The sequence below is a fragment of the Typha angustifolia genome, chromosome 5, assembly GCF_048772165.1.
Source record: "Typha angustifolia cultivar Huaian chromosome 5, ASM4877216v1, whole genome shotgun sequence".
Taxonomy (NCBI): Eukaryota; Viridiplantae; Streptophyta; class Magnoliopsida; order Poales; family Typhaceae; genus Typha; species Typha angustifolia.
The window spans coordinates 1,018,607-1,162,785 of record NC_133243.1 but is presented as its reverse complement, the minus strand read 5'-3'; the positions used below and the strand labels follow the sequence as shown (position 1 = coordinate 1,162,785).

Genomic DNA, 144,179 nt, shown 5'->3' with positions numbered 1-144,179 from the left:
ATGATGCAACTCATACATAACAGGTAGAAATATTTGACCAAAACATCTATGCATTTCTCCTCACATCAGTCTCCCTCTCATTCCTAATAGAGGATCAAGCAGATTAAAGTACATGCATTATATTTCAATACTTCAAAGCTTAAATATGCTACTAATAAACAAGAAAATTTACTGAAAGTAAGGAACTACAAGTGGAAACGAATATTCCACAAAATTGAGAATGAGAAATCCAAGATAAAGAAAAAGTAATTTCCGCTTGACTTTGAGGAAAGTAAGTATCACAGAGCTACATATGCCACTGGAAAGTTATCTTTAAATTCTGATACCAAATGATGCAAAACATTCTCTATTTATTGCACACAGACAGGAAAAAAAAACACTAAAACCATTTGAAAAATATTTCATTGCTGTGTTCCATCATTCATTTTGACAGCTAAGCAACTTGTAAGCAAGCAAATCACAAAGAAAGAGCATGATAAGTTTGATTTAGGTACCGAGGGATTTCACCAACGTTGACGACCACCCCAACCACCAGACTGATTGCCACGGCTCCCGCCGCCGCCGCCACCACCACCACCACCACCTCCTCCTCGTCTTTGTTGCTCTTGCATCTCGACAGCTTTTTCTTCTTTCATCTTTTCCACAATCTCAAGTACTTTGGGATTAAAGAAACGATCTCTAACATACTTCTTCTCCTCCGCTTGTATTTCTTTAATGGCGCTTGGGTATGGGTTTGGAGGTGGCTTCTTCCCTTGAAGGCGTGCAATTTGTTTCAACTCTGTGTACGCCTTCCTCTTTTTCTTCTTCTCAGCTTGATACTCCATCTAAAATGGAAAATGTTAAATGTATAAAGGAGTAGATCTTCTGCAAATGTTCAAATTTAAATGATAAAAGCATAATCCAAGTAGGAGATTCATGCATTAATAAGAAATAGAGAAAAAGCACAGAATATCTATCATCCATTCTTATAATGATTTATTTTTTGTTGAAAACTTCTAATGGCAAGTATTTACATCAGCTACAGCCAGAGCTTCATCTTCCCTGACTCCCTGCCCTTTTAGCTCCAATACACGCCATGCAAAAACTCGTGAAGGAGGTGGATCAAATCCACTTATCCTGTTGAAGATGGAGACAAAACTTAGAATGTTCACTCAGAGAAGAAATATGTTGTTGCAACGATTATAAGAAGATCAAAAGAATAATAATACATGAAAAAAAAGTGAAAGGAGAAAGGTTAGCATCAGCAAAGTTGCATTTCTAGAAAAAAATTTGAACCAACCATCAAAACAATGAATTTTTTAATTAGTTAATCGGCTTAAGTAACTCCTTTCTCTGGTGCATAAGCTACAAAAATGAATGAAGTAAAAAAATGCCTCTACATTAGAAAGGCTAATGAGGCACTGAAGGTCGACTACACGACTACAACTTATAATACGAGTCATGAGATGCATTTAGAACTCAAGTGATTGGACTGAGTTCAGAGCGGAAAAATAGTGAATGATTGGTCCACACACACAAAGCTTAATGATCCAGAAAGAACTAAAACATATAGCTTTTACAACCAGAAAACAGTGCATTCTCCATTGAAAATGCTCCACATTTCATCGCAATTATCAAACAAAAGTTCTACTCACCAATCGAGCTGCCCAATCAAAATGTCAAGATGATCAACTACAAAAATAATTTGAATTACCAAAACAAGGGTGGGGAACACAACATGGAATAGGATTTACTTGACCGCATCGTGGTAGAGAGAATCCGGATGCTTCTTGTAGAATCTCTTGACATAGACATCCTCTGGCATTTCAATCTTCTTCATCTTCCCATCCGTGAGAGGAAACGTCACAGGGGGCGCCCTGGTTTATGATTCAAACTAAGAACAACTAAATAAAGGAAGCACCTTTCGCTCCACAATCTACTTACAACTTACAACGGAGGGATAAATCAACTTAATCTAGAATCATTCTCGAGGGGAGGGCGTAACTAACCAAGACTCCATTTTGATTGAGACCAATTAAAGGAAATCGATTGTGATGCTTAGGAAACGAGAAGGAGAGAAGGATTACTCTTCCATGGCTTTGAGCCAAACTGGGGTTGGTTTCGCGAGGCCTTTCACCAGCTTCCTCGTCTTCGTCAGCAGATCTCCTCGCATGTACGACATCTCTCTCTCTCTATAGTAGGAAGAGGCGAGCGAACGAGGAGGAAATGGAGCGGCCGCAGCTCGCAGGAAGAGAGGGGGGCTTGCGGTGCGGGTCTGGTTTAGAAATCCATTATCCAATCCGAAAGGAATAGAATAAAGGAAAAGTTGCAAAAAAGAAAACCTCTTCCTTGCGGGGTAATTTGCAGTAAAAACCATTTAGCGAAATAGGCCTCCCCATTTATCAAATAGCAAACTTAGGGTTTTTTTTTTTTTTTACTGATATAGACTAATTTATCCTTTTAATCTCAATGCGCAAATTGTTAATATTAGAGCGCACTTTTTATATAAACGATGCGTATAAATCACATAGGTGATTGTAGTATTTTTTTTTTTTGAAATCTCGATGCGCACATCGTCGAAAATTGTAGCATATATTTTGCATATGTGATGCGTATATATTACATAAGTGATGCGTGACGTTTTTAAAAAAAATTAGAGCGTACCTTTTGTATAGGCGATGCGTATAAATTACATTGGTGATGCGTGCCATTTTTTTTTTATTTCGATATGTATTTTTAAAAAAGAGTATACATTTTGTATAGTTGATGCGTATGAATTACATAGGTGATACGTGACACTTTTAGGACACGGTAGTCTTTATGGAATTTTTTTGGGCTGAATTAGTTAAAAAGGCCCAAAATTGTAATTTGATAAATTGGGGCCTATTTCTGCCAATTAGAAAACTGAATGACTTTTTATTGCAAATTGCCCCTCCCTTGCGGTAGGGTTTTAGTTTCTCGATATTTACAAAAAAAAATATTTATTTAAAATTTTGGGTTGATTTAGCTCATGTCATCTTAACATATAAGAATTTAGAAAGGAATATTTAATTTTTAAATTTCTATTGCTCTTGGAATGCCAACTTTTATTTGAGTTGTACGAGTTAGATTCAGATGTATGGTCTGATCACATAGTTTATGAAATATCAGATTGTGCGAATAAATCAAGTCAAAAAAAGAAGATTAAAGCTTTAGTTTTTAGGATCTCAGTCGGATGGGGTTAGGGTAGTATTCAGATTTTCATCTCTTACTTGATTTCGATTTTTAGAGTTTGATTCTTGTTTGATTTTTTTAAACCTAATAGGATCGGTTTAGGTTTTTATATTTCTCCTGAAACCTCAATTGGTATTAAAATATGTTATTCTTAATTTAGACAAATACTAGAGATATAGATTTACCTTAAGAAGACTTTTTTACTATTAGGCTTCTCATTGTTATTGAAAAGATAAGATGAGAGCTTTTCTTAAACCTATTGATGAATGAGTTTGACTTTCATTTGTTTATGACTATTCTCCTTGAGAAATTTAGAGAAACCGTTGTTGTGACAAATTAAATTATATTTCTATTAGATAACATAGATCTCTTCTTTATCTACATTTACTAAGAATTCAATCACTAGTGGATCGGAAGATTATCTTTGAATGAACAATTCAATTTTTATAAAAATTAAGTTCTTCCTTCAAATTTAGAAAATATGGAGTAAGAATTTTAAATAATTAGATGTATCCTTTTTAAGAAAAATAACTAATATCTAAATTCTAAACAATAAATTTAATGTAAAAGAAAGAAGAACTTATTTAACATTAAGAACATATAAGAGATTTAGGATAAAAGAAATATGTTTTCAACAAGCTGTAATTTATTTAGCATCTTAGAAAACGTCACGCATCACCTATGCAAAATATAAGCTCTAAAATTTAACAATATGCATATTGAGATTTAAAAAAAAGAACTCACACATCACTTATATAATTTATAGGCTCACCTATACAAAATGTATGCTCTAATTTAAAAAAAAAAAAAAACGTAACACATCACTTATGTAATATATACGCACCACCTATATAAAATATAAGCTGCAATTTCTAATGATGTGCGCATCAAAATTAAAAAAAGAAGACCACGCATTATATATATATATATATATATATATATATATATAATTTATACATACTATTTGTACAAAAGGTATGCTTTAATTTTTAACAATGTACGCATTAAGATTAAACGATTGAATTATATAAAAGATAATTAAGTCTAAGTTAGTAAAAATATCTGAACTTACAATTCGATAATAGAAAAGCCTATTTCAGTCGATTTAAAAATTGAAACTTTTTTCACTGTAAATCGCCCCTTGCTGGTCATGCCCATATCCTATTGAGATGGGAGTTGAAATTGCCATTATATTTTCTCAACTAAACTATGCATCAATATCTCTTTTTAGTTATAGAAAATATCAAACGGTTGAATTTAGTTATAGAAAATATAATTAAGTCTAAGTAAAAAATATCTGAATTTACAATTCGGTAATAAAAAAACTTATTTCTGCCTATTAAAAAACTGAATATTTTTTTTCACTGTAAATTGCCCCCTTGATGGTCATGGCAATTTCCTGTTGTCATTACATTTTCTTTTCATGCCAATTTAACAATATGCATCAACATCTATTTTTATTTCATAAAGACAGAAAGAGATGGAAACTTTTAACGTATACAAAAGTAGGATGTTCCTTGTAAACTTAAAATAAGTTGAATTTTTACAACTTAACTCACAAAAGAGTGGATTTGCATTCAGAGAGGTAAAAATTACTTGAAAATAAGTTGAATTTTTACAACTTCACTCACAACAGAGTGGATTTGCATTCACAGAGGTAAAGACACTGTGCAAAAATTCCAACAAAAAGATATCAGGGTAAGCAACTTCACTACTAGATATGGTGATGGTGAACAATACCAGAAGTAATAATCATATTCATTTCCTTGGGCTTTTATCTCTATAAATCTATCTACAGTTTGGACTGTATACAACCACCAACTTTCTGAAAGCATTAAAATGTTGTGAGAATAAATGAAACTTTCCTGGGGACATGGAACCCTGAACCTATTGGAAAGAACTTCTATGAATTGATGATTTCTTTTCTTTTTCTTAAAATAATCTTCAGCCTCCTTGCTTTGCTTGTGTTTGTACAGAATAACTACATGAACAGCATCCTCAAATAACAAACTGGATAGCAGGTCACATATGACTCATCGGTGGATGAAGCACCGCATAGTTGCCATATATTTTGCGTGGATTGATGACACTGAGAGACTTTCTCTTTCTCTGTCATTAATCATCACCTGTTGAAATTGTTGTCAATGAGAGTACACATTCAAGAAAAAAAGAACACCTGAATCACTTTTGCTGACGAAAATTATAATATGGAATGATAACAATCAAACTGAATTGATCTAAAAAATAAGGCCATTTTGGTAGCTTACAAAATTGTTCTCATATATATAGACATAAAATATATTGTTCCACTTACTAGCTGCAGGATCGACATGAACGAAGAAACTGACAGCAACTATAAGGTAGGATAGAATAAGCATTAGTCCCTTCAAATAATTTGCAGTGCCATCTTGGAAGAATAGTAAAACACAAAGGCAAACTCAGAAATATTCAACTTTTCTTTCAAGAGACAACTCGTAGTCTGCTTATAATAACTTCAAATATTAAGCTTGATCCAGAAATTACATATATAAAGCAAGGTCCTCAAGGCAAAGTTATTCTAGTGGGGCCTGACATCAAGATTAAACTGCTGCTAATCTTATTCCACTTAAATCGACTGAAATAGGCTTTTCTATTATCGAATTTTAAATTCAAATATTTTTACTAACTTAGACTTAATTATATTTTATATAATTTAATCGTTTAATCTTAATGTGTACATTGTTAAAAATTAAACCGTACCTTTTGTATAAATAGTATGTATAAATTACATATATAATGCGTGGTCTTCTTTTTTTAATTTTGATGCGCACATCGTTGGAAATTGCAGCTTATATTTTGTATAGGTAGTGCGTATATATTACATAAATGATGTGTTGCGTTTTTTTTTTTTTTAAATTAGAGCATACATTTTGCATAGGCGAGCCTATAAATTATATAAGTGATGTGTGATTTTTTTTTTAAATCTCAATATACATAATGTTAAATTTTAGAGCTTATATTTTGCATAGGTGATGTATATAAATTACATAGGTGATACGTGACGTTGTCTAAGATGCTAAATAAATTACAGCTTGTTGAAAACATATTTCTTTTATTCTAAATCTCTTATATGTTCTTAATGCTAAATAAGTTCTTCTTTCTTTTACATTAAATTTATTGTTAAGAATTTAGATATTAGTTATTTTTCTTAAAAAGGATACATCTAATTATTTAAAATTCTTACTCCATATTTTCTAAAAATGAAAGAAGAACTTAATTTTTATGAAAATTGAATTGTTCATTCAAAGATAATCTTCCGATCCACTAGTGATTGAATTCTTAGTAAATGTAGATAAAGAAGAGATTTATGTTATCTAATAGAAATATAATTTAATTTGTCACAACAGTTTCTCTAAATTTCTCAAGGAGAATAGTCATAAACAATTGAAAGTCAAACTCATTCATCAATAGGTTTAAGAAAAGCTCTCATCTTTATCTTTTCAATAACAATGAGAAGCCTAATAGTAAATAAGTCTTCTTAAGGTAAATCTATATCTCTAGTATTTATCTAAATTAAGAATAACATATTTTAATACCAATTGAGGTTTCGGGAGAGATATAAAAACCTAAACCGACTAAGAGAAAGAGATATAAAAAGTCAAACTAGAAAAGTTAAAAAAATTATACTAAATCTAAATTAGTTTAGAAAATTGAATCATATTAGGTTTTAAAAAAATCAAACAAGAACCAAACTCTAAAAATTGAAATCAAGTAAGAGATGAAAATCTGAATACTACCCTAACCCCATCCAGCTGAGGTCCTAAAAACTAAAGCTTTAATCTTCTTGCTTTGACTTGATTTATTCATACAATCTGATATTTCATAAACTATGTGATCAGACCATATATCCGAATCTAACTCGTACAGCTCAAATAAAAGTTGGCATTCCAAGAGCAACAGAAATTTAAAAATTAAATATTCTTTTCTAAATTCTTGTATGTTAAGATGACATGAGCTAAATCAACCCAAAATTTTAAATAAATATTTTTTTTTTGTAAATGTCGAGAAACTAAAACCCTACGGCAAGGGAGGGGCAATTTGCAATAAAAAGTCATTCGGATTTCTAATTGGCAGAAATAGGCCCCAATTTATCAAATTACAATTTTGGGCCTTTTTAACTAATTCAGCCCAAAAAAATTCCTAAAAGACTACGGTGTCCTAAAAATGTCACGCATCACCTATGTAATTCATATGCATCAACTATACAAAATATACACTCTTTTTTTTAAAAATACATATCGAAATTAAAAAAAATATCACGCATCACCTATGTAATTTATACGCATCGCCTATACAAAAGGTACGCTCTAATTTTAAGAAAAAACATCACGCATCACCTATGTAATATATACTCATCGTCTATGCAAAATATATGCTATAATTTTCAACGATGTGCACATCGAGATTTCAAAAAAAAAATACTACAATCACCTATGTAATTTATACGCATCGTTTATATAAAAAGTACGCTCTAACATTAACAATGTGCGCATTGAGATTAAAAGGGTAAAGTAGTCTAAATCAGTAAAAAAAAAACCTAAGTTTGCTATTTGATAAATGGGGAGGCCTATTTCGCTAAAAGGTTTTTACTGCAAATTACCCCGCAAGGAAGAGATTTTCTTCTTTTTTTTTTTCCTTTTTTGCAACTTTTCCTTTATTCTATTCCTTTCGGATTGGATAACGGATTTCTAAACCAGACCCGCGCCGCAAGCCCCCCCTCTCTTCCTGCGAGCTGCAGCCGCTCCATCTCCTCCTCGTTCGCTCGCCTCTTCCTACTAGAGAGAGAGAGAGAGAGAGAGAGAGAGAGAGAGAGAGAGAGAGAGAGATGTCGTACATGCGAGGATATCTGCTGACGAAGACGAGGAAGCTGGTGAAAGGCCTCGCAAAACCAACCCCAGTTTGGCTCAAAGCCATGGAAGAGTAATCCTTCTCTCCTTCTCGTTTCCTAAGCATCACAATCGATTTCCTTTAATTGGTCTCAATCAAAATGGAGTCTTGGTTAGTTACGCCCTCCCCTCGAGAATGATTCTAGATTAAGTTGATTTATCCCTCGGTTGTAAGTTGTAAGTAGATTGTGGAGCGAAAGGTGCTTCCTTTATTTAGTTGTTCTTAGTTTGAATCATAAACCAGGGCGCCCCCTGTGACGTTTCCTCTCACGGATGGGAAGATCAAGAAGATTGAAATGCCAGAGGATGTCTATGTCAAGAGATTCTACAAGAAGCATCCGGATTCTCTCTACCACGATGCGGTCAAGTAAATCCTATTCCATGTTGTGTTCCCCACCCTTGTTTTGGTAATTCAAATTATTTTTGTAGTTGATCATCTTGAAATTTTGACTGGGCAGCTCGATTGGTGAGTAGAACTTTTGTTTGATAATTGCGATGAAATGTGGAGCATTTTCAATGGAGAATGCATTGTTTTCTGGTTGTAAAAGCTATATGTTTTAGTTCTTTCTGGATCATTAAGCTTTGTGTGTGTGGACCAATCATTCACTTTTTTTCCGCTCTGAACTCAGTCCAATCACTTGAGTTCTAAATGCATCTCATGACTCGTATTATAAGTTGTAGTCGTGTAGTCGACCTTCAGTGCCTCATTAGCCTTTCTAATGTAGAGGCATTTTTTTACTTCATTCATTTTTGTAGCTTATGCACCAGAGAAAGGAGTTACTTAAGCCGATTAACTAATTAAAAAATTCATTGTTTTGATGGTTGGTTCAAATTTTTTTCTAGAAATGCAACTTTGCTGATGCTAACCTTTCTCCTTTCACTTGTTTTTCATGTATTATTATTCTTTTGATCTTCTCATAATCATTGCAACAACTTTTTTCACCGTAAATCGCCCCTTGCTGGTCATGCCCATATCCTATTGAGATGGGAGTTGAAATTGTCATTATATTTTCTCAACTAAACTACGCATCAATATCTCTTTTTACTTCATAAATATGGATTGTGCAAATAAATCAAGTCAGAAAAGAAGAAAATAAGACTAAAGGTTAAGGTTTTAGGACCTCGGCTGGACGGGGTTAGAGTAGTATTCAAATTTTCATCTCCTTTTAATTTTAATTTTTAGAGTTCGATTCTTATTCGGTTTTTCTAAACCTAATAGGATTCGGTTTTCTAAACCAATTTAGATTTGGTACTAAATTGTTTCACCTTTTCTAGTTTAGCTTGATTTTGACTTTTATATCTCTTTCTCTTAGCTTAGCTGGGTTTCTATATCTCTCCCGAAACCTCAAATTATAGAGATATAAATTTACCTAAAGAAGACTTATTTATTATTACGCTTCTTATTTTTATTGTTAAGCTAAGATGAAAGCTTTTCAATATTTCAACAAAAATAACATCTAAGGAATGTTTGTTTTGCAAGTATTTTAGGAAATAACATATATGGACTTGATTTTAGAAAATAATATTTCACAATCATTGTTTCATATACTTCAGATTGTCCCGCATATAATTTTATTGTTCATAAAATTAGCTTTCATTACAATTAGGGGTGAAAACGGGTCGGATTAACTCCGACCTGACCCGCTATCTGATCCAACTCGGATCGGATTCGGATAAAAAATTTCTATCCGATTCGGATTCGGATTCAGATTCGGATACGGATAGAATTTTTGAAAAAAAATCGGATACGGATTCGGATACGGGTCGGATATATTTTTCGGATTCGGATACGGATACGGATATCGAATATCCGTTTACCCGTATTTTTTTAAAATGATTTACAGTTTTTAGTTTGCTTATTTAAATAGTAAATATTAATATTATTACTAATAATATGTTATATATTATTTATAGAGATTAATTTCTCTAATTTTATATATTTGACATACAAAAAAATTATTTGTCGTAAAACTCTTAATAATTTGGTATTAATTATATTTAAATAAAATATTATAATTATTTTAAATTCAATCAATATTCGTTTAAGATCCGATCCTTTATCCGAAAATTATCCTTATCCGTTTAGTTAGGATATGGTTTTAAATTTTGCTATCCGTCTAATATCCGTATCCGAACTAAAAATACGGATCCGGATATGGGTCGAGTATTATCCGATCCATATCCGATCCGTTTTCACCCCTAATTACAATATATCAGTATGCGCGCTTAATTACTATAGTATTCTTCATTAGCTGTCTCACCATGATAATTATATTTGAGGTTGTTGTAGCTTCACTTGGATTATCTTCTTTTCTTGATCACTTACAATCCTTCTTTTTCTTTCAACTGTAATGTCTTGATTTTTGCACTTAGTTCATATAATCTATAAAGAAAATAACCGAATATACTCTATTAGATAAAGATCTCATCAATAGCAGGCAATATTGATAAGTAAACTAATTATTCTATTAGTTTATCTTTGACATCAAAGTTTTATTTGATAAGATAGGAGTAAAACTGTAACACAAATGTTATATAGATATAGTATTCAGGTAATATTAATTAATTGATAGAATTATTAAATTTAACCAAAGAAAGAAATAAAAGAATAAATTTAGAACGATTTGCAAAACTAAAACAGATAGCTTAATTTCTGCTCATTTGATCATTTTCATAAAAGTGCATACAAATTTCATCTATGATTGCCTTTTTTAATTGTAAACCGTATACATGTATGTATGATTTATCCCAAACTTTAAGTTAGATGAGGATATGATCATAAAATCAAACTTGATAATGTCAAACTTAGTATGTAGCAGATTGTATTATGAAAAATTGAATAGATAGAACAATTTAGAACTAATTTTGTTATCGACGATGAAGGAGAAGAGAGGAGGCTGACGATGAAGGAAATCGATCATTGTGAGGTCCTAGTAGGACATACTTGATCTTCTCATCACCCGAGAGAATGAGATTGTAACATGGAGAAGAAATTATGGCTTTTGAGAATGAGCTTCTTGTTAATGCCGAATAAAGAGAACTAGAAATATAATTATACTTTGTAAAGATTATAAAATTTAATTGTATTTAATGTAAGAAGATATTATCAAATTTAGTGCATAGATAATTTTGATATTTTTAGAAAAGATTGCGTAAAGCTGTGAATGAAAACTACAATAAGCAGTGGTACAAAAATTTAAAAATATTTTAATTTTCTAATTAGCAGAAATAGGCCTGTATTTTCAAATTGCAATTTCGGATCCTTTTTACTAATTTAACACTAACAAACTTTAAAAAAATTGTTGTCTCCTAAACAAAACGTCATATATTTCCTATGTAATTTATATATATCGCTTATGTAAAATATAAGCTCTAATTTTAACAATATGTATATCGAGACTATAAAAAAGGTCACACATTACTTATATAGTTTATAAGCCCGTCTATGTAAAACGTACGGCTAAATAAAATATAAACTGCAATTTTCAACAATGTACGCATCAATTTTTTTTTTAAAAAAGAAGGCGACGTATTATATATATAATTTTAGGGGTGGCAAAACTTGACTCGACCCGATAACCTGACACAATAACTCGACTGTTAATCGGGTTTGGGTTTAAATTAATCGGATTCGGATCATAAACGGGTCAACCCGTCTAACCCAATTATTAATCGGATCGTGTTCGGGTTTATTTCTTTGACCCGCTTGACTCGTTTAACCCGTTTAAGTAAATGGGTCGACCGGCGAACCCACCACACACATATATTCTAAATTTCTAATTTTACTCGGATACGCAAAGACTGCCAAATTCCCAACTCCCAACTTCATTTCCTCAATCCCCACACCAGCCTGCCGTCGCCCCCTTCCCATCTACACCCGAGCTCCTTGTGTCGCGCCGCCGGACACCCGATCCCGTCGCGCCGCGCCGCCGGACACCCGAGCCCGTCGCGCCGCGTCGCCGGACACCCGAGCCCGTCGCGCCGCGCCGCCGGACACCCGAGTCCCTCGCGCCGCCGAACACCCGAGCTCCTCGTGTCGCGCCGCCGGACACCCGAGCCCCTCGCACCGCCGAACACCCGAGCCCCTCGCACCGCCGAACACCCGAGCCCCTCGCTACCAAAGAAATTTCAGAAGCTACAGTTTTGTAAAGTAAGAAACTTTTTATTACCTTCTCTATTGCTACCAAAGAATGCAGTCAGTACTCATGGAGTCATCGTGGACCATTTCCTATTGATATGTTCATATGAATCTAACCCAGATCTGTCTTTATACATTGAGGACTTGACGTTCTAATACATTTTATTCATGATATTTTTAGATTTTTTTTTAATTTTTAGAAATAATACATGGTCTTGACCAGAAAAATAGCATTAGGATTTAAAATTTTATAAATATCGCTTAAATATTACTTATATTAAAAGTGCGCTTTAATTTTTAACATTATGCACATCGAGATTAAACGGTTGAATTGAGTGAGAGAAAATATAATTGAGTCCTACGTAAAAAATGTCTGGATTTACAATTCAATAATAGAAAAGCCTATTTCTACCTATTAAAAAATTAAAATTCTTTTTACTGTAAATCGCCCTTTGCGGTCATGCCAATTTACTATTGTCATTATATTTTCTTTTCATCTAAACTGCGCATCAATATCTATTTTTATTTCATAAAGATGGAGAAAGAGATGGAAACTTTCAACATATACAAAGTAGGATGTTCCTTGTAAACTTAAAATAAGTTGAATTTTTACAAGACATACTGAATGTCTTTGCATCTCCATTGGTCTTTAAGTCATAATGGCAGCAAGCGGAGCAATGCATACGGAGTTATATCATAACTCTAATAGAAGGGCCAGAAAAAGTTTCTATTTATCTCCCAGGCTCCCCTACAGAAAGAGCGTTCATATCATTTTTTTCACCAACCAGCGCCACCTCTTACGTTGGCAACTTCTAATCTCCCTCTGCCGCTGATCCCCATAGTCTCGTAGGGCAGGCCTATTTCTTCCATTTCGTCTCTTTATCTTAACCATTTCTACTTTCCATACGGTTTTTACCATAGTTGCAGGCCAATCATAGCCTTCAACCATCTATCGCATCCGCATCCGCAAACCACCACCACCATCATCTATTGTCGAGCCACCTCCATCAACTACTCGGCCTCTACTCCATCATCACCTCCATCGTATATCTATGAATCCATACCTCCACTCGCGGATCCCAACTCCCGTACAGAACCGCTACGAATCGGATCAAGCTAGTTCAAAACACATTCTCAAGATATTAAAGTCATTTTGCGTCTATTGTTACTTTACCTTATTTATATGATAACTATCTTTACAAAATTAATGTAATGATATTTTTGAGACATTAAAAGCAGTATATTAGGGTATGTGTGATAATATGAAATTTTTAGCAAAATTTTCAAACTATTTTTATTAGATATACATTGAATATTGAGCGGATCTGTTTTATTTTAGGATCCACGAGAAATTCTAATTTACTTATTGAAATCTAGAGCATAATCATTAACTATAAGAATATAGATTGACTATATAAAAGTATAAACAATTCTTTTATATCACTATTATCTTTATAATATTTTTAAATTATATGATACATATATTATTCTTCAAACTATATTCATGTTCGCATATATTATCCGGATATCAAGATGGGTAAGAAATTCTCGACCCATATCGGACAAAATTTAGTTAGGATCAGGTAATGCCTTCATCCCTAATAGGGCCTAAAGTCGCCTAGTGTGTTGTAGAATAATAAAAAATTAGAATTGAATAAAATGAGGACATATTCTGGAATAAAAAATTATTCCATTTTCAATATGGTGTTTGGTAATGATGCGCTATGGAATAAAAATATGAAGTAAAATAGTATTTGATTGTGATAATTGGAACAAAGGATAATAATGATTAAGTTGATCTTGTTGCCTTTATATTAGTTAAATGTAAATAGACATTTGTCATTTCACTTTTATTTTAAAATATTATATTATCTTCTCATAGTTATCTTTATAATTTTGCCCTAAAATAATTTGACTTAATTGATGATATTTGACACAACATAAATACTACAAATAGCATCACAAATGGAAACCCCATATTAATTTTTTTTCACTATAAACATATTCTAATATATTATTAAATATATTCTAGCCATATTATACCGTGTTTTAATATATTACTAAGAGAGCAAAAGGGTGTTTAGATTTTAGAATAAGTGGTTGAGTTATTCTAAAATTTTAATTCCAACCAAAATAGGGGCAATTTTTAGCAAAAAGCCATTCAGGTTTCTAATCGGCAGAAATAAGCTCCACGTTTATCAAATTACGCTTTTGAGCTTTTTTTTTTACTGATTTAGTCCTGACAAATCTCAAAAAACTATTATGTCCTAAAAATGTCATACATCATCTATGTAATTTATACTCATCGACTATACAAAATGTATGCTTTAATTTTAAAAAAAATGCATATTGAGATTAAAAAAAAGCCATGTATCACTTATGTAACTTATATACATCGTTTTTACAAAAGGTACCCTCTAGTTAAAAAAAAAAGCCACGTATCACCTATGGAATATATACGTATCGCTTATACAAAATGTACGTTGCAATTTTCAACGTCGTGCGCATTAAGATTTCAAAAAAATATCATGCATCATCGATATAATTTATACGCATCGTTTATGCAAAATATACGCTCTAATCTTTAATAATATGCGTATCGAGATTAAAATGATAAATTAGTAAAAAAGGCCTAAATTTGCAATTCAATAAGTTTTCGTTGGGGGGGCTATTTCTTTGGATTAGAAAGCTAATAGTGTTTTGCTGCAAATTCACTCAAAATATGAAATAAAGATATTCAAAGTAAATAATTTATTCTAATCTTTTGTTCCTTTCTAAGGGAAGCGTTAGATTTGGCTCTTTACCGGGTCGGATCGGATCCGAACCTATGGTTAGGTTGGCATTTTCTCTTCCCTTGGGTCCTCTCCCTACGGTCGCTCTCCCGACGCATCTCCTCCCCTGCCTGACGGCGAGTAGTTTTTCGGCAATATCGATCTCCGGCGAGATTAGGTCTCTCTCTCTCTCTCTCTCTCTCTCTCACTTTCTCCTCCTCGCTGCTGCAGCAGCCGAGAGAGGGATGGGAGATTTTTTTTTTTCCTATCATTTTTTTTTTCTGAATTTTTAGAATTTTTCTTGCAATCACTGGAATACTCATTGCTTATTTGTTTCTTTACTTCGGTTTATGGTGATTGAGGAACTATCCTTCCAGTGCAAAGAAGTTCCTTAGGCTTCAAGTATACTGCTATAATTATTAATTTCACGTACATTAATGCTCGTAACTTCAGTTGTTTTCTTTTGCTCTTTTACGTAATAAAAGTGAGTTCACTTTTTCAAACTTAATCGCAGTGAATGTTACGACCCAGTCAGGGTTAACTTTTATGATCGTAGAGTGATAGAGAAACTGAAGCTTGCCCGGAAGGGGTTATTGAATTTGCCAAAATTTTTCAAATTTCTTAAAATTTTTCAAAGTTCACCGTTAGAAGCTATACATGGTGTGGTATACTAAGATAAGGAATTTTGTTTTTGAGCAGAAAAGAAATGGGATCTGAGACCATGCGAATCGCGAATGTTTATCGCCAACTTCTAAAAGCTGTGGATAAACATTTAGGTGGAGATGGAGGCAAAAGGCATTTCCGAGATTATATAGTTGAAGAGTTTCACAAGAATGCTATGCTATCAGATCAAACTGCAGCTCACAACAAATTGAAGCTCGCTCGTGATTACACTTTCCTGCTTAATAGTGTGCATCATCATAAGGTTTTTGTTTTTGGGTTCCTTCAGCTTGGCATAATTTGAGGTGTATATGTTTAACATTTAGCTCATATTATTAATTGGTAAAAAAGTAGATATAAACATCTTATTTATCTTTCCTTGATAGTTTGTTAGGTTACACAATCTCGTGATACAAAGGTCACAATATTTTCTTGTTACTCTGTTTAATTACTTTAGCCTACATTTATCTTAATGATCCACACATGACCAATATTTTTTGCATACTAGTTTGTTTTGGAGCTTGTTACATAGGGAACTTCATTTCTCTCATATTGTCAGCTCCTTGTTGGTTTGCTGTCCACATATGCATTACCTTATCTTGTATTTCTTCTTCTTTGATCGAATTGAAACATGAATCTCACTAGAGTGTCCTTTTAACTGCATCTCATACATTTTCTTTTGATTGGATATACTTGCAATCTGTTCTTAACCGTAGCTATGTTCTCCAATAAGCCACTAGTGGGTGAAACTGTATGTTCTTTCTCATGAATAATAGTTTGGGCTCTTATCTCTTTGAAGATAATAGTCACCATGAGAGCATGAGCAAAGTGGCTGGCAAATAAAATGTTAGGCCAATGTATCCTACATGACGCGGAATTGTTTAATGTTGATTGAGAACTTTTTTTGATTGTTGATTATCTTCTCCAAGCAGGTACAGATCTTATATGTCATTTGGATATCACCATCTATTAGATGGTGCATTCTCAACATTGAAGCAGAGTAATTGAGATCCCCATTCCTTTAGTGTAATTGTGAATATGTAAGGAGCTATCTCCCTTCCTTCACCCCATTGGAATCAAAGTTATCTTAAGGCCAAAGCTAAAGATAGAGTCATTAATTATATAATGGCTCTTATGGGATACTTTCCATTTCTCCTATAATTACCAGACAAATATTAGTACCTTTGAATTTGTACCCTTTCTAGAAGTTTCTAAGAGGACGTGGTATGAATTTAGTTGCACATATATCTTTTACTAAGCTCCATTACCTTCATTCTTATGCATATGGAGCTGCTCATAATGCCGCATGGACCACTTACTGGATCGGTGATGGCATCTACTACAAGCTATATTTGTGATCTTACAATTTTCTGCAGTAAACCATGTTATTCTTTTCTGAACATTCCTTCAAATTGAAGTGTTGTTATATTTGATTTTTTGAATGTTCAGTACCAAATTGTCTGTATACTTGTCTGACACATGTAAATAGAATTAGTATCTGATAGACAGATTTTTCTGCCTGATGTATGGGCTCAATTTGATTCACCACAGTTTAATTTGATACTAGCCTGTTAATTTAGAACAGTACAGATCTTTGCATGGATTTGTACTATCAATTTTACTTTTTTTTTTTTTTTTTCTTTTTAATCTGATCGACAGTCCACATGCATGCGACATACTGAGTTTTGGATGGATCAATTTGCTGCTAATAATATTATGTAGATTTTACTGTACATTACTTTTGCATGTATTCCAAGAAAGCTAACTTTCATGAGCAAATGATTTTGTTCTTCAGGATTTGCTTTTTTCATACAATATAGCGGTGGATAGATCTGAGGAAATGAAGAAGATACTGAACAAATCTGCTGCCAGTGTGGGCCTTAAGCTTCCTGATGTTTACCAACCTTGATAATTGGCTATATCCCTTTACAACCAAGGTAGCGGAAATTTTAACATGTTTTCGCAAGCTCAAGACAGGACTGTACATGTCCTACAATCTTTATCTTAACTAGGAGTGTGCACTGTATTTGGCTTCTTTCTTTCTCTGTCTAATAAACTATTTGCTTACAAATGTCTGTCAAGAAACTCTGCTCAGATGGATCTTATATGTTTGACATCTTACGCGCTTGCTTCTGGTATTCACCACCACCTTCAGTTGCATATGAAAGGATTTATAGATGCCAGACAGGCAGGCAGGCAGGCAGGCAGGATCTTGTAGTTTGATATCGCATAGAGATTTGTAACATTGGAGGATGCTATGATATTTTGACCAATTGGTCGTTATATCCATTATATGGAATATGCTTGATCTGGATGTTTGAGTGACTTTGGGCATTCAACTCAATAATAATGTTTTTTAATTTTTGTTTCATATTTTTGAAGGGGTGATTTGCACAAAAAACACAGTGCATTTTCTTTTGAGTTATGCATGTTTTTCCTGACACTCAAACTTTGTAATAAAACTATGAGATAGAAAATTAAGTGTTTAATAACTGTGTGAATTACGTAATAAAGTTATAAAATTTGTAAAAATACACTTGGTAGATTTTCTAATAAAAATTAAGTGCTCAATAACTGTGAATTTCTTAATAAAACTATCAAGTGTGCAAAAAGAATAATATAAACCTGAAACAGAGTAACTACCCTCAGCATGAGCATGTAGGTGGGATGTCGTCTGTGAGTGGAATGTTGTAAAGCTCTAGCAGGACATCCTTCCATCTAGAAGGGTTCCAAGTTGAGCAATTTCCACCACCACATAACAACAACAAGTGAAAGATTAAACCAGTCATGCACTCCCTAACCACCACCTAAGTTGCTCTTTAACGGGAGGGGAGGCCGAAGTACATAATTTAAAATTGGCCCATCAAAAAGCCAGTGTAGTGTAGGCATAAACAGAGTTACACCTTGACGAGAGCTTTGACTAGCTTTATATGACTATTTTCTTCTTTTTTATCTTTTGCTTTGTTTTGCCTATATAAAAACTTATAATTTTTTTTTATTGATTAATAAGTATTTAAGAGTTTTTACATATTGAGTGTTTGTTGGTAAATTCTGACACCACCGCGGTTAGTAGATTTTATTAGGTTTGGTTAATTTTTTTCTATTTGTTTTTGTCAAATCTATAATCGAGAAGTTGTCCTGCATCATAAGCTAAAAAACATATTGGGCCAAAAAAAGGAGCTACAACATCTGGAGACAAGGCTAACATGCAGGATTTGTCCATACTGTGGCATAACTTGCAGCCATTATTTATAAAAACCACAACAGAAAAATATTCCAAAATCGAAATGTTCATTGAGAAATCAGCAAGGATGTATCACAAGCTTCTAATAGAGATTTGAATTTTAAAAAGAAAGTATGAAATATGATTATAAAATGAACATCGCCATCTAAATACCATCACAGAAATAGGAGCAAAATCTGCAAATGAAAGATCAAATAACGAGTTGCTTCTGCAAACTAGTCTTGAGAGATCCAGCGAGCAATGAGCACCCTGGTTACTAGTCATGTTTATTTATCGGCATTCTTTGAAAGGTCTGCCTGCTGCTAGCCCTATCGGCCAACTGCTGGTGGGTGATGTTCCTGGCTTAGTAGAGCTTCTGAAGACCTGCAATCAGCAGAGATTTATAGGATTAAAGCAAGACGATGGAGGTATCCACTTAAGAAGCGAAATAATATAAGAAAGAAAAAAAAGGACTCAAAATGACACATGCAATATGCGTATTTCATAATCCTAAATCCAACATAAAATATAATGACCGAAGGTTCACTTTCTTTTCTTCTCCATTCTTTTTCCCTTTTCCAAGTTGGTACAAGTTCACCATTTATTTGGACGAGAGGGTCGGATGCTATGGGATTAGTGAAAAATGTCTAAGAGTAAAAACTAAATGGAAAGGTTAGTGGTCAAAAGAAGGCATTTTGAATCATAATAATTGTTAATCATATGTTATATAGAATGTTACATACTTACATCATATGGATTTAGAATAAAGGGTCAATGCACCTAAATTCTTACTATTCCTGTCCATTGCTTGTGCTTCCTATAGGACTTCTGTTAAATGCTTGGACATTGCTGGAGTGAGAACATACCATTAAGCTAAAGTATGATACCAAGTTTGCAGCAGAAAACCTTAAAAAGGTATATTTCTCCAAGAGTCTATTCAAGAACTGTGATCATATCAAATCTTCTGAACAACTACAAGTTTTGGTGAATCACGCTGAAGAAATGTGCACATGTGGAAACAATTTGACCGAATTTTTTTTGGTCCCTCTTTACAACAGATTGCCAATGCAAGAACCTCTATCAGTTTGATGCATGATTCCGGCCTTGCCCAAGATGTTTTAGCAATCATTTGACACAGGCACAAAAACCTTTCTTATTGTCTCAAAATATGTGATTATTTGGATATTCTGATATCTGAATGACATCAAGATTGCCAAAAGGCCATGGTATCATCCATCACGCTCGCCAGGAAATAGAAATAAGTTTCTTGTGCATTGTCATCATAATACATGCAGTATAGTCATGATGCAACTCATACATAACAGGTAGAAATATTTGACCAAAACATCTATGCATTTCTCCTCACATCAGTCTCCCTCTCATTCCTAATAGAGGATCAAGCAGATTAAAGTACATGCATTATATTTCAATACTTCAAAGCTTAAATATGCTACTAATAAACAAGAAAATTTACTGAAAGTAAGGAACTACAAGTGGAAACGAATATTCCACAAAATTGAGAATGAGAAATCCAAGATAAAGAAAAAGTAATTTCCGCTTGACTTTGAGGAAAGTAAGTATCACAGAGCTACATATGCCACTGGAAAGTTATCTTTAAATTCTGATACCAAATGATGCAAAACATTCTCTATTTATTGCACACAGACAGGAAAAAAAAACACTAAAACCATTTGAAAAATATTTCATTGCTGTGTTCCATCATTCATTTTGACAGCTAAGCAACTTGTAAGCAAGCAAATCACAAAGAAAGAGCATGATAAGTTTGATTTAGGTACCGAGGGATTTCACCAACGTTGACGACCACCCCAACCACCAGACTGATTGCCACGGCCGCCGCCGCCGCCGCCACCACCACCACCACCACCTCCTCCTCCTCTTTGTTGCTCTTGCATCTCGACAGCTTTTTCTTCTTTCATCTTTTCCACAATCTCAAGTACTTTGGGATTAAAGAAACGATCTCTAACATACTTCTTCTCCTCCGCTTGTATTTCTTTAATGGCGCTTGGGTATGGGTTTGGAGGTGGCTTCTTCCCTTGAAGGCGTGCAATTTGTTTCAACTCTGTGTACGCCTTCTTCTTTTTCTTCTTCTCAGCTTGATACTCCATCTAAAATGGAAAATGTTAAATGTATAAAGGAGTAGATCTTCTGCAAATGTTCAAATTTAAATGATAAAAGCATAATCCAAGTAGGAGATTCATGCATTAATAAGAAATAGAGAAAAAGCACAGAATATCTATCATCCATTCTTATAATGATTTATTTTTTGTTGAAAACTTCTAATGGCAAGTATTTACATCAGCTACAGCCAGAGCTTCATCTTCCCTGACTCCCTGCCCTTTTAGCTCCAATACACGCCATGCAAAAACTCGTGAAGGAGGTGGATCAAATCCACTTATCCTGTTGAAGATGGAGACAAAACTTAGAATGTTCACTCAGAGAAGAAATATGTTGTTGCAACGATTATAAGAAGATCAAAAGAATAATAATACATGAAAAAAAAGTGAAAGGAGAAAGGTTAGCATCAGCAAAGTTGCATTTCTAGAAAAAAATTTGAACCAACCATCAAAACAATGAATTTTTTAATTAGTTAATCGGCTTAAGTAACTCCTTTCTCTGGTGCATAAGCTACAAAAATGAATGAAGTAAAAAAATGCCTCTACATTAGAAAGGCTAATGAGGCACTGAAGGTCGACTACACGACTACAACTTATAATACGAGTCATGAGATGCATTTAGAACTCAAGTGATTGGACTGAGTTCAGAGCGGAAAAATAGTGAATGATTGGTCCACACACACAAAGCTTAATGATCCAGAAAGAACTAAAACATATAGCTTTTACAACCAGAAAACAGTGCATTCTCCATTGAAAATGCTCCACATTTCATCGCAATTATCAAACAAAAGTTCTACTCACCAATCGAGCTGCCCAATCAAAATGTCAAGATGATCAACTACAAAAATAATTTGAATTACCAAAACAAGGGTGGGGAACACAACATGGAATAGGATTTACTTGACCGCATCGTGGTAGAGAGAATCCGGATGCTTCTTGTAGAATCTCTTGACATAGACATCCTCTGGCATTTCAATCTTCTTGATCTTCCCATCCGTGAGAGGAAACATCACAGGGGGCGCCCTGGTTTATGATTCAAACTAAGAACAACTAAATAAAGGAAGCACCTTTCGCTCCACAATCTACTTACAACTTACAACGGAGGGATAAATCAACTTAATCTAGAATCATTCTCGAGGGGAGGGCGTAACTAACCAAGACTCCATTTTGATTGAGACCAATTAAAGGAAATCGATTGTGATGCTTAGGAAACGAGAAGGAGAGAAGGATTACTCTTCCATGGCTTTGAGCCAAACTGGGGTTGGTTTCGCGAGGCCTTTCACCAGCTTCCTCGTCTTCGTCAGCAGATCTCCTCGCATGTACGACATCTCTCTATAGTAGGAAGAGGCGAGCGAACGAGGAGGAAATGGAGCGGCCGCAGCTCGCAGGAAGAGGGGGGGCTTGCGGTGCGGGTCTGGTTTAGAAATCCATTATCCAATCCGAAAGGAATAGAATAAAGGAAAAGTTGCAAAAAAGAAAACCTCTTCCTTGCGGGGTAATTTGCAGTAAAAACCATTTAGCGAAATAGGCCTCCCCATTTATCAAATAGCAAACTTAGGTTTTTTTTTTTTTTTTTTTACTGATATAGACTAATTTATCCTTTTAATCTCAATGCGCAAATTGTTAATATTAGAGCGCACTTTTTATATAAACGATGCGTATAAATCACATAGGTGATTGTAGTATTTTTTTTTTTTTGAAATCTCGATGCGCATATCGTTGAAAATTGTAGCATATATTTTGCATATGCGATGCGTATATATTACATAAGTGATGCGTGACGTTTTTAAAAAAAATTAGAGCGTACCTTTTGTATAGGCGATGCGTATAAATTACATTGGTGATGCGTGCCATTTTTTTTTATTTCGATATGTATTTTTAAAAAAGAGTATACATTTTGTATAGTTGATGCGTATGAATTACATAGGTGATACGTGACACTTTTAGGACACGGTAGTCTTTATGGAATTTTTTTGGGCTGAATTAGTTAAAAAGGCCCAAAATTGTAATTTGATAAATTGGGGCCTATTTCTGCCAATTAGAAAACTGAATGACTTTTTATTGCAAATTGCCCCTCCCTTGCGGTAGGGTTTTAGTTTCTCGATATTTACAAAAAAAAATATTTAACATTAAGAACATATAAGAGATTTAGGATAAAAGAAATATGTTTTCAACAAGCTGTAATTTATTTAGCATCTTAGAAAACGTCACGCATCACCTATGCAAAATATAAGCTCTAAAATTTAACAATATGCATATTGAGATTTAAAAAAAAGAACTCACACATCACTTATATAATTTATAGGCTCACCTATACAAAATATATGCTCTAATTTAAAAAAAAAAAAAAACGTAACACATCACTTATGTAATATATACGCACCACCTATATAAAATATAAGCTGTAATTTCTAATGATGTGCGCATCAAAATTAAAAAAAGAAGACCACGCATTATATATATATATATATATATAATTTATACATACTATTTGTACAAAAGGTATGCTTTAATTTTTAACAATGTACGCATTAAGATTAAACGATTGAATTATATAAAAGATAATTAAGTCTAAGTTAGTAAAAATATCTGAACTTACAATTCGATAATAGAAAAGCCTATTTCAGTCGATTTAAAAATTGAAACTTTTTTCACTGTAAATCGCCCCTTGCTGGTCATGCCCATATCCTATTGAGATGGGAGTTGAAATTGCCATTATATTTTCTCAACTAAACTATGCATCAATATCTCTTTTTAGTTATAGAAAATATCAAACGGTTGAATTTAGTTATAGAAAATATAATTAAGTCTAAGTAAAAAATATCTGAATTTACAATTCGGTAATAAAAAAACTTATTTCTGCCTATTAAAAAACTGAATATTTTTTTTCACTGTAAATTGCCCCCTTGATGGTCATGGCAATTTCCTGTTGTCATTACATTTTCTTTTCATGCCAATTTAACAATATGCATCAACATCTATTTTTATTTCATAAAGACAGAAAGAGATGGAAACTTTTAACATATACAAAAGTAGGATGTTCCTTGTAAACTTAAAATAAGTTGAATTTTTACAACTTAACTCACAAAAGAGTGGATTTGCATTCAGAGAGGTAAAAATTACTTGAAAATAAGTTGAATTTTTACAACTTCACTCACAACAGAGTGGATTTGCATTCACAGAGGTAAAGACACTGTGCAAAAATTCCAACAAAAAGATATCAGGGTAAGCAACTTCACTACTAGACATGGTGATGGTGAACAATACCAGAAGTAATAATCATATTCATTTCCTTGGGCTTTTATCTCTATAAATCTATCTACAGTTTGGACTGTATACAACCACCAACTTTCTGAAAACATTAAAATGTTGTGAGAATAAATGAAACTTTCCTGGGGACATGGAACCCTGAACCTATTGGAAAGAACTTCTATGAATTGATGATTTCTTTTCTTTTTCTTAAAATAATCTTCAGCCTCCTTGCTTTGCTTGTGTTTGTACAGAATAACTACATGAACAGCATCCTCAAATAACAAACTGGATAGCAGGTCACATATGACTCATCGGTGGATGAAGCACCGCATAGTTGCCATATATTTTGCGTGGATTGATGACACTGAGAGACTTTCTCTTTCTCTGTCATTAATCATCACCTGTTGAAATTGTTGTCAATGAGAGTACACATTCAAGAAAAAAAGAACACCTGAATCACTTTTGCTGACGAAAATTATAATATGGAATGATAACAATCAAACTGAATTGATCTAAAAAATAAGGCCATTTTGGTAGCTTACAAAATTGTTCTCATATATATAGACATAAAATATATTGTTCCACTTACTAGCTGCAGGATCGACATGAACGAAGAAACTGGCAGCAACTATAAGGTAGGATAGAATAAGCATTAGTCCCTTCAAATAATTTGCAGTGCCATCCTGGAAGAATAGTAAAACACAAAGGCAAACTCAGAAATATTCAACTTTTCTTTCAAGAGACAACTCGTAGTCTGCTTATAATAACTTCAAATATTAAGCTTGATCCAGAAATTACATATATAAAGCAAGGTCCTCAAGGCAAAGTTATTCTAGTGGGGCCTGACATCAAGATTAAACTGCTGCTAATCTTATCAAGACTAGGGGTATAAATGGATCAAGCTCGAGCAAGCTGAGTCGGGGTCAGCTCAGCTCGAAACTGTAATCAGCACAAAGCCCAAGCTCGAACCAAGCCGGCCAAGACAGGGTTTGAGCTTGACTCAGTCTAACCAAGCCAGATCGAAATTGGCTCATTGAGCATAGCTTACAACAACAAAAACATTAGATAGTACCTCAGGCTAGGAAAAATGGAAAAATGGACCATGCTAGGATGTAGTGCATAGATAATTTTGATATTTTTAGAAAAAATTGTATAAAGCTGCGAATGAAAACTAAAATAAACAGTGGTACAAAATTAGTACACACTGGTGGGCGATTTACAGCAAAAAAATATTTTAATTTTCTAATTGGCAGAAATAGGCTCGCATTATCAAATTGCAATTTTGGATCTCTTTTACTGATTTAGTCCCAGGTCAAACCCTGTATTTAGGTCATCAAGGACTAAAGCAGCATTGAACCAACTATGCTAGGAAATGGGTGTATTATGTATAACGTATAAATATGCAACATATATGAAACAATTCGAGTCAAGCTCAATCTAGCCAACGTCAGCTCGAGCTTGGCTCAGTAAGACCTTGAGCCTATCTCGAGCCAAGCTCTAAATGAACCCAGATTGAGCAGCTTGCAAACTGATAGGCCTATTTGACACCCCTAGTCAAGATATTGGCTGGGAGAGGTAGTCAAGGATTCTCTGACACTCAGGCGGAGATAATGCAACTGCAGAATTAATATGTAGTTTGATGTTGTAAAATGTACTTAAGCATCATTTTCTATATTGTTTCTATATCATTTATACCAAATACACATACAGAAGTAATAAAAGAACAGTATCCTTAATTCCTCATCATAAGCATCTATATATCCTTTTCTTCTCTTCTCATGCTCTTTACTGCCTTTCTATTCAGTTAAACTTCTAGCACTAAGAATTCAAAAAAATCTATTCCTTTCCTTTTACTTTCAGTCTCTTAAATTCTCTCTTTTGTTTTATTGCTATCCTAAATCTCCAATAATGGCAACACACTCAAGGATACCGAAAGACTAAAAGTTGGCATAACACGTATGGAAGAAAAAGTGTTGCTTAACCTCAAATCAAACCCATCAACAACCATCTTCCAATCCATCATTGCATTACCTCAATCTCACTAGCTGCTATTGATACTGCCATAGCAGTCTCAGTGTCTCAAGAGCTAATGTAACCATAAAGCATACAGTTCATGCAGATGATTCCATTCACCATCCATGGGCATATAACCTGTCTGATGATTTTGTCTACCAAACCCATATATACTGGGTTTGCTTTGTCCATGCTTAAACTGACCCAACTCAACTGGCTGATTGACTCTTAGAAGCTGCAAATTGGATGACACATGTAGGCTAACGCTTTTGATTTGGTCAAATTCGTAAGCCAGAGGTTATACTCATATTGAGTAAGAATTCTACATATTAAACTCATAGTTTGCCTAGTTGTTACTCCATCATGCATGCTTCTTGTCAAATGTGTCAACAGTCAGTTGCAGGTCCAGATAAAAGAGCATGAATTAGGTAGCTCGAGAGCAGAGTAAAATTCTTATCAAGTAAGCTATGATAAGTTAGCAAATTCAGATCATTAACCATGCCAAATATTTCCTGGCAGACAACATGGGTCCTTGAACTATTTGATGAGCATCAAAAGGAAAAACAAAACAAAATAGACTATAAAAGGAACCATGATTTTATCCAAAATTTTGAATCTATCTAGATGTTTCTCCCATCTATTTGGTTCTATATAAGTAAATATTGTTGATTCTCCTCTAGTTATTGTATGCCAATTCTATATGCTTTCCCCAATGTTTTCTTATATTTCAAGTCGATAAGTCTTTAAGGAAGAAAGGATATTATTAGTGCTTAAATACCTAAGCATAATTACTTGGCCACCTCAAATGAAAATTTTGGAAAGACATTAATGAAAATATTCAAAGGACAAACTGACCCTGGATAACAGCTAACTTGATGCAAAAACAAACGTGCAATAATAAGAGTCACCAAAAAGGAGAAGATTAAAGGAGTAATTGTTGTTAGACAACCATAATAATCATTAAGAATATGCTGACTACAGTTATCTCAGTAAATATATCTCTACCAAAACATGCATATACTAATGAAATAATTGTTATCTCCAACTTAAATTGGCAAACAATTCAATTTGCCAAAGCTTTGCATGATGTTACTTATCAATTACTCAAACAATATTTCTGTATACAGCAGCTGTTATTTATAGAGATAATACATCCGGAAGTGAAAAGACAAACAAGAACTCCAACCACTATATATGGGTATCATCTCAACTCAGCACCCAGATCACTTAGTATATTTAAGTGTCAACTATGACCAACAATAATTTCAAAGATAAACACAAAGAGATGACTTCTGTAATAAATTAACTTGACAGCATACCTGTAGCATAAATGCAACAACCAATACTGTTATAAAAAGAGTAGCTGTCTCAAATAATTGAAAATTCAAGTCCATCCCTCTCCCCATTATCCAACCAACTACTACACTGAACGGAATCTGCAAACAAAGACGAACAAATGTCAGTTTCCCTACAAAAAAGAAAATGAAGATCAAAGAAGCAAAAGATCTTCCAACAATAGCTAAACTAATGAAGAATCTATTTCCAATCATGTCGCTGAAGCTTGGTCTTTGTGCCTTATCATCTCTAGGAATCCTTTTTAAGTTAAAATTTTAAGGTTTTTACAGTTGCAGAAAAGTCATTTTCCCTCAAATTAGCTTTTATTCTTTTATGAACAAGTATCATTATAAAATTAATTTTTTAAGTAGAACACAAACTTCTGTTGCAATATTATTGAGCAGATATCTTTGAGGATTATACAGGTCACATTTAGCTTATGCCTGAGGTAATCCAAAATTAAGAATACATTTCAAATAAGATGACAAAAAACTATAAATCTTTCAACTAGCGTTACACTTGTATTGAACCAGGCAGACTTTTCTAGTCCTTTCTCTATTGATTTGTATATATAGATAGTGAAGTTAAACAGTTAATAATATGCATATAACTCAAATGATACTCGTTATGACTCAGTGCATCATGTGTTCATAAAATAGATCTTGAAAGAAATCATGTCAATTGTGAACTCAATCAATCTCTTGTTTTGTAGATCCTCTGAATAGTTTCAACAAGCCTAATGCTCATTCTTTAACACTAATTCTTAAATATCTCTCTAGATATAAATTGAAGTAAACCAAGGAGTGATTTAATTTGGGTTATCGCTCGTTTCTAGTTGGAACTTGCAAGAAAAATTATAGCATAATGATACAAGACTTGTAAAGATTTTATAGTCCACACTCCAATATTTGTTTATTATAATTAAATAATTAGCTTTCAATAAACCTACATTATATGTAGTAAAGCATACATGTCATCTGTTGAAGATTGTCCTTTCAATAGACACCACTCAGTAAGTCTTCTCAATTACCAAATTATCTCTTTTCAAATTAACCAGGAAAATCGTTAAGACAGATGCACTAACATGGCAATATTGTAGTAGTCATTATTTTATGTGGTCTCATACTTCTAGAAAGATCCTGAAGCCTTTATAATAAAAGACAGAACATTTAAGAAAAAGGAATAATTGAAAGGACAAATATCAAAGGTAAGCGATCATTAATTGACATTAGTAATTCCAAGATTGCAAGACATACTGAATGTCTTTGCATCTCCATTGGTCTTTAAGTCATAATGGCAGCAAACGGAGCAATGCATACGGAGTTATATCACAATTCTAACAGAAGGGCCAAATCAAGTTTCTCTTTATCTCCCAGGTTCCCCTACAGAAAGAGGGTTCATATCTTTTTTTTAAAAAAATTTTCTTTTAAAAAAAGTGTAGTTGGCACCCCGCTCTTTAGAATTTCATGAATATGGACATTCTCAGTTCAACCTTAACTTCAACAATTCTCAAACTCTAAACAGTTTCTTCAATTAAAACAAAGAGCTTCTTTTACATGTACTCAAGGTTTAGTCTACTGAAAAATAATCTTTTACTGCGTTCTTCAAGTGGTGTTTTTTTATATCATCACCTTATAGGTGTTTCATTGTCTGTAAAACACCCCTACTCTCATCTCATTTCATTCTGCTTAGCTAAAGAGTTGCATTATAAATTCTTTATGTAAATAAAATTATTCTATATATCATATAGACCAACTTATTTGCATATATGATATAGACTAGCTTCTTATACAAAAGGAGTAGCAGATCCTCTGCAGCTATAGCCAAGAGAGTTTTAACACAACAAGCAACACGATTTGCTGAAGGTTTACCACAAACATTGATATTTGAGTAGATGATCCAATTGCAACTCCCAAAGAGATATCCTGAAATTGAGAGAAAGTCTGGTTAAATGACTGTACAGGCAGAGAGAAAGGAAGACAACTGTACTGCACCATATAGCAGTTACAAACTTACAAGTTTATCTTTAATAGCAAACATTATTGCACTTGCATGTTCTGCTGCATTGCCAACAATAGGAAGCAAAATTACACTGATGAAGGCCACAGGAAGGTTCAACGACTCTGAAGCTCCCTATAAGGGAAACAAAGAACATAGTGAGTAATAAAATGCACCAATTCAAAGCAATTTAATAATTTTTTTAGGAAGGAATAGCAGAATATGTACAGCGTAGGTAAAATTCCTCAATGTTCCTGAAACAGGAACACCAAAGCAGATAGGAGTACATAAAATTATGCTCAGGATCTGGACATTACTTATGAAAACTTCATGAATATTATTAAATAAAATATAGTACGAATGCAATGATTTGGAGAACAAATGACCCAAAACAAGTAACTAAACTAAAATACTAGCAATAACTGGTATGCCAATCAATCAATTAAAGAATGCTATTAGATGGAAGGAGAGAAACCACTCAGATAAAGAACAAGTTCCCTCGACTCTCAAAGTAGATATTTGGACAGAAGGAAAGTCCGAAAATATGTAGAAAGGAAAAGACTTTAGGTTTATTGACAATGAAAAAATAGTGCTTCTGCTTTGAATGCCATGTGACCATCTTCACGTCCAGGCAACCCAAAGATTATCTTTTTGCTGCCGGAATCTTCTAGACAGAAACAGTAAACAAAGAAGAGTAGAGATTTAGAGGGAAAAAAAAGAAGAGAAGAGGTCAGAAATGAGAAGATTGAGATGGGGTGGGGGGAGGGAGAGAAACCTTAGTAGAGAGATAGAGAGAAAACTAAAGGCGAGAGAGAAAAGATTTTGATTCAAACTTTTATCCCACTATACTCCATGTTTCTCGTCTAATTACCCTTAGATAGGTTAATAAATTGATTCTAGATGATTCTAATTGGACCTAATTTCCTAATAGACTCTAATTGACTAAATCTTATCTAAATTGACTAACTCAATTTAGGTAATCAAAACCACAATGGACTCTGATGCGGACATCCCTTGCACTATAGGCTTATCATAACCATCAAGTAACTAACCCAATTGATCAATTAAATTATAATTGACCAGCAAAGTAAAGGTGAAAGTAAATTGAGTCTCATTAAATCAATTAGACCAAGATTGGACCCAATTCGACTCAAACCAAGGTTCCGAAAATCGGTATCGGGATCGGGATTGGTCGTCAGGAAAAACGATACGTATTGGCCGTATCGACCGCCTATCGGATCGAACTATTTTAATTATATAAAATTCTAAATATTATTTAAAAATGTTAACAAATTTCTAAAAATTTAGAAAAAATATAAGAAAATAAAAAATAATAATTACTCACATATAAAGACTAAAAAATAAAAATCTCTCTTACTCCCTCTCTTCTTTCCTATCTCTCTAACTGTTAGTCTGAAGTATCCATGCTCTCCCATATTCTCTTTCTTTTTATCTTTCACTCTCTCTCTCCCTCACCCTCTTTTTTTTTTTTATCTTTCCCTCTCTCTCTCCCCCTCTCTCTCTCTAGCTGGCTGTCAGCAGCAGTTGACAGCTGCAGCTAGCAGCACAGCTGCTGTTGCAGGCCGGACGTCGAAACTGGAAACTATGACTCAAACAACTTCAATTAGGTCAAATTGAAAATGATGCCCACATGACTTCTGGAAATTGAAGCAAAATGGTTTTATCGCCAAACAGTAAAATGATTGAGTCCTATACAGTGTAACACTTTAACTCTGCTTTAAGAAAAAGAAAAAGGAACTCTTCGGAATGGCATAGCCACCATGTTATATGATGATAGTCATGTCAGCATGAAATTTAACAAATCTCTCGAGAGCATTTGTATTCCATAGTTGGCTTCTACTTCTACTTGACTAACTCAACATTAGGCAACCCCATATCCTAAGTTAACCAAGATTACATGTAAATTGACCTAAAATAAAATAATAAGCCTACATGGATAACCATTCTCTAGTGCCAAGAAAAGATAAGTTGCAAAGAAGATGGCAATGAAATGCAACTTTCCCTAGAGATCCCAACATCTGAGCATTGCAAAGCAAATGGCAAGGACATGCAGACATGTGACAATGAAGCCTTTAGTCATTTAAGTGAATCACCTAAGGAGTTCTCCAACAATTATGGCTTGAATGGGATTCTTAAAATTTAAATTTAATAGGAAATAATGAACAAAAAATGGGTGTTACATACCAGATCTGGAATGATCTAGACGTAAGAAAATTATAAAAATTTATATGAAGGTAGCCTCAAAAGTTAAGGTTCTAATAGATCTAGTTTCACGAGAATTCGACGTTGCGGCAGTCATAGGGTGGTGATGGACAACCAAGAGTGGTGGTGGATGGTCGTAAGGTAGGGTGGTTGCTGGTGAGGGAAACAGCTAGAGTTTGAAAGATTGGAATGTTTCTTTGGCTGTAATCTACTCCTAGAAAAATAAATGCGATCTAACGACTACGATAAAAGATAAAAATGAAAACATTAACTTAGTTAAACTTAGATTCATTCAATGATAATTATCAACACATGTCTACTCCTACTTATAGGAGTAAAAATCCCTAGCAGATAGAATTCACATGCGAATTATTTAATTTATTTGAAATTTAAAACAATAAGATAAAGCTAACTAACTAACTTGACTTGACTTAACCCATGTGGTCGAATCGTAATAATTCACCACGCTTCCGACACCTTATCCTCAAGGTAACTAGTCTCTCACATTCTTGTACTCGTACAAATTGTCATGCCAATCAGTGGATTTAGGTTCATCTTCCTCGAGTCTGCCTAGAAACATGTGGGCTAGCGCTTACATTTATGACCAGGAGTAAATCGGTCATCACAGTAAAAACACAAGCCTTTTCTTCAGCGCTCTTCTAAGTCATTGGGTACAAAGCTTCAAATAGCATGCTGTGTCCGTGTCCGACACTCGTCGGACACTCATTGGACACGTGTTGGATACTTCTACGACATATCCCATATTTAAAAAATTATAGAATAAATTCGGACACTTCTTAGACACTTTTAGACACTTTTGAGAAACTTTTTGGACATAAGATTTATCATATAATATAAAAATTGATAACATAAATTATCGATGTTAGGAAATTCCTGCATATGCTATAGAAATATAATGCAACATCACAAGTTAGTACATACAAGAAAATTAATATTAATGCAAATTATTGTAAAATCACAGATTCGCCTATGCCATCCAGTGTAGTTAAGTAATGGTAGTTAGATATTTATTCTTATAATATAGAATTTTATTATCACACATTAGCATTATCATTTTTGGCTTTATAGTATTGTATACATTTTGTTTTTCTCTCATGAATAATTTATGCATGCTTGTGTATTTATACTATAAGTTTAGAAAAATATTTCTTTAAACGTATCGATAATATATATAATGCTTTTATTTATTTATTTTGCCGTATCCTAAACGTATCGTGTCCTGTTTTTTTAAGATTTGTCGTATCCCCGTGTCCGTATCGTGTCGTATTCGTGTCCCGTATCCGTGTCTCTTAGTCTGTTGATTAGGCTGAACCGTCGGCGCAGGTTGAGTTGGGGAAGATGCCATCTCTAGTGGGCCGTGGGCTTAGGCTGTCTTTCTTCTCTCCTCTTTGTGAATCTAGTTCAACTGATCCAACTTGGGACTCCATCAGAACAACCAAGGAGAAGGCCTCGTTAGAAGTAGTGGGCCTCAAAGCTTTAACCTCAGTCTGAATGTCAGACCTGAGCCCACTAATTAAAGTGCTCTTCAGGGCCAAGTTAGACCAGTTAGTGACCCGGTTACAGATCCGCTCGAACTCCTCTTGGTAAGCTTGAATTGTTGTTGATTGAGTCAGCTTAGTCAACATGGTTTGAAAGTCCTTGTACTAGGTCGGACCAAACTGAACACAAATCGCATCTGCAAAGTCCTGCCAAGACTTGAATGGTCGAGTCCACTCAACTTACTGGTACCACCTAATTGCCACGCCCTCTAAGAGGAATAAGGCTAGCTGGACCTTCTAGTGGTCTGGCATGCCATGGTACGTGAAAAACTGCTCCACTAGATAGGCCTAGTCTAGCGGGTTGCCTCTAGAGAATTTTGGAAAATCAAGCTTGACGGTCCGAGCTTGGATCCCAAAACGTAACCTATCATCGCAGGCCAAATGACCTCGCGGTCAAGGCTGGTCACGTGAGACATGGGCTCACAAGTCTGGCTTATGTCGCCTGCGGGTTGCACACGGGTTCTACTTAGTTTGATGGCGCAGGCCCACCAGGTTATTCCACCATTTGTCCTCGAGCTCGTACTTATGCTCGGGGTCATGTTCATGGGTTCCAAATTGGTTCACACGAGGTGGTCGAACCAATTCGTGAATATCTGGCTTGCTTGAAAATTGTGTATTTCATCTTCTTCATAAACTTGTCCTAGCCCTAACCCTAGGGCTGAAATTGAATTTCGGCCTAGGGGCGCCGCCACAAGCCGCTGTAGCCTTGGTGGTGGTTGGGCAGGGTAGATGGCCAGTGGCAGTTGCCATCCAACAGGTCCACGCAGTGGCGGAACGATAGCGAGCTGCGGAAAGGACCCATGGTCCCACTGGTTGGGAGTGGCAGCGGTGGAAAGTTGCGGCGGAGCCACCCCGACGTAAAGGTAGCTTTCCGTTATGGTGGTTGTCAGGTTCGGCCACCCAACGGTTGCTGGCGGCTGCAGTGGCCACCACTAGTTGGCAGTTGGCTTGAGGAAGCCGGTTGTGGCCGTTGGTGGTCGTGGAAGCGTCGGACCTGCAGCCATTAGCTGGAGGTTCGCTGCAGCCTTAACTATTGTCCCTGGTGGTATTTCGGCCAGTGCTAGTGTCCTGTGGAAGGTACCAAATGTGGCGGAGGAGGCCAGGAGCGGCTAGATAGCCGCCGGTGGAAAACTAGGGTTTTCGACCCTAGCTTCCACCGTGGCTGAGGAAGATGGCATCAGGGCCACTGCTAGGAGCTTTTCCAGCGTCGCTGCGGTGGCAGCCTGGGACTATGGTGCTAGAGGAACCTCCATCACAGTTGGAGGTGTCGAGGCTACAGTTTGGGGCTCCCCTCCACCTCTCTCATGGGTGGAGTTTTCTAGCCACGTCTAGCTGGATTCTATTGTGGCTAGCGGCGCTAGCAGCTCAGGTCAGTGGAGGGCGGCCAATAGGGCCTCTGCCAAGGCTTGGATCACATCCTTGAGGGCGGTTTGGATCTCTTTTGACTAGGCTTAAAATTCTTTAAAAAATATTTTTGTGCACACTGACGGCTCATCGTCGATAATTCTAGTGGTGGAAAGGGCACCGGAGAAACTCCCACAGGAACGGAGATAAGTTCTTAGTCCTCTATGGTCGCTCCTTCCTAGTTTGTCTTGGATCACGTGATAACTATTATCCGAGGAACGTTGGGTCTAATACCAATGTTACGTATAAGATCTGAAATGATCTAGACGTAAGAAAATTGTGAAAATTTATATGAAGGTAGCCTCAAAAGTAGGGTTCTAATAGATCTGGTTTCACGAGAATCCGGCATTTGGATGAAAAATCATAAATGATATAGTGAGAGAAGGTCGAAATAGGGCAGAATAGTAAATATCTGATACAAATCTAGTATGAATGCAATGTTTTGGAGAACAATCGACCCAAACAAGTAACTAAAGTAAAATATAGTAAGCAATAACTGATAAGAAGTTAATTGATTAAAAGGATCACTATTAGATGGAAGGAGAGAAAACCACTCAGATAGGCAGTAGCTTCCTCAACTCTCAAATAGGTACGTTGATAGTAGAAAGGCCTAAAATATGGTGTAAGGAAAGACTTTAGAGTTTAGGTTTACCAATAAATGGAATAGTAGTATTTTACTTTGAAAACCAAGTCCTCTTCACGTCCGGGCACCCAAAGATTCTCTTTCACTACTGGAATCTTTTGGACAGCAGCAATAACCAACAAAAAGTAGAGGTTGAAGAAAAAGAGACGTTTAGAGAGGAAGTAGAAGAGATTAGAGAAGGATCTTAAGACATAGTAGGAGAAAGGGAGAAAAAGAAAGAGAGAGAGAGAAGAAGAAGAAGACCACAGGGGAGAAAGTGAGAGATCTCAAATAAATCTTATTCCAACTTGTCTTTATTTCTCATGCAATAACCCTTAAATAGGTTAACAACTTTAATTCTAGCTGATTCTAATAGAAACTTATTTCCTAATATGACTCTAATTAATCATCTTACCTAAATTGATTGATCCAATTTAGGTAATAAATCAACGTGGACATCCCCCACATATAAGCTTATCATAACTATCAATTGAAATTCTAATAGGAATTCATTTCCTAATAGGATCCTAATTGATTAAATCTTACCTAAATTGACTAACCCAATTTAGGTAATAACTCAATACGGACATCCCCCGCATATAGGCTACCATATCTATCAATTGACTAATTCAATTGATTATTTGAATTAAAAATCAACAATTAGACCAAAATTGGACTCGAGTAATTCTATTTTGGTCAAATTGAAGATGATGCCCACATCAATATCTGATATTGCGGCGATCGTCGGACGGTGATGGACGACCAAAGGTGGTGGTGAACAACCGTAAGGTAGGATGGCTGCTGGTAGAAGAAGATGGTTAGGATTTGAAAGATTGGAATGCTTCTATGGCTACGATCTATTCCTAGAAAGATAAATACGATCTAACGGCTACAGTAAAAAATAAGAATGAAAATATTAACTTGACTAACTCAAATTCATTTAATGATAATTATCAGTGCATGCCCGCTCTTTATTTATACGAGTAAAAATTTCTAGCAGATCGGAATCACATACGGATTATCCCATTTATTTAAAATTTAAAATAATAAGATAAGGCTAACTAACTAACTTGACTTGACTCGACCCATGTGGTTGGATCGTAACAATGGAGAAATCCAAAACATGAAGATAAGTTGTAATGACACATTCCTATATTCATATGTAGAAATAAGTTGCCCATAGTTCCACAAAATAGGACCCAACAAAAGAACAGCTCAAATGAGATCGTCTTTTTCACATAACAATTTCCACTCTCACCTATTCTCCTTCAGTTAGGACAGAATCTCAGTTTCTATTGCATGTATGCGATTTATGTGCCAATACATATATGTATAAAGCGACAATAAAGAAGTGAATCTAAAGTTCACCTACCTGAATAGCATCCACAAGGTATTCGGAAAGGACTGAGATCCATATGGTCAAAACAGCAAGCCATGATATTGATTCCCATTGACCTATCTCTGGAGCTTCCTCTTCATCAGAGTTAGCCTCATTATGCCCATCTTCCTATAATATCCATAGCATCAAAATAGACAGCTAAGAATGAAAATAAGAATGAAGGAGCTATATCACAATTCCTCTTCCAAAGAGCTTCAAGAAGAAAATACAATTTCTTGCATGGAAAGAAATGAAAAGCACCCAAGTTTATGGAAGCATTTTTTTACAATGACACCAGTCACCATAGATATACTTGATCATGTCTATAACTACATTGGTATCTTCTGTTTCTTCCAAAACAAGCCACATTATTCTCAAGGAAGAAGGAACGATCATAAGCTTCTTTGAAGTCCATACTCAGGCATATTAGAAAATAAACTGAAACTACCATTTATACTGACAGCCTCCTTTTGACATGTTAAGTCACCGGTTAATATAAAAGCTTAAGCTAATATAGAGTGGCGGTTTCAGTCCTTATATTTTCACACTTTCTCTCACATCCAGGCTTGAGATATTTTGTTAAAGGCATGGTATAAATTGTCGGTCTATTACCTAACAAGCTTAAGTTTTTGGCCAACTAGCTATCTAACACATCTTAATAGACCCATGGTGTATATTTTGAACTAAAAGGTGGAGGTTTTATATTTTACCTAATAAATAGGCCTAAGGGGATTTGAGCTCAGGAATTCCTGTTCATATATCATATTAACTTACCAATTTTTCTAAAAGCTTAAGCTAAGAAAGATTTTAATTCGTGATATCCTTCCATGACAAAACAACAAGGTTCTAATATTGCTATTTAATCTTAAAAAGTACTCAAATGGCACCAAAATCTTGTTGATTAAAAAATATGCACTGTTCTACAAAGTACTAAATAAGAAAGAGATTAGCAAGGAATCAATCTCTGTCCCATTAATATCTGTCCTAAATTGAATATTTAACTCACGAACTTGAGATTATGTCTAATCACTTACATTATCTAGAGGAGTGTAAAGATTGCGATGGCTCTTCAGTTGAAAAACAAGGTAGCTTGCATAAGCCACAAGCATGATACAACTGCTAAATCGTGAGAGAGAAACCTCTGACTTGCCATAGTGCACCTCTGAATGTGTAAAGTGAAGCACAGCTGGAAACATTAGGCCCATAACAGCCATCAGCAATAAGCTTGAGTTTACACCAGCAGCTCCCTGTTATAGATGAATGCTCCATTTGTTTATCCATATATCAACTAGTTTACAAGAAACCAGAGACTACTACAAGTTTCAATCAATTGACGATTTTCAAAATCATTACCTTGTTGAAGACCTGATCTTTCTTGCAGTGCACGATACCACCCGCCAAGAAAGCACATCCAAGAACTAAAAGCATGTTTGACAATATAGAGCCCAATAAAGATTGCTGAACTACACGAATCATTCCATTCTTCAATGCATAAATAGCTATTATCATTTCTGTCGCATTCCCAAATGTAGCATTCAAAAGGCCTCCAACTGTGATTAGAAATATATGACTACTGGTTAAACTTTCTATAGATAAACAGGATGAAAAAGAAAAAGAAAGGGAAGATATACAGCTGCATGCACCATGAGATGTTGATGCATAAAATGGTACTGTTTTAACTTTTACGTTGTTAACTAACCTGTCGGACCAGTGAATGCTGCAAGCTGCCTACATAATAAAAGCGTCAGCAAGTTATTTAGCACATTTCTGGAAAACAGATAGAGGATAAATCAATATCACCCAGACTTACTCAGTTGCATAGCCCAAACGCTCAGCCAAAGGAGTTATGCCTATCAAGCTGAAGAAGAAAACCAAGCCCTGCAATTTTTAGATATAACACATGATAAACTGAGCTTTGGAGACAGTATTCACAAAAAAGATAAAGAATACATGCATATACAAAATAATATTATATTCCTAAGACTAGCTGAACAGACATTCTAGTGAACTGGGACCCACACTACCACATCACTATCATGAAAGGCAGACATCTGCAACGTTGAATATGCAACTGGAGTTCCAAAATAACAAATCCACTGATAAGTAAACATCTCCACGTCTGGATGTGAAATATATTTTCTGGAAAAATCTTAAAAATAACTTCTTCAGAAAACTCAAATGGTCCGAGTAATAGATGAACAAATCATGAAGGAGTTGCTACAGTTGATTGCTTATGAAATAACATTTGCAACAATACAGAAAAGAGAGTTAGAAAGAATTCCAAGGATTTTTCAGATCCCATGACTTTAAAAACTACCACGTAAAAGAAGTTGTCACGATTAAATCATACATGATTCCTGGTAAGATAATGAAGAATGATTGCCGCAGGTCCAAAAGGTAGTAATATGTTAATCTTCGCCGTAAATATAACAATTCTAATACTTCTGCAAAATCTTTCAACTATTATCCAGAAGGTCCAAGATTGAGCAGCACTTGGAAGTGGCCTACAATGAGGTATCTCAGAATTGTGTGCCTTTGTTGACATAGATGGACTAACAAGGGTCTCCATCTCAATTTCAAACTCATCCATTTCATCCCTGGGTCCCATCTGCATATCCAAAAGTGACATCATAAACTCAGTCATAACAAAGCAAACAAATCAAATTTGATATAGTGATACTATCGCTAACTGGAAAATTAAAATGTAACATCAGCATGCATTACAGGAGATAAAATGCAAAGTATTTGTGTTCGTTTATCTGGAAGATATAGGGGGAGATGAAGAAGGGGGACACTCCTTACAAATTGTGTAAATCACAAATACGTACACAGAGATAAAAAAAACAAGAAACTTGAAAATAATACATCTAAAAGATGGATGTCCGTATCAGTTTTTTTTTTATTTTGTATATTACTGTAAATGGATATGAGTTCACTAAGATGTCATTATAGTTATATTAATCTGTTCTCATACAGGGAGACCTTGTGCCTTTCTGGCATTATAAGAAATTGAATATGCATACCATATTGTCGATTGAACTATCTTACCATTTTCCTTTTTGCTCTAAATATTAAAATTATTATGGATGAACACACAAAATCCTTCTTACTTATGTTCTTTGGTGTTTCAATAGTTCTACGTTCGCCAACTTGGCGTCAAAAAAGCAAGTAATTTTCAATAAACCCTATTTCCCCAAAATTTGGAAAATATCTCCCACTAATCACAACATGCAAATTAGCCTCTCTTCACATATCCCTTTTCCTATCCTTCATGTCAAGGATTCCACTTTCAGCTGATCCTGATACCGATCGACCAAAATGATGCCAACTCGAAACTAGTCATCGAACTAGTTTCGGTGTGGTATTTACCGCAGCAGGGTCGGTTGATACTCGGTACATATCAAGTCAATTTCGGTCATTTCAACCAAAACTATCCAATACAAGTATTTTTAAGTTAAATGGGTCGAATATGTGAGGGATCCAACTTGTGTCCGACCTAAGGACATTAATTAGTTGATGTCCTCGAGCCCAGCCATCCCACTTCTCTCTCTCTCTCTCCCCCAAGCAACTTTTTCCTTCTCTGACACAAATCCGACCTCCATTGACATTTGATGAACTCTTTCGATGTAGATCCCACTCCCTCGACCTCTGGCGACCTTGAGTATATAATTTATTTTTGGACAGGGAGGAGGAAATGAGAAGTGGTGGTCGCTTTGATAGATCTAAATCAACTCACATGTAGGGAGAAAGACAATATGGGAACAGTAATTCTAAAATCCTAATGTTCTAGAGGAGTCTAAAAATATTGAACCAATAGATGCATATAAAAAAAAAGGACGTTGGTGCTAATTTCAAAAGTGCAAATTATATTTTTCGATTGATAGATGATGTAGTAGAAAAATTAGATGAAAAAATAGTAATCTAAGTAGTTACTGATATTGGGGTAAATTATAAGACTGTTGGATAATTATTTATGTTGAATAAACAATATTTACATTAGACACCAAGTGTTGTACATTGTCTTGATTTCATGTTGACAGATATTGTCAAAGATCTTGATATAAATATGGTGATACATGGAGGTAAAAATGTAGATAAAAGTTAGAAAAAGTGACGGATGTTGATGAACTCCAGGTGAAACAAATGGCAACATTGAGATATAACGCTACTAGTAGGCATGCTTTTAATTTACTAATTTACCTATCTTTATATGCAATGAAGCATGGACACGACACGATACGGACACGGCAACACGGCAAATTTTGAAAATATAGGACACGGACACGGCATAGGACACGGCGAAATAAATAAATAAATAAATAAATAAAAATAAAATAAAAAATTGATACATCTAAAGTAAAAGTTTGCAATCTAATAGTGTTAAATACATATATCAAGCTATAAGAACTAAGAAGTATCATTCAAGGAACTAAGAAGTACACATCAAGCTGTAAGAACTAATTTAAAAATAATAACAAAATTGAAAGACAATCAAAAGCGTTCAAAATTTTAAAAAGATATTAGATTATTATTACAAGCCCCAAAAGTGTAAAACATGTCCAACTGTTCAAGTAACCGAGTTCCACAGAAGTTTAAAAACTAACAATTATTACAAAATAGCAACATAAAGTAGATCATTCATCTTCAACTGCCTCATTGCCTTCATCAACAAATATTATAGTCTCCAAATCTGGTTCATCAATTGAGAGATCAGCAAACTCCAACATTCCTGCACCATTAAAGGAATCATAAGAATCTCCTCCAATATCCCACATCTTAGTCTCCTCTCTCAAATAATTTGGAGACCTCCTTGATAGAAGGCGAAGATTAGTATGCACATATACTAAATCTTCAACTCTCTGTGGAGTTATCTTGTTCCTTTTCAATGAATGGATGAAAGAATAGGTCCAGTTCCTCTCACAACCTAAAGAAGAGCAAGGTTGCCCAAGTAACCTAAGTGCTAAATTCTGAAGAATAGGAGCATAAGCACCATGAGCAACCCACCACATGTTTGGATCAAACTCATTTTTATCTGCTATTGAATCATACTCAGCAAAACTTTTGGTTGATGTGGAGAAACTAGTATACTCTTGATATGCCATTTTTCATTCTTCTGCATTTGGAAATAACCTTTTTAAGCATTTGTTTCTCATTTTAGAAATTTCCAAATCCTTATGCGGTGGTACACGATTTGGATTCTCTTGAATCCATGATGAGCTATAATACCTATTAACATAATCATATAACTAGTAAACAATAGCAATGAAAGAACAATAAAATTTTTAATAATACGAAAGAGGTATTAAATTAACCTTGGATTCAAAGAATGTGCTAAGCAATGTAATGGTGTATTGCTTTTATCCCATCTATCCACTAGGATCTTGTGCACCACTGAATAAAAAATAGATTCCTCGCCTTCTTTCTTGTTTTCATGCATAAATATGACTGTCTTCACCTTTTTAATTATTGTATCCCACATTTCATATATCAAATGTAAGTATGGTTTATCTGTGTCTGCAACCCGTAGTATACTGTATATAGGCTCTGTGAAGGCAAGTATATATATTCAATTTTATCTCAGTAAATGTCATCAAGGACTTTATCTTTGACAAACTGTGCTTTGCCAATATCATCTTCCCTATAAGAACTCCATTTATCACTGATTACCATTGATTGAAGACCCTTCTTGATCTTTCTAAATCTTTTCAACATTATAATCACCGAAGCAAAGCGAGTCTCCACAATAGCAAGCAATTTTAAGTTGACAAATTCATTAAAAATAGCCAACCTCATTGAATGCTGCATGATGAAATTTTTTATGCACATTACATCCCCTGCAATTACTGAAATCCAGCTACACTCATCAAACACAATCTCATTTGCCTCGGTGTTTTTTGCTATACATATGTTCTTCAAAGCTAGGTTGAGAATGTGAACTACACATGGAGTCCAAAAAATATGAAAAAAACCTTGCTTCAAGAAGCATCCATGCTGCCTTATAAATAGGTGCATTATCTGTAACCAGTTGGACTACATTATGAGGTCCAACCTCTTCAATGATTTTAATGATCAAATTAGAGAGATAAAAAATTTGTCTTTATATTTTCCTTCACAATTCACAGCTCTTAAGAACATAGGCCCACGCTTAGTCACCGCTAAAAAATTTATAAGCGGTCTCTTTTGTGCATTAGTCCAACCATCACATACAATACTCGGCCCTTTCTCTCCCCATGTGCTTCTAATAGGGTTTAGCAACATTTCAATATTTGCTCTCTCTTGTTGAAGTAGTGTAGTTCTAACATATTGTAGCCAGAGAGCATAAATCCAGAAATATTATTATTTGCTGCAAATTGAAAGGCTTTAACATAGTGAGGGTTTCTTGCCAAATGAAAAGGCAACCCAACTGAATAAAATATTCTTGCAATCTCACAATATAATTGATTGCGAGCACCAGAATTAAATGACTTCTCAATAGGTGTCATTCCTGTTGCTCTTTTTTTTCTTAATGTCCCTCCCATGTCAAAACCTACATCTCCAATTGAGCTACTAGAAGATGCCGCTTGTCCAAATTTTGGCAAAGGAATTTGTTTAGGCATCGAATTTTTAATTCTCAACTCGGCCATATCAACAACCCTTTTTATTTCCATAACATGTTCACTACTCACTTTTGGACAACCTCTAATTCCATGCCCACTAATTTTCAGCAAATGAGCCTTTACTCTATAATATGATCCCTTGTAGACTTGTTGACAATAATTGCATCTAAAATTATGATTTCCTCCACCTTCTCCCAATTTCTCCATCTTAGTAACATATCTCCACAAGGGAGTATTATCATCCACAGAAAATATATTTTGACTAGAATCAGAATTATTTTCAGTATTCACTTTTCTTCAACCGCAATAAAACTACATTAGTAAAGGGAAATGTATTAGTAGATTAACAATTTAACAGATAGAGATTAGAGAAGCTTTAATATAATTTAACAATTTAATAACAGAGACAATGAGAGAGAATGAGAGAGAGAGAGAGAGAGAGACAGTGAGACAGAGAGAGAATGAGAGAAAGAAAGGGAGGAAGAGATAGAAACAGAGAGAGATAATGAGAGAGAGGGAGGGAGGAAGAGACACAGAGAGAGAATGAGAGATTGGGAGAGAGGGAGGAAGAGACAGAGAATGAGAGATTGGGAGAGAGGGAGGAAGAGACAGAGAATGAGAGAGGGAGGGAGGGAGGAAGATACAGGGAGAGAGACAGAGACAGGGAGGGCAGGGAGGGAGGGAGAGACAAAGAGAGAGAGAGACAGCGAGAGAGTAAAACACCGAGAGGGAGAGAGAGAATGAGAGAAAAGGAGAGAGGGAGGAAGAGACAGAGAGAGAGCAAGAGAGTGAGACAGCGAGAGAGAGAGAGGGAGGGAGGAAGAGACAGAGAATGTGAGAGAGAGAGAGAGAGAGAAAGAGAGGGAGGAAGATACAGGGAGAGAGACCTAGAGATAAGGAGGGCATGGAGGGAGGAAGAGACGGACGGTGAGAGAGAGACAGAGACAGGGAGAGAGAAGAACCTGCGTCCTCGCCGTGCTCAGCTCGTCGCACTCGCTCCATCGGCCGTCGCATTCGCTCAGTAGCCCGTCGTGCCTCAAATTGTCGCTCGGCAGCTGCTCAAGAGTTTTAGCCTTTTAGGGCTTCGATCGAATCGAACGATTCCGTTGCTCAACAATGAAGGTAAGGTTTTATTATCGGGTTTGGATTCGGGTTAATAACATTTGATGGAACCCGATCCGACCCGTTAAACAATATCTAAAATACCACTCGTGTCCCCGGCCGTGTCCCAATAGTGTCCAATTTTTTTTTTTCGGGAAACTCTGGACACGTGTCCCACGCGTGTCCGTGTCCCACGCGTGTCCGTGTCCGTGCTTCATAGTTTATATGTATTTTGAAGTTTGAATGCTTAAAAATTTCAAAATATAATACCAACAAGGTATTTCCTTAATTCAAGAATTCAATTCTTTGAAAATATTATTAATGATGCTAAAGTTTTAATGAAACTTATCAACAGATTGGAGTTTGGCATTCATAAACAAATAGATTGGGAAGTGAGTTATGAACCTATATATCAATTTTTCAAATGGCCTATCCCTATCCTAATACTCGAAAAGTTGTTTCCTGTAATTATTTTGATAATATTAACTTAGATCTTCTAATAGTCCATTAATCTTTGGAAGAACACCTATTTCTCACCAAATTTATGATCATTTGATCATCAACCATCAGTGTATATCTTTATATTCTCTATGCCATCAATCATCATCCTAGCACAAATTGACTAACAATCAAAAATTAGAACACATGTGATTACCGTGTCTTGGATAATATTATATAGGATTTACTATTATTAAATGTGAGATGAAAGTATTTTCTTCTTTATTACCTGAGGTTGAGGTTGTTCTAAGCCTAACAACTATTTCATAAAAATAAAATAAAGCACTCAAGCAAATGATGAAATTTGTAAATTAGAGTGATCACTTAAGAATGCCAAAAACTTGGATAATGTTATATAGGAACTTTAATTGCTTTTGTAGATCCATTTGATATCTTTTGCTGCACATACTGCATAGGAAATATGAATATTAAGTCTTAGAAAGCGGCCCGCAAATTCTCATCATCAAGGACACAGTATGCTCCTCTCCTCTCTGCTGTTCTAAAAGGAAGCTCAAATATTGAAGCAGTCATAAGACAGACATCATATGCCAAGTACTGAGATGATAAATTTGTACAAAGCATGAAAGAAAATAGAAAGATCACAAAGACAAAAATATTTCTCTTTACAAGGAACTTATTATGAAACTCTGACAAGGAATGTAAATTTGAAAGATTGATACTAATGTGTCAAACTAATAAATTGCCGCATCTATGAGTAGCACATAGACTGCATTTTGAGCAGCGCTCCTCTCATTAGCAAGCAACCAACTTTCCCAAGATGTGTCTTAATAAGTTATCAAGAGATCATTCACATGGTAGACTGATCGAATAATATAAAACAAGCATCTTGATTCCCAATTTGTTTTTCTTAATCCTCCACCTTTTTTAATTACCTATTGAGCTACCTAACCATTAATGAATGCGGATCCAATTCGACTAACATCATAAACAAGTCATAGATCTATCAGCATGTCAAAATTCAGAACAACAGATGGAATCTAATAAACGATAAGAAGAATGACAAAAGCCAACAACGCACCGAGCACGGAGAACAAGATCGATCCTAATCTCTCTCTCTCTCTCTCTCTTCTTTCACCGTTTACAAAGACAACCGATTCGTCGCATCCGATCTTGGAAGCATCATCGCAGAGAATCGACTTCCAATCTCCAAAGATCTCTAAAATGGAAACGGGAGACTCGTCGTTGTTGTTGTCTCCTCAGCTATTTTATCGCCGCTCCGACCTGTCAATTCGCCCGCACAAATCGCCGTCCGCGTCGTCGTCTCTCTCTCTCTCTCTCTCTCTCTCTCTCTCTCTCTCTCTCGGATTAGGAGTTGACGGAGATTAGACGGCGTGCCCACAGACATCGAAAGAAGCTTCCGCGAAGCTGCAGAAGCGAGTCGAGAAATGAGTCGGCCGAGTCGTTCGTTTTGCGGTCACAGTCGGTTTGAATAATATCTTATATTTTATCAGATTTCCATATCTGAGTTTTTATATTAGATTTTGCGGAATAATTTTTTTTTACTTATTCTGGAATATTCCAGCTAAATATCATAATAATTTATTATGAAATACAAATATTATTTATTAAAATTATATTTTATATTATATAGTAACCAAATTACTAATTTACCCTTGATATTTATCCTATTGAATCAAAATATATTTATCTTATCTTTCCATTCACTTTATATCACAATAAAATATTTCTCATGTATTTATTTCAGAATACAAATAAGCATAAGAAGAGTTATTCTAGTATTAATCTCATTTGCAAATGATGTGATCTGGGTCAGATCGGATCATATCATGGGGACACAGAATATTATGCAGATGTTCGAATAATATCAAACAAGTTGGATAAGATCGACAATCTACAACTTTGGTATTTACAGCTTCTCCATATTGGGAATCTATCGCGCTACGAAATGAAAGATTAATTTGAGATAGATAAGGAAGACTGGTTTAATTAAGTTGTTTAGATTTAATCTCTATAAATAAGGCCTTACGGCTTGTATCTTAGGTATGCTATAATGAAAGATTTATTGGCTTTTGCTCTTGCATCTCTCTCAACTAGGCCGTAGGCCTCTACATCTCCCTTCTTCACTAACCAGTGCCATCTCTTCTATTGGCAAGGTCTCATGTAGTTTCTAATCTCCCTCTTCCGTCGATCTTCCTAGTCCCATGGGACAGGCCTACTTCTCCCCCCTTTCGTCTCTCTATCTTAATCGTTTCTACCTACCGTACGGTTTTTATCTTTACCTCCTACCACCACACTTGTAGACCAATCATAGCCTTTAACCATTTATCGCATCCGCAAGCTATCACCACTATCATCCCTATTGATGTCATCACATCACTGTCAACCTACCACCACCATACCTCACTTTGGAGTCCGTGCCTTCACCCACGAATCTCAAATCCTGTGTAGACCTAAATCTCATAGGACTGACCCTCTGACCTTTATCTTCCTTTTTGAAGATACCTTCCGATCTACGTATTCGATGTACATGAAACAAGATTTGTTTGACATTTCTCTTCTAGGGCTATCTAATGTCAAAATTTTACATTGATCTACTACCTAGATCTTCCACAATATCTTTTGAAAATTGCATCCTCAAATCTATCAAAAACCATCAAATTTTTTTTTTTTTGTTATGAACCGACTTGATACGATTCGTAGCTGGACAATTTTTTTAACGAAACTTTTAAAAGATATCTTGGAGGATCTAGCTATTAGATCAATGCCAAATTTTAATACGAGGTAGCCTTGGAAGAGAACTTTCCAAAGAATCTAGTTTCACATAAATCAGATAGGTAGGTTGGAAGATATTTTTAAAAAGGTAGACAAAGGTCAAAGGGTCAGACCTATGAGATTCAGGTTTGCATGGGATTTGGGATCTGTGGGTGGAGGCACAGACTCCATAGTGAGGTATGATAGTGGTAGGCTGGTAGTGATGGGGTGGCACCGGTAGGGATAATGGTGGTGATGGCTTGTAGATGCGGATGCAATAGATGGTTGAAAACTATGATTGGCCCATAACTGTGATAATCGATAAATATAAAAATAGTAGATAAAGATAAAAATAGTACGGAAGGTAGAGACGGTTAAGATAGAGAGACGAAGGGGGAGAAGCAGGTCTGTTCTACGGGATTAGAAAGATTGGCGAAAAAGGGAGATTAGAAGCTAAATGAGACCTTACCAACGCTGATTGGTGAAGATGGAGGAGGGAGATGTAGAGGCCCACGGCCTAGTTGAGAGAGATGCAATTGCAAAAGCCAATAAATTTTTCATTCCAAGCATACCTGAGATACAAGCCATAAGACCTTATGTATAGAGATTAAATCTAAATAGTCCTAAACAACTTAACTAAATCAGTTTCCTTATTGATCTTAAATTAATCCTTCGTTTTCCGATAGATAGATTACGTATGGAGAAATCATGAATACTAAAGTTGTAGATCTGAAGGTTGGCGATCTTATTTGATATTATTCGGAATATTCTCTCAAAACTGCATAGAGCTAGATTTAACTAATTAAATAAAATTCTAACATACTAAGGATCTAACTAAACCAAATAAGCAAATAAGATAATTATACTCAATTCATTGAGCCTAATATCCCCATGATGTGATCCGATTTGACCTAGATTGCATCAGTAAAGTAAACGAGACATAAGATAATTCGTAAATAGTGTTATACTTTTTTTTTTTTATTTATGATTTAGAGGAGAGCTATATTTTTTTTGTGTTTAGTTGCGATTCTAGGATAGAAGGTCCTCTCCCTTATTCCAACTATATATTGGAATATGAAACAAGGACAAGAGGTCTAGTATCTATAGTATAAGTAATATCAAAAGAAGGCTAGTTATAGTATTAGTTATACTAGATTTGATGGTGTTTAGCTACAGATTATGGATTCCTAATATATGATTAAAGGTATCTTGTTCTTTAATCAAACAAGGCCCCTAAGTTACTTTTCATATTGCATATTCTCTCTATTTATATTTTTCATTGCAAAATCATCCAATAGTACCATAAAGAGAGTTGTTTTCCATCTAATGTGGTACAAAATAGGTGATATGTCACACTCATGCATTGAATCTTTGACTCATGTGGTTTATTTTTGTGATAGGATTGCCTTAGCTATTCAATCCATTATTTGAAAACTTAATAATGAAAAACATCTTTATTTTGCATGTGTTATCATTTATCCTATTGTGCGAATAATTATCATTTGACTCTTATGTTTACTTTTAGTATTTTAAAAATCACTATGCCATTAGTTTTCGCAATGAATAATTACTAGACAGACAAGTTAATTTAATATGAATATACAATGCTTTAATACTCTTGAATAAGGTTTTTAACATTGATGTAAAATAAAATGAGAACCAGATCTTAAGATCAAATAAAGAGTATTTTAGATATCTTATTGTTTATTTTTAAAAGTAATAGAATATTTTTTTATCAACTGTTATTTTGATAAAAGTAATGTTAAAATTACTCGTTAGGCATTACTTTGAGAAAAACTGTCTAGGTCAGGTTCAGATTTTAAGCATTTTCCACAAAAAATCCTAGTGGTTTTGCACTTTGCAAAGTTACCCTATCTTTATTCGATTGAAAAATAAACCAATCACACTTTTTTCTGACCAATTTGTGGTTGTTTTAGTTTTAATATTCTCAAAGCATGAGAGGTGGGAGAATGAAATTTTATATAAACTATATATATAATAAAAGAAAAAGTGTATGTGTTAGAATATAATATATGTCTTTTTAGTGCCATTTTCTTAGGCAATTTGTAGCAAAAAGCCCTTCAGTTTTCTATTTGGTAGAAATAGACCCCTAATTTATCAAATTGCAATTTTGGATCTTTTTATTGCTTTAGCCTTGACAAATTTCAAAAGGACTGCCATGTCCTAAAAACGTCACGCATCACTAATGTAATTTATATGCATCGACTATACAAAATATACGCTCTAATTTAAAAAAAAAAGAGTATCGATATTAAAAAAAAAACACGTATCACTTATATACGCATTGTGTATATGAAAGGTACGCTCTAATTTGAAAAAAAAATTCATCTATCACCTATGTAATATATAAATTACCCCATTTTATATGTAAAATTAAATATTTTCTTGAATTAACAGATATATGAAATATGCTACGAGCTGCATGAGATACATGATGGATTAGATATGTTTTCCTATTCGTCCTTAGAATTGCAACCATCATCTACCTTCTTCTCAAATAATCAAACCCAATCACTATTCACATTCTTTCACACTCAATCCAAATGAATCTTTTTTTCACTCGACCACCTAGCTGATCTCCAGCGATGTCCACTATGTCTTTTCCAACTGTGGCGGAGATTTTTGAGAGCAATTTCAGCAAACAAATCTTGATTAAGCTATAGATTTTTTTATAAAAAATCTTTATCAAGCTGTAGAATTTCAACAGCAAATTACCTTTCTTCACATGTAAAATTTCAACAACAAATTATCCATCTTCACATGCAAATTTCCAATAATAAATAAATCTCTTCATCAAGCAATAGATTTTTAGCAACAACTTATCAAACAACAGAAAAATTGCTAACGATCAAAAAATTTCCAATGAAAATTAAGCGAGATCTTCGCTAGCAGCATGGTCTGAGAAATGTATAAATAAATAGATTTGTAAGAGGGTGGGCAATATGTTTCTTAGGGTATATTTTTGTTTATTTTTTGATATTTCTTCTATATTTATGGTGTGATTCTTTAGAATTTTAGACTTCAATTTGTTTTAGCTCAATGCACAACAACTAAGTTTATTCATAGAAATTTTGAGACATTGTAAGTTTAGCATTATTCAGATTCTAATTTCTTATCAATGTTAAGATTGAATGTTCAATAATTGTTCAAATAAATCATTTAGATTCTAATTTTTAGCAATGTTGTTGGCATTCAATCTAAATTTTTAATAATGTTTTGAAACTTCTTTTTTTCCTTTAGCATTCGATTTGATTTTAATTGTCTAGTACCAGCACGATTTTAAATTTCAGCTACTATGATTATCAATTCTAGTAATTAATTTTTAGCATTAGTTCTGACTAAATCATTCCCATTAATCTTGTATTAGATTTTTCTTAATTGGGAATGAAGTTAGTTTCGAGTTCAAATTAATTTTTTCTAATTTTTTTATTTAGACTCTTTATTATTTAAATTCTCATGTTTAATTTTTAGAAAACTTCTCAAAAATGACTCTACATAATAGACTTATTTTGGTTCAAACCCTACCTTATATATTTTTTTTATTAAAAGCCTCATCTTTTAGCAAAACTATTTATTTAACCACTTTTGTTACCATTATACAATCTTACTATTACTATACTTGCACATCTCAACTAGTTAACTAGAGTTTTAGATTTAGATAACCATACTTCAAAAGTTACTAAAAATAAATTTACTGTATAAATCACTCTCAATACCTAAGTAGCCCTAATTCAAGCCCTATAATTCAAATTCTCAATGAAAGCCTTCTATGGATGGTCTTCGTGGTAGAATGTTTTAATATTTTGCATGTAAAAACTCTTATTAAATGTATTTTACTCATATATTTATGTTCAAAATTATTTTACTTCACTGTACTTTAAAAATTATCAAATCAGTCAATGTATTTGAACGTGTCCAGTGAGGAAGCTTGTATTAGGTCTAGTTTTTTTAATTGTTTAGTGGATATGCTAGCCTCTAAATATGTAAAAGGCGCCTCATTAGGGTTTTATCGAATGAATTGAATTCTTCCTTGTTCCCCCTCCTTCAGTAGCAGCCCCACCATTCCGACTATGTCGCTTCTAACCCCCATTGACCGGCCTACCATCCTAAACCCTTAGGGACGACCCACTTATCCCTCTTTTTCTATCCCTACCATCACTAAAGGATTAACAACTGGCCTACTAAGTAAGATTCAATTTCATTAGATCAACTTTGTCTACAACATGATGCATGGATCTACACCAATGATTAGAAGGAAATAACAAAAAGATATGTTGAAAGGGTCGGTAAGGAATTAAATGTAGAGTATTTAAAAAATAGATGGAAAAGCCTTCGTAAAATCATCGAAATTACAAGGCCCTTTTACAGAGAAGTGGATAGGGTTGGGATCACATCAACCATGTCCCTGTTGCATCGTCTAAGGAAGATTGAGATATGATGATAAAGGTATAGAATATACCATATATTTTATCTTATTATTCACTTTATATATGTGTGTGATTACAATATAAGCTTGTATTTGATTACATTTTTTTTTCCAATAATTAGATAAAATCCACCAAATGTTGAGAGAATGGCTTTATACACTTCGAAGAAGTTGATTTCCTTGTGGGTAATGATACCGCCATAGGCCATTATGCTTTTGCATCTAATTAACATATTTGATTGAATGAAAACACCTGGTCTTCGGATACACCTTTGTTGAAAGTTATAAATTTGGAAGATGATGATAGTCTCCATATTTCCTCTAGTATTAAGAGATGAAGCACTGGATCAAGTAAAGGTAGTTAGAGGCTCATCCTCTTCTGTGGGATAGGGCCTTCCAAGTAACTCTAAACCAATACATGAGTTGTTCAAATACAAATTGGAGAAGATCCAGCATGAACGTGAGGTAAATAAAGAAGGGCGAGTAAAAGGATGCTTTCAACTAACTTATGAACTCTCGGACTTAGACGGCGACAAACTCTGCTTTCTTGCCGATGTTTTCAATGATGTAGGTTGTAGGTCAATTTGGAAGGGATTCCATATTGCTCATGTACGCAATAAATGGGTACACATCAAAATGGGACGAGAATAACCAATTAGGCCACAAAAACCTTATAATGTTGAGCCTATAATCGCGAGAAATCTAGACAGAGAGTTTGATAAATACTTTGATTAAGTTCGTACTCATGTCGTAGTTTATGACATGATTGACTAAAAATAATTTTGTTCATAGTTTCTTTCCATAATATGCCAGCTTTAGAAAAAGTTGTACCTCTGCATGCTTGCAATGGCATGCATTGGCACTAGGGGTGAAAACGGGTCAGATTAACTCCGACCTGACCCGCTATCTGACCCGATTTGGATTGGATTCAGATAAAAAATTCATATCAGATTCGAATATTGATTCGGATACGGATATAATTTTTGAAAAAAAACTCGGATACGGATTCGAATACGAGTCGGATATAATTTTCAGATTCTGATACGGATATCGGATATCTGTTTACCCACATATTTTTTTAAATGATTTACAATTTTTAGTTTGGTTATTTAAATAGTGAATATTGATATTGTTACTAATGATGTGTTATATATTATTTGTAGAGATTAATTCTTCTAATTTTATAAGAATTTGACATACAAAAAATTTATTTTTTTAAACTCTTAATTTTTTGTATTAATTATGTCTAAATAAAAGGTTATAATTCGTTTAAGATTCAATCAAGATCCATTTAAGATCCAATCTTCTATCCGAAAATTATTTGTATCTGTTTAGTTAGGATATAGTTTTAAATTTTATTATCCATCTAATATCCGTATCCGGACTAAAAATATGAATCTGGATATAAGTTGAGCACTATCCGTCCGATCCGTTTTCACTCCTAATTGGCACATAGTTGGCACGCACTGGTATGCACTAGTATGCACTTATACGCACTAGTATATATATCTCCATACTGGCACATATAAGCCCGCACTAGCACACATATCCAATATTGAGTATAACTTATTCTTCTTACTTTGGTGAATGATCTATTATGATCTATTATTGACTTCTATTATTGACTTCTTTTAAGTATTTGTTGTTATCGGTATAATGTGAAACTTATGTGGAACTCATTGATGTTAACTATTTCATGTCTTAAACTTCTGCTGTTTGTGGAACTTAGATTAATGTTGACTATTTGTTTGATGTCTATAGTATTTGTATTATGTTGTCTTGCACAATATGTAACATTAATTATGTGGATCGTTCTACATAATTGCTTTCTATAATATGTTAGAGCAGTATACCTTTTTACTTCTATTTGTTATAGTTACACTCTTTTAAATTATATGTTATCATGTCAATCAGTACATTTTTTTAATATATCCACTATAGCGCGGTACAATGCATGGATATTTACCCCCAATGTGCTGTACTACGTGGATATTTACTTGGCACTACATTGTAATGCATGGATATTTACCCTGCAATATGTTGTAATTCATGGATTTTTATCTCGCACTACGTTGTAATGCGTAGATATTTACTCTATGCTATGCTGTAATGCGTAGATATATCCCTATACAAATATCTAGCATACATAAATTAAAAGCAACCCCAAAAAATGTAATTGTAGCTGGAAAGAAATTAATAAAAAAAAGTAAACTTTATTGCACAAATATAAAAATAAATTGTTTCATATCACTTTATAAATAGTTACTAAACAACATTAAAAAAAATATAATTGTCCCTATTCATTAATTAGTTTTTAAGAACCCATCATCCCCAATTTGCATAGCATATTTAATTCGCAACCGCTTCATATCCTTCTATGCAAATCCAGTAATGGGTATGGATCGTTGAATATGATCTACATATTCAAGTAAAAAGATGCTGCAATCAATGAAGTGTTGTCGTGGAATGTGAGAGACAAAAGTTACTTCCCATCCACTTCTATTTACCACCCCATTATCATATATGTATTTCTCCTCATTTTTTAGATAATTTGTAACCCATTTTCTTTGATTTTATGAAACTTAGATTAGTCATAGTTAGTAAAATAATAAAATTGATATATACAATATAGGAATATTAACCCATTTATTATGACTCGCTATAATATCCAACTGTCAAGGTAAAAGTGTAATGATATTGCAAACTCATCATAAGATCAACAATTAAAACTATGTGAAACATTCCATGTACAATGTTCAATGTGTATTAAATAAATTATTGAATGAGCATATATGGTTTCAGTCTCAAGTGTAGCACGTTTCATGAACATATGTTGATGGATATTGGTCACATCATCGATTAGCTTTCCTCCATTTATTAACTCTATTATGTGATCTCTACATGTAAGAAGTGTGTCATCTTTCTAAATAATGAATGAATTATAAAATTCATATTAAAAATGATAATGTTTGATGGAATACATAAATAAAGCAAAATATGTCACAAAAAATATTTGCATAAGTCCACACTACCACACAGTACAACATAATCAAAGGACATAAGTCAACACTGGCACTCAACTTAACATGCACTTCAATTACAAAAGCAATGTAAACATTGAAATTAATATAAATATTAAAATAATAATAAGGTGCAAATGTAAATATGAACAAAAATGACTTACTCATTCTACAAATTTACAGTTTTTGTAATAATGATTCTCTCATGCTAGGTTATTACTTTTTTTGTCGTCGATACAAATATTTGCTTTATTTTAGGCTTTACAGGTGAGATGTCTTGTGAGTTTACAAAAATTACTAGTTGTTCATATACCTTGTCAATAATATGACGAACTGGGCTTATAATAAAAATGAAAAAAAAAATTATAAAATTAATAAACCATCATATTTTTGCTCAAATGGATTTTAGTTAGATAAATGCTAATTTTATAATACCTAAATATTTTCAGATCTCGAACCTCCTTTTTGAGTCCTGTTTAGCAATTAGTTGACACTCGATTGATAGACGTGAGAGATACGTGGTTTGTGCCTTCTGATCAGACTGTGAGTAATCTTACCTCCTAGAGAGCTTCACCATATTATGATATATTATATATTATGTATACGCATTTTGTTTTAACCTCCAGTATGATATGATCCTATACAAAGAGAATTATAGTTGAGCATGTTTTATTATTTAGTTGATTAGACTGGTCTTGGATATGAATATGCTGATAATATATAGATATGACTATAGATGAATAGATTATTTATATTTTATGTCGAATTGATCTTTAGCATGAGTATGCATGTGAGAGATATATAGTTAGAGGCTGCATTGCATCACATTTCTCTTAGATTTTTTATTACCTAAATTTCTAATATACATAACTTATTATATTACTGGATAAAATGCATATGATCAACCATTTGAAAGGAAAGCATAAAATCTAATTGATAGAATAATTGATAAAAAGCGTAAGGATACCCGAGTGGGCGCGAATGTTAGGACACGCTTCATGGATGATTGATCACTTAATATATTTGCAATCTTATGGACTTACATTTGAGGTCATTATGCATAGTAGATATTCGGACATATGTCATTCATTAGGGCATATATGGTAAGTTATCTCCATGTAGTTTCTATTAGCTAGAAAGGTACCTCAGTCTGGATGGATGTTAATACCTTTAGTAGATGGTAGAGTATGATGATGAGATAGGGTTTCGGTTGTGGACCGTGCATGGTGGTCTAGTATAATGATGTTATTCAAAGATAATATTAATGATTGAGATGTATATGATTCTATTATCATTTGATATATATGGTATTCGATTGGTCATTATGTTTCATTGTTGTTGCATTTGATATCATAGCATAGTCATAGTCGGCGTTCATTATATGTATTATATTTGAGAAAGTTATGATGATGGTAGGACTAGAGATTTGTTCATATATTATCAAGAATTATATACTTGATCAGTTTCGACATGATATCTATCATACATCTGTGTAGTATTGATGATATATTTATATACTCATTCATGACATGATGTTTATTTCTAATTCATATTATCTAGTATATACTGTTTAACATCACTAATTCAAACCATTCACTAAACTTTTAGTTTATGAATCTCTTTATTTTCTTTTCTAGCCCATCCCTAGATATGAGGCACCTGATAATAATTTGAGATATCATGAAAATAGGCAATTTAGAGCAAAGATGAAATGTGTTAGACATAAGATATTATAGAAGGTAGCTTATTTAGAAAGTGAGTTGTACCGATGGATAATTTTATATTCCATTATATTAGACCATGTTTTGTAGAATACGAAATGTACATGTTAGACAATATTATATTCATTATATTTATTGTATCTTGATGGTTTGTCATGACATGTATGAGTCTTACCAAATTATGTAGTAGTCTAGGGCGATCTTTATGGATTTGAATATTGATATGTAAACATGTTTATCTTGATGATAACATGATTTATCTTGAGATGGATTATGTAAACATAAGTACATATCTGGTGTGTAATGGGCCCCACCCGTTCTTGTCGCGTGGCGCGCTATGTGGGCGAGCACTTGCCTGTGATTTGAATTTTTTTAGATTTCATATTTATAATAATTGACCGTGGAGAATACTAATGATATGGTGTATTTCTAGAGACATATTAAGCAAAATATAAGAATGAAATAATAACAATTTATACGGTAAAGTGTGAATGATAATAAAGACATTATATTCACACTATATGATTAATGAGTTGATATTGCATGAAACTTATCAAGGTCTTCTTCTACCCCTAAATTAAAATGCGAATATTAAAGCATATCACATATTCCTAACACCCCAGACTATATAACAGAAACTCTGTTCCGCTGTCTCCCACACATCCCACAAGTCAATTATATATACATATATATAGAAATTATTGTAGGAATATTGTTGTCTGAGAATTTAAACTGGCATGAAGATCTTTGCAAGGTACTTCTTTTGACAAAATAAGGACAGTTCTTGCCATGATTTGAATTACAGAGAAGCTTGTTTTATAAAATGTTGTCGTTCTAGTGCTCAGGATCACCAACTTCTGTGCTTCATAAGTTCTTGTTTGTTGAGGTTATTGATGTCTGATCACTAGTTGTGGGGGATTGTAGAGTAGTAGCAGGATTGAATTATCTTTCAAAATGATTTTTGACTTAATATAACTTTCTGGAAGAGATTTATGAAAGCAAGCATGTTGCCCGACCTTAAAAAGAATTCAAATGCATCTATGAATTGATAATTAATTAATATATATTTAACCAATCAAAGAAGAAGTCAACTCCAAAATGAATATTTATGTACAAGGGGACCTTTCAATGTCCTGCCTTAACACAAAAATGCCTCTCTATCTACAAAAAATTTCAGTAAAATTTGATAGAAAACTTCAACTTCGAACTCCAAGAGGAGGACAAAAATTGGCTCGAAATGAACTCTCCGAAACCTACTCCGTCGTTAGAGAGAGTCGTGACTTTAGTAGGGCTTTAAAAATGTCAAACTTCTTTTCTTTATACCTGCAATACCAAAGAAAAAGAAAGGGAAGCACACAAAAACCAACATTTCCAATAAAAGCAAAGAAACCGGTGGTAGGCTCGACTTTTTGAATATTAACATGCTTCAAAGGAGAAACCTGGCATGGTCATCAAACTGAAACAAGTAGAATGATTGCTTCATTGTTACACATCACAAAAGCACTTCTTAGTAAACTCCTTCCAGCTCACTTGTATCATAACATTGCATTTCGCATACTCTAGTCTTCAGTTGGTCAAATGCCTTTTGTATTTTGTATTTTTCTTCAAATGTCAGGTCAGACCTATTAGAGTCCTGCATTAGGTACTCAAAAAAAAAATTTGACTGAATCAGTCTATCTAGGATAAGTTAATTTTGATCAAGAGTAAAAGGAGTTAATTTTAGTTAGATTATGAAACAGTGAGCAAAATTTCTAGTCAACATGAGTATGTAATGATGTGTATGCAAATTCAAAAAATGCAGAACATAATAAAATCGCAATAACCAAGTACTGCAAAATACAATGACCAACTTTATAAAAATAGTCATGATCTTTACAGTTCTAGCTAAATTTAGCATATATTTTCACTAGTTCTTTCATCCCTAAGAGAGCACTATGACATATACTATATAAGAAAATAATATTCAACAAACTCGTAATTCTAATTTTACTTCTTACCAGCAATTGTTGTATGTTGTGCAGGATATTTCTGATATCCAATTTACTCAAACGAAGATTTATGAGGAGTCTCGCATCATTAAGCAGACACATACATATGAATATATAACTGATTGCACGAATGCGAGCTGATGGCTCCAGTGTATATTTACTATCAAACCGAGATGGAAATGAGGAGCTCCATTCCATTATGATTGAATCAAGACACTCAAAGACAAAATGTAAAAGCTTATGATTTTCACGAAGTAGCAGAAAGCATGGCCAAATATCCTTCCCAAGTATTTTGATCTCATCAGATTGAATAGCCATATCAATGTCTTCTGGCATGTACTGCATCAAGGCAACGAAACAAGAGGTTAGAAAATGTCATAGTAAAAAAATGGCACAAAGAAAGCTTCAACTGAGCTAGTAGTTGGACATGCTTAGAAAGTAATAATGAAAGAAAAATATATAAGGAGCTTCTCATTATTTACAAGAAATATTTTGCTAATGAAATAAGCATTGGCAGGATACAATACAACTGCTGTATCAATGTTGATTATTATATTGCTAGTGTAAACTGTAAAGCATGATGTTCATAGCCTCATACAACGATGCCGGTAGAGAAGCTAGTTTAAATAGTCATACCAAAGTCTATGAAGGTGCACCTTAGTATAATTACAAGCATTTCACCATGATAGAACTAATAGAAAAGGTATCAAAAGTAGAGTAATTTGAAAATGCAAATCATATATATATAGGAATAATTACACTTACATCATCTGAACTACTACCATTTTCCACATACCTTCCATGAATTTTTTCTTTTGTGACACATAATCCCTTAAACTATTATAATAATCTTACCCTTACCCACTTCCCCCAACCCCCCGACATTTTGTAAACGGAAAAGCTAAAAAAGACTAAGATACTGCCATAAGAAGGAAAGGGTATTTTAGTAAATTAAAATTTATTTTCTTTCCTCCAGAAATGTAAAGGTAAACATGTTATATGGTTACTCATGTGACTTATATGTGACAACTTATGGACATAAAAAGTAATTGAAACTTAATGGAAAGGGTGTTTGAAATATTTGCAATAGTTTAGAAAGCCTACGTGTCACAAAAAGAGCTCAAAGAAGTATGTAAAAAAATGTGATAGTTTAGGAGGTGTAAGTATAATTAACCCATATATATGTGTGTAGTGTGTGTAGTACATGATTTGTTGCCTTACCACGAGTCCTTACGACATTCAATCAGCATAGCACAGGGCTTTTTGTTGCCTCATCGCTATGTCAACATGTGAGACAAAGTAAATTTGATAGATGGACATTAGATAGGAATAGTGGAATACTAACTAGATTTGAATCAAGCAGGACTCCTAAAATTGACTTCAAATAGCTCATGCTTGATACTTCACCATTGTCTAACTAGATCAAGCAAAGAATTGGGAATCATAGCCTATCTCTCAGCTAATTTTCAACTCCTTTTAACTTTCTTTTAAAAAAAAGAACCTCACCCACACACACAGAGTGCACATATACACAAAAAAATCATAAAAATAGATGGTTTTGCAACTCAACCATGCTTTCCAGGAACACCTCGAACACTAAGCTTGAGCTTGATAAATCAACGTTGCAATCTTAATCTGAACCAAAGAGCATTAAAACAAGACCAATTGAACCATTTTCGGCCAGTCCAATCATCCAGCACTCAAACCCAAAGAACATAATCCTAATAAAGTTTATGAAGATATTCAACCGATCAAATCTTTGCCCACTGACTGGACAAGTCTGGGGTTGTCTTTATCTAAAATTCTAATGATAACCTTAATTTCGATACAAACTCTATGGCCATCCATAAGTTTTACATTAGATCATCATAATCTTGACAAAATAAAAGCACTCAAGAGGTATATCGTGATACTCAAGCCAAGTTATTTGCCTTCACTACAGTTAAGCTGTACTAAATATTCCAGACTGAAGCTCAACCATCATATGAACTTGCAAAAACCACTTCCATTCACTTATCTGTGGAAACACAGCCCAGCCTCCTTAGTTTTACAACTTGGTAGTATGTATCACTCTTATATACTAGAAAAATAAGATGTGTATTATTGAAGTAAAAATATGCTACAAATTACAAACTGCCAAAAATTTTGGTAAACTAAATGATGATAATAGAAGTCGGATCACTATTCTAACAGGTATCATTGTCTGCAAATTTTCAAGAATATTGACAGCATGAGGAGAATTGATACATACAAAAGCAGCATCAACCATGTAGCCAGATATCTGCTTGCTAAGCTCGTGGATATTCTCATCTGAGATTCTTGTAGTATGGCAATCAAGTTTAATAATTGTTGCCAGCAATCCCCATGCGTTCTCTAGAGGTGGCTTTTCTGACTGCAAGAAAAAAAAAAGGAAAATACTATAAAGAAGCATCCCAAATTAGCAGGGCAAACCATCATAGACATTCTTCCTCACAGTTCTTTCTGAGAATCTAAAGACTAAAAAGTAAACTTAATGACCCAACAAAACAAATTTTGATTACATACAAACTCATCAATTATTACATTCCACAGCTCCTGCAGAATCACTGGCCCAATGTGTGGTCCATGACGCATTTGAAACGGGAGAAAATCTAAAATCTTGTGCAATACTTTCTTATAAAGCCAGGAATTTGAGACATTCCGATCTTTCTCCCTGAAAAAAGTATTTTCTGAATGGAAAACAAAATTTAAATTACAGGTGTTCGAATAGAAAGAAACACATTTACTTCTTTTATATCTACATTAGGAAATACTCTAGTATAAGAAATAAATCCAGAAAAGACTGAAGAAATGAAAAGAAATCCAGAAAGCATATGCATTGCGGTATGGAAAATTCTTGACAAGATAAAATAAGAGAAAAGAAAATAATCCACACTTCACAAAGTCACACAGGACTGCTGAATCTTCATCCCAGTAGTGGCACCAGAGTTTTCAAAGGCAACTTTTAGCCATACCCTAACACAATAAATTATCGATCCAGGATGTAGATGAAATACTAATATTAGTACCATCATTACTGCGGAACAATTGGAGGAGCCAATCATTTAAAAGTGCATGAAGAAAGGCTTCTATAACAACAGCTAGTCTTTCAAGAGCAATAAATGATATGTTCTGCATGCAATAACCATGATCAAAAGGTAACCATTAAAACATCTGATAACATCAAAAAGTTGGTAATGGTAGTAGTGCACTGTGACCACTATATAGGCAAGTATCCTCAGAAATTCCATCTTATAAAGATGCAAATTATATTGGTTAATAATTGGTTTATGCTCTCCAAAATATATTATAGATTTTGTCAAAATAAAATCTAAGAAATGACCTTGTGTATCTCACTGTTGAGAAAAACTGAATGGTCTTGTTACTCGTGAATATATCACCGGTCCATACGAGAACAAAGAGATCTCATACAAAAGGTGCCTCACATGAGAAAATGCTAGGTATGTCAAACACATAAGCTATCATTGTCTCCAATACAATGATCGAAGGCAATTGAACTAATTTATGCTATCAACCAACTGAGCTCAAACATCCAGACTTACATATGCTTCTATTTGTGCCAATTACATGTACTATGTAGTAACACAGACTTTAAGACAATGCAAGTAAGCTGTACCAATTATGGTACAAATATATCAGGATATATATATATATATATATATATATATATATATATATATATATATATATATATATATATATATATATAATATATATATATATATATATATATATATATATAATAAGAGAGGTCTAGAACTCGATCAAAAGAGTAGGTTATGCAGTTGCTACACACTTAAATAATGAATTATTTTTCAGACAACAATACTTCATATCATTTCTTATAGGTTAGATTTAAATAGTTCAAGAGAAAATTGATAGAAAGTAAAACCTATTCCACTATAACAACCAAAAGGAACAATAGAAAATCAAAATGGTCAAGAGATTACCAGGATAAACATGAAATCGTGCTATTAAAGCAAGCAAGAAACTAAGCAGATCTGCAATCTGCACTATGCCCGTGTTATATGATCTTTGTAGATCACCTATTATATTGAGCAAAAGCTGGGGATTTAAATCACCACCTGCATTAAGACATGGTCAAGAAATTATGAGAAATAGAAAACCCAGATATTTAAGTGGCTTCCACCCACTGGAGAAAATTAACTGATTAGATCTTCCTACTTCTTTCTATAAGTTCATCAACTTTCAGACAAGCAGATCAATCTTGTCCTACTATTGGCATGAAAAACTATAGCTGTCATATACTTCACCAAGGAAATGCTAACAAGAGAAAAAGAAAAGAAGCTTATGAACAGAAACAAACATACAAACATAAAGTGGGTGAAAGCAAGTCCAATCACTAAAATCTGATTCTGGGGTTGGTGGGGACACCACTTCTTGTCACGTTTATTCTCGTAAGCACAAAAGGGCTGCACCCGTGGCCCTTTGGCTTAACGAGGGTTGTGACTAGTCACCTTCTAGGGTTATTTTTTTATCTTTTATCTTTTAGTCACCTTCTAGGGCTATTTTCGTCTTTTATCTTTTACTTTATTTGGCCTATATAAAGGCTTGTAATCATCTTTTATGGGTTAATGAATATTTTGAGAGCTTTTGCCTATTGAGTGTTTGTTGGTGGATTCCAACATCGGTGGATTCCGACACCCCAATTGGTGGATTCCTCGGGTTTGATTATTTCTCCCTACTTTTTCTTCTCAACTCTACAATCAAGACGTTGTTCTGCATCAGCTTTCGTGGTTCCGGCCATTCATGGGCAAATTTCTTGTGGTGTATTTTGATGACATTTTGATTTATAGTCGTTCAAAAGAGCTTCATTTAGACCATTTGCGTCAAGTCTGTCTAGCGCTTCGTGCTGCTCAACTCTATGGCAATAGGAAGAAGTGTTCTTTTCTTGTCGATCAAGTCATCTTCTTAGGATTTGTGGTTACTTCAGAAGGAGTCTGCACTGACCCTGAGAAGGTCAAAGCAATTGTTGATTGGCTGGAACCACGAAATATTCATGATGTGCGTAGCTTTCATGGCCTTGCTACTTTTTATCGCCGCTTCATTCGAGGGTTTAGTACTATCATGTCGTCGATCACTGCTTGCTTGAAGGAGATTTTCATTGGAGTAAGGCAGCAAATAAGGCTTTTGAAGAGATTAAGAAGAAAATGACAATAGCGCCTGTAATGCATCTTCCTGACTTTTCTAAAGCTTTCGAGGTGGAATGTGATGCCTCAGGCATCGGGATCGGCGGTGTCCTTAGCCAGGAACGCCATCCTGTTGCCTATTTCAGTGAAAAATTAAATGAGGCTAAGCAAAAGTACTCCACTTACGATAAGGAATTTTATGCGGTTATTCAAGCTTTACGCTATTGGCGCCATTATTAAATTCCGCATGAATTCGTGCTTTATTCCGACCACGAAGTTCTTCGATTCCTAAATTCTCAGAAGAAACTAAATTCGAGACATGCTCGTTGGATCAAGTTCTTACAGGAGTATACTTTTGTACTCAAACATAGAGCTAGGGTTGAGAATAAGGCGGCTGATGCGCTTAGCCGAAGGGTTAACATTCTATCTGCCATTAGCATCAAAGTCATTGAGTTTGACAAAATGAAGGAAGATTATACAACTTGTCCGGACTTTGGCGAAATCGTTCTCACTTTCTTGACTGATCCGAACTTAGCTTTGGACAGTTATTCCCTCCAAGACGGTTACCTATTTAAGGGTAACAAGCTTTGTGTTCCCCGTATGTCCGTGCGTGACTTTCTTGTTTGGGAGATCCATGCCGGTGGCCTATCGGGTCATTTTGGACGTGATAAGACCATTGAGGAAGTGGAGCGCCAATTCTACTGGCCAAGTCTCAAACGTGATGTCGCAAAATTAGTTGATCAATGTAGGACTTGTCAGTTAGCAAAGCACAGAAAACAAAACACTGGACTTTACACTCCGTTACCTGTGCCTGATCACCCGTGGCAGGACGTTAGTATGATTTTTTTTTCTGGGCTTGCCTCGCACATTTAGAAAACATGATTCAATCCTCGTGGTTGTGGATCGCTTCTCTAAGATGGCCCATTTTATTCCTTGTGCTAAGACCTCTGATGCGTCACAAGTGGCCAAATTGTACTTTGCCCATATCGTCAAATTATATGGTCTTCCAAAAACTATTGTTTCCGACCGGGATGTTCGCTTTATGAGCTATTTTTGAAAAACCTTATGGCACATGGTTGGCACAAAATTAAAATTTTCTACTGCCTATCATCCTCAAACCGATGGTCAAATCGAGGTTATTAATCGTAGTCTTGGAAATCTTTTGCGCTGGCTCGTGGATAATCATAACAAAAACTGGGATGCCATTCTTCCTATAGCCCAATTTGCATATAATAACTCCATTAATAGGTCTATTGGCATGAGCCCATTTGAAGTTGTTCATGGTTTTGAAGCACGCAATCCTCTAGATCTGTTGCCTATGTCATCTCATTCTAGAGTCTCTGAGTTTGCCGAAACATTTGCACATCATGTTCATTCTTTGCATCAAGAGATCACTAAGTGAATTGAGGCGAGTAATCACCAGTATAAAATACATGCCGACTTGCACAAACGTGCCAAGGAGTTCGATGTTGGAGATCATGTTATGATTCGTCTTAGACCTGAACGATTCCCTTCGGGAACTGTTCGGAAGTTGCATGCCCGTAGTGTAGGACCTTTCCAAGTTCTGAAACGTGTCGGTGCTAATGCTTATGTCATTAATATTCCCCCTAATTATGGCATTAGTTGTATTTTTAATATTGAGGATCTAGCAGCCTACCATCCACCTATGCACATCCCCACCGAACTCTATGCTACATTTACTACCTTTCTAGACATCCCTGCTGTGCCACCTACCACTTCTCCTTTCCCATCCACATCACAAGAAAAGATAGACGTTATTTTAGATGATCAAATAACATCTACTGTAGAAGGAGGGGTTCACCGTTTCCTAGTTCGATGGCACGGGCGACCAGAGTCTGCGTGTACGTGGATCACTCGTGAGGAGTTACAGCAGCTTGACCCTGACATTTTGGAGTACTATCAGAGCCACTCGATTGGGCCGAGTTTCTTCCACCCCGGGAGAGTTGGTGGGGACACCACTTCTTATCACGTTTATTCTCGTAAGCATAAAAGGGTTGCACTCGTGGCCATTTGGCTTAACGAGGGTTGTGACTAGTCACCTTCTAGAGTTATTTTTTATCTTTTATCTTTTAGTCACCTTCTAGGGCTATTTTCGTCTTTTATCTTTTACTTTATTTGGCCTATATAAAGGTTTGTAATCATCTTTTATGGATTAATGAATATTTTGAGAGCTTTTGCCTATTGAGTGTTTGTTGGTGGATTCCAATGTCGGTGCATTTTGACACCCCGATTGGTGGATTCCTCGGGTTAGTGAAACAACATGCAATGTTGTGTAAAAGTAAGAATATGAATCATCGCCAAGGCATAAAAGAGTTTAAAGCTAAAAATTGTACAGATATTTAATTCAAATTGGATGACATAACTGTGTTAATTCAAATTAGATCAACATATAGATATAGATATGCTTGAATGATATACCAATTAAACTCCAATTTGATAATTGCCCTGCTATTTTTTTGGAGTTTTTAGGCTCAAAATCTGAAGAAAACCTAAATTTCATTTCCCAAGCTAAGATTTCAACCTATAATTGCAAAATACAGGGTTAAGATCAACCCATATGTAGTAGATATAATTGAATCTTACAACAATTAAGTTCTAACTTTTATGAGTTTTCCCAATTTTTCCTTAATTTTAAATTAGCTCAATACATAGAGGCATCAAGCCCATCAGCTCAGTACGTGCCCGTTAAAACAATCTATGCCAACCAACACAAAATCCCTGTATTTTATCAATGATTGTTGTGCTAGTTGTAGAACACATGCTAACGGGCATGATCAACATGGGGAAACACACCTCTTGCCAAATAGTACAAGTCAAGTGGAAACAAAGTTTCCACAAGGTGAAAACAAGGTCAGTAAAGGTCGATAGGGGTTGGTCAGGGGGAGCATCAAGACATTCCCTTATATCAGTGCCGATAGGCCCACAAGCATGGTGTGTGGTTGCATGCTGATTGGTACTGGCATACCATTCTATAAGTCTTATAAATAAAAATCTACACCTTATCATGATTTCTATTTCCTAAGGTTACTATTTTTGGCCGATCACAAGTATTGGCCAATACTCGATTCATTTTGGGTCAGGATCAGCCAATCCCGCCAAAGATGAGTATGGGTAAGAGAGAAAGAGGCGGGGGGAAGTGAAAGGGAAAGAGAGAGAAAGAGAGGGAGCAATCGAGCAATAGAGAGGGAAAGAGAGGAAGAGAGGGAAAGAAAGGGAATTTGTGGGTTGCGACAAGAGGGACAAAGAAGAAGAGAGGGGAAGAAAAGAGAGAAAAGTGGAGAACAAATAAAAAATAAAAAAATATGTTGAAGAGAGAGAGAGGTGGTAGTTGGTGAAGGTAAGGGTGAAGGAGAGGATGAGGGAGAGAGTTAATAAGTGAGAGACTTAGTGGGAGAGAGAGTTTGATAAGACTTAAGAGAGAGAGTGGGAGAGGGTCAGCGGGGAAGAGAGTTTGATAAAAGAGAGTTAGAAGGGGAGGAGTTTGATAAAAGAGAATTAGTTGAAGAGAAGGTAAAAAAATATTTATTTGTGTGAGAGAGGGAGAGAGTGAGTGGTAGAAAAGGGAAGAGATAGAGATTAAGAAAATAGTATTTATTTTTTAGTTTTTAGAATTTATATATGAATAATTTATATCTTATTATTAATTTTTCTAAAAAATTTAGAATTAAAAATTTTAGAATTTTTCTATATTTTAAAAAATATTTTCAAATATAAGCCAATACGAACAGCTAATACTGCTGATAAGGCTGACAAGTATCGCTTTTTCGGACAGTCGATCCCGATCCCGATTTCAATCCCGATTCCTAGAACCTTGCTATTGTCACATTTCTTAGGTTATAAAGGTACTAAATATATGGGTAGAGGCCTCTAAAGTGGGAAAACCACATAAAAATATATGGATCTAAAACTATTTAATTTACTTCAGCTTTATGAATACCTAGGGACCTCCAAATAGTACGAACTTTGTCATCAAATAAATGGAATAATATGAAGTTACTCCCAACCAAGGTAGTTCCTCCATTTTGTCTGAGCACTTGAGCATGTGTGGATGTTGTATGCGCATCGCAAATACAAGGATATTTGCAGGATAAATAATCGTACACAGTTTTATTCTGTCCTAGATTTTCCTCTACAAGACATCATGCTCATGATCAAATGACGGTGAGTAAAAAGAGATGAGAGATCTAGATAATAAGACTAATAATTAGAATCATTGGGTGTTTCTAAAGATATTCTTTTTCAATCTTCAAGTACAAATAGTCAATGATATTTTTCTAATTCATAGTCTGTAGTGCAACTGAAGGAAGGTGATAGTAATACAATCAAGGAGAAATATACTTACATACGCAACAACGAGTCAATGCATCGACAAATTCTTTATCCAATTTGAGAAAGTTTTTGACAATACAACAAGCAAGAACCTGGCAATCATAAGGGAGTTTTACAAAAGGCCCACGATGAACTGTTCCTGCAATGGCTGCAGCCAAGCAGATATTGTTAATTCCTTCTCAAATGAAAATAGAGAAACCAAAGAAATTTCTTAGTATGATAACGTACAATCACATGTACAAAATGGCTCTCACATACTTACTTCTAACATCAAAAAACTCTTTTAGTGTCAATTGTAGGGTTTCAACTTCCAACATGAGAGGAGTGTTTGGCCGAGCGAATTGAACATATCGATTTAGAACCTTCAAAGCTACCTACAATATATTCAATATATGAAGGAAGTTGACAATTAAAGTGTCCAATCAAGCAAATAAGCGGTCACGACAGATGGTGCTATCTGAAGACAAACAGTATAAACAGGAGTAATACATCTGGAATGCTAAATTCATGAGCAAAACACGGATGTAGGACATCCGATTTAACCTTAATGCCTGATTGACACTGATATTAGAATGATAATTTGCATCATATATAATTATATGATATAAAGTTTACCTAGCAATCATGAAAAAGTGAGAGTATCGTCCATCAGTTCCCATTGGGAGTCATTATCTACATCGCAATGAGTGCTTGAATACTAGAACAAGTATGCACAAATTCAGACTTAGATCCTAAAGTCATACTTAATAGCCTATAGTCTAGATTTCATGAGGGCCCACTATATCAACCAAGGTGAGCCATTAATTTAGGTTCAAGCGGTGCAGCTAATACGTCATCACTGATCAAAAAAGAAAAGATCTGATGCGACAAGTTTATAATTTCAGGATATATCTAAACATGTAAAAGGTCAATAGGTTAAAAATTATGGCTAATCAGCTGGACAACCAGCACTTGCTAAAACTCTTTTAACATATCTACACAGAGTTCAAAAGAGATCTAGCTGCCTAAATATATTTCAATGCACTTATGTTCATCCAAACATTATAAAGCTAATTCCAGGTGAGTTGGAAAACGAGTTGCTCCAAAAGTTTCAACAGGTTTCCACAATACATATACTAGAATTAAGAAAACTAAAAGCATAAAATAATTACTCTAGCTTTAGCTTTTAATTACTGAACCATTATCAATTAATTAACATATTCAATCATAATATGTGTTAAATCATGTTTCTACTTGACAATTACTATAGCTTTATAGCTTTAACAAGATACATCATTTATCTAGAGATAAAAGACTACTATAAGCTTTAATACATATATTAAGTTATATATATATATATATATTAAAAGACAAATTTGAGGCATGCAGTAGACGTGTTAGTGTGCCACTCGGCACGCCCTATGGCGATAGTGTATCAGCACGGCACAAGCCACTGGCACGACAATTGACAATTTTGCAATTGAATCCATGATTATTTAATTATGATATTAAAATTTAGCACACTGCAAATCAAGTATAATAACGAGTTGTAAACAAAATGAATGTTGTGCAGTACGATAAAGAAGAGTTCATGAGTAAAGCAATGGTACCTCAGAGATTGGAGGGTGTAAATCATCTAATTGAAATAAGATCCTAGGAAACTCCTTTACCCAAGCAATCTGATAGTCCATCAGGTATGGACAGTTGGTTTCAAGCTGCAGTTTGTCAACTTTGTCCTTGCAATAAGAATTAAGGAAAATTTGGTGTCAGGGACATTAATAAGAAATCAATTTGCCTGAATAGGTCTTACAGTAACAAGATCATATGGTAAATAATTGAAGAATAACGAAATTATTGTAAAAATTTTCCATTAAAATATATAATAAATGGATAAATTCATCGCATACAGCAACTGTGGCTAATCAAGGATAAAAATTTGTAAAGAGTGACAACATTGGAACTTACAGGAAGTATCATTTCTTCCAATACAGAAAAATACCCCAATAATTGCTTGCAATTCACCTTACAATCTTTAAATGCACTAGTAAAGGCCTGCAATTATTTTTGTAAGTTAGCATTAAGCATATTCTTTACACAGAAATTGTAAAGATTACTTCTATAATATGAGATATTATACATTCGTACAAAGAAAAAGATATTTTGGAACCTTGATGATAAGAAAACTTCACCAGAAAGTGCGAATCAAACCTCTAACAATCGTGTCTGATAACTCCTCGTGATTTGTGATATAAGCCCTGGCATAAAAGGTAACAATGAAGCTATATGCCTTTCCATAAATGCCTTACGAAGTGGTTCATCACTCCCAGATGCCCCAACCTGTAAGAGGAATATAGAAATAATCAGCCTTAACTTCTATAATTTTCAACCATCTCCAGACCCCAAATTCGGGTGCTAACAATTTCATTAACTTCTACATAGATATCTTTCAGTTCTCGTAACCTGCGCCCCCAAGGAACAACAGGAATGCAATTCAATTAGATAAGTACCAAAAATATTGAAGCCAAACCATGGTTGGTTGTAAATAAAGTAATAAACACGTTCAACAAGACACTCAAGGATAACTATATCAAAAAGCATATAAAAAGTAAACACTTCACATTTTCTAGGAGTCATGTCCAGCAAAATTCTTCTCTTAATCCTTGTAAAATTATAAATTTCATTGGTTAAATGTGTAAATAAGAGGCACTTGTGGGAGAACTTTGTGATATGATTACAGTGCCAAAAATAGAGTGTTTCAATGGAGTAAGAGACAGAGGACCTGAGAACTTCAGATTCTAAAGCCATAGATAAATAAGAAGAGGAAAAAATCACTGGTAAAATTGATTTTTTAAAATGATGAAAAAGTTGAACTACTTGCTTTGGCAGCATTTTAACCCAGGAGTGAAAAACATAGCCATAAATCTCAGATAAGCCAGGAAGCACCCTGAAATAATCTGTCACATCATATAAACAACTGAAATGGGAGATACTTAAACATGGAGGCAAAGAATACTCATACAGGACCTTTCTTAGTAGAGAAAACCTAATGAACTCGAGAAAATGATCAGGCATATCTGCGGCATCATCCATCATTTCTTTCAGGTGCAAAAACATCTCAGCAACTCTAACGTTCAAGACAAAAAATTTGGCCTCTTCCTGCAGGAAACCCCAAGAAAATCAGTTCAAAGTCAAGAAGCAAACAACCATTCTCATCAGTTTGAAAGCTAGTGCCAATCGCAAGTAAATACATATGCAAAAAAATTTCAACATAGTTACATTAAAACATCAGTGCATGACTAACATAATAGAACTAATTAACAGGTAAACCAGATTGACACATGACTTTTGCAACCCTTACAAAGGGAATTACATTGTCCATGAAAGCCAGTAGGTACTTAGCTGATATAGAAAGCCACACCATACTAACATTCTTCAAATCTTGGAACATGTTCACAGAAGTCTAACTCTTAAGTGATCCTTTTCGAGTTGTCTTTCATACTAAATTTCCTACCTTTCATCACCAGTTATAAAGATCTCCACAAAATTTTGAGCAGTTAGAATCATGAATGCATCCTCCTCTGTCTCTCTTTCCATACATACTTTCATGCATATATACACACATAAATAAACAAATATAATATATACCTATATTTTATTATATATTTTTTAGGAGAGAAAGAAGCATAGCTATCAGGCGCTTAAATGAAAAATTAAAAAAAAAGTATACATGCATGAACTGTTATATTTTGGTTTCTTTCCTTTTACCTGAAGGGTCATAACTAGCAAGGCAAAAGGAGTCCTTGCATATGGGCCTAGTCAGATTGTGAATAAGCTTACAGTCGGGGTGGAATAGCATGACACATATTTGATATATGCGTGCATTATATATTAATGCATAAGGGATACAACAGTTTGCAAAAAGAAACAATTTTATTAGAAAATTCACTCATAAAGGGTCTATAATGATAACTGTGGGCCAGAGAAAATTAAGCAGGAGATTTTCATATGAAATCTATAAGCTGCTTAAAATTTACCTTATTCTTGCAACTAGACTCATGCAGCCAGGACCAACATCCAAAATTCCTAAAAATGCATAGGGTCTAGATGAAAGTAGAGAATGATGAAAGCTCCTAATGTAGGGAATGTTGTTTGTTAGTAGAATCATTAATTCAGTACATTATATGTGGGTAAAAACACTTCTAAGGGCACAAATGCATTCTGACATAATGAAGTGGTCAAACAGTAACATATGGCAGCTATATGTGAATTCAAATAAGCACTTGGCAACAAAAAGGATCTAAACAAATATCACTTGGAAAACAAAATACCTTCTCACTGGATTTATGGTTTTGACCGAAAGGAAATGCTGTTTGTAATTTCGGTAAGTGCAGCAAGATATTACTCCACAACAAGTCAGGGTTGTAAGATTTGAAACAATAAACATCATCGTGTTGATATTTCTTTATAACATAACCCAATATTCTCGAAGCTCGATTTATGCATTGAAGAGTCAATAGCATATATTCAAATGATTGATCACAAGTATCTGTTGTTATATGAAATGAAGAGGATTCTCTAAAACAGTTGACCAGGACTGGAATGAGATCTTCAAGTTTCTTGACTACAGGAAAAAATCCTACAAAATTAAGCAATCATGAGGAAAGTAAGACATAATAATAAGTTAATAACAAGTAGAAAGAGAAAAAAATATATATAGCAATTTGCAGACAAGATAATAATGATAATGCAGGTAATTAGCTGGACCAAACATGACAGCCATACTAATGGGTCATCTCAAGGGAGTAGCAAGTGAATCGCAATAAACAAACAGTAATCGATAAATAATGAGCTAGGTCACATCTCAGATTGACAATACCAAGACAAAAGAGCCCATATTTGAATGCGACTTGAACCTGTTAAAATATAAAAGATTTAAACTACGGTTTTCTAAAAGCTTAAGCTTTTAGACAATGTCAGTTAACATGATATTAAAAAAGGAGGTCTTCCATTAAAATCTTCTAGGCTTATCTGCTATTTAAAAATAAAAAACCTTCACCCAGTTAATTCAAATCCACTTTTGGGCCTATTAGAGTCTCTTGAGCCTAGAAGTGAAAGGGATTTTTAGAATCAAGGATCTTAGTTTCGATCAATCCCGATCCAGATCGACCAAAAAGGATTGGGATCGACTCATCCATGAAACCAACATTTCTTATTTTGAGTTAGAATCGTTCTTATGGACCGAAGCCAATAATTTTGGGGGGAACAACATTAATAAAAAATTTCTAATTTATGCTGAAATTTTACTAGTTTAGCTCAAAATTGTATAATTAGGTTCAGATCAACTCACATGGAGTTAATTCAATATATTCCTACACCAATTTTCATACAATTTGAATATCTTTGACATTTTAATTTCAAATTTTGAGATTTGGGGCAAAAATTTGAGGAAAATCATGATTTCCCTTTTATCACTAAGTTTCGAAGAGTATTTTACATAGATCTACCATTTTAGAAAAAAAAATTAAAGAGAATCATGTTTTTTCTTTTATTTCTATGTTTTTAAAGAGTGTTTTACACAAATCTAGGACAAATTGCTAGAACTATCCATGACTCTTATAAATGATAAATCTAGCTTCATTTTGCTACATCTTGGGTGACTAATCTTAGATTTGGATTCTAAACTATATAAAAGAGGAAGAGAAAATAAGAAAAGCGTATCTTTTAATGGGATTTGAAGTTCTCATCCTTGGATCAACCTTTTTCTCTCCTAGATCTTCCTTTCTCCTCTTTTTATTCCTTCTGGGTTGAGATTGGAAAATAAGCCTACCAACAGAGAGGCCTCAAAAAAGAGTCTCTTTGAGTAAGTTAAATAGGTCACAGACAATACTCAACATGCATATCCCTCAATAGCCTAACTGTATTGATTATCAAGTGATATGCACGATATAGGTAGTGGTACAGGGTGGCACGCCTCTACAAGAGAGTGTCATTGCCACCCCCCGTACCACATGCTATTTGACACACCCCATGCCAATGGCACGACAATCCTTAGGGGTAAAGACCTTATGAGGACTATGTTTCATTGAAAAATAGACATTTTCAGATCTAATGTTTCTTTTTTAACTCTTTAGAAGGAACAAGACAACTTGGATTAACTAGGTTTTAACACATGATGCACCAATAATACAAGAAAAGAATACTGATAGATGAAAAGATAACAAGAGATGTCACAGAAAAGAACAGTATAATACTACCTTGCTGATTTTCGAACTTGACATACATGTGCTTCATCCAGTCAGGTGCTTTTTTATTCTGCGAACGATTTTAAAAGGAAATGGAATCATAAATCAAATTAAATTATAGTAGAAAACATGTATATATACATTTTGACTGAACAAAATTCTTCCTCTAAATCTGCAAGTACGAAACTAATCATGTTTGAAGCACACGGGAAATTTGCAATTTTAAAATGAGATATTAACATCAAATGGACTTTGCAAGTTTGAAAGTAAATAAGATATGTACGAAAAAACATAAAATAGTAAAAGATTGGGACTGGAGGTCACTAACAAAATTAAGCTAGGTTCAAAGATCATTGAGATAGAGATGATAAGAAGAAACCAATATATTCTACCAGTTTAGTTTGTCACTACACTAATGTACACTAGATGTGGCCATTGAACCCATTAGTGAGGTTCCCTATTAAATGAATATTCTCATAAAAACGACAGAGAGAATTAGGACTTACACACTATATGATTTATGAATATTGAACCTTCAATGGCTCTTCTGGCGGTTATACTTATACACTATAGCCTCTTGACAACTACTTGAAAGAGGTATTACCACATAAGACAAGAAGAATTAATAAAGTCATTAACTTAAATTATTGAGCTGATGCTCCACGAACTATTGGGGACTGCTGAGGAAAATTAGGACTTCTGGAGTAGGACATAGCCTTTAATGAGCAATACTCACAGTTAGCATTTTAAAGTGATACTTCCACCAAAGAATGGAGTAGAAAATGAGGGGAGACATTGAATTACAGAGCACGAACATCTTAAAAAGAATTCAATCAAAGGATCAGGCAGATGTGTACATCATGCCATTCACATGAAAGGTCCTCCGTCCATCTAAATATGGTTTTCGTACAATGTCAAGTAGATCTTGATTGATCTAATTTCGAGTTACTTCATCTCATGATTTTGTTTCTAAACTTTATGGAAGAAAAGATCCTCATTATTTAAAACAAGTAATATATCCAAAGGAGATGAGAATGTTATTAAACATGGGATAGAAGAGATCTTAAAAAGTACACAATTTTCAACACCTTCAGCACAAGAATAAGCCTCATATAAACTCATGGAAAAATGATAATGACAAGTCAAAGTCAGAACATTTATACGTAGTGATGTCTTTTTACACTGTGCACCATTTTCAAATTCACTGTTCGAAACTTAATATCTAGTGGTAACAAGAACCTAGTTGACTACAAGTTCATCATCTACTTAATATCTAATGGTGACAAGAACCCTTCGTCATCACCTTAAAATCTTAAACTACTCTTAGAGTTGGCAAGCATAGATCTCCAACCCAACAATGGTCATGCCACCATCGGCACGGCATACGCTAAATGCCACTAGCACGCATTTAACATAATTTTAATAAAAATTTTAAAATATTTAGAAATATTTTTGGATTTTTGGAATATTTATCTTTGAATTACTTTTGTAAACGACATATTTTATTAAAGATAAAGTAATAGTTAAATATAAATATTATTCAACACATAATATGATTAAATTATTCATTAAAACTAATATTAATGATTGAATATTCTATAATATAATTGAATACTCCATAATATAATTGAACACATAATAGTATTCAACACATAATATTAAAGCTGATTGATGATGATTGATAGAATGAAGAAAAAGTTTTTAAAAAAATGAGCTCCTCATGTCGTACCATATTTGTTAGAAAAATGGTTAAAATTGATTTAATGATGATTGACAAAATAGGAAAAAATTTATAAAAAAATGCTCTACATAGTCACGGAGATTGACATGCAACCATGCCGAACCAGCATGGCTCAGCACGCACTCATGCTGGTCAGTTAGGGGTGTGCCACTAGCACACCTCATGCCACCACTGGCACGGCAAGTGTCGGTTGGCTAGGGGTGTGCCACTGGTACACCTCATGTCATCACTGGCACGGCAAGTGCCAGTCGGCATAACCATCCTTACTCTAGCCTACGACTAGTAGAATTATACGAGTCATATTTGAAGCTTTTAGAGAGCAAATTTTTCCTCTTTCCAAAACCAAATATCTAAAGCATCAAAACCTAAATTCTCATTGGAAATATATGCAAAGATCAAGCATACAATATATGCTCCTACTAGTAGCCTCCACTATCACAAGATAGCATGAACAGATCATCATTTCAAGAGCTATTAGAGTAGTGAAATGGCAATAGAAAAATTTGAAGGAAATCAACAAGATCACCACATATTAACAAAAAGAATAAAGCGATACAAAAAGTCGACATCAGAATCAATTGCAGCAAGTTGTAGACCTAATATACAATAACCAGAATAATAGCATAGGAGTAAATCATTTAACAGAAGAGGGTTACAGGATGCAACTGCTTATAGCAAATGCAAACAAAGAGCATGAAGAGAACAGATCAGTAGACATAAGCTAAAAGTTAGACTTACAGAGTAAATGAGAAATAGCAAATACTTGAAGGATACTAACTATTGATGGCATCATGAAAAAGAAAATATATACAATAAAAGTAGTTCAAATAACTCATTATGTGATACAGACCAGTTCAATAGTTTCACTGGCCAACAATTTGAGGCAATGAACAAGCCCACCAAGAGCAGTCTTGAGTTTGCTCTTGTCCTGTAAACAGATTTGCTTGTCTTTTAGAATATGAACATAGTTGTCAAGAACCTGTAAGACAGCAATTGTATAGTTAACAATCCATAAAAGTGACCGATCAACTAAAGCACTTGCTAGCAATCCAAACTGCCTTAAAATTAAGAACACCAACAGCAATATTATTCACCAATGATGATTAGAACATAATAGTTAACAAATCCAAGCTATAGGAACATAAATTACAGAACACATCACAATATTGTAATGTCAGAATAAGACTACTATAATTATATGCTTCATACATGACAAGAAGACCCAAGAAATATCTGCCATGCTTGGATAAGTACATTAATTCCCAATTTAACACAACCAGAAACAACAAGCAGATTAAATATCCATGTTTATACCATATATGCATTCCTATTTTACAAGGCCATGATTGAAGTATTGAACCTAAACATTGTGAGAATAAACATAACAGTATTGATAAAGCATGACAAGTATTGTCACCAAAAAATCAAGTTATCTATGCATCTACTGCAAATCAGCAAGGCTATGTCTGACATGCCTACCTATGTGGTTCTTAGAAGACAATAGAAAAGAAATAGGGAATACCAAACAAGGACAAGTTAACAAAAGCATTCAGGTAATTCAAACAGTAACTAGAGAGATATTCACTATGCTAGTAAGTAGCTGCACATCCATCAATCTGAAACTTGATACATTGTTGGTATTATAACATTGGATGTAATGGGTGAGCATGCTGACTTGTGCATATCATGCCAGCACATTAATGGCAGGAGGACAAAGGGACGTATATTGCACTGCTGCAGTAGCGCTAGGTATGGAGCACAGAATTCAACGCCCAGACAGTTTTGAGCAACTCCGACGAAGAATTTGGCACTCATTGATATAAATAGAGAAGAACACCACAAGTCCTCAGCCATAACTCTTCCCCAACTTTTATGTCTCTGATCCACAATGATAGGCCTCTAGCACTCTCCCTCTATCTCCCTCCTCATGCACTGCTCTAACTCTCATCTCCATCCATATCTGGCCTTTCCCCCTTATGACCATGGACACTACCACTATGGAATCCATTAATGGTGTCCATAATCTGAGGGTCAGTGTGCCTGTGGCACATCCTGCAGTTTCACTACTTAGCATGGCTCTTTGCTGGTACGCAGTCCTAGGAATATAGCACCTAAAAATGCCCATCTAACAGAGAAGTTTGTAACAACAAGCATATCATATGAAACAACATAACACATAATAAAGTGAATGCTTATTCAAATTATACACCATAATATCAAGTAGGATTAATCATCAACCTGTATTATGCTTACACTAAGACAGACTTTGTCAAACAAAATAACCTTCTAAGACAATAATCAACACTACAAGAAATATGTTTAACACATCCACAAAAGTAATAGATAAAACTGCAGAATACTAATACTAAAGCTTGTACAAACCCTCTCAGCATGGTGGAAAAAGGATATCGGATGGTTATGAATAACAAGTTGAAGAAATTTGAAAGCCATAAGTCGAATATCCACTGAGAGATGTGTCATTGCATGCAAACTACGGTCCATCAGCAGTGGAATCATATCCCCTGGAATTCCCTGCAGAAAGGAGGTAGGAACATTTGGATCTACTAATGGACATTGAATATGATTTAATATTACAAAGATAAGAAAAATAACTTGATGGAACATCGGATTTGAAATATAACTGTAGTCAAGCTAATCACTAATTAGCAAGTGAACGGGTAGAGACATAGGTAACTTAAAACACCAGGAATAGAAGAGCAACAAATAAGTTCTGTTCATCGTAAGCAAGCTTTTAGGAAGAAATCTCACTTTTAAAGAAAAGAGTGAAGCCCAAGCTTCCAATTCCAATAAAGATGGGGATCTATTAAAATAAAATAAAAAAATGATCCTAATGCACAAGGCTCCAAACAGGGTGTGTGAGAAGGGAGATATTTGCGGCCTCACCATTATTTATTAGTAAGTTGTTTTCAAGAGTTCAACCCATGACCTCTTAGATGAGAGGGGCAAGACTCGTTGCCATATCAAGTAACATATTCAAAGATGATCTTGTAAAGTTTTCTATACACTAACCTTCTGACCACAAGTCATGGAAAGACGAGGTAACATAGAGAGAGTAGGCATCATTAACCAAAACTTTTCTAAATATATTTGATACTTGCCATACATCTCGACATCATTAACTGAAACTTTTCTTAGAGTTTTATTTTGATGGAATATGAATATGCTAACCTATTGACAACAAATGACATATAAGAGGAAGTAGGCAATAGGCACATCTCTATTTGTCCCATACTGACAGAGGCTCATCTTAGTTTACAGAGTAAATGCATATATATAACTTGAATGACCGCTTTTACAAACAAATTCAAGCTTAGCAAAATTTTTAAACATATAAGTACACCTAAACTTTATTCCCTTAATTTCCTACAATTCCCATGCTTTAGAAATACTTGCTATCCATCATGGCAATGTTAATCGGAACTTTTCTAACTATTATATTTTAATAAGTCTGCTCTTACAAGATTTATGCATCAAGATGGTGGCTTTGTTGTCCCTGCAAAAAGAAGATGATCAATGACATTTCAACCACTTACACAGTTGACTATGAGAAGTGGAAAGATGAGGCCTAATAGATCTCCCTATAAGGGATTGATGCTTCCATTTATTCTTACACATATCTAGTTGGTTAGCAAGTGTAACATAACAACAAGGTAGCCATAGAGAAATCCGTGGCTGAATTGCATCCTTCTTGGTGTACCCAGGGGCCCTCACCACCAATAGATGAGTAACCCCCTCTTGGTTCTCATATGACTTTCCTTCTCCTGATATTCCAGATCCAAATAAGCAAATCAACATAACACTTTATCACAGTTCGGCATTATTACGTTAAGCACTACAGTGTATTTGTCATAAGTCATCAAGTTCATTCTCTACCAGCAACTCCTCAAGTGGTGTACAGAAGTGAAGATACTAAGTCCTTCACAATATTCCATCATTAGAGGTCACTAAGTCTCTTAACCTAACCAGTAGATATAAGTTTGCAGTCCTTATTTCTATCCATCAGTTTTCATGACTTATATGAAACTCCTTGTAGCTCATTCGATAAATTAGGGTAATGTATCGTAGTACCACAGCAATGGACATGTGAACCCAATTACCACAGAAATGGACATGTGAACCCAGTCACCACAGCAAATTGGATGCTAGAGAAAACTAATTTCATTTCGGACAATTCATCAATCCCCCATATAAATAAGTTATCAACAAGTTGGAGGTTAATTCAAAGTAAATAAAGATGTCCATGTAGACATAGTAGCGTTTCATCTAATTTTGTATAAAGAGGAGACTTCTCCATAGCTACAAATAAGGATTTTAATAACTCGGAAAGTAAACTATAAGTTGAAAACTAGATGGTGCTTTCCAGTTCATCTGTAGTATCTTCTCTGATGCCATCAATGGAGAAAAAATTATTGAAAACAATCACAACAAGCTAGACCTTTCTCCTAAGGCATGTTGAAGATTAGCGTCAATACAATGGTGAGAACATAGTCAACAGAGATTAGAACTTCCAGGAAAAACTGCAAATTGGGAGGGCATTAGAAATGGTTCAATTGAAGTTAGAATTGGTATGCTCATGAATTTAATATAAAAGGCTCAATAACATATAGTCCTCTGCAAGGAAATGGTAAGCATATAATGAACAATATACCTATCAAATACCTCAAAGTCAAAAATGCCTCAGACCCAATGAATCAAATTGGACACAAACATGCATGTTGCAGTAATATAAAATCACGTGATTCTCTTTCTTCTTTCTGCTTAAGAGTGATTATATTATGTGGGAAAGTCAATTACCAAATCAATATTAATCACAACATTCATTTGTAAGAGCTTGGATTTCTACTTCCAAAGATCACAAAACATTGTACAATCATTAGTATCTTCCACTTCATATTGAGTTAAAAATATACAATAATGGTTCTAGATGCACTATCAGTAACTTTGCTTTGACATGCATATTTCATGCAGAAAATAACATCAATTAAATAAGGTGCAACAGCAGATATGGGGAAAAGGATAAATGAGTATGAATGTAAAGAGTTCTACCTTGTACTAAATGGGTTACATCTATTCTTGTTGGTCAAGGCATAAAGAACAATCAGTAGGTGATATCAGAAGGTCAATTAGGAAGAATCCTAACAAGCATTTCTTTTAAATTCAAGTATTGTGGGCAATTGTACTGAAACAAAACATACCCCCTTAAGAGATGGAAAGACAACAGTCCTCAAAAGGTTGTAGAAGGTGTCACGAACTGCTCCATCATTATCATGTATGAGCTGATTTAACTTCTCCATCATCGAAACAACTTGGAGTTTAAGCTTTGAAGGATCCTTAAGAATTATCTCCTTGATACCATTTAGTGCATCTTCAAAAGTTAAAAGAGTAGAATAAGAAATAAAAATCCATCAAACTTTGTGATAACATAGCAACAAATCTCCATAATTTAATCAAGAACGGAGAGTATATAGAAAAAATGTCAAGAAGATATTGAACTAGAAAATTGTTAACAAATAAGTAAACTATAAGAAACTAGGGTTGGCCATTTTTGACCCGACCTGATAACCCAACCCAAACCCAAATAGTCAGTTTAATATAATTAGGTTTGGATCATAACACGTTGACCCGCCTAACTTGATTATTAAACAAGTTGTATTTGTGTTTATTACCCCAACTCATTTGTGGCCCAACCTACCAACCAAACTACGACGCGATAACCCAATTATGATCCAAAAAACTCGTTTATTACCTGAACAATTCATTAATAATACCAATAAACTCATTTATAACTCAAATAACTTATATAAATTTAAATAATTTGTGTCACTCTAGAACCCGTTTATGACCCATATAACATGTTCACTAACAACTCATGTTTAGAAATTTTGAACTGATTAATAAACAGCTCATGTTCATGTTGGCACTATCACGACCTGACTCAGATCTAGCTAACCCAACCCAATTGTCACCCTAATAAAAAGAATTAAAATTTGTACCCAAGAAGCACTGTTGAGATAAGCTATCACAATTACAAATTTTTAAAAAAAATTACTATAACAAGATAAGAAATTCAGATATAAATCTTTTAAGTACAAATTGAATTTTAGTTAGTAGACATAGTAGAATTTTTTTACAAAGATCCATGAAAGTACAAATTGAGAAAATAGGGAAAATAATTAAGTTACTATTAGTTGCACTCAACGTGATAAAATGAGCTGCCATTTAGTCCATCATGGCTAACTGTTACCTTCTAAGGCAACCACCCTAGTCCCAAAACATATTCCTAACTCGCAATTGTTACAGGGTGGCGCTTAAAGGCTGAATCTGCCATGGGGTTGTGGAGCCAGAAAATTGTGGACAAAGAAGTAAATTATAATAAACTAAAATGTCTATGCAAGAAGCACAAGAAACTAGAGAATTAAGAACTTTGAGAACCTCTCCGCATATTTGGATTGCGATGTGATGTCTTTTTGAGAAGCTCTTGTAGCGTCAACCCTCTCTTGTCCACCACCATGCCCCGTCTCTCAATTGACATACTCTGCTCCGGGAGAACGATCGCTGCTCGAATAAACCATCACATAAGCATTAAGCCAAACCATCCAAATTCTTGGAATCAAACATGCAAAAAGAGATAATAGAAAACCTTTGGATTTGATTTGGGTATTGGTTGAATTCTTTGGCGGGAGCAATTTCCGCCCAATCTTATGCTTTATTTTCTGGAAATCATGCAAGACATCATTGAGGTTCAAGAAGAAAGACTAAGGAGATGCTATAAGTGGAGAGGAAATAAGAAAAAAATTATACCTTGAAATCGACGCCACGCTTCGGCTTCTTGGAAGAACTAGATTTCGATCGCACCATTGTGTGTGTATATATATATATAACAATGTTAAGAAAGGTGGCCGCAGGTGGCAGGTGATCACCTCACTATCTAGTGTTTAGGCAGAAGGCACGCGACAAGGTGGAAGGTGAGCGACAAGGAGTGGTTTGGCATTTTTAATATAAAAAATAAAAACTAAATAAATAAACATATATAATATACATTATACACTTATATGTAAGATGTGACCAATGTAATATATACAAAACAGTAACTAATTGCTGTTTTACTTCTTCCAGTTAAAAATAAAAAGTAAAAAATTAATCAATAACTAAATGCCGATTACTTCCTCCAATTAATTCAGTAATTCACATTAGCACTCTAATTTACTAATTAACTAATTCCTTGTTCCGGTAATTTAATAGATTAACAGCAAAAGCTAATTCACTATTAATCAACAGATTAAATGATTAACACATTTTCCTTCAAAAAAACATTCAACATAATCAGATAAAGAAAATTAACAAAAAACAGAATATTAGATCAGCAATCAACATTCAATAGATTATTGATTAACAAAATAACAGATTGAGTGATTAACAGATTAAGAAAAAAAAAATGTAAAAACTAAAAAATAATTCAACAGATTAACTGATTATTGATTAACAGTGAAAACTAAAAACACAATCGATAATTACTTCAATTAATTTCTCTAACTGCCTAGCATAACATATTAAGTAATAAGAATTAACAGATTAATAATTTAAGACAGAAATTTGAAAAAAAAAAAAACAGTTCGGTGTGAGAGGGAGAGGGAGCAATGTATCAAAAGGAGGCCATCAGGAGGCAGGCGGTCACCCCACCGCCTAGCACCTAGGCAGAAGGCGGACGAGAAGGCAGGTGACAAGGCACTCTAGCATTTTTAATATAAAAAGATAAATAAATAAATATATATATATATATATATATATATAATACAGATATATAATATATATTATACAGTTATATGTAACCAATATAGATTAATTCCATATTTCCTCTTCAACAATCAACAGATTAAAAAACTAATTCGTCACTGTTAACCAACAGAGTAACAAATCAACATTCAGAAAAACATTCAACTGATTAAGAAAATTAACAATCAACATTCAACAGGTCAACAAATTCACAATCAACATTCAAGTATTCAACAGATTAACAGATTAAGTGATTAACAGAATAACAGATTAAGAAAAAAATGTAAAAAAAAAATTCAACAGATTACAAGTGAAAACACAACACAATCAACAATTCCTTCAATTATTTCCTCTTAACTGCCTAGCATAACAGATTAAGGCAGTGAAAATTGAAATTAAGAAGAAAAAAAAGGCATAATAGTTGGTTTCGGTCTTTGCCGCCGGTGGGAAGAAGTGGGAGAGAGTGAGAGAGTGAAAGAGAGTGGGAAGAGAGAGAGAGAGGATCATACCGTCCACAGTCGCTCGCCGACGGCCGCAATCCACAGTCGTCTGCCGTCGTCCACAGTAGCTCGAGAGAGGAAGATCGGGAGAGGAGAAAGAGAGCGATTCTACCTTCGCTCACTTGTCACCGCACGCTGCCGCCGGCCGTGGAAGGGAGCGCGAGGGGTTTAAGGTTTCCACGGGATCGGGCGAGGAAGGATCCGAAAGAACAGATAGAGGTTCTGTTTTTTATATAACCTATTAGACTCACCTTCGACCCGTATCCGACCCGCTTTCGATCTGTTTTAATATTTTGGCGGGCCAAACTGCCAGCTCGCCAGCGCTTTTTAGCGCTTCGAGGGGCCCACAGAGGCCTTCTGGCGGGTACCCTCCAGGTGCGCCGACCCCAACACGGTGGCTGCCAAAATCGTCATTCAAAACATTGAGGGTGAGAGAGTAATGAGAGGGAGAGTGAGAGTGAGAGGGAGACTGAGAGAGCGAGAGATAGAGGGAAAGAGGATGCACATTGTTGCTCTTGCCATACTTTGTCGTCTTTGTCGCTACCGCACTTCATCACGGTTGCTGCACTTCGTTGTCATTGTGGTGCGTCATCGTTGTTAGGGTTTAGGCTTTTAGCGAGAGAGAGGAGAGAGCAAAGATTTTTTATTTTATATAAGGGTTAATGGTTAGTTAATTTTAATGTGTTAGGATTAGGGTTAGGACAAGTGAGTGGAATAGATGAAGTGCACGTATTTGGAAAAGAGCTGAAATTTAGCGAACTAGCTCAACTATCTCGTGTGACTCAATTTGGGACTCTTGATCATGACTTTGAGCTCTAGGATGACCGGTGGAATAACTCAGTGGGCTTGCATTAGCTAATTGAGCAAGACTTAGATGTAGCTCAAGAACAATATGTGCCAAACACGTGGGCCCATGAGCACAACGTGAGCTAGAAGATCCAGCTTGCGTACTAGTGATACCTTGAGGACAAGTACTTCATCACCGTTGAGGACATGGTTAGTTAATTTTAATGGGTTAGGGTTATGATTGGGGCAAATTGGTGGAAGGGATAAAGTGCACGCATATCAAGGAGAACTGAATTTTAGCGAACCAACTCAACCATCTTGCGTGACTCAACTTGGACTCATGAGCATGACCATGGGCTCAAGTACAAGCCCAAGAATTACTGATGGAACAACCCAATGGGCCTTCATCAGCTGATTAATCCAGACCTGCATGTAGCTTGATATGACATGTGCCAAACACGTGGGCCCACGAGCACGAAGTGAGCTAGAAAATCTAGCTTGCATATTAGTGATACTTTGAGGATAAAGTGTCAGAAGTGTGATGGATTGTTATGATCCAACTATGAGATTGAGTCAAGTCGAGTTTAGTTGGTTGTTTTTGCTTATTACTTTTATATTTGAGTTAAAGCGGATAATCCACATATGTAAACCCAATATGACGATTTGGATCAGACGTGCTATGACTCTACTTCTATAAATAGGAGTAGTCATAGGTTAATTAGAAGTCAAGGAATAAATATCGAGTTAAGTTAATTTAATTATTTTGCATTTATCTTTAATCGTAGTCGTTTATTTTTTTCGAAAAGTAGATCTAATCTAAAAACCTTACTCCTGCCTCCAAACCTTAGGTACCGTTTTCCTCCACAGGCCACTCTCCTTTATGACCAATCTCCACCATCCCATAGCTGTTCACTATCTTTCAATGATTGTTACTATGTCTATAATTCTATTATGTCCAATTTTGACTTATCTTCACTGATTCCTTCACTTTGACCTCAGAATCACTTTATTCCAAATTCATTAGATTCATGACTATCGAGGCTACCACTCATAAATTTTTTCAGAATTATCCGATTCATAACACCTTAGGACTTGATGCTTATTTTCTTATAATAGTAGTAGAGGGGTTGCTTTAAATATCTTGCATCAAGCTTGTAAAGCATGATTAGATTCAATCAAATTATATGGCTGTGGGTTATTCCTCAAAAATAATAATATTCATACGAATATCTTTATAACTTAGATATATTTTTGAAAGTCTATAAATTAATGTGAATAGTATAACTAATTAATAAGGAGTATTTAACAAAAATATTGCTAAGATGTCATTCAAACACCTAAATATAACTTAGGTATATGCATTTGAACATCCATGGGGGCTATTAGAACGCCACTTGGTGCCTTTTGTACCTCGGACTGGCAACTTGAAAATTAGCACTAATTCAAGTATTGAATCTTCATATCACACTCTTTACACATTATTTTAACACAATCAATATGAGGTTATGTTCACTTAATTGCCAATAAAATAATATTACAAAGGTTCCGGTAATAATAAAGATATCAAGGGAAATCGCTAAACAGTTAGATTGTAGGAAAATAATATATAAGAATCGTTGTTAAACACTGTGATTTTTCACGTGACGCTGAATTAACAAAAGTAGCTTGAACTCTCAAAATCTTTGGAGCAAATGGAAGGAACGATATAGATAGATGGAAAAAACTTAGAAATAAAAGAATTAGGAAAATATATGAAAAGAATTATAAAAAAAAATCACCTACATATCCATTATTCATAAACCTTGCACTTTTGAAAGCAAGCATGTTGCCCGCCTTGCCGTGAACATGAGGTACGAATAAGAAACTTAAGGCTTTATTCGCTTTGAGTTCAGGGACACCCTCTAAACTAGTTCAGGGACTTCTAATCTGATTCAATAACCAAATATTTTTTAATCTTTTTATATTTAACTAAGTTCACTCTACAAAAAATCAAGTAATCAAGTTTGGGATTTAGCCTCAAACCAAACAAAGCCTAAAGAATTCAAATACATCACACAAATTGATGACTTATTACTATTTATGTACAAGGATTACAAAAATTTGGTAGAAAGCTTCAACTTCCAGCTCTAGAGGATAAATTTGCTTGGCATGATCTTTGTGAAACCTACTCCATCAATACAGTCGTGACTCTAGTAGGGCTTTAAAAAAGTCAAAGTCATATTCTTTTTTTTATAATGCAATGTCAATGGAAAAAGAAAAGGAAAAAGAGGAAGCACATCAGAACTAACATTTCCATGCAAACAAAGAAATTGATCGCAAGCCCAATTTTCTGAATAGTAACATGCTTTAAAGGAAAAACTTGGCATGATTATCAAACTGAAACAAGTAGAATGATTGCTTCATTACAAAGCACTTCTTAAATTCCTTCTAGCTCACTTGCCTCGTAACATTGCATTTGGCATACAATAGTTTTTAGTTGGTTAAATACCTTCTATATTTTATATTTTTCTTCAAATGTCACGTCAAACTTATTAGAATCCTGTATTAGGTACTCATAAGAAATGACTGGATCAGTCTATTTAGATAAGTTAATTCTGATCATGGATAAAATGAGTTAATTTTAATTAGATTCTGAAATAGTTAGTGAAATTTCTAGTTGACATGAGTATTATAATAATGTGTATGCAAACTCAAGAAATGCAATTATTAGACAACCTTCCCAAATGAGATTTGGGAAGTGTTGTCTAATAATTGGACACTTAGGCAGGGAGAATAGAGATAGAAAAAACTGATATTCCTTAAAATGTCCCCAACGAAAGGTCTAACACTCTAGGTAATTCAAGCCCCACTCGAGATAAACCAAGAGACACACTTACGACCAATAGGGAGACTATAATTAATGAAAGTAGATTTTAGAGCAAGAAGCAACGAGAAAACCCAATGGTCATCTAGGACGAAAGTGGATTTACCATCTCCAATAACTTTGAGTAAATCTTTCTTAAACAAAGACAAAGAATCATGAAAATACTTATAGATCACTGATTTGCTTGCTATAGCCCTTAACTTGCTCCCAATGTGGCACTTCCTATACTTGAGATGCATGAGTTATACCCAAAGCTTATCATTCCTCATAAGCAAGTTCATTGCTCTTAGTCCGACCTAGCCTACTCAACAACCATAAAGGTTGCAGATCCTCAATTCTCCCTCATACAATGGTCTTTGACAAACATCCTAGCTAACCAAATAGAGCCCAAGTTCAGCTCTCCTTTTTTCCAAAGGAAAGACCTTATTGAATTATTAACTTTGTCAAATGTCGAGATAGGAATAAAGAATTACTTATCAAGCAGGCAAGAAGGGCAAGAATGGTGAATTTAATAAGATGGCCCGCTTGGCCTAGAATAAGGTCATATACCTCCAACTCTCAAACATAGAATTAGTCCTACTAACTAATTTGGAAAAACATATTTCCCTCTCCACCCTGGAGATCTTCCCGTCCACTCCCCTTTGCCTACTCACAAGCACAAAGCTTCTCCTACAATAAAACTTTTCATCTCCATTAACTCTATTCTCCTTCCTGTCCCACAGTTTCTCAAAGGCCACATCGAGCCTTTCTTTTTGTCAACAATCTACTCGCTCTCCCTCCCATGGACCCATCTGATGCGGATCTCCTGAAGAAGTTCGCCAACATACTGGTGGAGGATAAAATGGAAGAATCTATCTCGTTGCTTGAGGCGAACACTGTCCCAACTAGGAAACCAAACCTATGTTTAATTGGGAAGCTCAGTTCGGATCGAACAGTTAATGACTCAGGTTTGAAGGCTGCCCTTACTAAGGCTTGGAGCCCAGAAGGAGCATTAACCTTTGTGGAAGAAGGCAAGAACACCTTCCTCATTGAATTTGAACTAGAGATAGATAGATAAAAGGTCTAGTACAGCTCACCTTGGTCCTTCAACAGGGATCTATTCTCAGTCGCCTACTTCGCTCCTCACAAGCTAGTCAAAACATAAAATTTCTCCTACTCAGAATTCTGGATATAACTACACGGACTTCCTCTAGAGTACTTCTCAATGAGCACATCCGCTATCCTCGTTGCGAAAGTTAGTGAGCATATTCCTTCTGAAAGGCTTGACCCCATAAAATGAGCTAGGTTCATCCAAGTCAAAGTGAGTCTAGATATATCTAAACCCTTCATCTCCTCTCTCACTGTCACCTTATCCAATGGAAGAAGTCAAGAGGCGTTGGTGAAATATGAGTGAATGCCTAGATATTGCACCTTCTGCGAGAGAATCGAGCACGAGATGCAGGAATGCATGCACTTTCCCCCTCATTTGCATGGCCAGCTTCTATTTTTTCTTAAGCCAAAGTTCCTAAACCTTGGTGCCTCGTAGAGCCAGCCGAAGTAGGTACTAACGATGGGGTGAAGATCGGTCGCAGATTAGGTCTCTAGCGAACAACTCTGAGGCAAGTCGTTCGATGCCTACGAGCCCTAGGGCGGCTGAGTCCCATCCTAGCCCTGGTTTGGACATCCAACTATCCTACCACGCCTTGGACGCAATTGGAACTGATGTGTCGTGAGCTGCCACGCCTAGCCTGTCGACATTAATTATCTTTGTTGTAGGTGCTCCAACTGTTGAAGGAGGATACGCTAAGGACAGCTTGAAAGGGGAAATCCCTCCACACCCATCCTATGTTATCCCGAAAAATTTGCAGATCTACAGCATACTAGTTGAAATCATAGGTACACCTACCCCTATCAGCCTGCAACCCAAGACACCTTAATCACCACTCCACCAACCTACCCTCCCTACAACCAAAGTTATACCCCCATGCACATCAAATCATCCCACCACCACTAAAATCATGCAACCCATGCAAACTTAAACAACCATTAAAAGACACATGATACCACTCTCGCTCCCTTTGCTAACCTCACCATTGAACTCTCCCCCACTGCTGTTGCTCACCACAACCAAACAACTCCTTGGGCAAAACCTCACGCCACCCTACATTGCCTACTCCAACCCCTTCATCTCTCTCCCAAAAGGCATCCCTAACCTCACCTAATAAGAGGAAAGCCCAATTGGAGCTTTCCTCCGCTTCTAAGCGCCTTTCCTACCCCTCATCTACTCAACATGATAGCCACCCCTCCACCCAAAATCTGAGTGCAGCAAAGATTCTCTCCTCCGTCCTCAATGGAGATAATGCCCTTTATCAACAAAAAACAATGGCTAGTGCGGCAAGGCCTAAAACGCTATAGGATAAGAAGTGAAGATTATATCCCGGTATTGTTGAGATAACAGAGGATCCTCGACAATTAGGGATCTTAAATAGATTCTCCTTAATTTGGGTGCCCACATGGCTTTTTTTAGCAGATACAAAGTGTAGTGAAATAAAGGCGAAAGCCATTCTCACCTCGATTCCTCTTTGCAACCACTTCATTGTCTTTTTAGTATATTTTGCTGGGGGTCTTTGGCTGCTTTGGGACATCAGTATCAAACTAGATGTTTTGGAAGCCAATGAGAGCTTCGTCTATGCTAGTGTAAGCATCCTTTCCAACCCTTCTAACAATTGGATATTCTGTGGCGTGTACGATGACCTTTACCTCACCGACAGATCCACTTGCACTTCCCGGCCATCTCCAACGACCACAACCCCCTCCTCCTATGCACTTTCCTAATAACTTAAGCCCAGAGCAGAAGGTTTTGAATTGAAAACTGGTGGTTCTCTACTCAATATTTCAAACCTTTTTGTAAGCTCACATGGAACCGGAGTTAGGAATCTAACAATCCTCTCTCCATTAAGGTCAGCCTATTCTGCCAAGACCTCAAAAGCTAGGCCAAGAATCATGGAGGAAACCTGCTTGCTTGAATCAGGAGGGTGAAGAATGACATACAATGGATCCAATCCAAAGCTGCCATGATGGAGGAAGATTGTTTCAAAGATCGATCTCTGCGGAGGGAGCATGACCATCTCCTCCTCGAAGAGATCTATTGGCACTAGAGAGCGACGGCTAGTTGGCTGTCATGGGGCAATCGTAACAGTAAATTTTTTTCATGCTTCTGCTATGGTCAATCATCGTCGCAAGTATATCTTTAGTCTTCACATTGGAGAAAACAAATGGATAGTCGACCAAGCAAAGATTTGCTTAGCCTTTGTCCTTTACTTTAAAAAACTCTTCAAGACTACGAGCCCCCCGTCCATCTCAGCAAGCCACGTTGGACTCTTCTCCAATGCTCCCGTTATTTCTAAACTAGCGGTGTATGACCTCCTCGCTTGCCCGGCCACGGAGGAAATAGAACTGGTCATCAAAGGGTTGGGTCTTGACTAAGCCATGGGACCGGATGGCCTCAATGACCGCTTTGTCCAAAATCTTTGGCCCATTTGGAAGGAAGACATTTCATCAGCCATCAAAACCTTCTTCTAAACCGAAATCATGGATCTAGTGTTGAACCACGCTACTATCATATTAATTTCGAAGAAGGAGAGCTCGAATACTGTCGGAGACTTCTGCCCTATTAGTCTCTGTAACACCTTCTATAAGATGATTGCAAGCTGCTAGCTAGCAAGCTCAAATCTTGTCTCCATAATATCATTTCTTACTGCTAGAGTGTCTTCACCCCAGGTCGTCAAATTCTTGACAATCAAATTCTTGCCCACGAGGTCATGTAGTTTCTCAAGTATTCACAAAGTAAGGTCAGAAGCTTCACTTTCATGGCCGACCTCTTCAAAGCTTTCGACCGAATGGAGTGGAGACTCACTTACAACTGTCTTAAGCTCTATGGGTTTCCCAACACCTTTGTCAATTAAATTTATTGCTACATTGCCACCACCAGTTTAGCTGTGGACATCAATGGCGAGTTGGACAACTTCATGGTGTATAAGAACTTCATGGTGCATCTTAGTTTTAAAAACAATGATAGAATTACAATTGTAATGCTTGAATTTGTCAAGTTGTATGCTTGTAATACTAAAAAGCGAAAACAACTATCTTGATCCCTTACTTAAGTTTTTAGAGCTGTATGTTTGTATTTGCCAATTGCATATACATTATCTGTAGTTTGCTTACTTGGATTAATAGATATCAAGCTTATTACTTATTGTATTTGCCCAATGCTTATTCCAAGTTGGCAAATAGAAAAAATGCGAAAAAATATATGTATATTTTTTTTTCAAAAGATGCCTCAAATGTTTATAATAGTTACATGTATTTGGATGGCAGTATTATCCAGTTACAAGATGATATGATTAATTATGAGGGTGGGTTAAACAAATTTACTAAAGTGGATGAAAATTATAGTTATGATGAATTGGTCGAAAACATTTTAATAGCGAGTAAACTGAGTACATAACATTGGAGTATAAAATTAGTCTATAGTAAAGTTTTTATAGGAGAAAACTAGAGTTTATTGGAATTGATAATGATAATAATATTGATGTTATGCTTAATATTACAAAACAACATAAAGATATGTTAGAAGTTTATATTGAGGGTACACTAATTGTTGACAAAGAAAGTAACCATATTGATACACTAATTAAAGCTCCACTAAACAACCATACTAATACACCAATTGATGTTACTTAGATATTTAATGAGTCCTAGTAAACCAAGTCCTGAAGGCCGTAATGAACCACTTGGAGTTGCTAGAATTAATAAAGTTACTGATATAACTAATGAATGCTATAGTCAACTATCACATATATGTTTGAATGATTAATCTGCTGAAACAGTTGGTACACACATTATTAAAAGTAAAAAAAATAATTATGTATTATACAACATACTATGCGATAATAAACCATTTGAAACAACTGATGAAGAGGATGTTGGTGCATTGTTAGATGATAGTTTAACTGATAATAAGTTCGATGAAATTATAGTCGATTAAATCATTAGTTTTGACCTGATGTTGCAATTATATAATATAGATTTGACACAAAGGTTATTGTTATTAATCCATTTGTCAGCTTATCTTCTCCTTTGAGGTATATAGACAATGATTTACGTGTTGGGATGTTCTTTGTGAGTAAAGAAGTAAAAATATGTCTAAAGAGAAATACAATTAACAGACATCACTTACTCAAAGTTAACGCTTCTATATCTAATATTTTATGTGTTAAGTGTAAACAAGGCAAGAGAGATAACTGAGCCACTTGTTTTATTATAGATATTTATAAATTGATATTTCGGTAAGTACTTGTACATAATTATATTTAGCGTTTGTCTTATTAAGATAATTATAGGTTTGGGTATGAGAGCAACTACATATGGGCAGACCAAACAAACGTCTAACTCTTGTGGAAGTTATTAATGTTGAGCCTTAGCCAGCTCAGCCAGGTGATGTGCTTGACGCCAGATGGCAATGCAAGCAAAGTAATGATCAAAATCATGCGTCATATATATTGTGTTTCTATCCAGATCAACTATACCAGCAACGCGATGATAAGATAATATTTGTAGATATGTAATGATTGGGAATTATAATAATATTTTAAACTCAATAAATCTACTCTCTTCATTTGGAGATGGAAACAATACTAAGTGAATGAGTAAATAAACTTATAAGGGGCATTGCAATTTATATGGATTCTTTCCAACATTATCTAGCTTTTTATAATCTAATAATAAGATTACAATAAGTAGAAATAAATAATCTTATACATAACCTAAATAACATGAAAGATACAAAGCTAATTTATGTCACAAGAGATAAACCTAGCATTTATCAAATATTAAAGATCTCCACAATCTACCGCCATCAAAAAAATGTTTTGCCCTCGAAATTGAGTAACGCTCGTTAAGAACGAAATATAGAACTATTTGTGTTAGGGTCACTAACATTCTATGAACCTAAAAAAAAAATTTTACCCTCAAAATAGAAAAAATCATTAGAGATTACATAAATATTTATTTTTAATTCCGAAGATATCAAGCCAATTTTGCTATTGTCAAAACTTAAGAGCACGGTAATATAAATAGCCCATCATAATTGCTATTATTGCTAAGCTTATAAACTAATTATAAGCTAAATTTCTTTGCGGAAGAAATCAAATGCTCATGACCGCTCAAATTATTATTATATTATCATTGAAACTATTTTGCCGTTATGTAAATTATTAAAATAATTTGAAAGCAAACACATATTATTTGATATCATAACAAGAAAAAATAATGATAAATACTTTACACTCAACATCAAGATTGAAGGATATATAGTAGTTAATCTTAGCAACTATGGGCTAGGAATGTCCTATGAATATTCTGCCAAAAGTGCCAATTATAATATTTTAAAATTTTTTAGTGACAATTATATCAAAAAAAATACCTTTTCATTTATATAATATATTGTTTGTCCTACAAGAATAAAAAAAAAATAGATAGAAATTTTAAATAATATCTGACATCTGATAATTTTTTATTAATTTTTTAAAAAACATTTGACACTATTTTGGAAGTCAATTGAATGCAACGCAATCCAACCGTCCACCTCCGAATCGAACGGCCCACAAAGTCCTCCTATGTGGCCGCCATAAGCAGGTAGTGGTGCATATGTGTAGGTCTCGCTAGACTTTCCACCACCAGTCCACTACCTCTGCCACCTTCCTGCTGCCATTAAACGTCGCAAGCCTGCGGAGAGCGAGAGGCGACGGCGGCTTCCCGGCGCCGTGGTTCACCATTTTACTCGGATTCGGCGACGTATGCGCGCATCGCGAGAGAGGAACTGGGCGGAGCCATGAAAGCTCGGGTAGTTGTTTTCCCCATCAAGGGCCGGAACTGGTGCTTTAGCCGATCGCTCGACTCGGCCGTGGCGTCCGAGTCCAACTCGTCTCCTCCCACGCTTAGAGATCTCTGGAAGAAGATCTCCTCGCGTAGCCGGACGCCGCAGGAGAGGGCGGAGAGCGTCGCCGACTATGTTGCAGATAAGGTGTTCGATTTATTGCCCCAATGGGAAGTTTCCCAATTCGCGTGTTGTATTGATTTTTTTTCTTTATTTATTTTGTGTGTTTTTTTTTTCCTTCAGATGAGCCGATCTTGGAGTAATTTCGAGAAGGCTCCACCTGGAACGCTCAAGAGTAGGATCCACAGGTGATGTTTGATTCTTTTTTTTTTTTATGAGAACAAATGATTGGAGTTGTCACATTGGCGATGGCTGTTGAATATTCTAGTGGTGTTGATGTCTTGCAGCTTAGGATTGCGGCTGTTGTCGGGAGTCAGGCCGTCGGAGATATTCTTAAAGTCTGTTTCTAAGGACATCACCAAGGTGGAGATCACATATCCTACGAGGTTGGATCTCTTGCAATTGCGTCATGGTTTCTTATATAGAATTGATGGTAATGGCTCTAGTTTCATTTGAATGGGAGGTTCTAGTTGAAGATCGGAAGTAAGTTGACACACTTTGGAAATTGCCGCATTTAATAGTGATTCCCATTATCTTTTCATGTGATGACCTCATAAGAGAAAAGTTGGTTTGCTAGATTAAAGAGTAGGCTAAAAGAAAAGGATTTAAGAGGGCGAAGTCAGATGTATGAAGATTTTTCATTGATGAAGCAGTTCCATTTCTGGAAGTTGCCTAGACTGAAAGTTCGGGGAAGATTTAGGAAACCTAGACTGATTAGGTGAATAAGATATGGAAAGACAAATCCGAGTCAAACTAAAAAATCCGTATCCAAATCAAAATTAGAGAACCAAAGCAAGGTAGGGATTAGGGAATGTAAAAGAAATCCAAAATATAATAAAAAGCACGCCGAAAGAATCTAGACACCATTTTCTTAACATGGAAAAACCTCCCTCACGAAGAGTGAAAAAAACCACAGATTCAATCAACCTCTCAGGTCAATTTATTTCACTATCAAACGTAGTACAAGATTCTCAATGATCACTTATTACCATAGACTGGATGATTGTTGACCGAAGTCCTTCTCTTGCTCAAACTTCTCGCTTTGATGAGCTACTTAGTGAAAGTAGATTGAATCCTTGTAATTGTCTTTAACTCGACGTGGATCATTCGCTGTAGATTATGGACGTGTCCGACGATGTGTAAGTTCTTCCACTGCTTTAGTACATGGTAGATGATCTCCAGGCAACAAATAGAAGAAAACTATCCTCAACTATGATTGAAAATACACTCCTTGAGAAAGAAGAACGCTCAAATATTGAATCTACGATCTCACTTAAGTTTCTTGTGTTGTTCTGTCCTCTAATGTCCTTTCATAAGTGTAATAGACTGTCCTTGAGTCATAGTAGAAGATTCACCAAAGGAAACACCAAGTTTGAATTGGTTTTTAGACTTTTCTTTGCTGTTCTACATTCCGACCAGCCTCAAATTGATTCACACTGAACTTAAGTGATCAGGAATGGTTTGAACCATTTCTGCACATTTACTGTCATCCGTAAGTAATTTGACTTGCTCATACATAAAACCCTAAATTGTACATCATATGTACAAGTATTTTATGTCCACGTATTCACCATTACAATTTATTGTACTTACATAAATATTCATCTCTTTGAAATGCCTGTTAAGTTACACTTATCTGTTCTTGGACTTCTTCTTGAACTGTCTTTCAGACGGTCTCAAATTTCTCTTGTTAAACATATTAGATTAGAGTGCTATCAAGAAAAAACGATGGAAGCCTTGCAAACCATTGGGGTGTGTGTGTGTGTGTGTGTGGCATTCTGAGATAGGATCATTTTCTGCTTAAGTCCACAGCAGCAAATATGCACAGGAGGGCTGGGCACCATTGTATGATGACATTAAGTATGTTTATAGCAATAAAAATTTTGGATCCGGAAAAAAGAAATCAGATGTTCCTATCCTGTTCCCAATTGTTACAGGAGAACTCCCCAAAACTTATGATTTGCTAAAGCAAGTAGATGAGAGGACAGGAATTTGTTGTGGATATATCACTACTGAATTGAGTTATGTACATATGTGGGAGGGGAAAACAAGAGAAAGTGAAGAACATGAGAGTGAAGTAGTAGAAAAGATTGCAAGAAGAAACAAAAGATTGAAATCTGATTATCATTTTAAATCCTCAATCTTTTGTGAGTTTTCAACTTAAATAACCTTAAATTCCATATGTTAAGTTATTAACCAGAAGAGAAACACAACATAATGTCATTGCATTTTTAGTTATGTTAGATCCCATCGTCATTAATGAAGAACACAATGGTCTCTTTACCAAGGGTTCCAACTTCCAAGACGTATTTTTAATGTATTTTGCTGGTCTCTCAAATTTTTGCTGATCCTATTTATCACACATGTAATTTAGATGTGCTGAACTGTCGGAGTACCTATTATTCATAAATAGCACCTACTTCATTGGTGCTACTGCTATGGGGCACTGCTACTAAAGCATTGTAGCTGCTATGGCTACAGTAGTGGTGCCTCAACTTAGTAATAGCGGACAATTGCAGTAGGCGTTGACACAATGTTGCAAATTCTATGATTGCTGTGGTGGTGATGCTATAGCTGCGATGTTAGTGACATATGAAAGGTACAATTGCAGTTGTTGCAACAGGACTGCTATGCAGCGTTTCTGTTTCATTGTGTCTTCACGAGGGTTGCACTGTTATGCGGTAGCAATGGCCCCACCATATCATTTCTAAGGCAGTGTTGGTGCTGCTATAGATCATGTGGAAATGATAGGCTTGGCCACTTGGAGCTCTCCATTGAAAGGGAGAAATAGGATTTTGGTCTTAGACAAAGCATAGACATAGACATGAGATATGGATAGACGATATGTCAAATTTTGAAGACAGAATACATCATGTTCGAGACATATTGAAGCAAATGAATGTATAAATATGTACGGATATAGAACACATCATGCTTTGAAAATGACAAATATTAGATGTCATAATCCGAGATCGGAATTATGACCGGTCATACACCTCAATATGTTTGAGATACACGAAGCCTTACTAACACTTCCTAAGTATACAATGGCAAGAATAAATAAACGAAGAAGATCTGCTTTATTAAATTTAAACTAATTGCAATGAACATAAAACAATGTTATTGTTTGAGTCTCTAAACGAAATAAAATTAACATTTAGTTTAAAACATAAAATCCAAAATAGCGGAAAGATAAATAGGTAGGTCCTAAGTGAAGGTGGGGTCCGGGTGCATCTCGCTCAGTCGCCTACTGACTATTACTTGAGATAAATAAAAAAAAGAAATTCATGAGCTAACAACTATAGCTCAGTGAGTGGAGTCAACTCGAAAACTAAATAAATTCTAAAATTTTATAGTGTTAAATAAAACCTAAGATTAATGATATACATAACAATTTTCAATAAGCATGCTCTTAAATAATAACAATGATAACAATAGAGAGTCATAACTTGTAGCCTTGCATAGTTTCAACATATTAATATTTTTTCAATATTTATACTGTCATTTGTCTTAATAAGTCTATACCCTGTGGATCCACATTAACTAGAAGTCACCTTGAGATGACGCTCGGGACTTTTTCTCATAGCTGATCCGATTAGGGTCATTAGATGGTATTACTATATGATCAACATATTCTGTCTTTTTCATTAACCGTTGAGAGAGGTTAGACTCACTTAGAAAATCTCTTATTCATCCTAAGACTATTTCTTAACCCCGCTAGAGTCACCTAAGAAGTCACCGTAGTAATTTGATATAGGACTTTCCCTTGGACTTTCCCTTGGACTTTCCCTTGGACTTTCCCTTGGACTTTCCGATAGACTTGAGTCACCAAAGAAAACCGCAAGCAATCTATACCGGGACTGTTATCTAAGTCGTACCAATACTAGTTTCATTTTTTTTCTTTTCACTAAAATTTAATATTTGCATAAGGTATGGCGATGCATTGAGTGCAATGATTAAATGCACACAAAAAATGTAACAATTAAATTCGCATGTAAGGATGAAATAAATAATTTGTACACAGTAAATTACATAGTCTGACAAAGGTACGAAGTATAATAAAATAAATATGTGAGTGAACTGAAATCTCAAATCTCTAGCTCACGTGCTAAAAATCACCATCTTTAATAATAAATAATAAAAAAGTTTTTAATTTGAAAAATATCAATATTTTTAAAATTTAAAACTAAAAAGAATTAAAATTAGTTAAATTACCCATTAGATTGGGCTGGGCTACTGCTGGCCCGACCCACTCCAATAAACTCTCGGCCTAGCCAAAAACAATGGACTGGGCTACGGGCTAACCCGTAGCCCAGCTCTATTTAAGTGGTTCGGTTCGGGTCTTTGGATCCGAAATCCAGACCCGAACCCGAACTCGCAATTCATAAGAAAAAGGGTTGGCTCGGGTTAAACCCGAGCTCAACCAAATCCTTCCCTTCCTGCGATCGGTGTGAGGAAGGGAAGAATAAAGGGAGAGAGTGTTCGCCGGCGACGGTTCAACGACCACACCTCAAGCCCCTCGACTCTCTCTCGTGACGTCGCCGTCCTGACGAGTTGGACGAGAACCCAAAGTAGACGATCGATTCAATAGTCGACGGTGACTGGAGCCATGAGGGCTCCAAAGGCGAACACCCACGACATGAGGCCAACGACGAGAGGCTTCCAGTGGTGGAGAGGCAGCGACCTGAAGCCGCTGGCCGGTGTGACTCGCTGGCGAAGCCGAAATCTCACAAATTAGGTATTTCTATTTTAACTTATTAAACTGAAATTAAGATTGAGGAGTGGGAGAGGACTTACCAAGGAGTCACGTAGTGGTCTTTGATGGCTTCGGTGGCCACTCCGGCAGGTTGATTCCACGGCGTGACTCCAATGGTGAGAAATAAGAAAACGAAGGAGGAGAAGAAGAAAAAGGGAAAAGGAGGCTAGGGGTGGGGGGGTTGAGGAGAGAGAGAGAGAGAATTATGGTTTAATTTATAGATTAAAAATTCAAATCTAATTTGATTCGGATTCGGCGAGATCTTCGTTGCGCCTCGTTGCGTGTCGGAGAGAGAGAGGGGAGAGGGTTGCACGTGCAGCGCACATGTACCCTTCTCTCTCAATCTTTATTTTTTGGTTCTCACATTAGAAAATAGGGATATAAATATATAATATATTTAGGGTACATAATATATAAATGCGAGTGCACATGCACGCGCATGTGCATGCACATTCACTTAGTTATAAATAAGCTGGCTGAAAATATTGAACAGACTGTTATTATCATGGTTCGCCATATCGGCTGATTCCGATCCAGACCCGATTCGAACTCTTCTCTATTTCACTCTTTCTCTTTACTCTCTCTTACTTTTTTTCCTTCTTTTACTCTTTCTATCTTTTTTTCTCTTCTTACATATAATAATTGTTTCTCTAACGGAGAGATCTAGCTTCAGTGAACTTCGACGAATTTTGGCGAACTCCGGCGAACTCTAGTATATAATTTTTTAATTAATTTTTTTTATTTCTCTCAATTTTTCCATTTTTTCCACTCTCTCCCTTTTTTTTTTCTCTTTTCTTCTTCTTTTTCTTCTTCTTCTTCACTGCAGCATGTTTTTTTTTAATTTTCTTCTACTCACGCTCTTTCTAATCTCTTCTTCTTTTCAATTTTTATTGCACCATAATTTTTCCTTTTTTTCTTACTTTTGGTAAACTTTTTTTTCTAAATTTTTAGAAGTTCTCCTGCATTTTTAAATAATATTTAGAATTTTATGTAATTAAAAAGTCCGATACGATTCAAGCGATCGATACAGCCGATCCGATCGATATGTATCGTTTTTTTGGAAGACCGATCCCGATTTTTCGAACCTTGGTTATTATGTAAGAAACTAGTAATAACCATTAGTTTGGACTATGCTAACAACCTTAAACTTATTTGTGGTTTTCTACTATTGATAATTCCCATTGACTTGCCATACTCTTAAACTCTTTAAGTTATTGCATGATGTTTCGTGTACACATATTTTTTTCCGTTCCGGTTTTATATTGCATGTTTTCTCATATTCCTTGACTTATGTGCACCCACCTGGCATTGCTTACAATGTTGCAGTTTAAATCCTCGTCTTGTGCGAAGGAGATTACGACATATAGCCATGAGGTGAATAATCAGTTCTATAAGTAGTTTCTTAAGCATATAGGGTATCATGAAGACTTTATTACTAACATTTATTCCCTGTTTTGCTTACAATCAGGGGCGCTTCAATTCATAGGAAATACTTATATGGTTCTGTTTCCTTGCTCCCTGTTACAAGTGTTTTAACAGTAAGTGTAAGAATTAAAGAACAGTTTTGCTTATTTTTGACATGAAGATAAAAGAGTACCATGTCTTCTTGTGTCTTCCTGTCATGCTAGCATCAATTGGTATAGAAGATTTGCTCAATCCGTAATGAGAGAAAATTTCATAATTTTATACATGGTCATTTTGCTGCTGCAACTCATATATAGCATAAACAAGTCATACATATCATCATCTTAAGCAAGATACTACCTAAGTTGCAAACTAGGAATAAAGTGTATATTGGTTGTTCTTGTATAAGATCATATTACTCATCTTTATTGCATCATAACAGCAGTTATTTGTGTTGTCTTTGGAGATTCTGTTATTTCTCTACTATGAAGACATTAGGGTACGACATCAACAATATGATGCATCTTGCTATATGAATCATGATGATATGAGAAAAAAAGATAAAGGAGTATATAAATTCACATCCATAGAGAAAAGAAGGTGCTTCCCTGGATCCCCTTTCTTGCTTACAAGTATGTTCACCAAATTAACATCGTAAGATGAATAAGGATTGGAAAGAAAACCCACCTGGTTGTGGGTAAAAAAAGAACCTGCCTGAATGTGGGAGAGAGAAGAAAATAGTAGATACCACCACAAAAGGCAAGGATGAAGAGTATATATACACATAAGAATATGTCGAGATCTTTCTAAAAAGCGATGAGGAAAATTAACAAATCACAATCCAAACTAATCTGTAGATCTTACTATGCAATCTATTAATAGATTTGAACTTTTATACTAAAGGAGTATTTGAGATCTTAGGTTAAGAAATTGGTTTACGCTTTATACATACTAGATATAACACATAATTGTATATGTGGATATTCTAAATACATAAGTTATGTAAAAAAATGTGCGCACACATGCATGTCCTCACACTAGCACATACATATGCATGCGCATGCAAATGCAATAAATACGTGTGCATGCATTCTACGCAAGCATGCCATGCGCGCGTGTGTGCTCATGCACACATTATTTGAAAATTCAAACAAGACATTATCTACAAATAATGGGCGGCAATCAGGTTGTATTAGGTTAGGTCAAGTTCAAGCCAACACAAACACGACACAAATATTTTAAATGAATTAGAATATTAAACATGAACACGACCCATTTATTAAATGGGTTACACTGGTCATCCATTTAACCCATTTAGTGAAGAAGTTAAATATGTTACACTACTCCCTTCTCGTCTCTTTCCATGGGGCTACTCTACTCTTTAATTGTTGGCATCAAACTCTCTTTCCCTCCCTACAATGTTATCAGCCATCTGCCATTGGATAAATTGAGAGATATACCAATGGAGTTGGGTTCTCGCTATCGTTTGACTACTGCTCACCTCTAAGTCTTGTTGACTGTTGTACTAGAAAACCAAGCATTCAAGCTGATCAACTCAAACTCGATTTAGATTGGTAATTGGTTGAGCGAGTAAATTGTTAGATTGTCAGCTTTGATTTGAGTTCATCTCCAAGCACACTGTGGTCCTTTTAGACTTCTAGTATCTCAAGCTGACCCAAGCTTCACAATCAAGAATATGAATACATAATAGGAGCTCATAGATTAATTGAAAGGAAAAAAAGAATAGAACTTGTTTCAGTATATTTTAGATTTATACTTCATAATATGATGCTATAACTGAAAGATGAAAGTTATGTTTCGAGTAAGTTATTCTATGGTAGGATTATGTCAACACTATGAAATGATGAATAATCAAAAATCAAAATAGAACCAAAAATAGATTAGAGTATTAAAGTAACATTTACATGCTTTTCTATATGTTCATTTACATTTCATGCTAACCCAGCATTAGTCTATCTATATTAAGCTGGGGATAGGAGGGCTACTTATGTTTCTGTTATGTAGCTTTGATGCATATAACTATATAAGGATATTGGATTGTGCCTATGTTATATGGAAGGTTCCAAGCATGCAGCTGAATAGACAGCCTTTCAGAGTATTCATACACGCATATGTATGATTACTGGTCCCATCTTGATTAAGCTCCACCAAGACTTTGCAATATACTACATAGTTTTTGATATTTACACGACAGAATCTTGTGGTTGTAATTTTGGTTGACATTCTTCTGCTTTCAGACAGCTATTTAAATATGGATCCTTGGAAATTGTTCCTGCAAAATAAGGAATGTTTGCATTATAAGTCCGTATTTGATAGAGTTGAGTTGCAAACTTGCATTAGTTGCCTACTTAACTTTTGACAGTAAGATATGGCTAATGGGAATAAATTTGCTTAATGTTTGAGATAATGAACATCGATCCAGCAACAGAGAATTTGGTTAGATCTTAAATTGGTTGTAATTTAGTAGATGTTAGAACCTTGATTAATGATTAGACAGCATTTAACAACATTTTATGGGAAATTGGAATAACAAGGATCCCTTTAAAGAGCTGATGTTCTGATAGAGAAGTGGATAACTAATTCATGGTTTACTTTTGTAGCAGATAAATCATGCACATAGATATGTTTTTAGTGAAAATAGTGAAATGTCATAGTCTACTACTAACTTTTAGTTGTTCTTAATTATCCAGGTACTACCTTTACCAAATATACCCTTCTTTTGGATTTTGTTTCGTGCATATTCTCATTGGAGAGCTCTCAAGGTACACAAATTACTTTAGATCTTTACATGAAACTGAATCAGCTTTATACATCTGGTGTGCTATTACTTTTTGAAGCTTTACCAGATAATTGAGTTCCAATAATTTAAGGCTTTAACATTTTCCTCTTGCTTTGTATTATTAGTAGTCAATTTCCTGGTAGTTTTTATTTGCATAGATGAGTTCTAGTGTAGTTCCTATCAGTTCTATACTTCTTTTGAAATTTTTTGCTTATTTTTTTTTATTAAGATATATTTCCTTTTCTTTTGAACATATATATTTCTTATAATGTTTGATTATGTTCATGTGATCAAAATGCAAATTCGTTATGTAACTCATTCCCTCAATAAAGTACTGATACATAATAATTGCATTAGGATTTTTCCCTTTTGCTTTCTTGTGTATTTCTTTCTTGCATTGATATGTGGATATTATATGATACCACGACAAAATTGTAGATTGCCACTGAAGTTGTGAAAGTGCTTGCAGTATTAAGCAATCAAGTGCGCTAGTGCAAGTGGTCTAGCAAAAAGATATTAAATATATAATTCATATGATTTACGTACATTGTATATTGTATATTCCTATCTTTAATAATATAATAAATAGGTTAATATATAGCTAGAAAATAGATGGAGAATTATCTACGCTATCCTATCCGTAAACATCATTATATATTATAATGATTCTATTGCTCAAGTTAACTAATATGCAGATATTTCTAGCAAATACAATTATCTGAAGGCCACCAACTAAATCCTAATCATTAAAAGACTTAATAAAGATAGATATATCAGCAAGATTTTATAGTTATTATAAGCACATGCAGTACACATGCATATACATCATAACGTGTCGATATGTATGGGTTATGCACTTATGCTGTATATGCATATGTGATCCACATAGACAGCTTAGGGCTAATAAGAAATCCTGATCAACCTAAGTCCGGACCGAACCCGCGCGGATAAAACTGGGTTAAGTTTGACTTGGGCTCAGCCCAACCCTAGCCCGATCAAATTTCAAATCCTCTTCGCCCGAAAGTTCTGTTTCGAGGTAAACGAGGAGCCAAGTAGTGGTTACATATCCATCAGAGCTTCAATGGATATTTAAGTTTTCTTTAGTCCATAGACAATAGTTATATAGTCCCATATTTAAATTACGTAATAGAATTATTGGATTACTCTAATTCTTTTGTAGTTTGAATAATCTCGAGTCCCTCGATAGATAATCTTTGTACTTCTATTATGTCTTAATATATTAAGCTTGTGTCATTTTTAGTCAGATAATTAAAATATTGTGCTCTAATTTTAGCTATTAAACTATCACAATTGAGCATTAAAAGTTGTGACTTGTTGCTTTAATATAAGATTCTTCTATTTTTTATTTCATAATATACTAGTTATTTGTGAGGAATCTGAATCCGTTCTATTATCAAGTCCGATATGATCAAATAATAAATGGATCGGATATGGATATTGCAATTGCCTATCCATTTAAAATTTGATTCTAATATGAATTCGACAAAATTAAATGGATGTGGATCCAATCTTTGTACATATCCGACTTGGACCAATTCGATTACACCTCTATTGGGTTAGGACTTGTTTTGGTTCATTTCTTTCCTTAAATGATTAATCCAATCGGAAGATTGTTTATAGGTTGTTTACTTGAGTTGGAAGGCAATAGAGTATTTTTTTTAATCTTTTTCTCTTCTCTCATATCTAGCCAGTGGGATAGGTTTGTGATTTCTTTTATTTCTTACCATTAAACTGCTGTGGCATTGCTTGATAAGATTCCATTGGGTCAGAACCTATACATTGGTACCAAAGCTTTTGTGGCTGACTATATTCTATTAATTTCTTTTTCAACTCACTGCAAGGTTGGGAAGGATGTAGAAAACATGGGCGATGTTGGTTGAGAGATCATCAATGTACTGGAATTAATTCTTCATCAACAAACAAGGAAACAAAACGTGGCAATTGGGTTGTGTTAAGTGGGTTTGGGTCGGGTCAACTTCACGCTAAGATGAACACGACCTAACTATTAAACGGATTGCATTTGATAAATATGAACACGGTCCGATTATTAAACAAGTAACATGACATGATCGGCGTAACCCGTTTAATAAACAGGTCTTGTTAACATGACATGATAAAAAAATAACACGATAGAAATAACACTGTAGTATTAACCCTATATAAAAATTAATATTTGTTAATTTATCGTATATAAATGATGTATTATACAAACAAAATAGACTCTTTCCAATTCAAAACTCATACAACATAAAAATAACAATTCTAATAGTTCACCATAACACAATCCTACTCCCTCCGAGAGGGAAACAAAGCAAGGGGGAAACCTTTCTAAAAGTAAGGAAAGGGGTGGGGTACGGGGAAGGGAAATCCCGTATCCTCCAAATCCTTATTATGAGGCCCTTTTTAGGAGCTCTATCCTTATTTTTGATAAAAAACTCTCCACACTATTCGCTTCTACCAGGTATGGAGCCATCATTGCATCATCACAACTCCTGAACCCTCTCTGCTGGGGCTCAGAGTTTAGGCCCATTATTGCAACCCGGTCATATAACATAGTTCAACTCTCATGATAATTACAACATAGTTTCAACTTTCAACTCCTTTTTTGTACTACTATATAACAATACTAAAGAGAGTTTTCTCTTCATATTGTTCTGCAGTAGTAATTTACGAGTAGAAAAATTTGTTTAATTTAAGTCAAAATTTATTATAGTTTTGAGTGAGTTTTTTCTTTAGCTTTTAGGTTTTATATGTGACTAATTTTCATTTTGTTATTTTTCTATTATTTTTCATAATTTTTTAGAAATTGTTCTGCATTTTATGTAATATTTATAATTTTACGTAATTAAAAATAGTCTGATTCGATATTGGCGTCCGATACAACTGATATAGCCGATACGGCCGATATGTATTGTTTTTTCTAACGGTCGATCTCGATCCAATACCATGTTTCAAAAACTTGGTTTCAACTTCACAATTCAATCACCAACATCCAATATTAAGTAAATAAATTTAAGTACTAATTTTAGTTCCAATTCTCAAATCTAACTATCCTATGATAATTAGAACATAGTTTTAAAGTTCACAATTCATTACAAATTACAGATAGTTTGAAATAAACAAAACAACAAATTAAACCTTCCATTATATTATCCAAAGATTATGACCTTGTCTAAAAGAACAAAAGTGAACGTAAATAACTAAGATAGAAGATAGAGAGAAAAACAAGGTTGAGATTCTCATACCAAACATCAATATTATATATATAAGATATAGATAGTGAAAAACATAATATAAAAATTACAAACGGAAATATCTTAGGAAAATTGAGGAAATATCAATATTATATATATAAGATATAGATAGTGAAAAACAAGGTTGAGATTCTCATACCAAACATCAATATTATATATATAAGATATAGATAGTGAAAAACATAATATAAAAATTACAAACGGAAATATTTTGGGAAAATTGAGAAAATACCTCGATTGTCTCATATCTAAGAATTTGAGAAACTATGGTACCTCCAAAAATGGCATATAAATGCAAAAACCTCTATTTCCCTAGATATTAAAATCTATACAAGTATCTTATTAAATATTTAGATTTCTGTATTTGAGCATTCACCGGATTCTACAGCTTCACTTGCATTACTCATCGAATCCAAATCTTTAATATCTTCCATTAGCTCCTCCTGTACTACCAAATTTGTTGTCAAATAAAATAGTTAGCAGACTAAACTTTTTTGAATATTTATATAAGAAAACAATAAAATATGATTACTTTTAGTATGAAACAACTAATCTCGAGTACAAATTAATGCTTTCGCAGTCTAATCTTACGCTTTAAAACAATTCTATATTGGTAAAGTACTCTACCACCAACGCTAAAAAAAGATTAAGAAGCAACTGTGGAGATAAGAATACTTAATATATCACATGACATGAGAGAAAAATTTGGATATTAAAATTGATTGGATTTTCATAATTAAGAATATCCAATTTATAATTTTGATCAATTCGGGGCTCTTCTAAATATAATTCTAATTGTGACTTCTGTGATTTAGTATAGGTTGAATATTTATGGCGTAGTAATATTTCGCCCAAGGTTCTCAGTATCGGGATTGGGATCGGTATCGGCCGTGCAGAAAAACGATACGTATCGACCGTATCGGCCGTTCGTATCGAATCGAACTATTTTTTAATTATATAAAATTATAAATATTATTTAAAAATGTAGAAAAATATAGAAAAATTTAGAAAAAATGACAAAATAAGAAAACTAAATTACTCACATATGAAGTCTAAAAACTTAAAAAATGTATTAAGTTACTTAAACTTTAAAACTTTGATAAATATCGAGCTGGTTCTCGTAAATTTCTATAGTCTTTATCATCATAATCACCATAAGTTTGTAAATATTGATGTTTGGGACCTGATGCTCCAAAAAGTGATTCCATCATACTAGTCATATTGTATGGATCTTGTTGTGTGACTTACATTTGAGGAGGATAATAACCATCATTTGGATTTTGTACCTGAGAATACTGAGGATACTGAGGATAATAACTAACATATGGATCTTGTGATGGCTCTAAACCATAGTTTCCAGTTTCGGCCGATCCCGATCCAGGCCGAAATTAGCCGGGATTGGTTGGTTTTGGCCTGTACAGGTGATTGCAAGCGGCTGCTGCAGAGCAACTGTCACACACAGAGAGAGAGAGGGAAAAAGGAAGAGAGTGAGGGAGAGGGAAAAAGGAAGAGAGTGAGGGAGAGGGAAAGATTAAAAAAAAAGGGTGAGAGAGAGAAAAAGGAAGAAAGAGTGAGGGAGAGGGAAAGATTAAAAAAAAAGAGGGTGAGAGAGAAAAAGGAAGAGAGAGTGAAGGAGAGGAAAAGATAAAAAAAAAAGAGGGTGAGAAAGAGAGAGAGAGAAAGATAGAAAAAAATAGTATAGGATAGAATGAATATTTCAGACTAACAGTTAGAGTGATAGGAAAGAAGAGAGAGAGGAAGAGAGATTTTTACTTTTTAGGCTTTATATGAGTAATTATTATTTCTTATTTTCTTCTAATATTTTCTAAATTTTTAGAAATTTTTCAACATTTTTAGCAATATTTAGAATTTTATTTAATTAAAATAGTCCGATTCGATACAGGCGGCCGATACGGTCGATACGTATCATTTTTCAGGACGACCGATCCCGATACCGATTTTTGGAACCTTGCTCTAAACAATAAATACTCGATGTATCATAATCATAGGAATCAAAATGCATCTCATGACGACGTCGCTGATATGTATATATATCCTTAGTTTCTCTGTCTTCACTCTTATGCGTCCTTGACTTTCCTCAACAAATGTAGATGGAACGATCTCACCATCATATGTATCATTAGGACTATAACTAGTACTAGTAGGTATACCATTTCTCGCTGCTAAATGACTCGTACCAGCCTCTACCCTCGTCGTGGTCTCTCCTAATATTTCATCTAACCATGGGTTATGTCTGTCATCTAATAACCTGTCCTCTATTTCTCTGATCCACGGAGTTAAGGGGTCTTCTTCATCAAAAAGATGATTTAAATCAATTAGTTCATTTTCTGCCATTCTTCTTAAATTTCTCTCCCTTAATCTCATATTATAATGACAAAAAACCAACTTCTCCAATTTTTTTATTGTCAATCGGTTGCGTGTTTTTGTGTGGATTAAGGAGAAAGTAGTCCAATTTCTTTCACACTGTGATGAAGATACAGTTTGACTTAAAATCTTCTTTGCTATTGGCGTCAAATTTGGTGCCTCCTCCCATCCATAAATAGACCACTATTCAGCTAAAGTGTTATGAGATATAGCTGCAGTAACTTTAGCAGTACTGAATTGCCCAGCTCTCAATCTATATCTCTCCATCTGAAATCAGAAATATATTATTAGCTTATTGATTATGTTGAAAGTTAAAACTTGAAACAAATAATAATAAAATTATTTAATTGAATCATAACTCGTTTCTTTATTGCACAAGATTTATTTATTGAATCATAACTTGTTCAATTTAAAATCAATCATCTTTCATCACCTTTTATAACTTTTGCTCACATTTTTTTTATTGATTCTTTAGCTATGTCCATTGCCTCATATAAGAAACCCATTTCAGACTTGTCATTACTGTCTACAAGTCTTAATACTTTAACAAGAGGCTCAAATATTGCGGTGACAATTGTAATATTATGCCATATATTCAAAGTTTCACCTAAAGATTTATCTTTAGATTTCATATTCTTCATTTTTATAGACCACTCCTATGATGTAAACATCCGCATAATATCATCCTTGTAGCGCATGATGTTCTTCAAGGTTAAAAAGTGAGTGACAAATCTAGTGATCCCGGGTCTGATGATCTTTCTACTACCAGTCATCTGTCTGAGTAAATTAAGAACCCAACCATGGTTATATATAAAATTTGTTAACCTCTGACCTTCACGTATGACCATGTCAATTTCAAGCTCTTTTGCAATATCCTCTAACATTAGAACAATACAATGTGTGTCACGACCCAAAATAGGAATCATGACCGGCCATGCATCTCAATATGCTTGAGATGCACGAAGCCTTATTAATACTCTCTATGTGTACGATGGCAAAATAAATAAATAAAATGAGAATGTGCTTTATTAAAATTTTCAAACTAATTGCAATAAAGATAAAACAATGTTAATGTTTTTGAGTCTCTAAACTAAATGAATAAAACTTCTAATCTAAAGCATAAAATTTAAAAGAGGAAAGATAAATAGGTGAATCCTAAGTGGAGGTGGAGTCCGGGTACATCTCGCTCAGTCGCCCCGCTGACTATTACCTGAAATAAATAAACAAATACAAAAACAATAGAACCCATGAGCCAACAACTATAGCTCAGTGAGTGAAATCCACTCGAAAACCAAATAAATTTTAAATCATATTAATGCTGAATAAATTAAACTAAAAGCAACAATATCCATAACAATATGCAATAGGCATGCTCTCTAAATAATAATAATGATAATAATAGAGAGATGTCACAACTTGTAACCTTGCACGTTTTCAACATATTAACATCTTTTGATATTTATACTGTCATATGTCTCAATGGGTTTAAACTTTGTGGATCCACATCAACTAGAAGTCACCTCGAGATGACGCTCGGAACTTTTCTTCATAGCTGATCCTGTCAGGGTCATCAGAGGGTATCACCCTGTGATCAACACACTTTGTCTTTTCCTCTAACCGTTGAGAGAAGTTAGTCACCTAGGAAATTTTTTCATTCATCCTAGGATTGTTCCCTAACCCCGCCAGAGTCACCTAAGAAAGTCACTACATTGATCTAATTTAGGACTTTCTCCTGGACTTTCAGATAGATTTGAGTTACCACGAAAAATCGCAAGTGATTTATATCGGGACTGTTCTCTAAGTCGTACCAATAGTATCATTTTTCTTTTTAGAAATTTCAATATTTGTACGAAGTATGGTGATGCACTGAGTATAGTAATTAAATGAACACAGAAAATATAATAATTAAATTTTTACACATACGGATGAAATAAATAAATTTGCACATAGAAATTGCAACAATTAAATTTTTACACGGAAGGGTGAAATAAATAATTTGCATAGAAAATTTTCATGGTCTGACAAAGATACGAAATATAATAAAATAAATATGTGAGTGAACCCACTCACCTGAGTCTAGGTAAGACAACCGAAACCTCAAATCTTTAGCTCACGTACTAAAAATCACCATCTTAAATAATAAATAATAATAAAATTCTTTTAATTTGAATAATATCAATATTTCTAAAATTTAAAAACTAAAAAGATTTAAAATGGGTTTAATTTCCCATTGGATCGGGCCAGCTAATGCTGGCCCGGCCCAAATAAAAAAAAAGAACTAAAAGATGGCCCAGCCAAATAGGAAATGGATGGGCTGTGGTTAGCCAATTTAATTGGTTCGGGTCGGGTTTGTGGATCCGAAATCCAAACCCGAACCCGAATCCGAACCCGCATTCAAAAGAAAAGGGGGTGGCTCGGGTTAAACCCGAGCCAACCAATCCCTTTTTTTTTTCTTCTTTTCTCCCTTCTCACGTCCGACATGAGGGAGGGAAGGATCGAGAGAGAGAGTGGCTGCCGGTGACTTTGCCGGCGGCGGTTCACGACCGGCTCCCTCCCTCTCTCTCTCTATCTCTCTCTCTCAGTTGTTTTCATGATGTGGAAGACTCACCACTGACGGCCTACACCGAGGCCGACGTCGACTGGAGCCACGAGGGCTCTTCCAGAAGGCATCCATGGTGCAAGGCTAACGATTTGGAGCTCTCAAGCACGAGCAGCAGCAGCTCGAAGTCGCCGGCCGGCGAGAGTTGCCGGCAAACCCGAAATTCCCAATTTAGGTATTTTCGCTAAACCATATTAAACTTTAATTAAAATTTATGGGTGGGAGAGGGCTTTCCAACGAGTCGCGTGGTGGTCTCTAATGACTCCGGCGGCGCTCTGGCAGGCCGATCCCACAGCAACGACTCCGACGGTGAGGAAGAAGAAAGTGAAAGAGAGGAGGAAGAAGAGAGAGAAGAGGGCTGAGATGGTTAAGCAGAGAGAGAGAAGAGACTAGGATTTTAATTTATAGATTAGAAGAGAAATCTAGACCTAATCCGATTCGGATTAGGCGCGATTTCTCTCTGCGCCTCGTCGCGTGCTGGAGAGGGAGAGGGGAGGGGTTGCACGTGCAGAGCACGTGCACCCTCCTCTCTCAACATTTTTTTTTTTTTGATTCTGACAGTGTGAGAATATTAGAAGTTGCCAATCTCTTTCTTGATGAGCTAGATTTAAAGACTATAATGTTTACAGATGAAGGGAATGAGAACAAGGAGGCACCGATTGAAGAATAAAAGAAGAATGGTTTTTTTTGTGATAGATTATTATCTATTGAACTCTTTATTGTATTTTGTGATAAAACTATGGAACTTGAATATTTTGTCACTAACTTATTTGTTAGTTATTATAAACTCTTATATATTTTGTGATGTTATGATATTTTTATTGCTTTGTGCAGTTATTGTTTGTTGCATGAATAGAGTATGTATTGTTATGTATTTTTAATTATTGATCAATAATTTATAATTTTACATGTATATATATTTTATTTTATTAATTTATTTATTGTCGTATCCTAGCTATGTCCGCATCCTATTTTTTTAAGATATGCCTTATTGCCGTGTCCATGTCTCATGTCCTTTTCCGTGCTTCATTGGGTGAACAAGAAGCTAGGCGCTCCTTTTTACGGGCCATTTGAAATTGTTGAAAGAATTAGACTAGTGGCATATCATTTGCGTATTACGGAAGGGTCGTGCATTCACTTAGTGTTTCATGTCTTTCAATTGAAGAAATATATATGCATAGATAGGCCCAGTGGACCCTATCTACCTCAAATTGTTGATACTGGAGAGATTGTTTTGGAGCCTAAGGAAATATAAGATTTTCACTAGGTCAAGCTTCGAGGTGTCTTGGCATATGAAACATTGGTCCTTTAGGTGGGATTGCCATTGGAGGCTGCTGCATGGAAGGATTTTATAGATTTGAAGGAGTGATTCTTGCATCTCAACCTTGAGGACAAGATTTCAAGGGGAGGGGAGTGATAGGGATGAAATTCTAGCCACTCTATTCTAGTTCACTTATCAGAGGAGACGGCAGTAGGGGGCTCCACAACAAGTGGTTTGTGAAGGAGGAATAGGTGTAGCATAGCCGGTGTTAAAACGTTCGGTTCCGCATTCAAACGCCTGCCTCGATCCCAATTCATCAATTTGTTGGAACAAATTCACGACTCAATCCAGAGCCTGAAATCGAATAGGCATTCGAACTACCTTCTTGGTTTTCGAGTGCCTATTTGGTTTGCCGTAGGAGCTTGAATGACCTTCTAGGATGTTGGAATGCTCGACGCACCTAATGATGGGTTAATTATTTATTTTTGTGAATTCATGTTGGGTTAGGATTTGTTTTGGTGTGTTTTCTTTCCTCCGATTGGGAGACTATTTATAAGCTTTTTACTTGAGTTCAAAGGCAATAATTTATTTTATTCTCTTTCTCTTTTCTCTCAAGTCTAGCTAGGGGGCTACGATTTCTAATTTCTTTTCTTTTTCACCATTAAACTGCTGTGGTATTGCTCGATAGGGTTCCGTCAGGTCAGAATTTATCACTCCTTTGATTCCAACAACCATGGCTTAAGCTGACTGCGACAAGCGCCCCTGTACCCAGTGAGGACGGCCCCTGCCCCAATTGCCTCTAGGATTGATCCAATGTCTTCACTTCCGTCTAGCAGGAGGAGTTCGAGCAGCACAGTAGCCTAGAATCTGCAACCCAAAGAGCTGCAGCTCGACCCATTACACAACCAAAAAGAACAGTCCGAGCTCGATATCTTGTGGGCTAGTGGGCAGTAATGGCTTGGAATAGTTTAGCCCAGACCAAACCTTGCTGTGGCTCATACATGATCCAACCACATATAATGACCATGTAATAAATAGATAGGTATACCCACAACCATCACCTATGTAGCATTAAAACTATGGTCACCACATCAAGCAAAGTTAGCTTTCTGTGTTATGCAGAAAAATAGAAAATATATCCTATCAAAGTTCAATAACTTGGTTTTTTGTTTGCTATCCCTTCCATTTATAACTTTCATTGGCTTCAATTGTTTAAATATCAATGTTGGTAATTTTAGATAGAATCGGAAGGTTTTGTCCATTAGTATAATTTGATTAATTTCAGTGGTTGTTTTTCATTATGTTATTAGGATTCAAAATATACCCTCACACTATATAATATTTTAAGTGCTCACCGTCAATAATTTTTACTAGCAACTTGTTGATGGTGTATTTTTAGTTTCTTCTACTTTAAGAAGGAATATGGTGCTTAGGACTTATCACCACTCTAATGAATCTAATAATTTTAGGTGCTCACATCAATAATTTTACAGGCGATTTGTTGATGGTGTATTATTAGTTTTTTTATACTTTGAGAAGGAATATGGTGCTTAGGACTTACAACCAATTCGCTTAGAGACAAGTAGGTGCTACTCTTGAGCGCTTCACTCTTTCGTAAATTTGTGGCATTTTTAATTTCTATCAGAAAATATTAAATGTTATGCTTGCCATACGGGTTAATTTCGTTTATTGAAGCTCTTGACCTCCCTTGAACAAAATCTTAGCTCCATTGCTGGATATAACATATACATGGAGAAGTTATTCAACTAAAACAAAGTTACTATTGTTAGTTGGCAACGATGGTCGTGCCATAAGCACGGACCGTGCCGACTATTGGCTGGCACGGCACGTGCCGCGGCACTTGCCGGCCGTGCCGTAATAGAATGAGAGAAAGAGGTAAGGAATACTCACCTTTGCCATTGTAGTCGCCGTCGCCGCCGCCGCCCGTCGATCGCTGCCCGCCGCCGTGGCGCCGCTTCGTGCCCTAGCCCCCGAGAGAGAGAGAGAGAGAGAGAGAGAGAGAGAGAGAGAGAGAGAGAGAGAGAGAGAGAGAGAGAGATCCGAATCCAAACACGCAACTTAAACTTTAAACCCTCTCCCGATCTCTCTCTCTCTCTCTCTCCCTCTGTCATCTTCTCTCTCGGGGGCTAAGGCACGAAGTGGCGCCGCAGCGGCGGGCGGCGATCGGCGAGTGGCGGCGATGTTGACGAGGTCGATGGTGAGCGGCGATGCGTTAGGAGGGGTGCCGTGCGGCACCCTCGTGCCACGTGTCAGTACGCCGCCGACACGACAAGTGCCGACTGGCACACCCCGTGCCGGTCGGCACGGCCATCCTTGTTTGTTGGTGTTAGTGTCCAAGAGGAGAAAGGGACACCTTAAATTAAGTCATACACATGGAAGTTGGGGGTACTACTGTTACGTGTAGGGCACCACTAGGAGTTGAAGCTTTTTATAAATTGTTGGAGGTCCTATGGTATATAGGTTGTAGTTGGAAGTCCTACAATATATAGGTTGTAGGTTGTAGTTGAGGTCCTACAATATAAAAGGAGGGATTAACATAGTGCTAGAAAAGCAACAGAGAATGACGTGCAAATACTTTGGCCAAACAACAGTGTGTAGATAAAACAACCATTATGAGGAATTCTATGGTGCGGGAGCTGAGGAAGCAAGTTGATGCAATTTTGTCCTGACAACCAAGAATTGAGGGAGAAAGATAGAAACAAGGTGATTGTTCTAATTTTTGGTATCTCTTGGGTTTTCTTATTCATTGGTCTTGGGGTGAGTTGAAAGAGTGTACAAGGGGTCTGGGCTTAGGTTTTGGACAGTGTTTTGCATGGGGTTTTTGAGCCTGTATCAGTCTTCTTTTCATTGTGGAAAGTAAACAGTTGCACTCCCCCTGGATGTAAGCCTTCGATTTTGGTGTGTGCATTTCTTGTTGATCACTTCCAAAGGCACAATGGTTAGAAGTGCTTGATTAGATATTAATGTGGAGAACATAGTATTGCTGTACTGGGTTTCATGGTTTCGAAGAAAAAAAAAACCAATACTGAATAGTAACCTTTTTATTTCTAGACATGCCTTATATTTTTATTGAGGTTAACAACTTGTCTTTCTGATAGTTTTACTTCAACCTCTGCATTTTTCATTAAATAACTGAAAACATCCTAAAGGTGTTCTTTTTGGAAATTTAACAAAATGTACGGGTAAGTCTAGGTGTTTCTGTGATCTATTTAGAAATACAGGGATTTAATTAAATAATAAGTGGCCAGGGTGTAAACCACGATAAACACACAAAGCATGGTGAAATGGGAAATTCTCTATTAAAAATTTATTTTATTAGATGAACTGTGAGATAAATTTCCTTAGCATGTGATATATCCTTAGAATGTTATTGATATCTTAATAAGATTTGAAGTATATGATCACTCATCAGATATCAAGATCAAGGATTTTGTGTTGACACTTCTCAGTCTCACTAGATTCTGACAAGTGAATTAAGACTTTAGAATACATACACAGAGTTGGAAGAACTCTAAGACATGCAGTATAATCGAAGCTAGAGAGAGCAGCAAATGGTGGGAAGGAAGGTGGAGGAAGGGGAAGTGGTAACTGGAAGGTAGAAAGGAACGGGTAGAAAGGCAGAGGAAGGAGAAGAAGAATAAAGTCAGTCAGGTCTGAGTACAGTTCAAGTTTATGGGCCTGAACTGAACCAGAACCCTTTTAACTCAAAACCCTAAGTTGATAGGCTTTCGGGTGAGTTTGGGCATGGTTCATGTTAAACTCAAACGACTCCATGACCAACCGGCAACTGAAGACCGGTCTATTTAATGTCTGTTTTCACCATTTTCCTATGTCTTTTAAATGTCAGGCTGCAACTTTAAGCGCCTCATAAGTTGGAGCAGAAAGCTTATTTCTTTATATTTCTGTCTATGAATTTATATTAGAACTTCTTTCACGGAATCCCATATTTTTCTGTTGTTTTGACTTTTGCTACTAGTTTCCTACTTTACATCATTTCTTGATACCACTTTTTTCTTTTCCCTTTCAGGGAAGTGAGAGGCTTTTGCTATTGGTTTCAGACTGCTCTAGCACATCGAATTTGCTTCTCAGCAATGAGAAAGAAAATGGATCCACAAAGGACTCTACTTGTGCTAGTGAAAATGCACCAGTATCTCGATGGGTAAGACTTAAGAACCCTGTTCTTTTTAAAACACCATTTGTATCACCTGTTAAGAGTATCTACACAGAGAAGTAATTGTAGAAAGATTCTTTTGGATTTAATATTATTTTGATAAAAAAATATATTTTTAATAGCATGTTCATAGTATTTACATATTTTTTTAGTAAAGTAATATTAAATAAAAAAAGGTATTCTAGAAGCTTATTACATGAATAATATATCTATATTCATCAAATCAGGAGAGTGGTAAATATCTTCCTTTTGGTGATAAGTTCTCGTTTAGTCATGTAAGAAGGTAATTACTAATTAAATTACTTCGAGGTGGTTGAATTTTCAAAAGACCCCCTTTTTTTCTCGAACATGATTTACATTTTATGCGCTAAACTTGGAATTTCCAAGCTGGTGATGAGTGGCAGTTGAAGAATTAGCTTAGGTTTGCTACTCTCACTGAGGTAGGTAAAAGATCAGCTAAAAAGTTGGCCTGCCCATTGAGCAGCATTGCAGAAAAATTTGGCTAAGAGTGATTACAAGTTTGTGAACCTCTATTGATATTAAACTTCTAGAAACATGAATGCTTAGTACTTCAAATTTTCCTGAAATTTTGTTCAATTTGCTTGGTTCTAAGGTTCATAAGCTAGAGACCACAGCACCCATTAGCTGGACAAACTATAATATTTAACCCTATATTTACTTGATTGTTCAACTACAAAGAAATTGATTCATAATATGTAAAGCCTATGTACCTTACATAAATTGTCTTCCGATTTGAGGATTTTTACATATTTGCTACTGAAATGTTTTAGAATATCATAATTACTCGTACATTCTTGAAAATGTCATATTTACCCTTAAATATTGGGACTATTTTATAAATGCACTAAAAAGAGATGATATACTAATCAAAGTTATAAGTTATCTCTAGAAATGCCACTAGAAAGTTTAAAAAAAGTTGATAATTATCCTTGGAATATGTCATAATATGTTTTTAAATCTTGCAATTAGATTTATTTTAAAAATCTCCCTTTGCAATTTTACTTCCTTTTCAGGTTTATTTGCATAAAGCCACTCCAAATCCATCAAAAATATATTCTCAATATATTTATTTGACTAAAATGCATTTTAGTTGATATTTATATTTAAAAATTGGAAAGAAGAAAAAGGAAAAGGGCATCGAGTCAAAAGCTAGATATACCAGGGATATTACTAATGAGTTAATTAGAGGAGTATCTCTTTTTCAAAAAAAGAACAAGAAAAAGAGAGTAATCGAATTGCAAATATGTCAATAAGAGGAGGGTTTTTAAAACAAGCTAAATTGCATGTTGTGAGATGTTAATTTGTGAGGCGAAATGTGATATTTTTATATCTTTGTAGTGTCAATATTGATAGACCACATACTACTTGATAGTCAAAAGTATTTTGATGAATTCAAGGGTGGATATGATATTGCATAACTTTTGGTGGTATATATAAAGAGCCCCATTGTGTTAGGGGTAGGTATGATATTTTGAAGAATGTAGCCATTATCATGTTTGTTAGGCTAAACTTTTCATTGGCAAATATTTAGAAGAACTTTATAGTAACATCTCGGTCAATTTCTATTTCTTTTAAGTTTGTGATCTTCCCTTTCTATATTGTTGTATTTTCTAGCATCTTACATCTGTTTTCAATCTAATGTTAGTTATATCCTTGCAAAAGGTTTTGCAGCCTTCAGAGGACCTGGAGAGACTCCTCAATGGAAAGAACACTGACAATGACATTGATTGTCGAACCATATCCAGTGTCTGCAACGCCTACCATCTAAACAAGAGCGATGTTTTGAAGTACAGGGACTTGCAAGAGTTGTAGGACTTTCATTGCTATTCCAGAGTTGAACTGCAGTACAGAAGATCCAGGGGGCCATTTCCAATTTCATCACAAACCAACCTTGAGCTGAGATTGGAATAAGGGAGCTGGTGATCTTTTGATGTCGAAGGCGCAGAGATTTGGAGGCTGTGGATGACTACTTTCCCCTTTTCATCTCCGGTCAACTTCTTGGCTCTACTCTCCTTGTAATCCCTTTTCCTCTCTTTGTTGTTTTTTTAATAGATTCAACTGGGCCAAGTCCACTTCTCTCAAAAAAACTCTTTTACATATCAGAGAAATAAGCTCTATTCTGAATTTTGCTTCCACGGAATGCTCCATTTGATCAGTAAGACGAGAAAGCTTTAGGAATTTCTTTGTATTTTTCTCCTTTATTTTTAAGATAGGCTGTCTTTTATGTCTTTTAGACTTTTTACATTGAGAACATTGCTTTTTGCTAGGTCATCATATATAATTCTACAATGTAAAGTCAAGCAATTCTTAGAAGGGGGACTGACTAAAAGAAAAGTTCTCTGATTTGGGTTGATTGTGATCCTTTGATCTCTCGAGGAAGCAAGAAACACGACTGAAGTTGAATATAAAGCCATGTTTATAACTACTAAGGACATTATTTATCTTTGATGTTTATTGGATGACATGGGTATGTCAAACCAATAATGGCTGTGTTGATTGACATGTGGCGTGTCGGCAGCATACCGACATGTGGTATAAGGGTGCTGCACGGCACCTCTCCTAGCAGTCAAGGATAGTTGTGTCATAGGCACTTGCCGGCCATGCAGCAAGAGAGGGAGAAAGAAAGAGGAGGGAGACTACTTACTTTTACTTTACGACCTCAGGCGAGTTGAATAAAAAGTTAAGGTGACGAAAAGCTTGATGACACGGCACCCCTAATGCCACGTGTCGGTATGCTGTTGGCATGACTATCGTTGCTAGCAGCAATGTGCTTATCGCAATTGCCTCTTGCTTTCCCACTTTGTTGCTCGTCGACAAGCTTACTTCGTTGCTTGCTGTCGATCTCATCATTGAGCTTGCTTGATATGATTTAGAGGAATGTCTATGGAAGATAAAAGTTAGAAAATTACGAAGTGTTAATACATTTAGGATAAAATACCCTATCAGACAATACGCATGCAACATATGTATATCTTGAAGGGATCATAAGTAATGTAGAAGTTTATTTATAAGGGATAAAGTGCGTGAGCAAGTGGTAAAAGAGTATTGAAATATATATACTAAAGAGATCTATGACAGCTATGAGGAATCTTTAGGGTCAGCAGAGAGTAGATAACTTTACATATTATTATCTCAGCCATAGGGGTTGAGAACCATCCTAATATTTATCCAAATATTAATTTATCTCCAACCTTAATCTCTTCTCTCCTCTCCTTTACTCTCTATCTTCCTCACATTCTCTCTATCACCCTCAAGTCCCTCAACCTAGCTATCTCTCACCGCCAAGTCTGACGCCCTCCTCCCTTCTTCGATTGCTATACGATCCTAGACCTTTAGGCCTAAACCCTCATCCCTCCTCTTCATCTCTACTATGTGATCATTCACCAAAACCTCCGCTTACTGCCCACATAGTATCATCAATCATAGCCCCAAACAACACTACGTATCATCACCACCTTGCCCTCCAGCCTATATTCCCTTAACAATTCCAAATTAGATCTTGACTCCAGATAGAGTCTGAATCTAAATAGGATTTGAATACCAAATTTCTTTAGGCATCGTTTGAATATTTAGTGAATATTCTTTTAGAATGGTGCAGATTGAAATTTCTACAGCGAACTCACCACCAACATTGTAGACCTAACCCCTAAATTCACCATCCTTCCACCATCCTAACCCCTTTTAAATAGGGTCATATCACATCTTAGTAAGGCTATCTTGCCTAAATCTTAGCAACTATCTACCTATATGTGGAGATGTTGACCATTATTCATACCGTCATGAAATGAAGTCCATATCTCAATCAGTTGCCACTTCATTATCTGCACTGATAATACAAACACTGGCACAATAATGATAGGTATCTGAACTACTTAGATATGACAATAAAATAATATATAAGAAGAGAACAGAAAATCGAGCGACAGATGCGCTATTAAGACAATCTAATTGGAGTAAGCTAGCAACTTGCTCGACCGAGTCAGCTATAGAGGAGACCAAGCTATACGAGGGTTCCCAATCAAAGATTGTGCCTCATCTTGAGGCTAAGGTGGACAAACAAACAAACAATGGATTAATTTGAGTTCGATTCCGAATTAGCCTAAGTCTCTAAATTACAAAAATCTATAATTTATGCATTTCTAGTAAAACAATTGTTAAATATACATACAAAGTTAAAAAAACTATGAAACAAAAGCGATCGAATCTATAACGTCGTGATCTACAGTTTTAGTATTCATATTTTCTTTAGATTCTTACTATATTTCTCATTCAGTTTTAGTTACTTATTTCTTATGGCTCTCCTATCTCATTCATGTACATAAAAGTTAATTAAAGATGTTAAATATAGTGTGGCTTGGGAAAATCCAATCATTTGTTTATTGTTATTGTTTTTTCCTACTACTTCCTTCCTATTTAATAGAAGACTTGGTAATCTTTGATGGCTAACTAGAAATAATTAAAATATATAAAAAAAAATATATATATATATATAGTGTTTGTTGTAATAGATGATATGGTAAGGCACGTAGGGAGAGAGAGAGAGAGAGAGATGGAGAATCTGAAGAGCCAACCAAAATGGAGAGGTGGATACAGTGTGATACAGTGTGTGCAAAAAGAAGGCATCGCAGTCCCATTCATCACGTGGACTGGAGCCCACCTGGAGTCCACGTTTCGCCGTGCTACTCGGATGACAGCAACCTTTCCCTCGTGTCCTTGGTGTCACTCAACCCCACTTGTCCCCTCCCCATCCCCACTTTTCAGTGGCCTACTTTTGCGACAGGGATGCAGCTGACCCTGACTACTACTACTACTACTGCCCACCAAGCCAAAACTAACCTTTTTTTTTTTTTCTTCTTATTTTCCATCCATCGAGAACTCAAAGGCTATTTAGAGATCAATCCAATCGTTGTAACGATATGAGATTTGGATATGTTTGTTGTTCCTTAGGAAGTTTATGAAAAAAAATATATATCTAATGCAATTAAAATCTCGTCAATCGGGCAGGTAGATTAAAGTTACTTAAGAAATAGTGACTAAAGGTTAGGGGATGGCGGGATGGTCATGGATGGTGTGGTTAGGGTTTTGGAAGATGATAGATGGCTATGATGGGTGGATTAGTATCTTAAATAAGATGAGGTGAAAGAAAGGAGCTTTTAGATATAGCTGGTCGATGGAGTGATTAACCTTAGCTGTAGACAAAAGCTTGGGTTGGATACCGAGCTTTTGTCTCAATTTCTAAAGATAGTGTGCTCCCGGTTGTTGTGGTGCACATTGACGTAGAATAGAGGTAGGATTTGAGTTGATCTGGCTTGCTGGTGTCTTTGGGGCTTTAGATGGTGCCCTTAGGGATTGGTAGTGGCCGGGGCTCAAACTAGGGCTATGAAAGACTTAGATAGGTGATAAGAAGATCTAGGGTTTGGATATGGTAGTAGATGATAGTGGTAGGTAGGTTGAAGGCTCTCATAGAGGTAGGTTCACATGACGAGAAAGAAGACAAGTACAACGAAAGGGAAAGTCGCAAAAAGGAGAGGGTGATAAGGTCCGGGAGAGGACTTGATAGGAGATGTAAAGAAAGATAGAGATAGAGGAAGATAAATTTATTAAATTAATTTAATGTAGAAGGCCGTATTTATAGGAAATAAAATAAAGAGTTCTAAGGTAACCAAAACCGAATAAGAAACAAATCATTAAGCTTATCTAAATCATTCTTTTATATCTCTCTCAGAATGGATTAAAGTTTTGCCCTTGATAGAATCCAAATATCTTAATAACATAGATCATGATGTTATGGATTCTCAATCGCTCCAGATGTCATATGAATATTTGCTAATTATTTTCATGGAATTGCACGGACTATAAATTCCTGTAATTTAAGAACTTGGGCAATTAGGACCATATCTCCTTCTCTTTTAACTAAACTACAATTACAATGTTGTTCAAGGAGATAACAAAATGACTTACATATTCATCTTTAATTAAACTATATATAATTACAAATAACTATAAATTCTTGTAATTCAAGACTCATATCACCTGCTCGTTTAACGAAACTATATAAATACCATTGTTGTAGTGGAGATGACAAAGTGACTTACATTTTCCTCTTTCTATTAAATAGAAATATATTATGAGAAAAAGTTACAGGGTGAATAAGTGATACAATATACAAGTTTACAAAAGTAAATTAATTTTGTTTCAATCTGACAATAGTTTTAAATTAAGAACTCAAAAAACCATGAACGTTGCTAAGTATAGATATATACAACCTAATCAATGCAACTCGGACAAAAGTGCTCGGAGAATTTGCGATACAATCCAAAGTTTGAAAGGGTGAAGTAATTTTAATTAACTAAAAAACAAATATGTGCATACTTCTAGTTTATGTGCATTTGTTGACGTCATGCGCGCACACACAGAGATTATAGTACATGAATGACAGTGTTTTTTTTTTTTTATCATTCAAGAGCTCGAATGCTATATATGGATCGGAGAAAGCGCTAACCCTTCTCGGATACAAAGACACTAAGACTCTATCAAACTTTAGCTAATATACTAAGCTATCTAGTCGAGACTTTAAATCGTGTACACCGCCGAATTATTGCTCCAAATTAAATGCCGTTGAGCCATATTGTTCCAAAGCCATCAATTGAGCCAAGTCATTGATTATTACTTTGAGTCGTAGTCGATCCCTACCAATTCTAGTAGCGTTAGTAGAGTCGGTGGGTATAATACATAAATAAGCTGATCGAAAATTATGTGGATTTTCTATACTTATTTGCCTTGGGATTAAGTATATAAACTGAGGTGGTCCTGCGGCTTCCTATGATGTGATAGTGGGTGATGCAAAAATGCCTGATAAAATATAAATACTAAAGTATCATAGTATCAAAGTATAGTGGTACTAATTTTAAATCCTATCATGTTCATCTTGCCTAAGATATAAAACCTCCAACTGTTTAAGTCAAGCCTACTTCTTGGACTTCTCAAAATGTCTTTTAAATCTAAAAGTAAAGAAGAGTGCTAAAAAAATAAACATAAAAATCATCGTCCACTATTAGTTTAAGCTTTAAGATCAAGTAGTTGAGTGAGTTAATATGGTATCGGATTAGAGCTCCTGATGTTGAATTTTGTTAGGTCCATTTTATCTAGTTTTTGGGCCTCTCAAAATGTCCAAACCTAAAAAATAAGAAGAGTGTTAAAATATAAAGATTATCGTTCTTTAACATCTGCCTCATAAAATGGAGTCAACCTGCCAGGACAAGTGAAGAAGAAAGATAATGAGAATTATGGAAGAGAAGAATAGTAAGGATATTATATGGATGAAGCATGGCTGGTGAGAGGTCCATTGGGGAGTGATGTAGACCTAGTCGCATGGATAATTTTAGATCTTAGTTCCATTAGATTATATATATATATATATATACACAATGAGTTAACATGTGTAAGGCATGATATATATTGTTTATATATTATTAACTACCTAAGTTTTTTAGTCTATTAAATACTCAAGCCTAAACTTAAAAAGAGGAAGTATTAGAATATAAATTATTAGAAATCCTCGTTTTCTATTAACTTAAACTTTTAAAAAAGATTAAGTAATAATTTGGGCTACTATACAAATAGCCAGAACAAATTAAGGATGCAAAAATAATAATTTGCGGTCTTGTTATGCCAAATTAAATTCAGAGTATCTCCCTATACCTTTTTTTTTCGTATCACTTAGATTCCTTGTAGTTCTAATCTATGTGCAATTCTTAGTTTTTCTATCCAAAGTTAACGGATATTTTGCCATTTACATGGTCTCTTTTTTTTGAGATGTTTGCAATGTCCAAAGCATAAAGGTAAGAACTATTTTAGATGAAAGAAACATAAGGCTAACCATCCATTTCTCTTATAACTTGTTGGAAAGTATAAAGGGCATGCATTTTGGTTTTTTAATTAAAATATAATTTTCCCAAACTATATTCAGATTTTTGAGCAAGTGTTAAATGCAATCAATACTGGTGGTCGAACTAAAAGAAGTGTAAATTTCATGTAGTAGTGTGGGTCTAGAGAGAGAGAGGATGACATAACTTGTTTATATATATATATATATATATATATATATATTAAAGAAATATAACAGAACTAGAGTACGATAATTTAATAATAAAAGTATAAAATAAATACGTCGAATGCATAAAAAATAACCCATATGATAAAGGCACCATTTTTTAATTAATAAAAAGGTTAAAGTACAAAGTTTCAAATATAAGTACATCAATATTCATGATTCAAAGACAAAATTTGGTTCAGAGTTTCCAATACTTTGAATGAAAGAAAACATATTAAATTTTATTTTGTATTACTACGTCTTTCTATACTTTTGGCTAAGTTATAACTACTAGATTTTTCATCGAAAGTTAATAATATTGGTGTATTTTTTATTTAGAAATGGTTATCAATTTGAACGAAAATGCTTTACCTCACAAAACAAAGCCATTTTAAACTCTCTTTGGATATATAATTATTTAACAGAAGCTGGACCATTTTAGTTATTAATCTGTAATCTTCGTTCATGATGTTTGTATTTGCAATAAAATAAAGTTTAAGTGTAAACTAATTCTGATCCAAAATATAGAGAGAGTGAAATATATATTTTATCCTAGAATTTATTGTTTTGGGGGTGCACAAGGGATGAGATGTAGTGACACTGTTGGAGATGACACATATAACAGTAGCATGCAAAGATGGTAAAGTTATCTGTTCATCTTTGTCCAGATCCCTCAGCCATGCATTGATGACATAAGGGCAACTTTTCATGCTACAGATGCCTTGAATTAGTCAAGACAGATCATTACTTTCTAATATCATTGGAGTCCTATGGAGAATGATGGACCATATTACTAATTAATAAACTATTACCTGCGGGCCATCATTAGAAATTAATGCCTCTTTCTCTGACCTCATCTCTCATCTCTCATCTCTCATCTCTCATCTCTCTCTCTCTCTCTCTCTCTCTCTCATTCTGGGAGCAGAAAGAATTTTTAATGATCAAGTTATCAGCCATGCATAGATAAAGATCTCAGAAATATGACTCTAACTGGAGATTTTCCCACTTCTTGAGAGAAATATACAGGGCTAATTAAACTTGAGTTCCAACAGACAAAATAAGAACCTCAATTTAGTTAAGATAAGAAGCAAAGAGAGAGAGAGAGAGAGAGAGAGAGAGAGAGAGAGAGCTTTTACATGAAATATGTATCTATTAATGAATCTTAAAGTCCTAACTCAAACTCTTTCTTGTTTCTTGGAGGGCTTTCCAATTTTTGAGCCACAACTCTCTCTCTCTCTCTCTCTTTCTCTTTTGGGAGAGAGAAGAAAGAGAGAGAGAGAAATCAGCTACTGAATCTCTTAATCTTTTAATACGTGGTGGAGATTCCATAGGTATTTGAACCAAGACCATCTTTCCTTCTCTCTCTCTCTCTCTCTCTCTCTCTCTCTCGCTAACGCAAACCAGTTAATAAAACATCAGAAAGTTGTAGACGGAACCTTTCCCAGAGTCAATTGGTACTCTTGTGAGACATACAAAGAGCATGGTGAACCCCACAAGCTTAACGGATAGTTTCTCTGTTGCAAGAGGGGTACTACTACCTAGCTAGCCCCACATACCTTGGAGAGACAGAAACACAACAAGGCAATTAAACTAATGTACAATTTTAACTGGTTGCCCATCTCAAAAATAGCACAAAAAGAGTTCATTAAATGCCATCTAGTACTATAAATAAAGCATGCAAATCATATTAATTGCTTATTTCACATCTTCATATCCATATACAAAATACTCACTCTCCCTATCCATCTATATATCTATCTATCTTGCATCCTCTCCAAGCACTGCTTGCACTATCTACTACCCACAACCAAATTAATTAACCTACCTTATCCTTATACATACACACACATACATACTTCTCAAACCATCCATATATATATTTATATATATATATATAAATATATATGTGTAGCGAGAGCGAGAGAGAGAGAGAGAGAGAGAGAGAGATAGAGTTACATCTATCTCATGCATCTCGCACCTCGAAGACGTTGCGGCTCTTGACGACGATGTCGTACATATGGACCAACCTGAGCTTGGCGAAGTCTCTCGGGAGGGAGATGAGATGGACAGAGGAGCGCTGGTGGAACTGGAGGAGATCCGGGTCGTTGAGGTAGCGCTCCCACCCGAGCTGTCTGAGCTTGCGTTCCAGCATCTCGTACGAAGTGATCACTTCGTTGCTCGGGATGTGGACCAGAACCTTCCGCCGTCCCCCGCCACGACCGTCCCCTCCGGCGTCTCCCCCCGGGTTCTCCACCAGCCGGACCACCCCGTTCTTGAACACCCACACCCCCGACATCACAATTCTACTGTTAATTCTATCTCCTTAATTTGTCTCCCCTATGTAACAATATTAACTGCTGTTATATATCTATCTATCTATCTATATATATATATATCTCTCGGAAGGATGACTCAGAGATAGACAAAGAGAGACAAAGAGAGAGAGAGAGAGAGAGAGATCTGGGATGAAGAGAGAGGAGAGGGAAGAGGGCAGGTATATATAGAGAGGAGCAGGATCTCAGTAGGAGGAAGACAAAAAGAAAGTTGTTAGAAGCTAGCAGTAAAGAGTATATCTTTTTTTCATTTTTTAATGGGTTGCTGGTGAGGTGGGTCCCTTTTAGGGGGTAAATCTGTGGGTGGGTACAAGGATATTCTTATTTTATTATTTATTTTTATTGATAAAAGAATTTGGGAGGGGGAAGGGGGGGGGGGGGGGGGGGGGGGGGGTGGCGCAAGTACAAGTACACTGTACACCTCTCTTCCAAAGTATGATCATTTCTGGGAAGCGGATCGCGTGCAGCTCCCCGATGGACGAAACCGATCCATCCGTGGTGGTGTCGGAGCAGTGATGACTGACGCCTTCCTCTTTCCTGCACCCTGGCTCCGCAGGCAATCTTATCTCGCAGGAATCTATAGCTTAGATTTTCTCCGTCCATTGGACAACTGTATGATATTCAAGATTACAACTTGAATACTTGATTGGGAAGGTAAAGTATAGGGTGGTCCTCCTCAAAACTTTTTTCCTGGCCCTTTTTTTTTTTTTGGAAATAAAAAGAATATATTAAGTTTTTTAAAACTTTATTTTATATTCATCTTTTTGACTAATTTGGTATCTTAGTGGTTGAGATACTTGATTCCCTTTGAATTGGTTACTATTTCAACTCTATTGTGTGTTGTGATTGTTTGATTGGTCATAACTCTCCTATGTGATGCCAAATTCATAGGCCAAAGCATGTTCTCCTACCCAATATCAGTCATCTTTCAATTCTTTAACAACTATATCCTAATTAAGGGAATCTATTTGATCAATATATATTTATATTACACTAGGTATGTAGATATTTTGTTCCTCTCCTTCTAATGCAGTGCATCTTTCTTGGAGAGTAAGAGAGGGGAAGGGATTCAAGCTTAAAGTTTTGATATATTGGAGGTGCGCGGCCTTCCTTTTGATACAACTCGAGATATCGTGTTTGGATCGGCTTGGCATGGATTGCACACTTGCCGCTCCTAATGACCGGGTCGGTTAGTGTAGAAATTCAAGTTCTCTTGGATGGAGATTAGAGAATAGAGATTGAAAAGAAACTTACTTAGTCAAAATTAGGGCTGCACTCCACATATATATATAGAGGCTAATCCTAAACTGACTTAAATTCGGACTTAGTCAACTACATTGACTTGGCTTGTCCGAGGGGTACTCAGACTTATGATACATTTCCTAACTCGACTAAAACAATTAATCGCCAACACAATGGCTCCGCAAAATTGGCTTAACCGGTGACCAAGTGGGTGTGGTTAGCCGATTGATACCATCAGAGGGTCATCTCTTCAAGGTGGAAAGGTGATAAGAGTACCTTTTTGATCCTCAAGTGTTTTGGAGTAGTCAAAGAATTGTTCTACTCGGTAAATCCAGTTTAAAGGATATTTGGGAAGATCTAGGCGAACTGAGTGCTCGTGGATCCCCCCTTCATGTTCTCATCCTCTTTTATAATGACAGCATGGGTACTCAGTAGCTTGTTGCGGTTTGAATCGTGGTTCTTCCCTCAGGTCCAACTCGCCGTCCGAATCAAGTTCGTCTTCGGGAGGAGATGTCCATCTTGACCTAGAGCGCCCTTTGGTAGGGTTCGGTTCAGGCCCAGGCCTCGGTCTGGCTCCCTGGTTGCTCTAGACATAAGTCCAGAGGCCTGGGAAGGAGGGGCTCTCATGGTGGAGGAGCCCTCCGTTTATGTTTTTTATTTGAAGGGGCTAGTGTTTTGGTACTAGCCCTTTGCAGTGCATCTTTGGTAGGTGTCTCTTGCCGCTAGTTAAGGTGGAGTTGCATGAGTGCCTCAATATTCCCTTAGCATGCTTCTATGCTTCGTTGGGCCCTCTTAGTGCTCGTTAAGACCTACTGCTAGCTCTTTTGTGTTTGTTGGTGGTTTGCTCCATATGTTTCAGGATTTGTTCCATAAAATGATGCGAACCGAGTTAGATCGGATCACATCATGAGAACATTAGGCTTGATGGATCGAGCCTATATATCTTTTAATTAGTTCATACTTATGTAAACCCTTAAGAGAAGTCTAGTTAAGTCATACAAGCTATTAAGATAAGTTTAATTAAGTCATGTAAGCCTCTAAGACAAGTCCTAGTTCGAGACGTATAAGCCTTTAAGGCTAAGTCCGAGTAGGACTCATTGTACTCGACCTCTACATATAGAGGGGCTGGGCTTCTTAGTTTAATTATCCATTGAGAATTAATTTAGTTTACTTATTTTTTTATTATCGTATTTATCGGTTTTATCATAGCTATTCAATCGTCTTTATCTTCATAGGAGTAGATCGTAACCGCAGAACCTTTCAAGCATCCAAACCCTAGCCACCACCTTCCTCCAATAGCCACCTTACTATACGGCCATCCACCACCACCTTTGGCCATCCGCCACCCTCTGACGACCGCTCCAACTTCGAATATTTACAATTTTGACCTTGCTCCACTATTTTAATTATATCTTTTCATCCAGATATCTATCTAACGTGAAACTAGAGCCACTAAAACCCTATCTCATGAGGCTATCATCATCTAAATTTTTATAATTTTCTTACGTCCGAATCATTCTAGATCTGGTTTGTAATATTGGTATTCCAACGTTCTTTGGATGATGGTTAACACGCGATCTAAAGGAATGAGGAAGGATTGACCATAGAGGACCAAGAACTTATCTCTATTCCTGTGGGAGTTTCTCTGGTATCCTACCACCACAGCCAATAGTCGACGACGAGTTGCCGGTGTGGGCTAAGGCAATTTTTAAAGAATTTTCTAATGAACATCACTAGATTCGTTGCTGAGAGCACCAAGAGGATGGAAAATGCTATTCAAGTCTTGGTGGTAGCTCTCTTAACTTAGCACGACACCTCACGCCACTAGCACCGCTGGCCACGGCAAAAATCGATCAGCCGCGGCCATCCACTCCAAGCCATGAGGGAGGGGACGAGCCAGCCCAAACTGTGGCCTCGACCTCTCATCTGGCCACAGTAGAGGCCCCTCCACCACTGTAGACACCAATTACCACCAAAGATGCTACTAGTGCAAGGGCCGAGGTCATCTTCCTCACACGTAGTGGAAACTAGGGTCCAAAATCCTAGCTTTCCATTGGCAGCCATCCAACCCTCACTGGCCCAAACCACCACGTCCGGTCCTATCCATGGGAACCCCGCACTCGAGCTAGGTTGGCGGTAGCCACAGGAGATGGTCGATAGACTGCTCGCCATAGTTCTCTCCACTGTAGCAAACCTTAGCCATGTGACCTTGAGGCCACCGCTCCTGTGACCATCGGTGGCCACAGTCTGCCTCCACAGGCTGACCGCAAGCTTGTGGTGGACTCCACATTCGCGGGCAAGCATCAGATGGCCAGGCGCGATGCCCTTCTATGTCCTTTCTTGAGCCCCACCTTGCCGGAGTGCCGCTCACCGTTCATCCCACCATCACAGCTCCACTATAGAGGGGCCAGGGGTACTAGCTACAGCCACCAAGATTGACAGGGACCATCGAAGGAGAATAATATCCCTCCACCGCCTCGAGGACTAGCCAAGGGTCGACTGCCGATGACCAATAACCAAACCAATTGCTGTCGCCCATGCCCCTAATGCAATTTTGTGGCGGCACTCCTAGGTTGAATTTCAACTTTAGCCCTAGGGTTAGGGTTAGGTTATTTGCAAAAAGGTGATGAAGTGCACGATTTCTAAGGCAGGCTAGATTTTTGTGAACCGGTTTGACCACCTTGTGCAAACCAGTTTCGGACCTATGAACATGATTCGAGCATGAGTACAAGCCTGAGGATGAATGGTAGAACGACTCGGTGGGCCCATGCCATTAGACTGAGCCGAACCCGTAAGTGGCTCGAGCACAACATGAGCCAAACTCGTGGGCCTATGACCCACGTGACTAGCCTCAACCATGGTCACTTGGCTCTTGATGACAGACCACATTTTGGGATCCAAGTTTAGACCATTAAGCTTGATTTACCAAAATTCTCTAGAGGAGATCCATTAGATTGGACCTATTTGGAGTAGTTTTTTAAGTACCATAGCATGCCATACCACCAGAAGGTCTAGCTAGCATCATTCCACTTAGAGGGTGTGGTGATTTGGTGGTACTAGTCGGCTGAGCGAACTCAACCATTCGAGTCTTGCCAGGACTTTATGGATGCGATTTGTGCATAGTTTGGTTTGACCCGAGCTAGATGTGACCTTGCCAAAGGAAGAAGGTGGCGTGGTTGGTGTAGAGGGGGGATAGAGGAGGTGAGGTCAACAGCTAGGAGGAGTTGGGAGAGATAGGCTAACTTTAGACCGAGTTAAATTAGGACTGGACTCTATATTAATCCTTAGTCAAAATTAGGATTGCACTCCACATATATATAGAGACTAACCCTAAACAGACTTAAATCTGGACTTAGTCAACTAAAGTGACTTGGCTTGTCCAAGGGGCACTTAGACTCATGATATATTTCCTAACTCGACTAAAACAATTAATTGCTGACACAATGATTTCGCAAAATTGGCCTAACTAGTGACTAGGTGGCTGCAGTTAACCGATTGATACCATCATAGGGTCATCTCTTTAAGGTGAAAAAGATGATAATAGTACCTTTTTGATTGAAGTGTTTTGGAGTAGTCAAAGAATTGTTTTACTCGGTAATTCTAGTCTAAAGGATCCTTGCCATGATATTTGGGAAGATTTAGGCGACCTGAGTGCCTGTGCATCCTCCCTTTATGTTCTCGACCTCTTTCATAATGTGATACACTTAGTTAGAGTATTTTCTTATTATATTAGTTATTTATTTTTATTAAATAAGTTTTTTATAGGTCACGTTCGAACATGATTGGGGGTGCGTTCGAACGCATTTGTGAATGCCTATATCAAGTTTGCAATAACAGATGACGCGAAATGCGTGTTCGACGCGGTCGGGTGTGTTCGAATGTGGTGTTTGAACACCTGCATCGCATTCGCATTGACAGAGAACGCCTTTTGTGCGTTCAAATACAATCGAGCGTGTTTGAATGCGATCAGTGTGAATCTTCTAGAACTAGGGTTAATCATTATTATTTTGGCTTGTTGGCTAGCCTTTATAAAGGTGCGGATGACAGCCAAAATTAGTATGCTATTGGATTATTGGTTTTTTTGCCTCCTATATTGTCTCTATCTTTTCTACTCTAATCTTCCTCCTCCTTCTTCACCAACCTACCACCTCTATCGTTGGCAAGGTCTCTCCTAACTTCTAATCTCCCTTGTCTATCGAGTCCTCCCTATTCTTTGGGATCTTGACCACTTCTTCCTTTTCGTCTTTATCCCTTAAACCACATCGATAGTCCACCCTAATCTCCATTAACAACCATAACCCTAACATCCACTCCACCCGTCACCACCACCATCATCCGCAATATATCATATTTTTTTTGCAGTTGTAATTTGAATCTATGAAGGGTGTAAATATAAAAAATGTAGATCAGGGAGTTACGGATCGATTTCATTTAGTTTTGTAATTTTCTGACTATAGAAAAATATTTGGTGAATATTTTTTCTTGGTTGCGCGGACCGCTTACTGTAATAAATTCAGATATTGAAGGAATTATTCCGTAGCCTATCATAATGACAGCATGGGTACTCAGCGACTTGTTGTGATTTGAACCGTGGCTCTTCCCTTAGGTCCAACTCCCTGTCGGAATCAAAGTCATCTACGGGAGGAGACGCGCATCTTGCCTTAGGGTGCCCTTTGGTAGGGTTTGGTTTAGGCCAAGGCCTCGGTTTGGCCCCTAGCTGCTCTAGATGTAAGTCCAAAGGCCTCGGAAGGAGGGGCTCTCATGGTGGAGGAGCCCTCTATTCAGGTTTTTGACTCGAAGGGGTTGGTGTTTTGGTAGTAGCCCGTTGCGACGCATCTTTGGTAGGTGTCTCTTGTCGTTCGTTAAGGAAGAGTTGCATGAGTGCCGCAATATTCCTTTGGCATGCCTCTATGCTTCCTTGGGCCCTCTTAGTGCTTGTCAAGACCTACTACTGGCTCTTTTGCGTTTGTTGGTGGCTTGCCTCCATATGTTCCAAGATTTGTTTCATAAAAACGGTGGTTAGTTTCGTCTTTGCAGGTGCCACGATTTGTCATGAGCTACTAGGTGATGGATCATTGGTCATCATGGCTGCCTTATCTTGTTGCTTTGATGCTCATGTGATGGCCATTGATCATGGCCAAGGATAGACCTACTTGGTACCAAGTTGATACAACACCAGTTATCATGGTTGGATTAGCTTGGTGTGGTTTGAACTCTTGCAGTACTCAACGACTAGATTAGAGTAGAATTCAAATGCTCTTGGACAGAGATTATAGAATACAGATTGAATGAGAGATTGAGAATGAGAAGAGGGAGATTAAGGGCTAGACATGACCTTGCCAACGGAAGAAGGTGGTGCGGTTGGTGTAGAGGGAGGAAGGAGGAGGTGAGGCCGGTAGCCTAGAGGAGTAGGGAGAGAAAGGGGGTGGCAAAGCTTAAGCTAGTTAATCCTTGGTCAAAATTAAGGATGCACTGCACATAATATAGAGGCTAAACCTAGATCAGCTTAGTTTTGGAGTTAGTCAACTAAAGTGACTTGGTTTGTCCAAGGAGTACTCGGAAGACTCATGATACATGTCTTAACTCAGCTAAAATAATTGACTTATCTAAACTTAATGAATTAACAAGTTGAGTCCAATTTAGCAGGTACTTGAGTTTATGGCTCAACCAAAATAGTAGGTGCTAAAAAATATAAATGACTAAACTAATAATTGGGCTCAACCTAACGAGCCTAATGCGTTGTTAATGGATCTGATCTGATCGAGTTTGTATCACTATTCTACCTTTTTCTTTTGTGACCTTGTGTTTGGTACTTTAGATTTTCTACATGGTTGCTCATTTTTGTGTTAATGAAGATCATGTGTTAGGTTTTTTATTCGTTGGCAATTTTGTACAAAATATTCTAAGTGTATTTTTTCATGTATTTGAGCTTTACACAAGTCTAGAATATCACTGGTGTGAAGAATTGCAAGATCATTGGAGAAAAGCCGTCGCGTTCTCACCGCATTCACAAACGCGTTCGAACGCGGGCACTGCGTTCACACAGATAGAGAGCCGCATTCACAAGTGCGTTCGAACACGGGCACTGCGTTCACACAAACAGAGAGCCGCATTCACAAGCGCGTTTGAACGCGGGCACTGCGTTCACACAGACAGAGAGCCGCGTTCATAAGCGCGTTCGAACGCGGGCACTGCGTTCACACAGACAGAGAGCCGCGTTCACAAGCGCGTTCGAACGCGGGTACTGCGTTCACACAGACCGAGAGCAGTGTTAACAAACGCGTTCGAACGCAACCTGAAGAATTCAAGCTGTCGCGTTCGAACGCACTTGGGCCCGTTCGAACGCACCTGAGATTAAGTTAGGCCGTTCGAACTCACTCGGGCCGCGTTCGAACGCACCTATGAAGTTTGCAATTTACTGGATTTTCGTGAGTACGAATATGACTTAAATTTGGCTCTATCTTGGAGATCATATATAAGGATAGTGTTGCCCTAACCTAGTTGAGTTGAAGAAGATTATTCAAGGAGACTTTTTGGAGGCTACATCGGTTCTTCAACAAACAAGGCCCTTCGCATCTACAAATCTTAATATTTCGTCTTAAGGGCTATCTAGACGAAAGATCAATCTCGAGGGCTACTGAGATTGGACTTCAATCACAAGAAGCAGTGAATCGTGGGTTCTAGCGATCAAGACTGAGAGGAACAAAGTCATTTGGATCGACGGGTTGTTTTGTGAGTCAGTCTTGTAACTGCTACTATCATAATGATTGGTTTTAATCCGAGTTTGGATCCGTGGTTTTTTCCCGTTTGAGTTTTCCACGTTAAAATCTTGGCGTTCATCTCTACTTTCGTTTTTAATATTTCTTCCGACTTTTACTTAAGCGAACGAGAAATATCATTGCCTAGAAGTTAGATACATAAGTGTGTCTAGGGGTTTTTCATCATGGTTTATGCATTTAAGTTGTTTGCTACAAACTTTTTTTGCATTGTTCTTTTCTACTTGTTGGGTGTGCGATTTTATACTTGTAGGAAATCTTAGGTTTATTAGAAGAAGGTAGGAGTTAAGAGAAGAATATTGTTAATTATATCATGGTAGATTAACATAAGCAGGAGAATGAATTTGCGAGATGCTTACTTAATGCATTTCATGCTAATTAAGCTACAATGTTTTTCTTTTTTGCATGAGACTAATTCTCTTTGCGGTATAATACACAAATGAGTATACAAGAGAAATAGCTTCCTAAATATGCAAGAACAATAACCACAATGCAAACACAAAATTTACGTGGAAACCCTTCAATTGCATCCGAAGAGAAACCGCAGACCTCCTCGATAAATTACTAATGAGATGCAATGTCAAGACAATCTACTTACACGCCCCATTTACATTGATCCCACATGATGTGCCAATCCCACATAGTTCCTTGTAAGCCTACCTCCTAGGAATGATTGCTCATACCCAAACGAATCTATATCTCTTACTGCCTTTGTTTTAGATTTCTCCTTGAAATACAAACCTTCTAACTTCTCTTCCTAGTAGATGATGGTAGTGAAGACAAGTTTAGCTCCCCAAGGTCATTAGCTCTGATATGACTCGGGCCAACCCAGTAATTTCGAGCTAACCTGTCTGGGGTCAAAACCCTCTTAGTTTGTTTTTTGCAATTTAGTTCTTGTATTAGATTTATTTGCTTTTAGCTTAGTTGATTTGGATTGATGTGGTCGGGCTAGCTGAACAAATTTGAATTGTGGCCACCTATAAATACTTAAGTACTAACCATATTAGCATTACAGAATGAATTTGGAATTTGACCTAAGTCCCTCTCTTCAATCTTTCCTTTCATGCAACCTCCCCTTCTCTCATTGAGCATCGTTGTCGGCCATGACCATTGCTACCATCGTCCTTCCTTATGTCCGATTGTCCCCTCTCATCCCTAAGAGTACGGTCCACTTTTTCCCCATCGTTTGGCTTTATGCTTTATCCCACTACCACAACCATCTTCTACCTTCCATAATCCTAAATTAAACTGCAATTCCATTTTCCTCTTTTCATGCCCATCTCACCACACTTGATCTTTGTTTCATTTTTTTATCATATCTATTGATTTACTCATCTGATTAACGTGATTCTAGTTGCCTTGGATCCTCGACTTCCAGAGGGACAACTAATCAGAATCCTAGGTCTTTTTGACAACTATATCAACCGTCATTGCTCTCCAAAATTTTTAATTCTAGATCTATCCAGAGCTGGTTCTTTGTTGCGATCACAACAACCATAAGGGTGATCATAACTATTTGATATCAGAGCAGGTTGATCCTTGGACTACATGTGGAGATGACAACCACCAGATTTGTGGCCTCAAGGTGCCTAATTGAAGAAATTGTATCAAAGTTGTCGATCCACGGTGAAGAGTCCAGATTTGCCCTTAACCATGGAGTCCATCATATGGGAAATGATAAGGACCATATATCGCAACGACGAGTAGCTAGTTCAACTTCTTCCACCTAGGGCTGCTACCCAAACAAAAGCGGCAAACAACTATGACCACGCCTTGGCACCACAATTGCCGATCCTTTCTAGTCCCTTGGAGCTGAGGGCCAAGGCTAAGGCTTGGCCAAGGCTGCATGAGGAGGATGAGAGCCTTCAGATGAAACAGGACATTGACTTGTTGGTTGGACTTAAGTCCAAGTTCAAGCATGAGTTGGAGGAAGCATAAAGGTGCACACTGGTTTGGAGACCACCTCACCAGCAACTTGTGGTGCATCCACCCCTTGCACTAGTTGGGTTTGGGTTTGACCCAAACTAGGAGAACACACTCAATAGTTGGATCGGATTTCCCAAAGTACAATGAAGGTGATCCATTCGAGTGGATCTTCAAGGTAGAGCAGTTCTTTCAGTTTTAAGGGACGCTTGAAGAACACAAAATGATCATGGCATCATTACATCTTAAGGATACCTGCTGCAACTCGATGAGCTCCTACCGTCAATTTTGTACATGGGCCAAGTTCACCGTTGCCTTGTGCATGCGGTTTGGCCCACCCAATATGACAATTTCCACGCTATGCTTAGCAAGGTGTGCTAAATGATGATGCTAAAGGCATACATGGAAGAGTTCGAGTGCATCTGTAGCCATTTAAATCCACCATGATTCGATCTTTAACAACAGAGCACCTTCCTCTCCAGTGTTCGCGGCGACATCCAAGTCGACGTCAAAGCCTTAAAACAAAGCACTATGGAGGAGATGGTTGAGGATGAGCTGCTCATGGAGGAGAATCATCATGAGTTGAGGATGCACCAGCGAGCATGGATCGGGCGAGACCCGTGCCAAGATATCTAGTTGAGCGCACCTATCAATAACGTCGTACCTGATTGGGGAGCACATATGATCATTGCTAGACCGAGAGCATGTCATGATCTTCCTTCAAAGCAACCCATTTCAATCCGAACCAATTTTGGACAACAGCTAAGATGAAACTTTCAAGAGATATTCTAGAAGATCTAGCTATTGGATTGACGTGAGATTTGGTTGTAGCTCTAAAAGAGAGCTTTCTAACAAATCTAATATTACAGGATTTAGATGACTAGATCAGAAGATATCTAATTAGTAGTTGGAGATTGGGGTGGGCAGACTTGTAGGATAACATTGCAAACTGGGATTTGGGGATCTATGGGCAGCAGGTGATGCTAGTGGAAGGTGGTGGCTGCTGTTGGGATGGCAGAACTTAGGTGAGGAAGTCTGAGAAGGAAGTTGGGGAATGATACGATTCGGACTTCACCGATGTCGTCTCGAGCACGGATACACTTTAGGAATGTCTTTGTTTCTTATTTTAATGTTTAATTCCTAAGAAAATAAGTTTTCTGTATGTCGCATTCAAGCGCGAGTGGAGTGAGTTTGAACGTGGTTGTGAATGCCTACATCACGTTCTCACATCCAGAGAGTGTGAATTATGCATTCGAACGCGCAGTGAATGCCTGCATCGTGTTCGTAAATCAAGAGAAGTGGAAAACAGGTGTATTCGGACGAGCGTTCGAATGCCTGCATCGCGTTCGCGAATCCAGAGAAGTGGGAAACAGGTGCGGTCGAACATGATCGGGTGCGTTCGAACGCGGTCAGTGAAAATGTACTGTTTAGAGATATTTTTGAATTGTTTGGTTAGCCTCTAAAGGATGTGCATGGAGTCATTATTAATGAATTGAGTTTTTGCCTTGCCTCCTTCGTCTTCTTCGCACTCGTTCTCTCGATCCCCGGCGACACCGCTTCTAACCTCCCTCGACCGGCCAATCACCCTAGTCCCTTAGGGGTGGCCTTCTCCTCCCCTTTCTTCTAATCTATCCAACACTTGCCCTAACCCTTCCATTAACCATAACCCTTCCACCACCACTTTTCACCGGTGCCACCCCATTAACGCTGGTCCACCACCAACCATCATCATCTAGGATCTCGTGTCTCCATCCACGGATCTTGATGAGACCCCCTGACGTTCGTCCACTAATTGGACAATATCTCGAGATCCCCCACATCCGATTCGCCTAAAACTTGATATTTTGGGAAGGTCTTTTCCGGGGCTACAACATATCCAAATTTCACATCGATCCGATGGCAGCATCTTTTGAGATCTATTTACAAAGTTCCGTGCCAGATCTAAGAATTAGAAGAGATCGAACCTTAGCCTAAAGGGGAGATCGTATCAAGTTGGTATTAGAGCCACCGTTCCTCAGACACGCGCTTCCTATGACGAGAGCCAAAGCCATGGCTACACAGCGAGATGATGAAGAAGAGATTCTCCCAATAGAGGAGGGGGAAACGGTTGCAGAGACTTCCACCCGCGAAACCACCCGATCTAATCGTTACGAAAGAACCTAGTGTTCAAGCCGTGTTGGGGTCTTTTTCCGAATAAATGGCCATCAACAACTAGATAATGATGGAGATGATTCGGGAATTACGGGCGACGAGGGAAGCCATGGCGAACGGGAACGCACCATCGACCCGACGACGTGAGTCCACTTCCATGAACCCACCGCCACTGGTTTAGAATTTGCAACCACAAGAGCCGTTGCTGCCACCACCCTATGGACAGAGGAAAGCAAGGATGGTTCCACCAGGCCCAGTTGCAGGTGAGCCCATCCGACGAGCGAACCACTATGAAGATCAAGATCTGTGGGCGGGGCAATACGACCCAAAACCACGACGAGTTAATCAAAACCGAAGGAGGGATCATCAACCCTTCTTGGTGCATCCTCCTCCGGTTAGACAAGGACTTGGACATGATCCAGAACGAGACAACGACATCCATGGACAAATCGTGCGTCTCGAATTTTGCAAGTTCAAAGGTGGTGATCCAATCGATTGGTTGTATAGGGCAGAGCAATTCTTCGCATACCAAGGTACGGCAGAAGAATACAAGGTGACGCTTGCGAACTTCCACCTTAAAGATGTGGCGCTTCATTGGTTTCGAGCAGCCAATGCCAATGAGGTTATCGAAACTTGGGCTGAATTTTGTGCTGATATCACGTAGTGATTTGGAGCGTCGGGGTATGAAGACTTCGATGCTCTCCTCTCAAAGACGGTGCAAAAGACTACGGTTGGGGCATACCAAGAAGAATTTGAGAGGATAAGTAACATATGTCATCCCCCATGGACGGATCAGCAACGTCGCAGCACCTTCATCTCCGGGCTGTGGGGAGATATACAAGCCGACGTGAGGGCTTTAAGGCCTAGAACTTTAAAGGAGGCCTTCTAAGATGCGATGCTCATGGAAAACAAACATAGGGCTATGAAGGTTCATCTGAAACAGAGTTGGACGAGCCAATGAAGCCGCAATCAAGCTCAACCAACCATAGCGGCGGGAAATACTACTGGAGTACAAAGAACCGTTGCTACAATGGTGCCTCCTCGAGCACCCCTAAAGCCATCTCAAGATGTGAAGTACACACCTAGAGGTCCGGGTCGAGCACTCACACCTGCTCAAGTGGAGGAACGAAGGGCCAAAGGCCTATGCTTTTGTTGTGATGAGAAGTTTGTACCCGAGCATCGCTGTGCTAAACCGATGGGATCGGTGATGCTAATCGATGGATTGGAGGAGGCTGAGGATGAGTTTGTAGATGAAGATAAAGGTGTGGCTGGACATCAAGGAGAAGTAGCTGAGGAGCAACTCGTGGAGGACTCGATAGCTGAAATCTCCCTCCACGCCTATTTAGGGACAACCCCAAAAACATTGTGGGTGAACGGTGTAGTCAAGAAAACCACAGTGAGAATCTTGATCGACACCGGGTCCACCCACAACTTCATTGACAAGAGGCTCTGTAGAAAGATTGTGCTCGAGTTGGAACCCATGGAAGGGTTTGATGTGATGATTGGAGATGGCACCACATTGTGAGCAGATTTTATCTGTGGAGGTGTGGAATTGAAGGTGCAAGGCCAAACTTTCACATTAGACCTTTATCCGTTGGCCTTGCGAGGTGCCGATATTATTTTGGAGACTTAATGGCTTCGAAGCTTGGGGCCTGTGACATTTGACTTTACAAACCTCTCATTGATATTTTGGAGGAATGACCAGAGAGTGCTAGTGGATGGATATCAACAGCTGATTGAACTTCCAAGCATAGGGGACGCAAATGAGCTAGTCTCTTTCTCAGCACCCACTTTTCCTTTTTTCTTAGATTTGCGGAGAGCTAGCACATGGGATAGTGAACTGGTCCGACTCATGGAGGAGCTAAGAGAGAACCCATCAAGCCACCCTGAGCACGAGGAGCGCGAAGGGTTGGTACTCGAGCGCGGGCGGATCAAGGTACCCACGGACGAAGAGCTACGGAAACTATTGATGGCACATTTCCATGATACTCCTATAGCAGGCCATGAAGGGGTCTTATGTACCTATAAGCGGCTGGCCCAAAACTGTACATGGACAACGATAAAGACGGACGTGAAGAAATATGTGTGTGAATGCCAAATTTGCCAATGAGTCAAATCGGAGATGCTCAAACCCAGCGGGCTATTGCAACCACTGCCTATACTGGAACATATTTGGGAGCACATCTCCATGGACTTTATCGAAGGGCTGTCGGAGGTCTGAGGATAATTGTTGGTGTTTGTTGTGGTGGATAGGCTGAGCAAATATGCTCATTTTATAGCATTATCTCACCTGTTTTTAGCAAAAAAGGTTGCTGAAATTTTTGTTCGGGAAGTGGCGCGCTTGCATGGGATGCCTAGGACGATCGTGTCAGACCAGGATCGCATCTTCATCAGCGAGTTTTGGTCCGAGTTCTTCAGATTGCAAGGGACTCGAATCAACCTTAGTTCAGCTTATCACCCCAAGACGGATGGCCAAATCGAGGTGGTGAATCGCGGACTGGAGCAATACTTGCAATGCTTTGTGGTGGATTGACCAAAGGATTGGGTCAAATTCCTTTCATGGGCCGAGTGGTCATACAATACCACTCATCACTCTAGCATCGGCATGACCCCCTTTGAGGCAGTTTATGGGCGCACTCCCCCACCCCAGTCTTGCGTACCTACGATAGACTTGCGGGGGGAGATAGAACCGAGCTCGACTTGGAACTTGCAGATTGAGATGAAACCTTGAGACGGCTCAAGATTCACCTAGCAACAACCCAAAACCGCATGAAGCAGACTCATGACAAAGGCCGGCGTGAGCGAGAGTTTTAGGTGGATCAATGGGTGTTCATTCGAGCTCAACCATACCGGCAATCCACATTGAGGCCAATTTTGAACTAGAAGTTGGGTCACAAGTACTATGGTCTGTATCGAGTGCTACAACAAATCGGTCCAGTAGCTTACCTGTTGGACCTACCTGAGGGAACCAGGATACATCTGGTCTTCCATGTATCGGCATTGAAGGCCTAGGTCGGGCCTAATCATGTGGTGGGTTCAGCCTTGCCCGAACTAATGGAAGAAGATGGCCTAACTGAACCGGTCCAAATCTTAGGCCGCAGGAGAAGATGCCATGGATCCAGATTGGAGACCGAAGTGCTGATCGAGTGGCTGGGCAAACCAACTAACGAGTCTACATGGGAGCTAGAGTCAGATATCATGGATCGTTTCCCAAATTTCAAACCTTGAGGACAAGGTTGCGGAAGCATGGTGGATTGATACGATTCGGACTTCACCGATGTTGTCTCGAGCACGGATACACTTTAGGGGTGTCTTTGTTTCTTATTTTAATGTTTAATTCTTAAGAAAATAAGTTTTCTGTATGTCGCGTTCGAACACAGGTGGAGTGCGTTCGAACGTGGTTGTGAACGCCTACATCACGTTCGCACATCCAAAGAGTGTGAATTGTGCGTTCAAACATGCTGTGAACGCCTGCATCATGTTCGCAAATCCAGAGAAGTGAGAAACAGGTGCGTTCGAACACGGTCGACGAAAATATACTGTTTAGGGTTATTTTT

The 144,179-nt window shown here is 36.1% G+C and overlaps 7 protein-coding genes and 1 long non-coding RNA gene across 17 annotated transcripts in view; 2 read left to right on the top strand and 6 right to left on the bottom strand.

The window, feature by feature from the left end:
* LOC140759887 (uncharacterized) overlaps positions 1 to 2,371 on the bottom strand; it is a 3,624-nt gene extending 1,253 nt beyond the window's left edge. Inside the window, exons 1-4 of the mRNA XM_073096569.1 lie at positions 2,067 to 2,371; positions 1,734 to 1,856; positions 1,014 to 1,116; positions 495 to 824 (exon numbers count right to left, since the gene is read on the bottom strand). Coding sequence (XP_072952670.1) covers positions 504 to 824; positions 1,014 to 1,116; positions 1,734 to 1,856; positions 2,067 to 2,356 — 837 coding nt within the window. The 5' untranslated portion in view covers positions 2,357 to 2,371 and the 3' untranslated portion in view covers positions 495 to 503. The remainder of the gene's footprint in view (positions 1 to 494; positions 825 to 1,013; positions 1,117 to 1,733; positions 1,857 to 2,066) is intronic.
* Positions 2,372 to 4,717: 2,346 nt separating this feature from the next.
* Positions 4,718 to 5,603, bottom strand: LOC140760402 (uncharacterized). Its single transcript, XR_012104365.1, has 2 exons — positions 5,507 to 5,603; positions 4,718 to 5,318 (listed from the first exon to the last, which is right to left on the bottom strand). It is a non-coding gene; the product is annotated as an uncharacterized lncRNA (long non-coding RNA).
* Positions 5,604 to 7,932: 2,329 nt separating this feature from the next.
* On the top strand, positions 7,933 to 18,059 carry LOC140760204 (uncharacterized). Of its 4 annotated transcripts, XM_073097055.1 has the most exons (5): positions 7,941 to 8,151; positions 8,362 to 8,484; positions 15,726 to 15,951; positions 17,482 to 17,623; positions 17,769 to 18,059. In XM_073097055.1, exons 1-4 carry the CDS (start codon positions 8,057 to 8,059, stop codon positions 17,593 to 17,595), a joined length of 558 nt encoding a protein of 185 aa, XP_072953156.1. In that variant the 5' UTR covers positions 7,941 to 8,056; the 3' UTR covers positions 17,596 to 17,623; positions 17,769 to 18,059. The 4 variants fall into 4 exon arrangements, with proteins under 4 accessions (XP_072953159.1, XP_072953157.1, XP_072953158.1 ...); XM_073097056.1 differs by having other exon boundaries at positions 7,934 to 8,151; positions 15,726 to 15,991; positions 17,482 to 18,059; XM_073097057.1 differs by having other exon boundaries at positions 7,939 to 8,229; positions 17,482 to 18,059.
* An 899-nt stretch (positions 18,060 to 18,958) lies between these two features.
* On the bottom strand, positions 18,959 to 22,678 carry LOC140759898 (uncharacterized). Of its 2 annotated transcripts, XM_073096587.1 has the most exons (5): positions 22,278 to 22,615; positions 21,945 to 22,067; positions 21,225 to 21,327; positions 20,706 to 21,035; positions 18,959 to 19,293 (listed from the first exon to the last, which is right to left on the bottom strand). In XM_073096587.1, exons 1-4 carry the CDS (start codon positions 22,370 to 22,372, stop codon positions 20,715 to 20,717), a joined length of 642 nt encoding a protein of 213 aa, XP_072952688.1. In that variant the 5' UTR covers positions 22,373 to 22,615; the 3' UTR covers positions 18,959 to 19,293; positions 20,706 to 20,714. The 2 variants fall into 2 exon arrangements, with proteins under 2 accessions (XP_072952688.1, XP_072952689.1); XM_073096588.1 differs by lacking the exon at positions 21,945 to 22,067 and having other exon boundaries at positions 22,278 to 22,678.
* A 1,623-nt stretch (positions 22,679 to 24,301) lies between these two features.
* LOC140760004 (vacuolar cation/proton exchanger 3-like) lies at positions 24,302 to 46,413 on the bottom strand. The gene is made up of 12 exons (XM_073096761.1): positions 46,063 to 46,413; positions 39,179 to 39,436; positions 38,639 to 38,706; positions 38,528 to 38,556; positions 38,182 to 38,378; positions 37,863 to 38,075; positions 36,823 to 36,957; positions 29,661 to 29,777; positions 29,516 to 29,569; positions 27,629 to 27,745; positions 24,886 to 24,979; positions 24,302 to 24,697 (listed from the first exon to the last, which is right to left on the bottom strand). Exons 2-12 carry the CDS (start codon positions 39,434 to 39,436, stop codon positions 24,687 to 24,689), a joined length of 1,293 nt encoding a protein of 430 aa, XP_072952862.1. The 5' UTR covers positions 46,063 to 46,413; the 3' UTR covers positions 24,302 to 24,686.
* Positions 46,414 to 57,985: 11,572 nt separating this feature from the next.
* On the bottom strand, positions 57,986 to 84,916 carry LOC140760422 (uncharacterized). Of its 5 annotated transcripts, XR_012104370.1 has the most exons (21): positions 84,737 to 84,916; positions 83,256 to 83,382; positions 83,095 to 83,167; positions 82,887 to 83,009; positions 81,650 to 81,819; positions 78,816 to 78,965; positions 77,284 to 77,412; positions 74,705 to 74,762; positions 72,779 to 73,086; positions 71,475 to 71,606; positions 70,659 to 70,787; positions 70,416 to 70,502; positions 70,061 to 70,186; positions 68,734 to 68,845; positions 68,485 to 68,619; positions 62,922 to 63,056; positions 61,477 to 61,640; positions 61,184 to 61,324; positions 58,942 to 59,271; positions 58,384 to 58,589; positions 57,986 to 58,267 (listed from the first exon to the last, which is right to left on the bottom strand). XR_012104370.1 is itself a non-coding variant. In XM_073097354.1 (20 exons), the coding sequence occupies exons 2-20, from the start codon at positions 83,310 to 83,312 to the stop codon at positions 58,452 to 58,454; spliced, it is 2,697 nt and encodes an 898-aa protein (XP_072953455.1). In that variant the 5' UTR covers positions 83,313 to 83,382; positions 84,737 to 84,916; the 3' UTR covers positions 57,986 to 58,451. The 5 variants fall into 5 exon arrangements, 4 of the variants coding, with proteins under 4 accessions (XP_072953455.1, XP_072953458.1, XP_072953459.1 ...); XM_073097354.1 differs by having other exon boundaries at positions 57,986 to 58,589; XM_073097357.1 differs by having other exon boundaries at positions 57,986 to 58,577.
* Positions 84,917 to 95,073: 10,157 nt separating this feature from the next.
* Positions 95,074 to 120,503, top strand: LOC140760175 (uncharacterized). Of its 2 annotated transcripts, XM_073097017.1 has the most exons (8): positions 95,074 to 95,439; positions 95,536 to 95,600; positions 95,700 to 95,798; positions 101,495 to 101,542; positions 101,637 to 101,706; positions 104,284 to 104,355; positions 117,941 to 118,072; positions 119,768 to 120,496. In XM_073097017.1, the coding sequence occupies exons 1-8, from the start codon at positions 95,248 to 95,250 to the stop codon at positions 119,915 to 119,917; spliced, it is 828 nt and encodes a 275-aa protein (XP_072953118.1). In that variant the 5' UTR covers positions 95,074 to 95,247; the 3' UTR covers positions 119,918 to 120,496. The 2 variants fall into 2 exon arrangements, with proteins under 2 accessions (XP_072953118.1, XP_072953119.1); XM_073097018.1 differs by lacking the exons at positions 101,495 to 101,542; positions 101,637 to 101,706 and having other exon boundaries at positions 119,768 to 120,503.
* A 7,337-nt stretch (positions 120,504 to 127,840) lies between these two features.
* On the bottom strand, positions 127,841 to 128,666 carry LOC140760334 (flowering-promoting factor 1-like protein 3). Its single transcript, XM_073097257.1, has one exon. It carries the CDS (start codon positions 128,491 to 128,493, stop codon positions 128,161 to 128,163), a length of 333 nt encoding a protein of 110 aa, XP_072953358.1. The 5' UTR covers positions 128,494 to 128,666; the 3' UTR covers positions 127,841 to 128,160.
* Positions 128,667 to 144,179: the final 15,513 nt, after the last annotated feature.

Coding starts and splice junctions, on each gene's coding strand:
- LOC140760004 (XM_073096761.1), bottom strand. CDS start 39,436: ATGGGACCCAGGGATGAAATGGATGAGTTTGAAATTGAGATGGAGACC. Junction 38,379..38,527: donor AGCATTCACTGGTCCGACAG/GTTAGTTAACAA, acceptor TTCTAATCACAG/TTGGAGGCCTTTTGAATGCT. Junction 27,746..29,515: donor CTCAAATATCAATGTTTGTG/GTAAACCTTCAG, acceptor CTTTGTTTGCAG/ATTCCGTTCAGTGTAGTAGT.
- LOC140760422 (XM_073097354.1), bottom strand. CDS start 83,312: ATGGTGCGATCGAAATCTAGTTCTTCCAAGAAGCCGAAGCGTGGCGTC. Junction 83,168..83,255: donor AGCGTGGCGTCGATTTCAAG/GTATAATTTTTT, acceptor CATGATTTCCAG/AAAATAAAGCATAAGATTGG. Junction 68,846..70,060: donor TACACCCTCCAATCTCTGAG/GTACCATTGCTT, acceptor AATATATTGTAG/GTAGCTTTGAAGGTTCTAAA.
- LOC140760204 (XM_073097055.1), top strand. CDS start 8,057: ATGTCGTACATGCGAGGATATCTGCTGACGAAGACGAGGAAGCTGGTG. Junction 8,152..8,361: donor TGGCTCAAAGCCATGGAAGA/GTAATCCTTCTC, acceptor ATCATAAACCAG/GGCGCCCCCTGTGACGTTTC. Junction 8,485..15,725: donor CTCTACCACGATGCGGTCAA/GTAAATCCTATT, acceptor GTTTTTGAGCAG/AAAAGAAATGGGATCTGAGA.
- LOC140760334 (XM_073097257.1), bottom strand. CDS start 128,493: ATGTCGGGGGTGTGGGTGTTCAAGAACGGGGTGGTCCGGCTGGTGGAG.
- LOC140760175 (XM_073097017.1), top strand. CDS start 95,248: ATGAAAGCTCGGGTAGTTGTTTTCCCCATCAAGGGCCGGAACTGGTGC. Junction 95,440..95,535: donor CCGACTATGTTGCAGATAAG/GTGTTCGATTTA, acceptor TTTTTCCTTCAG/ATGAGCCGATCTTGGAGTAA. Junction 95,601..95,699: donor CTCAAGAGTAGGATCCACAG/GTGATGTTTGAT, acceptor GATGTCTTGCAG/CTTAGGATTGCGGCTGTTGT.
- LOC140759898 (XM_073096587.1), bottom strand. CDS start 22,372: ATGTCGTACATGCGAGGAGATCTGCTGACGAAGACGAGGAAGCTGGTG. Junction 21,328..21,944: donor CTCTACCACGATGCGGTCAA/GTAAATCCTATT, acceptor CATCTTCAACAG/GATAAGTGGATTTGATCCAC. Junction 21,036..21,224: donor AAGCTCTGGCTGTAGCTGAT/GTAAATACTTGC, acceptor TTTCCATTTTAG/ATGGAGTATCAAGCTGAGAA.